The following is a 144,179-nucleotide window of genomic DNA, read 5'->3' as shown; positions in this document are numbered from 1 at the left end:
ACTGCAGCTTTTGGGGGAGGAGGGGGGGCAGAATTAAATGTGGTGGTAGTATCATTTTTAAGCTGCAAATGTGCTTTCCCTGTGTTCAAATAGCATTAGAAATGTTTGCTCAAAAGAGGCATATTTATTCATCTAGCCTCTGAGAGGGAGAGCACTGTGTGGATAGGTAGCAATAAAAATGTATGAAGGAGTGAGAGAGATTCCCTTGGTAAATGGCTTTTCTCTTGACCTCCTCTTAAACATCTTAGCGGGGCTCTGCTGCTGCCTCTCTGAGGAAGAATGTTTGCACTGGGGAGGAAGAATTCTTGAAGTTGCAGAGTGTTACAACCAATGAGCAAGTAAGTGTGGGTTTGTTTGGGTTTTGGTGGGCTCTTTTTTTGTGTGTGTATTACAGTGCTGGAAAAAAGATCTTATGAAAAAGAAGTGGCATGCAAAGCAGTTGCACGCAATGAGCACTGTTCCCAGCACACTATGGAATTTCTTACAAGGTAGCTGAGCTATGTAATTCTTATGCTGTAGCCTTTTTACCCTTTTCTCACTAATTTCTCAACCAAGAGTGTTTTGGAGTTGTTATTTGCTATTCCTGTGTTGGGTAGTCAGATGTTGGTCAGATATTCAATGCTTGTCTGGCATGTGACGTTATTGTCCCCTCATTCCCAGCACAAGTATTTTCCTCTGTGCAAAAAAATTACTTCCAGTGACCTTTTGCATGAGACCATGGAATTACTTTCCATTAGCTTGGTTCAGTCAAATGTTTGTGGAGAGGAAACGCAAAACAGGAGGGATTGTAGCAGAAAGAAATCCATCAGGCTGTTTGTACGACTAAGGGCAGGACTTCCCTGCTCTGCTCACCCAGCTATCTCTCCTATCCAATTAAATGTGCACTTGGCAGTCAGCAAACTGAATGGCTCACTTCGCCATAGAAGCTGGAGATGGAAAACACCTGCTCAGATCATCTCCCATCCAGTGCAGAGCCATTTCCCTACAGGACATAGGTCATCCCTAAATTCTGCAGCTGACATGCTATATACAGCCTCAACTGGCAACATCCTGTCCAGAGCTGCACCTCATAAATCAGGGCTAGGCCCAGTAACTCGGCGAGGAAGAGCAGTTACCAACGGCATATCTCTCTTCCCAATGGCTTTCTTATGTTTCAAGGAATCAGTGGCATGTCAGAAATGATACTCTTACTCAAACACTAAATAATATCTTGATAGTGCTGTATCTTGCCAAGCAAGAACATAAGCAAACACTCAGGTCTGCACTGGGGACTTGAGCAATCGCCCTCTATGGCCAACATTCCTCCCAGCTGTTTCGGCGTCCCTCCTAGGGTCGTTGCTGCTGTTATCAATAGCTGATGTTGTTGCTGCTCTCTTACTATGTCATTTTATCGGTCCTGGGTGGGAGGATGAGTTAAATGATGAATCTGCACATATTTGTCACGATGGGAGCCTCCAAAGCTCCATGTTTCTGTGGAAACCTGGCCCTGGTTTAAGCTGAACTGGCTTTAAAATCTGGCCCAGTTGTGGGTGCTGAGCACTCAGAAAAAGGGGGGGGAGGCAGAGGGGAAAAGAAAAGCTGGCGCTGAGTACCGCTTGGAAATCTGCTCCCAGATGCATGGATGTTTGTTTACTTTTGCATTTAAGGGGTCTAGAAAACTGCACCAGGATGCAAAACAGCACAACAGAAACAGTCTTTGTGAAACGCAGACCTTCACCAGTGGGCACAAAGGGGATACGTGTTCTTTCCAGAAAGGTTTGGGTAAGCTTAAGTTACAAGAGGCCTGAAAGGAAAGATCAAAAATCCCTTATCTCAGCCAAGATCGTTAGTTTACAATGCATGTAGTGCCAGGACAAAACAAGTTGCACAATTTCACCACACATACCCATTTCTTAACCCGTTCTGCCTTGATCCAAACTCAACAGGAGTTGACAGCTCCAGTAGACCACAATGGACTTTACACCAGGCTGTGGCAGCTGATGTCCTACTCCTAGCCATGGTCCATTGGCCTGTTGACCTCCAAACAGGTAATGGACAATCCAAGGTTATTTCTGCCTCACTTGGTGAAGCAGTGAGTATTCTGAGCAGAAGTCACAGAATCACACAATCAGCTAGGTTGGAAAAGACCTCAGAGATGATCAAGTCCAACCTGTTACCTAACAGCTAACACCTCCTGACAACTAAACCATGGCACCAAGTGCCACATGCAATCTTTTTTTGAACACCTTCAGGAATGGTGACTCCACCATCTCCCTGGGCATCACATTCCACCGGCCAGCTACTCTTTCTGTGAAGAACTTTCTCCTCACCTCCAGCCTAAACTTCCCCTGGTGCTGCTTGAGACTGTGTCCTCTTGCCACTAGTTGCTTGGGAGAAGAGACCAACTCCCACCTGTCTACAACCTCCCTTCAGGTAGTTGTAGAGAGCAATAATGTCTCCCCTGAGCATCCTCTTCTCCAGGCTGAACAACCCCAGCTCCTTCAACCTCTCCTCACAGGGCTTGTGCTCCAGACCTCTCCCCAGCCTCGTTGCCCTTCTGTGGACACAGTCAAGTATCTCAATTTCCCTCTTAAATTGAGGAGCCCAGAACAGGACACAGCACTCAAGGTGTGGTCTAACCAGTGTTGAGTATAGTCCTTTGGCCTCTAAGCAGAAATGGTGCACCGCCCTCTCTGTTAGACACAGGTTGGAAGAAAACTGATGAGAAGATGCTGCTTCACTTTCTGGAAAAGACCACAGTGCTATGTTATTTTGTGTGTCTTTCTGAGCCTTGAAATGAAGTTTTCCAAATTGCCCTTGAGATACCTATAGCATATGGTGACATTTCCATGCTGTAACACAGGCAACTGCCATGCAGCAGTGACACTGGGGTAATAGCAGAGGTCTGGACTACAGAGCAAAGATTAAATAATGTCAAATTTTAACAAGGTTATCACAGTGGGCCTGGGAAAACTTCAACCATGTGGTTTTTCTAAAGACTTTGAGGTCTAATTAAATGGCTGCTGTGTTTTTACCTCCCATAAAAAAAAAGAATTAAAAATCTTTACCTCTCATAAAAGCTTTTTAGCTTGATAATGCATTAGGCAGAAATCCTGCCCAGTGTCTGCCTGCTCCTGAGCCTTATGTTGTTCTTTGGACTGTGCAAGCAGACTCAACTCTGGTGCCAGAACCTAAACCAACCTGTGTCTGGCTGGAAGGGCCTCAAAATGCCACCACCACCCCCACCCCCCTTTTGGTCATGAGCGAGACAATGGCAGGAACCTCCTGGCTGATGAACGCAGCTGGGGCAAGACGGGAAGGGCATGAAAACATTCAGCTTGCCATGAGTGAGAAGCAACACAACATCCTTATTGCCTCTCTTGTTCTTGGCATGGCAACAATGCATAGTTCTCTGTTGTCTCTGGAACCACTCAGGCCGGTAATGAATGGAGTACCAGTGATTGGAAACGGTCCTTTCAAGCGGATGTTTCCATTACTTTGTTTTCCTCCTTCACCCTTGTAATGGTTTTTTCAAGTGTCAGCAGAAGGGCTGAAGCATCTCTTGATCTTGTGGATTGCATGTCCATGTGGGCCAGCCCAGGCACTGTGTGGAATTTTCAACACAGTATTCACTTGTTCTCCAAACTTTCAATGTTTTGATTATTTCATTTCGCTGGTCCTGGGAAGGGAATACTTCCAAGGTTTACTTTTTTTAACAGAGATCACAGACAGTAATTCTGTTCATAAACATGATATGCAAAGCTGATTTTCAGAAAAGCTGAGGTCACCTTCTTCTCCAGGACTGCAGGCAAAGTTACTGCACAGGGAGTTGGACTAGATGACCTTTGGAGGTCCCTTCCAACCCAGACCATTCTGTGATTCTGTGATATCTTCAAAGACTGGAAAAAAATAGTGACCACCTTTTACAACATCAATTGAATGTTTAAAGTTGTTTAGGACTTCAATTAAGATACATTTTAGAAAATAATTTGTTAACACCAAAGCTCAGTGGAGGATCAGATGAGCTTAGCCCATACCTTCCACTGTCTCCACTGCTTAGTCTGTGACTCTACCCAAATCACAAGAATGCTGCTGCTTTAAATAGCCCAGTGCTCAGGAGAGCTCACATGTGAGAGAACTGGGATTACAGCCCTCAGCTGAATGCATCTGAGCAGAGATTTGGTCTTGAATTTCCCACACCCAAAGACCTAAATTCCAGGATATTAGCAAGATAGAAACAGTTGTCAGGCATCTATCTTGTTCTGTTGGAGAAAAGAAAAAAAAAAAAAAAAGAAAGAAAAATAAGGAGAGAGAAAGGAAGAGTAAAAACCTTTGGCTTCATCCCAGTGTGGAAACCTTTTCCCATCTCAATTTAGCTGAAAAAAAGAGCCAAGACCAGCAGCCAACGCCTTAGTAATGTAGAGACCCTATTCACAAACTGTTTAATCCTGTACTTAAGTGTACCTATGGATATGGTTTATGTTCAAACTTGCATGTCTTTCTGGATTAGGATGGATTTAGGTGGAAACCTGAAGACCTGGAGAACCAAAGCCTGTGTTTCTGAGCCTTCAGTCTTCACTTGAGCAGAATGTAACTGGTCAGTAAAAACAGGGAAGTACTGTCAGAAGGGACACCCCTCTGGCAATGACAACTGGGAGGGGTTTGGGCTCAGCATCTTACTACCCATTTTTTAATTATGTCTGTAAGATGTGATGCAGATTGGATCACAACCACTTCAGTCTCTGAGCATCTTCTGTCACCCCCAAACAATGGCTATGCTCAGAAGGTGGCTTTGAAAAAGCCTCTCATGTCACACCAACTGTTAGCAGCAGCCACAGATGTTGAGTGAGAGAGCATTCTTGTTGAACCTGTTCCACTTCAGCAGAAATGTGTGGACCTAAGTAGATTAGGAAGCCTGGAAAAGAGACCATGAGAGTTTGCTTGTTGGCTAGGTTGATAGCCCAGAGAAGAGGGATGTACAAGAGGGATAACCTGAATTTGCATTAATGCAGTAGAGCAGCCCCATACTCCTGTGCTTCCAGACATGCCAGATGCATTTTCATGAGCTCACAGAAATGTGGGGTTGACTGGGACCTTGGGAGGTCACATAGTGAAGCTGCTGCACTGATGCCAAGCCCATCCCTGACATGTGTTTGCCTCTGCAGTTATTGAAAGCCTCACTGACTTCATTCTTTTCATTAAGTGCTTGCTTCACCTTTGCTGTGGGGAAGCTTTGCCTAGCATCCAAGCACAGCACTTCTGCAGGTGACTTCTTTCCCCACAGGATGGAGTTGTTCTTTGGCCTTTTCAGACCCACACTTGGTGCACTGGGAGACAGCTAGCATGTCTCCCACGAGGAAACAAGCACCTTTTCCCTTCTCCTTGAGCTTCCATCTGTGTGTCTATGTACACAATTGTACTTCAGTCCCATTACTCTCCCAAATTTCACTGTTTCTGAGGTTGCAGCACACTCATTTCTCCCCTCCCTGGAGCTGTGCCCCTCCTCTACACCTCTCTCCCACCCACTGCTAAGATCCTGTTGATCACCCTCATGGCTATGCATCAAATGACCCTGAGCTCCTTCCCTCAGGTCATTTTTCTAGGCTTTGTCAGACCATGCTGAATGAGGGCTTTCAAATCCCACTCTAAATCCCTTGTGTCCAACATTAGGAGGTGCTTGGAGGAACTGCAAATGATAGTGGCCAGGTGAGGTGCCCTGTTATCTGGTGGCCCCTGCACTGCTACAACAGGATCGTTGTTGGTGTAAGTAGGGTGGCATTCAGGCATGACTCTGCCCCACAGGATCTGAGGAGTGATTTAATATTTTAAGCTATGAAACACGGCTTGTAACAGTTTCTGTAGGGTGCAAAGGCACTTACAAGATAGCACTGTATTAGTCACCACCACGGGCCACCTTCTGAATATTATAAACCTTAATTTACTTTTTTTATAATCTGAATGGACTTTTTAAGTAGATCTAAGGGAATTGGAGTGAGGAGAACCATTGCTTAATTCAGCCATTGCATCCTTCAAGCCAGATTGGAAACATGGAAACCATATGTGAGCTTTTAGCTAATAAAATAAAATGCCAAAACGTGGCAGCTGAAGCTATTGCACCCAAAAATAAAATTGCACATATGCTCATTTACTCACTTATAATCAAAACATTTAAAAAAAAAATGATCTTTGATACTCAGACTAGGTGTAACTGTTGGACTAAGCTATTTGACAAAATTATTTTACATGGAAAGAATGTGCAGGGTTTTTTTTCTAATGGCAATAAGAGAAGCAAACTGTGTAAATAGAGCCACACACAGCAGCAATTGATAATGTTTCACCTGAAGACAAAAAAAAAAAAAAAGAAGTCCTTAAAATCCTTGAGCAGATCAAATTTATATTCATTTTACTATAAGATAATCTTAGTTTTAGATGTCTTCTAGACTACATATTAATGGTAAAAAGCTTTTTTATGCTGATCATTGCTTTTCTTAGCAGTAGATTCATTTTTTCTTTATGACGAGTCCTGAAGAGATATTTAGCCCTGCCAAAGGTGCCAGAACTGAAATCATCTCTTTACTTAAACACTTCATCCCTCATGTCCTGACCATCTCTAAAACATTCATTTTAGCTGGTTTTAGTCTGTCCTTAATCCAAGACTTACTGTCCAAAAACTGATTGGAAGCTTCACAGAGATGTGGAAATTGAGCTGCTTAAAAATCAGTCAGAGAAGACTCTGCTCCTCTTTGAGATGATAAGGACCATACAGTGCTTTTTATCTCCTTATTTTTTAACCCTGGGATATCAGTTGCCCGAATTCAAGGCATCTCAGCTTAGCTTGGGCAGCTGAAAAAGGTTTAACAGTGTGTAGTCCCTTGGGAGATGTTTGCTGAAAGCCACACAGGAATGGAGCAAAGAATGTTTATCACCTCAGTCTTCAACACTGAGGTCTAGTGCAAGGTTGAATCACTGATGGGGCCACAGTAAATTCACTTTTTCTGTGGATTAGCTGTCAAGAGTAGGAAGTGAGAGGAGCACTATAGACTCATAGAATTGTTTTGGTTGGGGGCAAGCTTTATGATCAACAAGCCCAGCCAAGCATTGCTCTCTCTGACCAACAGGCTGCACTAAAACATGTCTGAGCATAAACCTCAAGCTAACGTCCAACGAGATATCGATGCCCAGATGGAAATAGTGGGAGCAGCTCTTTTAGTTTGGAAGCACTGACCTTCCTGGTACTGGCCTAGGGTGCCCTCACCGTGGGCAGCCCCTCTTTCTGCTTCAGAGCATCACTCCCAAAGCCAATGCAGAGTTCCTTGAAATGAGCCAAGGTGACTGGAGAGCATGTGACGTCCACGAAGAGTGAGGTTTTTCAGTTGCCAGAGCTTTATTTTCTTAGAAACATGAGAGAAGGGGGTAAAAATTATAATGTGTCTTCTAAAAGGATGAGAGAGGAAAATTAATTAGTAGGGAAGCAATTGGATGGGGACACGGGTTAAGTGCCTGGCTCTGCCACTGGCTTCTTTCGCAACCATGGCCAACATCCATATTTCTTCCTCTCTCCAACCTTCCAGTCTCTCCTGCCCCCCATACACCATCTGTAAACCAGCTCCCATCTGCAAAGTATTTCCATTGTTTGTCTCGAGAGCTTGAAGCCTTTCCACTATGTGCAGCACATTGCACAATGGCCTCTGGATGCTGTTTTATAAACAGCAAATATAAATAGAAGACTTTTAGGGAGGCTGCTAAAAAAACTTTAGGAATAATCTGTTTAGAGTGAATTTGAAAGTGAAAAGCTGATGTGCAGATGCAGCGCTGGGCTATCTTTAAGGCAAGCCAGCCAAGACATTGGGCCTTGTTTATTTTCTTATGTGATAAGTTAGATAGGGAAAATATTTTTATAATTTGTGTTGTTGGTGTTTTTGTGGATTGTTTTGGGGATTTTGTTTTTTATTTATTTCAAGAATTAAAAAATCAGACGTAGCAGCCAAAGGAATGAGTGAAGTCAGATCAAAGATGATAAATTGAGTCTGATGAGATGAAGACTTTCAAATAGTCAACTGGAAAAGTCCAATTTTATAGAAAATTCTTTCTTGGGGGAAAAGGGGAAAAAAAGGAAGGAAGGGGGGGAAAGAAAAGAAAGGGAAAGGGGGAAAACAAAGAAAGGGAAGGAGAAAAAAGAAAGGGGGGGAAGAAAGGAAGAGGGGAAAAAATGGTGGGGAAAAAGAAAGGGGGGAAAAAAGGAGAGAAGAAGAAGAAGAAGAAATTGCACACAAGAGAAATGAAAAGCAAAACATGCCATAGCCAATAAGTTGTGAAAAACTGTGGAGACTGGCACTTTCAAATGCTTGGCAGGTTATTAAGCCAATTTTTATTTAGTCCACTATAACTGTTGGAGGGTCTGTGATTCCCAACTGTTTCACATCAGAGAATGAAAACAACTATAGCCCAGCCAAGACCACATTGGTGACTGCCAGCCCCTTTATGTGCCAAACATGAAAGCAACAAGTCCAGATGCTTTGATCCAGGCATTTTTGGATTTAGCCCAGAATGTTTTTAACTCATGTTAGGACAACATACATTATAACTGGAAATCAATCAATAGCACTGTGACCTTCAAACGCAGTAAATGTTTGGAGTTAGTTTCTGAGCATGTAATCTAAATTGGGGATTGGAAGTTGGAAGCGATCCTAACCTAACAGGGGGAAAAAAAAAAATCTAGTTTTAGAATCTGGAGCTGCAAGGAAGCAACAAATGAAAGTTTAATTATCTAGCGAAAGAGTATCCAGGCATTGGAGATGCATCTGATGTAGAGGGCTGTAAAAGCCCAACGAAGAAAGCAATGCCACTCCAGCATAACAGAGAAAGCTTAAATGGGAAGACTTGGGACAAAATACCTACAGACCATCTCTCTCCCGCTCTGTGATGGAGATCATGAGCCCATTTCAGAGCTGAAATGATCCTTGGGTCAGTGCCATGTTGAACAGCCGCAAATGCCTCCTCTCAGTCACCCACGGGAGCCCATTAGCAGTTGCCTTCAGCAAAGCCATTGCTGGCTGTCTCCCCACACTGTGGGTCTGCAGGGGAGGGTGGCATGCAAGGGTGAGGAGATGCCCATAGTGAACAGGAAGGGAAAATGCTTACATTCATCCCAGCATGGTTCTGCCTGATGTCTGCATCCCAAACGTTTCGCATGGAGTCCTGAATCACCAGCTGTGGAACAACTTTGGCCAACATTGTAGGGGTTAAAAAAAAAAAATAAAAAGGAAAGAAACCCCCTTAATTTATTGCAAATATAGCTGCACTGTAGACCAGGCCTCATTCTGTCTTGTAGATCCCTTTACCCTTTACATTGCAGCTGTGTTGATGGAGTAACACCTGATGTGCACCAATTTAAATCACATCGACGTCTGACCTCTACAGAGGAGAGATGGCTTCAAAAGGTAATTAAAATAATTTAATCTCTCTCTTTCTTTTATTTTTTCCCCCCAGTATGACTTAATTGTATTGCCACTAAATACCAGTCTAGACAAGGTCTTGTTAAGTCTTTAAATCCTGGAGTAGTTTTACTTGTTAGTGATTGTGAATAGCTGTTGGCATGCTGTGGACCCTGCTCACATAAAAGCTCTTACAGTAATGATTCTAAAGTTACAAATCCCTATCAGAAGGAATAAAAAAAACCTCCAAATAATAATAATTTAAAAAAAAAAATGAACCCCCCAAATCAACAAAAACCTCTAGCTAACAAAGGTGAGATCCATATGGTACATTTAACACTGTGTCAATATAACTGCAGCTTCATAGAATCAGAACATGGTTGGGGGTTGGAAGGGACTTCTGGAGATCATCTAATCCAGCCCTTTGTCCAGGAGGATTTTGAAAGTCTTCAGAGAAGGAGATTCCATAACCTCTCTGAGAAGCTTGTTCCAGCGCTCTTCAGGGACACAAAGGCAGTGGGCAATGCCAAGAAGCTGGTGGTGGCCCACAGCTCTGGCTTGCCCAGTGGGGATTTGCAGTCAGATCTGAAGATAAGTCTCAGCAATTGCAGTAATTCATGCTGCAAATCAAGTCCCTTAGCGTGGTGTAATGTGGAGAAGGGCGATGGCCATTTCACAGGGGCAGGGAGGGGACATCTGGCACATGGAACCCACTGGGAGACAAAACCTTCACCCTGAAGTACCACTTGGAGCAGGAGAACCTCTGTTGCAGTGAACAGGACATGCAGCAGCAAGGCTGGGAAGCAAAGCCTCTTAGAAGTGCTGGTGAGGTGCAGGTGAAGGCAGCATCCCCTTGAGGTTGAGCCTGGGAGTGGATATGGGAGCAGTAACTGCCTGTAAGCCAGGGCTGGCTGCAAAGGGACTGCATTCCTCATGTTTATGTCTGGACCTCTCACAGCTGGACCTCATACCTGGTCCTCTCACACCCTTAGTTCTCATGGCTGGACTTCTCAGGGCTGGACTTCCTGCACCCAGCACAGATCAGAGCATCCTGTGTCATCTCTCCTTTTCCAATCCCCTGTATCCTTAGCAGCCCATTTTTAAGAGGAGGGAAGATGAACCAAATGTCTCAGGGGGGGCCCCAAAACTTCTTCCATGAGCCTCTATCCCCTCACAGTTAGGAAAAGTGGATTTTGTCAATAGTAAGAGAAAATAACAGGGGGCTAGATAATTGCCATCTCTTGTCTGTCTGAGCTGATGACTTCCCCATTTCATTTCCTCCTGTGTAATGTTATAGGGGACATATATAAGATATGCAGTGAGGACTGAAGCAGGGCAGTCTGCAGGAGTGTTTAGTGGGAGGTCAGGAATTTTTAAGAGGTATTATTACAAGGTGGTGTGGTTTGGGTCATGTTTCTTGCAGACATCTTGTCAGAAAACTTTTTAAATACTGAATGATAATCTATGCATCGTGCAAGCTCGTTGCACTCAAGCTGTGAAACACACAGCTGAATTTTGAAAAGAGCATCAGGCAAGCTCAGAAGCTAAAATAAAATAAAATAAAATAAAATAAAATAAAAAAACCCAACCCTGAACACAACAAGGAAGAGAAATAAAACATGTGCTGGCCAGAGTTTTAGAGACAGTAGCCACAGCACACCGGATTTTAATTAACAGCTACCTGCAGTGGCAGTGGCCTGGGATGAAATGTTTTGATGTGTGTAAATGCTTCTATAAAACAGTTGAAGCTTTCTCAGATCCTATATCTTTTTTATTTTTTTTTTCCCTGAGCATTGTGGTTTCCCAGTATGGACATTGCACAGACTAGGATTTTGGGAAGATCTAAAGTCTTTGCTCTCTGTCTCTGTTTCTCCATTGGCAAAATGAGGATACTTTAGATTTATTTACTATGAAAGCCTTTTAGCTCTTCCAAAAACCCAGCATTTAATGACTGGGTAGAACTAGCAGTTGCGGTAGCAATAGTCGAAGGCATAATCTGGCCATAAATCCTGCTAACACTTGGACTAGGAGAACAAGGCTGGATGTAGTGCTCCAGATTTCCTCTTTGAAATATTTCTACTGTACCATCTTTTGTCAGGAATATGCTTCAGTTTAACCAGCACAGGCATTTTTTTTCAGGAGCTCAGAACAAACATTCTCCCAAATGCCTTCTGCAAATGGCTGTGCGCTGCAGAACTTCTGCTGACATAACCAAGGCACTCCACAAACAAAACCCTTGGAGGCAGCTTGGTGAGCCAAGCACTCTCTCTGCTGGGAATATCCCCCATGGCAGCAGCTCAGCTCTAATTTGATTGTGGGGCTCTTTGCTTTGGCATTGCCCCTTCTCTGTTGGTTGGGTTAGGATTGCATGGAATCATGAGAGAATAATGAATGATGGAGTCCTTGACATCACCTTAGAATCACAAAGTCATTTAGGTTGGAGAAGACCTCTAAGGCCATCAAGTCCAAACACTTTGTGCCCTAGAAAGATGCAGCATGGTGAAATGGGTCCTGAAGAGCCTTTGGAGCAGGAAGAGGAAACCCAGCACCACAACATCTCTCATTCACCCCTTAGGACTGATCTCATGGTGCAGTAGGAGAAGGAAAGCCAAGACTGATGTGGTCTGTGAGCCATGTTCAGGACTTCATTGTATGTCTGATAAAGCCTGGAGAAAATCCATCCTCCTCAGTACAGCTTAATTTATATCAAGCTGGAGGAGAGGGTTACAGAATCAATCACAGAAGGATAGAGGCTGGAAGGGACCTCTGGAGATCCCTCTAGTCCGATCCCAGTGCCAGAGCAGGTCTTCTAAATAAATCCTGGCCTGAGTCAGGCAGGTGGCTGCTGCTCCCACTTAAAGGAGAGCTTACAAATTACTGGAACATTCCTTAATTCCTGTGCACTGTTGATCTGAAGGGGACAGCCAGTATGTGTGTATACCTGTGTCCCCCCATCTCCTGTGCTTGTGATGCTCATTTCTGGGCTCATATTTCTGCTTCAAATGTCTTGAAGCCCAAAATGAAGGAACTTGTGTCACAGCCTAAACCTCTACCCACATCACCAGGGATGTCAACCCTGAGAAGATGACCTCATCACACCACAAGGTCCCATAGGGACCTGCCCTTCAAGTGGACTCATCAGCTTGAGGCAGAGAGCACACATCATGTCCCATCCGGATTTACACCCTACATAGTCCAGCCTCTGCAGCTGGCACCTAGTGAGGAGATCACGTTTAAAGAGATATAAATCAGGGAGCCCCTTTCCAAGGTAAATAGTACCAGAGGCATTTGACCCTAGGTGCTCATTTCCTTTCTTAATTCTGTGTAGCCTAATGGAGCATTCTTGTTAAAGTGCAGTTCTCCCTCAAAGGTGCTTTTTATCAACCGCTTGACGGAGGTCGGTGGAATGATTGGTCCTGAATTGCTGGTGTCACAGTGAGGGTAAGTGTGATTAAGGTAATTAAGTTGTAGGCACTGTTCTGTATTAGAGATAGCTAGAGATTTGTATTATCTGTGGTGTCAGGTTTAATTGGTGGCTATTAGTGTCTCCTCAGATCTGAAGATACACAAAGCTGTTTAATGGGAACTCTGATTGCACCTTGGGGCATTTTCTCACTGCAATCAAGATCACTTTTCTTCTCTATTATCAGAGGGAGTACTTGTATTCATCAGTACCATAGCAGCTCTTGATCAAAAAGACAACTTTTGAGTGGTCTTTAGAAGGTCTAGGATGAATAGGCAGTGTGGGCAGGACAGTACATGGGGTATTAAGGAACTGGGAGTTTGTTCTCTGCATTGCTACTTACCTGTGTTTGAACTTCTGATCATTTCTGCCTGTTTTGACTGCAAATTCTAATTTCTAATGAAATTCACTAAAGGCAAGTGTAAAGCCCTGCATCTAGGGAATAGCAACCCCATGTATCAGTACAAATTAGAGGTTGAGCTGGTAGGGAGAAGCTCTGAGGGAAATGACCTTGGAGTCCTGGTGGACAACAGGATGAGCATGAGCCAGAGATGTGCCCTTGTGGCCAAGAAGGCCAATGGTATTTTGGGGGTATCGAAAAGCCTGTGGCAAGCAAGTCAAGAGAGGTTATTCTACCTCTCTGCTTTGCCCTGGTGAGGTCACATCTGGAGCATTGTGTACAGTTCTCGACTCCCAAGTTCAAAACTTGCTGGGGAGGGTACAGAAAAAAAAAAGGGGCTACAAAGATAATTAGGGGACCAGAATATCTCTTTTATGAGGAAAGATGGAGAGAATTGGGTCTTTTTAGTCTGGAGAAGAGAAGACTCAGGGAAGATCTCATAAATGCTTATCAATACTTAAAGGGTGGGTTCCAGGAGGATGGGACCAGTCTTCTTTCAATGGTGCCCAGTGACAGGACAAGGGGTTAGAGACACAAACTGGAACATGAGAAGTACCACCTAAACAAACATGAGGAGGAATTTCTCTGGTGACAGAGCACTGGAAGAGGCTGCTCAGCGAGGTGATGGAGTCTCCTTCTCTGGAGACATTCTCCAGATGACCCTGCTTTGGCAGTGGGGGCTTGTACTCAATGATCTCTAGAGGTCCCCTCCAACCCCTACCATGTTGTGATCCTGTGATTGTTCAAGGCAAAAAGAATTACACTATAACATTACAGAGCTGAACATATTTGCTCTGGTCTTGTTTTTCTACCTGTTGGTCTTCCTATAACCCTATAACTATGGAATAGTGACTGGAATGATAACAACTGTGGAATACTGTCAGGTTTGGGGGATTTGTAATTTTTTTCTTTAAAAGTGAGGTCCAGCTCCAGGGTTGGAACAGGAATTTCTGGTCCTGTCACAGTTTAGAAAATGGGAAAGGGAACTCTCAGATCACTTAATTAGCCATTGACTAGACAAGCTACAGTGATGAATTATTACACCCCTGCTTTCAGCACACTTCACACAACATTGAGAAGTTGCTGCTTCCAGCGACGAGCTACATGCTTACCTTGTAATAACGTGGAAGGAGCATCTCTACTGCTGAACCACACAACTCAGCAGCTTCATATAACATGCTAGATTTATCCTCTGCAAATTCCCATCCACATGTCTAGATTATTCAGCCCAGTGTTGTAAAGCTTGTGAAATTTGATGGGCTCACAGCACGAGGTAGTTTAGCTGCCTGCTATGGGAGATTCCCATCTATGTTCAGGCTTATTGAAAACGTTATGTCCCATCTGTTTCTAGATGTTCCTTTCATGTTCCTCATCTCTTTAGGCTCTCTTTTCCAAGGAGTTTGCTCGATCCATGTGGAGTTAATAAGCGACTGTGGTGTGTGAGTATATGTGGAAGGACCAAGATGTCTTGTTTCATAAAAGTCTGTCATTGATTTATTCCTCCTTCTGCTGCCTTGCTTCCTGTTCATTTCTCCTCACACTTCCAGAGCGAGGGATGCTGTTTACATTAAGGATGTTTCTTGTGTTTACAGATGGGGCAGCATTTGTAAATGATTCTGAAGAGTTGTTGTTTCCAAGGAGCCTCTCCAGGCTTTCAAGAAGGGGTCTTACCACATTAGTGCTTCATGCTCAGTGTTTGATTTAAACCTATTCTCTACATCCTAGTGGGACTGGTCAGCTCCTGATGTTGTTAGCTTCCCCACCATTTATTGATAGCCAGCCAGGCAGGACACTCACAGACCTCAGCTCTAGTGGTATCTGTCTGTGAGTTTCACTTGCTTTTCCTTCTGGGTAATGGAGTGTGACATGCAATTATGGGGTTTTATTTCAGAACATCATCATTCTGCTTCCTCCCTCTCCCTGATGTGTGATGAGCTCCTATATCATAACTGAGAACCCTGGAGTTTTATAACACTTCTTTTTCTTTCACATACACAAGAAAAAGGCAAAGCCACTCTTGTTTTGTGTTTTATCTTTTGTGTTCTTTATCTTTTGATTCCTACTTTTCAGACACATTTTTTTTTATCATGGGCATTTTCAGGTTAATTAAAAGATAGCTGAGAAATAATTCAGCCAGAGGCGTGGCTCCTCCTGGATGTCTTTCTACCACTCATGGTGGGTTTTGTGCTTCTCTTGATGTCTGAACACCAGAAAGAAATGCATTTATCATTTAGATGTGTAGGCACTTATCATGGAAGGGTGGACAGCAGTTTGGATTGACTGCCATCCTTTTCATCCTGGGATGGTGGGGGGTTGGAGGCGGGGAGGAGGGTTTGTTTTCCCTAGAGTCATGACATAGTTTTTGTAAAGCCTAAAATAAAAAGCACATGTTGCATGAAGGCGAAGTACACTGATATCTAAGCTATCAAAGAGGAAGAGTGACCAAGCCAAATATCTTTGACTAAATGAGGCAGGAATTCAAAGCTGAGTTCTGCGCACGGCTAAAATGCCAAATCCGCTGTCACTGTTTGTAGGCTTTTTATACAGGAGGAGCGTCACAGCCTGATCTCAGTGGGGCAAATCTGACCTGGAGGTTTGCTGAGCCAGCAAGACTTGCAAGCACACATGGAGGCCAGCAGAAAGGAGCTGATGGCTTGTGGAAAATGCCTCTGAAGTGGGAGCATTTCTATGTCTCTTGAGGTAGGTTGAGAGGGTGGCTACAAGTCAAGCGTTCAGCTCCTAGTTGTTGAACATCTTTATTTAAATTGCACTGGATGCAATTTCTTGGATGAGATGGAAAACTGAGGTCTTAACCTCCTGTTTTAAGGATTATTTTTTTTTTTTAATCCAATTTTGCTTTTCATGCTGTCCCAATGTTCTTACTAAATTGCTGCCAGTTACGCTCAGTCAAATCCTGGGGGAGGTTTGTTTTAACCACTTCTTATCCAAAGGAAAGGGAGAAGTTGAACTCAGCCAAAATATTTGTCTAAACAGGCATATTGTTTGAAACACACACTGCACTTGTCAGAGCTTCTCAGGCTTCTGAGAGCTGGGGAAAGTTAAAAAAAAATTCACTAGAAAGATATTCAAAACCTCACTTTTGGAAAAACTCATCCAATCCTGTAAGTGGAGGTATGTATAGAGAAATCCTTGAGATGTGTAGAGAAACCTGAAGCACAGAGAAGTTACAGGGTTTCTGTTTAGAGAAGGGGTTTGAATTGTACACAGAAACCTTCCTATAGAATGGGTTTAATATGTGCAATTCCAGTTTTAAACATAATCCATGAGCCAAGTTATAGGTAGAGCTGCTGGTGCTGAAATATTATGCAGAGGGAGGTCTGAAAGCAGTTGATACTTCTGTGATAATGCAGCTTTGGATACTTGAGTATTCTTTCCATTTCTGTTTTTACTATGCTCCATTACCAGTAAAATATGCAACTGTCATTCCAGCTTTACCGTTTTTTGAAGTGCTACTTGAGCATTGTAGGAATCTTTTGGCAGGAAAAAAAATGTATCTTTCACAGGAAATTCTATAACTATCAAGATAAAGTTTTTTAAATATTTTCTTTTTTCAAGGAAATGTGAATCCAGCACCACGCTGCAAAATGACACTCTAGACGAAGCAATGAGCCTAAGTTGCTTGGAAGTGAAGGGAAGAGGCTACAGCTCCTTAAATTTGCTGTTATCTGAGTGACTTTCCAAAGAATATGTTAATTAATTTGTATTCTTGGAAACACCACTTTCTGGGTCAACACTGTAGGCTGATGCTGCCAAAAAAAGCCCCTCATCCTCCTGGAGAAAGTGGCAGTCCTGATGTGGAGATGTGCCCTGTGGGACTGAGCCATTATCCCCCTTCAGTCTGACAGCAGCTCCCTAGGAGTTGCCAACCTTCGGTGTTCAGTTTCTGCCACAATGAATTTGACCAGGCAGTCCTTAGAGACCCAGTGTTTAAAGCCCTTGACCATCCATGCCTTGAGTGTTAAAGCTATTCCTACAAGCACCTCTGATGTAAAGCACCTCTGATTCAAAGAGAAAGTTGGGTTCTCTCTTGGCCAGTATGGGGAATAGGATCTTTCAAAGGAAGGGCAGCATTTACATCTTTAAAAAATCAGTTCAAGATCAGAAGCAATGACTTCCAGTACAGTTTCTCATTCAATGTTTCAGCATCCTGAATTCTCTGATCCCACCTAATAATACCCCATCACATCAACTGATCAGTCTTCTCTTTGTTCCTAGGTAGCCTCCACTGAGCTAAGCTGTGTTTGCTTTGGGTAAGGTACCATGCCATGCCAGTATTGTTTTGCCAGGGGAGGGGGGACAGTTTTCTGATGTTTGATTGCCTTGGGTAAGACATTTTTTGGTGAATCATTATACCAAAATGCAAAGAAGGTAACTTGAGAGAGATGCTTATGTTTCTGTAGCACTTTGCAGCAGATGTCTCCTATTTACTGCTTTATTTTATTGCTTAATGACTGGATCTCGAGTAATTGAACAATTTGACAGATATTTATTTGTAAGACGTGATTCATTTAGTCAGACATTGCAAAACAGCTTCATGCCAGTTCTAGAGATTTTGGTAGAACTTTCTAAAGGATGCAAACATTCAAGTAAATTGCTCATGTCAATAGCACATCCACTTTTTACTGTTCTTTACTGCACACAAATATTTGAGTTGACAAAAAAGCGCTGGTGAACAGACTACAGGGACTTCTGAACTTTAATCAACCACAAGCACTGGCAGGGTTCAGAAGTAATTTCCTAACTATGAATCACCTGCAGACAATGAATCACATACTGGAGAAGATTGCCAAATAAAACAAGCCATCATGTATAGCTTGCATTGACTGGGCTATGGAAAGGCCTTTGATTCACCTAGCTGAAAGAGAAGCTGTGATGAAAGCACTGAAATAAAGGCAGAAAAGAATGTAGGAATCCCAAACCACATCTGCTAGCAGTGAATGGCGACATTTAAGTTCGACGAGGAAGATAAAAGAAAGCGAGACTAAGCAAAATAGCAGGCAAGGAGACACTATCTTACTGGAAAAGACTTGCCTGGAGAAGAACTTCACAGAGCATTTCTGGGAAGAAGACCTTAGCTTAACTTCAACCATATGTGAGAGATCAGATTTCGACTGCAATGGAGCAGTTGTCTTTTCTGAACTAGCCAGTGAGCTCTGGCTGATGTTTAGGGGAGCTGAAATGTGGGGAGAGCAGAGAAGACAAATGGTAGGGGAAGGCTGAGGAGGGGAGATCTGCCCTCAGCAGTCAGTCTGGTAGTCACTGAGGTGAACAGAAAGATTCTCCAGGGATTTCACAGGCCAGACTCCTGCTGAAGAAGAGGTGTTTGGTTTCCCTCTCTAACAGAAAGGGGCCAGGAGCTTGGGTGCTAAAAACAACAACAACAACAACAAAAAAAGGACAGGTTCTTGTATAACAAACAGTTTTCAGAAGCAGTGCTGAATAAGGGGATGGTGAAACAGGAGAAGAAACCAAAAACTTCCTGGAGACTCCAAAGAATCATACCTAGGAGTAAGTCCTACCACAAGGCAAAGAAACAGAAGAAGGAACAAATTTTACTTTATTAATATTTTATTTCTTATGAGAGGTTTTTGGCCATGCTTTCCCAAGCAGTGAGACAATAGCTGGTAAAGCAATGACAGTGGAAGCAAAAAAAAAAAAAAAGAAAAAGAAAGCCAACCCCAAAAAACAACAGCAACAAAGGCCTGCAATTATCTAGACTTTGATGATCCCCTCTGTTTGTGCCAGTATTCAATAAACCCTCAAATTGCATGCTGTAGCAGGAGAGTGAATTTACTGCAGCCAAAATCATATGAGTGCAATGAATCAAGACAGCCTTTCCACACTGCTCAGGTCTGGCTCATCTATTATACTCCACTCCATACTAATCTATGCTAAAAAAAAGGTAAAGCAGAATTTCAGAATCACTATAGAAAGACAGAGTGGTTTTGATTGGAAGAGACCTTGAGGATCATCAAGTCCAGCTATTAACAAAACTCATGTTCCTCACCACCGCATTCTGCACAGCTTTTAAATACCTCCAAAGGTGGTGAATCACTGCTTCCTTGAGCTGTTGGTTCCAGGGCTTGACAATCCTTTCAGAGAAGAATATCCAACTTAAACCTCTCCTGTCACTATTTCAAGCTGTTCTATCTTGTCTTATTGCTTATTATTCAGGAGAAGATACTGATCCCCACCTTACTGCAACCTCCTTTCTGGGAGTTGTAGAGAGCAATAGAGTCTCCCCTCATCCTCCTTCTCTCCAGGTTAAACAAACCCAGTTGCCTCAGCTGTCTCTTGTAAGACTTCTGCTCTAGACCCTTCACCAACTTCATTGCTCTTCTTTGGGCATGCTCCAGCACCTCGATGTCCTTCTTGTCATGAGGGGTCCAAAACTGAACTCAGTATTTGAGGCGCAGCCTCACCAGTGTTGAGCTCACCAGATAATGGAGAGAAACCTGCTGCTGGGTGCTCACAAGAAGGTAATCACTGATACAGAAAGACTTAATTAAGGTCCTGCTTGTTTCTTGCCAATAATTAGAAGCATAGCATTGTTTCAGTTGCAAAAGACCTACAAGATCATTGAGTCCAACCACTGAGCCAACACCACCATGCCTATTAAACAATGTCCCCAGGCTCCATGCCTATACAATTTTTTTTAACTCCTCCAGGGATGGTGACCCCACCACCTCCTTGGGAAGCCTGTTTCAATGCCTGACCACTCTTTTGGTTAAGAGATGCTAAGATCCCATCCAAAAGGTTAAAATCTGTATTTTCTCCCCAACAGCAGCCCAGTGAGGAGCTGCAGTAAGCCCTACACTTGTGTACTGGGCTGTAAAGAGCCCTCTTACTGGAGACTTTACAGTTGTCCAGAACCACTTCCAGTTGGCAGCTGGCTTCTTGCTTTAATTTGTTTTACAGAAAGCCTGCTCTGGAGGAGGGACCCTGAGCACTTCCCCTTGCAGCCACGAGAGAGCACCAGGCAATTAGGGCTGGGAGGGCTTCGCGCCGCTCTGGGAAGGGAAATAAATCACCACCAACCTTCTTCACAGGATTCCCTCCTCGCTTTACGCTCTTTAAACTCCATTGGAGTGGGGAATGCAAGCCAGGCTTAACTAAACCCTGGCTACTTGTTTGGAGGCACGAGTTGCTGCGAGGTTCAGTCACGGATTAGTGCATAGGGACGGGTGCTGTGCAGGAGTGCCCTGGTGCAGGGGAAGGGGGAATTTGTCCCCTGGCTTATGATATCCTTGTTCAAAGCCAAAGCTGCCTAATGACTGCTGGCAACGTCGACAGCCGTTTAGTGACGGCTTGCTCTCTACCTACGTTGTCCGTTTTCCCTGTGTGCTGAATAATACTCAGGCATCAGCTGATCAAAGAGCCTGCCCGTGAAATGCAGCTGAAATAAGTTTTCCACACTTTATTTCTCACATGTTAGCTACATGGACACAGACAAGAAATGCAGTGTGTACAAGCACGCATGGAAAAGGGGTGGTGGGGGGCTGCAGGGAGGCAGGGACCCTTCGTCGCTCGTTGCCATCCCTGATGGGGCACGATTTGAATGGTCTTGCAGAGGTTTGCAGGTTAGGTTAAGGTTTTACCTTTGTTTTCAATGATTTTATGGCAGCTGTTACTGTGAGATTTGGGGTGAGCTCTTAAAAAAAAAAGAAAAAAAGAAAAGAAAGAGAAAGCATAAATACAATAAATAATGGAAAAATCATTAATGCAGAGGCTTCACGTTCCTGGACAGTACTTTCAAAGATGCTGAATAGTATCTAAACAATGAAGAAATCTCTGTTCTTCAAACCTCAGATCACATATAAATCATGTAGCTCATGAGGCACATGTTTACTTGTATGGTCACTGGAGTACATAATTTCACAGGCATGCAAGAGCAGCTCTGGGGCTGCAGCATGGGTCTGAGGCAGCGTGCCTGGTCGAGAGCTGTGATCTCCGAGGTCTGATCCTGTCCTGCTTCACTTCCAAAGCTGCTGGTGACTTGCCCACCTCTAAAAGCATATCCTGGCTGTGCTACAATGATTCTGGGGTTGGTGTCCTCTCTGGTGGGCAGGGACATGGGTGATGCCCCCAGCTAGCACAGTAAATGCCCTCAGCAATAGCACTTTGGTTCCTTGGTTTCAGCTGTGGGGTGTCTCTGAGGGAGAGCTTTTTGCTTCCAGGACTGGGTTTGGGAAAGCTTTCTGTTGGGAGAAGAAGGAAGAAGCAGAAGGGTTTGTAATAGAAAGTAGATGCTTTGCCCCATGTCCTCCCAGTGAAGAGCCTCTGGCCACACCAGCCCAGCTCCCTGGTAACTGTCAAATTGGAGCCTTTGAACGGGGGCAAAACCTCACCAGTTTTAAAAACAACAAAGTACTTAAACATCGATTGAGCCTTGTAAACTTTTTTGTATCTACTGCTCCTTGCAGAGACATTCTGGCTCCAGCCATTCAAGCAGCTTCCTATGATTTGACTTCAAAACCAACCAACAACAACAGCCCCCACCGGCTCTGCATGTGTTGGCCTGCATTGACCCCAGAGCAGGAGACGTACAAACCTCACCCGGATCAAGGCACCTGGACTCCCATACACTTCAGCCAGGGGTAATTTGAAGTCATCTCCTCATTCCCAGGGTTAATCACAGCCTTGATGGTTGCTTACATCTCACTGGTGAGCAATAAACTCTACCTCCACATTACATAAGTATATATGCAATTAGATCTAATATTTATATGTAAGTAGTACTATAGGCAGTACTGACTGTATAAGTATTTTAAGTATGTAAAATCAGGGAGGAGGGAAAAAAAAAAACAGTAAAAGGTGAAAAGCTGTGCTTGAAACCGTGTCAAATCCAGGAGTGTTTCCAGTCTTGCCTTTGGGAGAGTCAGACCCCTAATTTAGCTGATGCTTCATTAAGGTTATTATGTGGATTAATATCATAATTAAGTCTATGCTTAAATAATAAAGGATAAGAAAACAAATTCTATCTTGATATTTGATAAATACTTAATGTGTAATAATCAAAAGGTACATGTAAATGCATTCAAGTGGCAGAAATCATAGAATGGCTTAGGCTGGAAGGGACCTTAGAGATCATCCACTCCAACCTCCCTGCCATGGACAGGGATGGCTTTCAGCTAGACTTGGTTGCTCCAGGCCTCATCCAACCTGGCCTTGAACATCTCCTGGGAGGAAGCATCCACAACATCTCTGGGCAGCCTATTCCAGAGTTTCATCACCCTTGTACTGAAGAACTTCTTTCTAAGATCCAGTCTAAACCTCCTCTCCCTCAGCTTCAAACCATTCCCTCTTGTCCTGTCTCTAGCCACCCTTATGAAAAGTCTTTCTCCAGCCTTCCTCTGGATTCCCTTCAGGTATTGCAAGGCAGACAGTTGATTCAATGCCAGGTCTGCAAAGTGTACCAGAAGGTGCTTTGAAGGTCTCAATTCATTGTGTTTAGTGGGGAAGGGGGGAAAAAAAAATCTCCAAGTGAAGTACATAATGGGTCCATTTCTCTAACTAAATTTGGCTTAATTGATGGATATTAACAAACACCTTCTGGTGGTGCCAGGGGGACAGTGCTCACGTCAGATTCTTCACAGTGTTTTCTCCCTCCCTTCATTTGATTATCCTAAAATGTTTTCAGAAGTTAAAATCCTTCCTTCTGATGTATCTTGTACCCAGTAAATGCTGTTTATATCGCCGGCAAACAAATCTTAACCGAGTCTATACAACTAATGTCTAAGTTCAGAGAAGAAAAATAATCATTCCCCAAAGTGTTTAAGGTGAAATCAAGCTAGGGTTGCAAAAGACTGGTGGAAAACAGCTTGTGATGGTGTGGGCTGAGAGTCAGGCTGCTAAAGACACCTTCTGGATCTGTTTTAGGAATTGCTTATTAACCTCTTCAATAATAAACAGAGAGATTAAGAGCATGCAAGAGAAGGGAGTCGGGTGGATATTTCACTGGATATCCTCTAGCAAGACACAGTTACTTCATTCAAAAATTCTCTGTTGTTGACTCTGTAACATGATTCAATGTTTGCTTCAGTTAATGATTTTTTTTTTTAGGGATCATTCATTGGTTTTTTTAATTGTATATATAAATGCAGTGAAGATCTGCATGATGTATAAGGGTTCAGTTTGCTATTGAAACATAAATATCAAAGGAGTCGAAATTGTTATTTAACCTTCACCAATGCAGTCCTGGATGGCCACACACCCTAAAAGTGCTCTACAGTAGCATGGTAATGAACCATAGCTGTGGGCCTGATGCTGCAAAGCTGGTGAAGGATTTTACTTTCATGCATGGCTTCATTTGTGTGCTTTAATGTTAGCAAGAATGGTCCCCAAGGTGGGTGCTGAGCAATGAAATACTTTCAGGGCTCTTCTGTAGTAGCATCCTCTTCTTCTAGTAGACTGTAGCAGGCTCCCCTGGACTAGAGGCTTCTGTAGATCACTAAGTGGTTGCCAGCTCACCTTCTAAAGTGTGGCTTTAGCAGTAAATATGTCTATTCCAACTTGCCTTCTGAGGCAAATGTCGTGGTGTAATTGGTGGACACTTTAAGTGCATTTTAACCCTTTCTTAAAGCCATGTGAAGGGAGAGATTAACCAGGAAAGTTTGGGAGAAATCACCCAACCCTGCAGAGACCAGAGGCTTAACAGGAGCCTTAAAAAAAGATTCTAATTCCTGCTCTGAGTTAAAAAAGTTACTTCACAGGGCTGAATTTCAAAGCGGGTGAATAAAATGCAAGGGCAGGTAGTTCTGACTTGAGACTTCAGAAAAATGAGTCTGAGTGGGTCCTTTCAGGCTGCAGATACTTGCAGGATTGTTTTAAGATACAATTGTTAGGCATGTTTAAAAAAGAAAAGATCTTTCAAGAGCTCATTTCCCAGAACATTACCAGCCAGCAGCCCTCATGGGCTCACACAGCACAACAATTGTTGACTAATAACTATGTGCTTTGCAAAAAAAAAAAAAAAAAAAAAAGAAGAAGAAACAAACTGTTATTTTTTTTTTTGTTGTTGTTGAGATATATTTAGAGAGCTTTCTTATTGTTAAGAGCTTTAGAAACAATAATCAGTGGTATGTCATTCTGGTATTGTTAGCAAAGTCCTTTCTATTGAATTTTCAAGATGCTGTAAAGTGAGATTATGTGAGTAGCACCTCTGGACACTTTTTCCCATCATTGTGTTGGTATCAATCACTGACTTCCACTGTTTCTCCTGGTATTAAATGAAAATGTTGTTTCCCACTACGCTGATTGGAGGCTGTATAATGCATGACATAACTGATAACCCTACTGAGATTATGCATTGTAGGCTTCGAACCGCACGAGAAAGTCTGGACGACGAAGTAGGTGGCCACTTGGACAGGGAAAAAGAAAATGTACTGGGATCATTGTTTCAGCTGAAATGAAGAAACATTATAAATGGATAATTTATGAGGCAGGTTCCTCAGGTTTTAGGGAAAAAAAATAAGCTTTTTTGATTTTTTTTTTCCTTTCTTTCTTGTTTTTCTGTGGAAGGAGTAGACAGAATATATGTTCCAAGGGCAAAGTGCAGCCCTAAGACGCCCTAGCCTCACTCACCCCTGGCAGAGCTGTGTTAGAGCAGAAACCCACACCCTGCTGAGAATCCTGACATTTTCCAAAGAGGAAATATTAAAAAATTCGGTGGCAGAGTGGAGGAGGAGGAAGTTGTGCTTTGGAAGTAGCAGTGAGCTGAGAAAGCCAGAAATTTTTTTGACTCTGTAATAAAAACTAAAAAAAAAAAATAAAGTGCAAATCGTGAGAGGCTTTGAGTAAGCTTCTGTATTACACACTCCAGAACCTGAGTGATGTAAACAGCAATATAAGGAGTTCCCTTATAGAAATTTTTGGCTGGTGCCATCTCCATTACACCCTGTCAGGTTGTTTTGGGTTTGCACTTGGGCTTCAGAGGATTTTTCTCTTTGTTTTTGTAGGGTTGACTGAGCTGATCCAATGCTGTTGTGCCACCCTACTGGAGGCTGCTTCTCCCCCAGCACCATGCCAAGATTTTTTGTTGGGTTTTTGGAGTGGGATTTATCCCAGTCCTTCTACCAACTCTCCTTGTTTCTTCACACAGTGATTTTCCTTCCAGCTTTGCTCTTTTCTAAGCTAACAGAGGGTGGCATGTGCAGAACTTGGCTTACGATGGACAAAAAGGGGAAGGAGAGGTCACTGTGGCTTCCCTATCTCTGTCCTTCCTTAGAAGCAGCGAAGAAAAGCATGGGAAAAAAATCCAGTTACAAGACATGCTCCTGCCCTTTGGCATCTATCAGCTTGATCTGTGTGCTCAGCTTGGGACAGGGACAAATTCAGGCCTGAGTCTGGCATTCCGCACCTGATGGGATGTTAGGTCCAAAAAACAGTTCTCCATCTCCCATTCAAAGTTTTTATGGATGAGTGTAAAGCTGGAGTGGGTTGCTCTGTGCAGTGGTTAAGGTTTTAATAGCTCTTAGGTAATAAAAGCAGCAGAATTGCTTCCAAAAAGAGTACCAGGGAATCAAGTCGAAATGTAATAAAGGTCTTTACTCTGTTAGAGTGGATTTCAAAGTGTTTTGTGGGTTGTGGTTGCACAGAGCAGAGGGTCTGTGGATCCTTCTGAACGGAATTTTTATTACAGGGTTGTGCTTGCAGCCAACTGGACTTCACATCTCTGGGAAGCCCCTCCTGAGACAGGTTAGGCATGTGTCAGTGTGCAGAGACTTCATGGTTTTGGTTGGAAAAGACCTTTAAGATCATCAAGTACAATCCAACATCACCATGGGGTATGTCTACATGGTTTTGGAACAACTCCAGGGATGGTGGTGCTACCAACCCCCTGGGCAGCTTGTTCCAATGCCTGACCACTCTTGCAGTAAAGAAGATTTTCCTCATATCCAACCTAAACCTCCCCTAGTGTAACTGAAGGCCATTTCTGGGATTTCCACACAAATCCTACTGAAATTCAGGAAAGGCTGAATGCTTGAATTAATCTCCGTATCTCAGCTTGTGCTTTTTTTAAGTCTTTCTCTAGTGTATCAGCACTTCAGCATTTCTTTATTTTGAGAACAGGGAAGGACCTGCAGAGGAGACAAAAACATCCTTGGGGAGTGTTGAAGCTATGGCTGGCGTTACATGAGCAGAGGATGCATCTCACCACACTTCCTTCCCAGGATCACAGCATGTTGTGAGTCAGAAGGGACCTCTGGAGATCATCTAGTCCAACCTCCCTGCTGACACAGGTATGCCTAGATCAGGTTGCACAAGCACACATCCACACATCCAGGTGGGTTTTGAAAGTCTCCCCAGAGAAGGAGACTCCACAGCCTCTCTGGGCAGCTAGTTCCTGTGCTCCAACATCCTCAAAGCAAAGAAGTTTCTCCTTAGGCTCAAGTGAGGCCTCCTGTGTTATAATTGTACCGTTGCCCTTTATCCTGTCACTGGCCAACACTGAAAAGAGCTCAAACATATTCTCATGATCTCCACCCTGATAAACATTGAGAAGATCCCTTCTCAGTCTTAGCTTCTCCAGCCTGAACAGCCCCAGGTCTCTCTCCTCATAAGAGAAATGCTCCAGTCCTCTCATCATCTTTGGTGATGGCAAATTCAGTGCAGGTGGCCATGCAGAAGCTGCTGGCTGAGCACCCTGAGCTGCCTTATCCACCACTACAAAGATCTCTCACTCCACTTGTTAACTTTCTCCAGGCAATTTTCTAGCAGGAGTTTCCCCACCAGCCACCCCTGGGAGGAGAGTTGGGCTGGTGCGAGGGTGGGTGCTGGCCAGGACAAAGGAGCTGCTTTGCTGACTGACGATGTTACACTGCTGCATACCTCAACCCAATTAGCATGGGGCTGCCTGGACCTTAATTGGGCCTGACACAGACCTGTTGAAAGAGATTGCCCAGGCATTAAAGCACTACTTCTCCAGTTTGAGTTGGCTGGTGATGCGAAACGTGACACGGGTTTGGAGAATTTGCTGCGCTTACCATGAAACATATATGCCACAGGTATCAAGCAGGCTTTGTTTTGGGGCTCTAATCATATTACAAATTGAACACTTCCACATGTGCCTGCTGGCACATCTACCCCTGGCTATCTTGCATGTATCTGCCCCAAGGTACAGATGCTGAGGTCTTGACCAGCATAATATAGATGGAAATATATTTTCCAGATTGCCTTAGTGCATGCTAATGAAAATGAGGAGTAAAGAAAGACCTGAAAGAAGCAGCTGTTTAAAATTTTCTTCAATCCCAGCAAATCAACTTCTTAATTATTGATAATTTAAGCATCAAAATGACCACTAACCCTCTTCTCCCACTAGACCCTCCCCGAGCTGGGAGGCCTGCTTGAAGACTCTCAGGCAAAACTTTGTCTTAGAAGTGTAGCATTTCAACACTTTTCTTTACCTCTTCTGGAATTAATTAGTATTAAAATAAAGCAGGGAAAAGGAGGGTGCTTTCTGAAGGTGCCTCCTTTCAGATCCTCCACTCAGACAGATGGAGTAGATATGGCTGGAGCTCCTACCCAACATGTCATGCTTTGATATTTCCTTGTCACCTTTTATTGTAAACCTTCCCTGAATGGATTTAAAGATGTAAGTAGCTTCTATTGGCATTAAATTATGGACACTTCTGGATCAGAGAAAGGAGGGCTCTGCTTCCAGCAGACATCAGCAAAGGGATCTGTGTTCTGTCTGCTTTTATGGTCATACCCGGGGGGGCAGCTGGTCCCGAGTGAAATTTAGACAATGTTGGGAAAAAGGCTTCAGTCTTGCAAGATGCACTGTCAGTTCCTGAATCACTGTGAAGCACTGGGGCCTCTCTGCAGGGATTAGTTCAGTGTTAGTCTGATTAAAGTCTGAATTCTGTGAAAACAGTAGATTTTGGTGAAAATAAGGCAAGGGAATACAGTAATGGTTTGGTTTGGTTTTCTTTGCTGTTCTCCCCTTCACCCTCTCCCCAGACTTCATTAAGTGACTCTGAATAGTAAAGCTGAGCCATTCCTGAAGCCAGCCATCAGAAGATGAATTAATTGGGCTGTTGGAAGGCACAGGTTAGGTATACTCACAAACTTACATAGCCCTTTAGTGGGATGGGGAAGAGGACAGGTTTGGCCAGGATGCAGAACACATTTTCCTTACAACCAGAGTCCTGGCAGGGTACGTGGTCTATGGCATGGAGAAAGGGTCTTCTGTTTGGTGCTGGATGGCTTTGTGTTTTTTTTTTTAATCATTACTGGAAGCATCTCTGAAACGAACTCACTTTTCCACATCACTATATGGCCGACCAGCAAAACCACAAAGGAAGGCAGCAGAGAGAGGTTCAGCAGTCCAGGGGTTTGCAGCAGCTCTCCATACGTCTGAGTGAGGGCGACCTGACAGAAAGTTTTAAAGTTCAAGGCACGCATGGAACAAGAGGCCAAACGGAATCACTGAGCAAAAGCAGCCTCATAAATGCCTTTATAATAGCTTCCCCTCCCATTACTCTGCAAATGTGGCTATTAATGCTGTAAAGCAGCAGGGCTGACACAGGAACAGTGACTCGGACATGCAGTCCTCTTGAGGATCCAGGGCCAGGGTGAAATATTGATTAATCATCTTGTCATGCTGGGGCTTTGTTAGATTCTGTAGATAGGAACTGAGGTGGTAATGGGCAGTTCCTTTGCCTAGCAAGGCTGCTGTATCACATGGGAATGATTTGTTGACTTGTGGAAAAGTACTATGGGGCGGAGGGGTGGGGGTGTTGGTGAACAGTAGGATGATGCTGAAATAGGCTAAAGGTCTGTTATTTTTTTTTTTTAAAAGTATTGACTCCCCCCTCCTCCCTCCCAAAAAAACCCAACAACAACAACAAAACTGTAGCAGAAAGCCAGAAACAATGGTCCTCACTCAACAATCTGTTTTCATCTGGACAAGTGCAGACACGTGGTCCATCAGAGAGGGTATGAGACAAAAATGATCCAGGTTTCTGTGTTTATTTGGGGGGATGAGTCAGCTAACCAAACCCGGGATTACTTTTCAGCTGATTCCTCAGGGTGGGTAACTCTGCCACTGAGAAAAAGCAATGACAATCAAGCTCATGATAAAGTATCTCCATGAAGTTGAATGACCCCCTTGGCATATGTTTCACCCCCCTCTGCTCATCCCACCCCACATACAGTGCTGCTGGGTGGGATATTTTGATACCAAAATCCGAAGCTCAAGGCTCTTGATGGGAACATCAGCCTGAGGATTCAATGATCTGGTAGCAGCCACTTCCTGATGATCAACAGACCTGGTTATGTGCAGGTTAAACTTTCTCTAACACTTACATGATGGGAGTGTGCAACTGTAATCCAGAACATTAAGCCCAGGAGAAAATGTCCCACCCTTTCTCCACCTCCCCAAATCCCTTTCATCTAGGGCAGGTGAGGGCAGAGCTGATAAGAGCTGTCACTGCCTCAAATTAAAGGGGAAAACGATCTGGAAAGTTGTTTGCAGATAAAACTTGACTTGATTAATCTATTTGTTCTCTTTATTTGGCAGAAACCTAAAACCATGTTTCAGGGTGACTTTAACTGCACTAAAAATAATAGCCTATTTATGCAATTACCTGCATGTACCTGAGCATTTGGCTCAGGCCAGTGAAGTGAGGAGAAGAACATGCACACAGGCTTTATTTTTGTAAGTATATTTTCTTTCTTTCCAGGTGACATTTAAGCTTTCTGCAAGAAAAACCATCAGTGGGTCTCAGCATGCCACCAACCCATGTGTGAGACTCCAGAGCTGTGAGTAGAAACCAAACTGGGTTTGGATTCGACCCTGCTGATGCCCTTGCTGCTATGTGATGGTAAAACAAGCCACACCACAGCTGGGCAGAGGACAAGAATGAAATTGAAGAATGAAATGGTACTATAGGACCTGGTAAACTATGAGAGGTCTTCATGTACTGAACCAGGCTGAGAGAGGTGCATCCCCTGCCCTTTGGCCTGGAGAAAAGTCACTGTTTTGGAAGGACCTTTGGCTTCAGTGGACATAGATTTAAGCTTTTTTTCCCTTTTGGACTCTAAAGGCTCACTTCATGCAGCTGGAGGCCCATCTCAACCATGGATTTTTGTCATTCTGGCAAGTCAATGTTTGGCTAGCAGCCAGCCAAACCACTGCTTCCCAGTGTCATCCCTACAAGCAGCAGGGGGGTGCATCACCAGCTCAACCTCAAGGCTTCACAACAGCAAAGGGAACCTTGCACCAAACCTACCTGTAAAAGAACTGAAATGCTTCTGTTTTCCAGAACAGTGTTTTGAAGCTTAAAGAACTGGTCTAAACTCTTCCAACAGTCTATTGAGAGACCCTTGTGAATTCCCACCTGGAGTAGTGTGTCCAATTTCAGTGCCCTAACACAAGAATTACTCGAGTGGGTCCAGAGCAGGGCCACAAAGACGATCAGAGGGCTGGAGCACCTCCTCTATGAGGACAGGCTGAGAGAGATGAGGGGAAAAGTGACCTTAGAGCAGACTTCCAGTACATGAAAAGGCCCTACAAGAAACCTGGGGAGGGACTCTTTACAAGGACCGCTGGTGATAGGATGAGAGGGAATGGATTGAAGCTTGAGGAGGGCAGATTCAGATTGATGTTAGAAAGAAATTCTATACAGTGAGGGTGGTGAAATGCTGGAATAGGTTGCCCAGGAAGGTTATGGATACCCCTTCCCAAAGGTGTTCAAAGCCAGGTTGGATGACACCTTGAGCAATCTGGGCTAGTGGAAGGTGTCCCTGCCCCATGGCAGGGGGGTTGAAACCAGATGATCTTTAAAATCCCTTCCAACCCAAACCATTCTATAAAACTATGAATCTATGAATCTTAAATTGCACAACACAGTCCAAGATGCTTCACAGTGCCCCATCCTTGGGTTACCCTTATTCTCCTGCCCTGCACAGGCACAGACTTTGCTCGCCCGACTGTAGGTGAAATAAGCTGTTTTTGCTGAGACCATAAGGAAAAAAAAAAAAAGATGCCTTCAGTTTTCTAGTCCTTTATTTTTTTTTTTTTAAAGTTGATCCTCCCATAGTAATGTACTGAAATGCGTAACAGTTACATTGTACAAAGCATTTAAAGAAAGTACCTCAACTTGCCGATTATTTCCAAAAAAATGAGATTATAAACAAAAGGAAGAAAAAAGAATCTGGTCCCTCACTAAAGGCCAAGAAAATATAATAATAAAACAACCAACCCAAAAAACAAAACCAACCAACCAAACAAAAAAAAAAAAAAAAAACCAAAACCCCCAGAAAAATAACTGAATACCTTCTGTTATTTATTTCTTTTTTTTTTCTTAAAACATAAATTTGGAACACTTCATCTTACAAATAGGATTAACATGAACATAACATCACACAAGCTCGCAGACGACCAGCATAAAATATTGGGTACAGGTTCTTTTCTTTTTTTTTTCTTTTTTTTCATTTTTTTTCTTTTTAATCAGAAGAATCATGCTTTCATGAAGAAATTATAACTGTTTATACAATCGAATCGATTTACTGTATTACAAAAAAAATAAAAATAAGAATTCCTAAGTCGCGACTATTAGTTATTTAATTCATTAAAAGGCAAAACCAAACCAAAACACAACCCAAAAAAATTAAAAATAAAATAAAAGAGGAATGTAAGAAAATTTCAAACACTGTTTTGCACTCCCATATACACAGATCAGTTCACCTCACTTTTTTGAAGCACATGGGTGCCTTACACCGTAAGGCAGTGGGGGACTGGAGCAGTGCTGTTTGTTATCCCAACAGTGCTATTTTTAATCAACAAACAATCGTTTGCCAACAAATAAATACATGGTACACACGACACAAAGAAGAAATCAGAGGGGAAGAGGGAAAGGGGGGGAAGAGAAAAAGGAAACAACAAAACAGTGACATGATTGTCAAAAATCAAAAAGCTCCTTACAATGATTCGGACTAGTGGTGCTGTCGATGGACGCGGTGCTTCCATGGAATTATCTGGATGATTTAGCTTCTTGGAGTAGTGAACATTCATAGTTTACAATATACACAAGCCTCTTATGTATTGTTTCTCAGAGTTCCTTTTTTGTGTTATTTTTTTTCTTTTCTTTCTCTCTCTTTTTTTCACGTTTTTTTTTTTCCTTTTTTTTTTTTGTTGTTTTGTTTTTTTCCCCCTAACGACGCAGTCGAGAAGGCAAAAGAATTACGGAGAGAACAAAATATTCCCTGTTACTTCTTTCTATGGTTACGATGGATAGTGTGCATTGGATAGAACTAGTTTCTTTCTCTGAAGGGCTAAAATGCATATAATAAAGCTTTAACGAAGAGATTTGTACAGAAAAGCAACTGTTCCCCATCCTGTGTCAAACTAGCTGATACAAAAAAAAAAAAAAAGAGAATCGATTCAGTTCCTACTTTAAAGGAGTGCCCATGTGTGTATCAATGCAGTCTTAAACCCTTCTGCCCCTGCCCCTCAAAGCCGGGTGACCTGGAAGACAACTTTGCCTGGCCCCAGTTTACATAATCCACTGATTGATTTTTTTTTTTTTTTTTACTTAATTTTTTTTTAAGTCGCATTGATCCTCCAGAAGTCAGCAGCTGCCTTTGCTGTGCAAAACAAAATAATGAGAATAAATAGTTTCTTTTCTTTTTTTTTTTTTTTTTCTTTTCTAAAATTATTCAGTTTAAGGTCACCGGACTTTAAATGAGTGACCCTGCAGATTTATAAGGCATTCTGCTCAGCAGTCTTTTAAATAGTCATATAGGTAAGAGCCATGCTACTGGGTTTGGACTTGGTCCCATTCTCGGTAAGACTTCACAATGTCATACGTGGCTGATGGACTGAACGACGCCAGATTCTGCAGCGGCTCTCGCCATACTGTGCCACATGTTGGGAGAACTGTGGGATGCGGAATGGAGGGAGTCCTTGTCGGAGAGAGACAGCATCATGGCATACGCCTGCACGGGGAAAAGAAGGACAAAGAGATCAGAGATTCCTCAGTGCCGAGCTGAGCTTGGAGCCGTGCCACACCTACGCAGTCAGGGCATCATTTAGGCTACAGCTGCTGTTCTCGACTTATTTGAAGAACATCAAAATGCATTAGGTAAAACCACTGTCAGCCTTTTCACTGACACTTTTGACTCACTAATAGCAATAATAATTTCTGCTTTCATCTGGCTCTGAGAAACCTTTGATTGTAGACAAGGTCCCAGAGACTCCTTTGCCTTCAGGCTCTTGGCACAGGAGGCTCTTTTCAAGAGCCTGAGGAATCACAGTGTCCCTTGGCTGGTCCTGTGTTTCACCCATACCACAGTCTCCTTTGCTGACCTCTTCTACCGGCACATGCTGCAGTTTTTAAAACAAGAAACTCTCAAAGGGGCTGAAAAGACCCGTTTTAAAAAAAGTCAAGAAATAGCACTAGGATCTCAGTCTATTCATGGCTAGTTTAAAAATGGCCTGAGGACCTAGAGGTGGTAACATCCCAAACTTCAAAATGAATACCAAAAAAGCCAAGCCAAGCAGAAGATTGACTCACATCCCTGTGAGGCCTGCAGCTAAACTGTACTCCATCAGCTGTCTGAAAGCACAGTGGGGCTACACCTTATCAAGCCACTTCTGTGGGTGGCAGACAGGGTCAAAAACAGCACAAAAGGCAAGAAAATGCTCCATTCTCAAGGACCAGAGCACTCCACCATGTCTCCTGGGTGTGGTGGGAGGCTGGGGCAGGCTGAGGTGTGCAGATGTGGAGCATGGCTGCACCTGATGAAGCTGGAATGACCCTGCCTGCCACACACTAACAGCTGAATCCTCTGAGTATTTGGCGACAATAACATTTTAACTGAGTTAAGCTCTTACCTGGGATTTGGATTTCCTGTACAATGGTTGCTTTAGGTCCTCTGGCAGCTGGGAAGTACTGAAAGCTGCCAATTCAGCTTCGCTATATTGATTTTCTTCCATTTTCCGCATTTTGAGGCTATCTGTGAAGTGCCTTATGTGGTCCAAAGCTGAAAGTCCAGTCTTATTATACTCCTCCTCTTTATACCTACAAAAACATCAGGTTTTAACATCAATTTTATGATCCTCTCTGCGTTCCCTTGTCTTCTGATTTACAGATCTGAGCAATTACCCCGTTTTTATGTGCACAAGCCACCCTGGAATTGTGATCCTGAAATAAAAGACATTCCTCTTTTTTTTTTTTTTTTTTTCCTGAAGAGGTGGGCAGGGGAAGCAGAGAAGGGAGAGGTTGTCTCTCTCCTGGTGCCTCCACAGCCTTTCACAAGAATGGTACAGGAGATCCAGGTCGGTTTACAAAGCAAATAACGTCTCTCCCATGAACGTTTCCTGTCTCACCCATAACCCGACAATAGCTCCCTGAGCACATTTATTTTTCCCCTTAAGGGCTACAGATTGTATGAAGAGACAGAAAACAGGCTGGTCATGACCCAAACAGCCCCAGGTTGCTATCGTAACTGGGAAGCTGGCTACTTGGGCCCGGTTCCCACGGCACACACTTTGGTGTTGGCACCCTTGTATGGTTTATTGTTTGTACTTCACATATCGGGCACACCAATACCCGGAAGGAACCAACCTGCCAGGGGAAGCTTTGCAGTTCATGTCCAAAGTACTTGTTTCCTCATAATCCTCCTCTGGAGTCCCCTCGTGCATGTCACTCGTAACAGGCTCTTTCACTGCTTTCCCTGCCATTTCACTCTCTTCATCTTCCTCATCCATCATTACTTCATCTTCCGCCTCTTCGTCATCCAGCAAATCTGAGTTCTGGCTGGCTACCATGGCTTTTTCATCCTTAAAGTGGCTGCCATTCATTCTGAAATCACCAAAACAAACCCAAGCAATAAGCACAGAGCAGTTATGAAACCTCCTCGCCAGCAGATTGTTGTAGGCAGAACTGAAAACAATCTGTCCCAGTAGAATAAAGTGATTTCTGTATTTTACATCTTGTTTAGCTTCAGACATTCAGGCAGTATTGGAGAACATTCCACTCAAAAATCAGTGGGACTTTACAGGACCATCAGCATGGGACTTTCCTGTTGTCCTGCTAAAACTACTGTTCAGGCAGAGGTATGTTCAGATACCCATTCCAAATTTTCTCACGCCTTATTTCATCTCATGTTTCCAATCACAGACGTACTCTGGACAAAACAACTCATTGCCTTTTAACAGCAGCTGTACGGGCCAAGAAATCTGAAAATCAGATCCAGTACTTTTAAAAAATGGCATCCAGTACTGCAATTCAGAGTTTTTCAAGTCAAGATTATATGCATAATTAATTTTTACATGGTACCACCCATTGGGAAGCTATACTAGTTCACTGAATGAAGCTATACTACTTCACTGCATGTATGGATTGAATACATGGGAACCTAAGGAACTTCTGCTGAAGACCTGAAGAGTGGTCCTGCAATATTGCCTCCACGCTGAACTACATTATTAACTAATTTGAAGGGTAAAAAGTAATGAAAAGAAAGGTCATATACCTTTTAAAGTACATTTATTCCTCTTAAATGAGTAATTACAGCAATACCATTTGGCCTACCCGCTGCTATTACGCTGCCCTTTGCTTTCATACAATGACTTCTCTTAACTACTTCCTACAGGATTTTATCAAGGACATAACACCCATAGTGAAGCAGGGGCTCATTTGCTAATGGGCTCAACCCTGGAGGATCCTGATCATCGTGAGCACTTCGTTAAATGAAAGCTAAAGAGATTTGTCATCACCGCGTTGCCGAGCACGCGGCCAGAGGTAGCAGTGATGTGAAAGTGCTCAAGTGGCTGGAGCCACAGGAATTCGTTGCCACCAGCCTATCTGCTGGGCTGCGATATGGAGCACAGAGGCCTTGATTCATCTATTGTTCTCACTGTGCAAAAGGTCCTTACTCTTCCAGGAATACAGTTATAAAAATGGAAACTTTATTGTCCACCCGCAGTTTGCTTTAAGACTCTTGCGTGCTTCAAACTGTGCGGGACAATATGGAACAGAACGAGAGCTGGAGCAAGATAAGGATGAGCCTTAGCAGGGTATTTGGGATTTAGCACTACGACTTTGCTGTGGTAGCAGAGGTGCTTGCTTAGGGAGCAAAGCTGGTTTCTTATGTAACAACAGCATCATTTCCCCAAACTCAAGGGAGTTTCATCTATTTCCCCAGCAAATTCCAACTTACTGTGACAAGTTTAGGATTGCATTAATAAAAAGTTAAGGAATGGGTTGTTTGTATCACTGGATCAAAAATATCTGAAGCTGTGTAGGATTGGGAGAGCTGAAACAGCCACTCCCCACTGCAAGAAAATCAGAGCAGTATCTCTTTATCGTGTTTTATTTAAATAGGCAGAAATATGAAATTGTTGAGCAGTTTGGGCTGCCAGCTTGCTTGTTATGCTCAATTTGGGCAGCTAGAAATGAAAGGGAGATGGACTACAACCAAAGTAACAAAAGCCATGTGATTAAGAAAACAGATTCTCTAATTATGCTTTCAAATGCAGCAATTTGCCAGGGATAAAATATCCATCAAGAGCAGTCTGAAGTGCCAAATTTAGAAAGGAAACACTGCACAACCCAGCAACCTTTCCACTTTGCTGACTTCCTGTTGGAGGACATGTTGAGACCAGATGTGCAAAGAAAAAATCCCAAACCCTCATTGCCAATCAAGATGGAATGAAATTTGAATATGCATGTAATCACTTAATCCAATACTTCTGTGGAAATTGCTTTGTGTCCACCGTTTTCATCCCTTCACAAAGGCCTCTGAAAATTGAGAGGATGGTGAAGTAAGTTTGTCACCAACAGTAAGAAATTTTTGATGCTGATTAAGGTGATGCCAATTCTGAAGTGCAAATAATGCATAATGCAAAGCCACCCTCAAAGAATTATGTATAGCTGATGTGTGTACCCATGCCACAGCCTTTTCTGCTTAGCTGTATTTTCATTAGCTGAAAATATTTAGAAGTGGTTTCTCTTCTCTTAGTTCAGAGGAACAAAACCACTCAGATACTTAATAAATCTTAACAGGAAAAAGTCACTCACTGTGGACTACCAACACCTACCCATGGCCTCACAGAGTTTTTTGCCAGTCAGCATCTTACTTGGGATTGAGTTACTTACAGGAAAAGACTTTCAGAGAGAAACCTCCATTTGATTCAAGAATTTAGCTTAGTCTACTTTATTAATTACACATTTATAGTGCATTTAAACCATAAGGCTCTCTGCATTTAGCCACAGGATGTAGAATTCACCTGTTCTGCTGAGAAAGTGAAAGGAGGGAATTTTTCAGCAGACTTAAATCAGTGATGGGAACTTGAAACTAAGAACTCCTTGTGCAAGGAGAAATGTATTCATAGATGAACCTTCTGCCCACCATCTGCCACTGGAAATATGCTCATACATGATGGGGAGGAAATCAACATGTTCCTTTTCCTAAGACACCAAGGTGAAGACTGAAGCAAGCAGACTGCTAAAATTACTCTGGCTTTTAGCAATCTGCTTGCTGGAAGATTGCTAAAAGTGATCATCAACAGAAGTGAAAAATCAGAGTTGATCTGGAAAAGGAGGAGCGGTACCTTTTGAAAGCAGATCAGTTGCAACTCACCTCTCCTCTGAGTTTCGGGGGGACTGATTGTTGTGGTTGCTGTTTCCAATAAAATTCCTAATTTCTGTGAAGTAAGAGTCTTCCTTGTCATCTAGAATTGCCCCTGTGCTTTCCAGTTCTGAGTGAGGTGAAGATGTTGCAGTACCTTGAAACAAAGCAGAGGATTTCTGTTGTTGCTCCTTTATGTTTTCTGTATTTAACCATTTATCCAAAATTAAAATTGAAACAATGGGTGAGAGCCAGAAAAAGTTGTTCAAAGTGATCCATCAGCTTTTGGCCACAAACCCAGGAATTAGGAGGGAAATATTACTACCCATGGGCTAAAGTGGTTGCCAGCCATAACAACCTCTGGCATTCTGGGTGCCATTCCCATGGCTTATAATCACTTTTGCCAAGTATCTATTTCAACATTTCCCTCCTGTTCCATTGTGACTCCAAGACTCTCAGTCAATAACTGTGTCAGCTCAATGGCTGAGCCAAGCAAACAGAACTTCATTTTAGTTACTAATTATGCAGATTTGCTTAAAATATGGAGCAGCCACTGACATAATCACCCAGGTTCATTAGCACTGTGAGCCTGGTGATGTAGGCCTTTGAGCACTGGGGTAAAGGCAGCTCTCCATTCACTGCATGTGCCTGGTTATTGCCAGTGGAGCAAAACATAGACTGCAGGAAGGGTTTTCATTAAGCCCTGATAATATTTAACCCAGACCAAAGATATCTGCTACCTGCTGCTGCCTTTGCTGCTGCTGTGTGGTGACCAATTGGCTTTGGGACTTGGGAGGCACCATTACCTCTGCAACAGCAAGTGCTCTGCAGCTCCTGACAGTGGGAATATTTTGGAAGGTGCCAAGAAAATCTTTTAGAGTGCCCCTCGAGACTCTGATTCGAGGCCTCCTATTGAGAGCCAAGCGATTGCGGAGATGGGATTAAACCATTCTTCCCAGTTTGCTCTCAAAATGCTATGCTTGGCTCAATTAAAACCAAAAAGAAAAGACATCATATCCAGCAGTATTAAGTTATACAAGGGTACAAGGGTTTATGCTGGGATTTTTAAACCACTTTAAATGTCAGCAGGGCTTAGGCACTTACATATTTTCCCGAAGCTCCGCTCATCGGAGCAGACGGGGCAGAGCAACGTGTGCCTAGAGACACTCAGTAGCTTTGAAGGTATGTGAGGGCTGGTGGTAGGGAGGGCAGGCAGGGGAGGGAAAAGGCATACCTACCAGACATGTTCCCGTTCTCATGCTTTTTTAGATGTCTGTCAAGATTGGTTTGTTGACCAAAACACCTGTCACACAAGTGACACTTGAATGGCTTCTCTTTATTGTGGATGTTACGGACGTGTCTCTGCAGGTTAGAAGATATGCTGAAGGACCTGTCACAGTATTTGCATCTGGAAAAAAAAAACAACCAAAATAAAACAAAACAAGTGGTTAGAAAAGGGCTTTTTAGTAGCTGGAGATGTAACATTCATAGAATTATAGAATCACTCAGGGTTGGAAAGGACCACAAGGATCATCTAGTTCCAACCCCACTGCCATGGGCAGGGACACCTCACACTAGATCAGGCTGGCCAGAGCCTAAGAGATGTGAAGCACCTTGTGGGCTCAGCCTCAGTACTCCACTGCAACTCCTTGGTCCCTACCTTGGCAAAATCCTCCCTGGAATAAAGATAAGTTGTGCCTGAACAACTGGAGAGCTCTCTTGGAATGGAGAGATCACTTCTACGGTGGCTTTTTTAGCTTTAATTTGCATTAAGATTTATATTTTAGGAATAAATACAGTATTTCAGAGTTAAAGGCATCAAATTAGCTAGGGTAATTGATTCCCATGTTTTTAAAACTGTTGCATGCAAAGTTGGGATGTTTGAAAACAGTAGAGCAGAAACTCTATTGTTTCATGTCCTGCCAATACAATACAATTAAACACTTCTGGAAAAGAAAAACATGAAACAGATCTCTTCTAATGCTCAAATAAGGTAAAAAAAAAAAAAAGGGCTATTTCTTTTCCTATTCTAAATTATACTGTGTGATTAAATCTTTTCTTGAGGAATTAGCTTGCTCGATTGCTAATCCCAGAGGAAATTTGGTTATCTTGCAAAAACCAGCAATAAACAATCCCAACCTTTAATACCGTGCCAATGTGAGTAGTTTAGTCTATCACTCTGGTACCAGAGGCATCAATTTTCATACTCTGTAGTGATTTGGAGTCCCTAAAGCCTTTACTGTATTGCTCTTTAAGCCATTACTAAGTCATACTATAACTATTCCAAATTCTCTGACTGGCAACCAGCCAACAGTCTTCACCACTTTAGTTTTTCAATCTTTTCCTTCTCCTGTGCCTCTCTTAGGCTTGTCAATGATGTCCATTTTTTTTTTTAGTGCTGAAATCGTCCATTATGCTACTAATTGCTCATGGCTTTTATGTAGTGGATGGGTAAAACATACATCAGGACCTTCCTTCAATCAAATTAAATGTGAATCTCATTTCCTAAAGAGACTAAAGTCAAAAAACATATTGTTTCCTCACACACAATGAGCTTACTCTGCTCTTTACAGCTCATAAAATGCAGAAATTGGTGCATTTGTTTTACTGGAACATGAACTGGCTTCTTTCCAGTTGATTTAAAATAGTCTTTCATTTTTAATAAGGTAAAGATTCCATCCACATTTCCGCACGTGACTGTCCTGGTTACAGTATCACATACATATTCTTATCAACAAGAGAGTACACCCACATGGGTTTTGGTTAAGCAGACCTCAGAAAGGATCCAGATCAGACAGGAAACAAATAATTACAGCAATGCCTTTGCAACTGACTGGGACCTTTCAGAAATCAGATGACCCAATCAAATCACCCAACTTTGGGCTGCAAACAACACCACAGAGCTCTTACAGAAAAAAAAAAAAAAACATTTTTGCAAAGGAAAATATAACTGTGAGCACTACTGAAAATCACTTCAGCCATGCTGGTTAAGAAGTGCCAGAATGGCAGGGCTTAGAGCAGCCTTCCAGTACCTGAAAGGTGCCTACAAGAAAGCTGGGAAGGGACTTCTTAAATGGGTTTGTTGTGATAGGATGAGGGTGAACGGATTGAAGCTTGAGGAGGGTAGATTTACACTAGGTATTAGGAAGAAATTCTATACATTAAGGGTCATGAGAGACTAGAACAGGTTGCCCAGGGAGATCAAGGATGCCCCTTTCCTGGAGGTTTTCAAGGCCAGGTTGCATAAAGCCTTGAGCAACCTGGTCTAGCGGAACGTGTCCCTGCCAATGCCAGGAAGGTTAGAACTAGATGAACTTTAAGGTCCCTTCCAAGCATTCCAGGAATTTATTAATCTATGACTTGTGGATGGGCGACTGCCTAAAGCCAAAAGAATTTCATTATCTAGGCCCAAAAGCTTCCCCCATCTCCACAGTTCCAACGCTGCAGCATCAACGTCTGGATGAGCACAAAAAGCCCTGTTTGAGACCACACCACCATGGTGGGTCATCAGTGGGCTACAGTGCAATGCTGGGTCACCAACGGGCTGCTCAGGAGTGAGCGCTGGAGCTGGCCAAGCAAGGCTGTTGAACATTCATTCCTTTGCTTTGTTCACTTGACCACACCCCAGGCAGGGGTCACAGACAGACCAGGGTAAGGGGTGGCAGTACCTGTAGGGCTGCTCTCCAGTGTGCGTCCTCAGGTGGCGAGTTAGGTTTGCAGACCTCGGGAAAATCTTGCCGCAGTATCTGTGACAGGAAAAGGTTTGGTAAGACAACGCAACCTTTGCTGGCTTCGTCTCAATTTGAGCTACCCTGGATGTGCTGCCCAAATGGAATCATTCATACATGGGACCATTGGCATTGCTTCGGTGTAACAACTTCTCAATAAAAGCATTCAGCAAATCTAAGTGACTGAGATGCTAACAGGCACGCAAGAATGGGACTGGAATTGCTGGAGCCAAGCAGCTTTTCATGTGCATGAGCAAGGGATATATGAAAACAAACTAGTTTTAAAGATCAGCCCAAATCTATCAGCTCGCTAGGTGATTCCTGACCACATTCAGATTAGCAATCAAGAGAAGCTGTTATTAAAGCCTTGCGTTACTACCTCCATGCAAGCGAATTTCAAACCTTGCAACCAATTCTGCGTGTCAGCAAACGTGACACCATTCTGTGCACTGAATAGGATCAGAGCAGACAAGGCTCAAAGACCTAATCCATCAAGGTATGTTTCTATAACAACATGTCTTGAGAGAAGGTGACATGTTTTCAAAAAGATCAGATAAACCGATATGCCAGCCTCAAAAACCGCCTCTGAGTTCTGAGGATGATATGGAGACCTAAACAATGCAATTTAAAAACCATTCTCCAAACTTGATAGTATGCCACAGGGAAAAAAAAAAATAGTAAAAAACACCAAAATCACAGAAACATTTAGGTTGAACACCAAAATCACAGAAACATTTAGGTTGGAAAAGATCCTCAGGATCACCAAGTCCAACCCAGAACCCTATTCTACAAGGTTCACCCCTAAATCATATCCCCAAGCACCACATCCAAAACACCTTTAAACACATCCAGGGTTGGCACTCAACCACCACCCTGGGCAGCACATTCCAATGCCTGACCACTCTTTCTATGAAAAAAATTTTCCTCATGTCCAGTCTAAACCTACCCAGTCGCAGCTTGAGGCCATTCCCTCTTGTTCTATCACTGATTACCTGGGAGAAGAGACCACCACCAGTCTCTCTACAATGTCCTTTCAGGTAGTTGTAGACAGCACTGAGGTCTCTCCTCAGCCTCCTCTTCTTCAAACTAACCATCCCCAGCTCCTTCAGTCGCTCTCCATCAGATTTATTCTCCAGGCCCTTCCCCACATTTATTGCCCTATTCTGCACTGGGTCCAGCATCCCCACATCTCTCTTGTACTGAGGTGTCCAAAACTGGACACAATACTCAAGGTGTGGCCTCACCAGAGCTGAGTACAAGGGGACAATCACCTCCCTACTCCTGCTGGACACAGCATTTCTAATACAAGCAATGTATTAATATTCAGTTTGTAAGTGGCCTTGTTCTGTTAATGCCATTGTGCACAGGGAGGGAGCACATGCAGCACTCTGTTACGTGAAGGAGTGGTGGTTGCTCCATGGGATGACTTTGAAGATTGCCATCCCTTCACTTTTAACATCCCATTTATTTTTTCACACTGTGATGTATAAGCCTTCAAAATACCCACACAGCTAATTCTGCTCTCCTCCACAAAGCTCCCATTCAGTTTGGCTGCATATACAATGACTATCTTCAGTGGATTTTTTTTTTCTTTTAAGGTCTGTACACACAAGTCCTAATAAGTCATACATTCTATCACTGATCCCTTTGGATATTAAAACCAGAAGCACCGAAGGGAAAAAAAAAAAAAGAAGCCATGTCTGTAGTCTATGATCAAAAAAAAAAATCAATAATGAAAGCACACTTGTGCATATGAAAGTGATGAGAAAATTTGGGGAAAAAAAAGAATTGTTTATATAATAGTTTCCACCTCATTTATCAAATGAGGGCTGGGGCACTTCTCCTATGGAGACAGACTGAGAGAGTTGGGGCTATTCAGTCTGGAGAGGAAAAGGCTCCAAGGAGACCTTATTGTGGCCTTACAGTATCTGAAGGGGGCCTACAGGAAAGCTGGGGAGGGACTTTTTAGGGTGTCAGGTAGTGATAGGACTAGGGGGGACAGAGCAAAACTAGAAGTGGGGAGATTCAGATTGGATGTGAGGAAGAAGTTCTTCCCCATGAAGGTGAGACACTGGAATAGGTTGCCCTGGGAGGTAGTAGAAGCCCCATCCCAGGAGGTTTTTAAGGCCAGGCTGGATGTGGCTCTGGGCAACCTGATCTAGTGTGAGGTGTCCCTGCCCATGGCAGGGGGTTTGGAATTAGATGATCCTTGAGGTCCCTTCCAACCCTCACAATTCTGTGATTCTGTGAAAACAGTGCAAACACTTTGTTCAAACTTTGTACAAACACTGGTTTGTAACACCAGTAGCTAAGTAAGAATCCCTGGGTTAAACGCTTTCCCTGGGGCACAGACAGCCCTGAAATACCCCAAGCAGGGGAATTTGGGGAGGCTAAGAGGGCATCTCAGAGCAGTTTCAGGGGTACCTGCAGGTGTATCTCTCCTTGCCCTTCCGCAGCAGGGTCTCGGGCAGGGTGCTGGGCGGCGCGCGGAAGTTGAACATGGATGGCACCGACTGGATCAGCTCGTTGGCCTCTGGTTTCAGGGCACTGAAACTCTCCAGCTTTTCAGCCATGTTTTCTATAGCAGACATCTGCAACAGAAGACAGCACAGAACCCACCATGGTGATTACTGCTTTGGCTTTCTGCCTTCACTGCAACCCCCAAAACACAACATTTCTTTCACCCAGAGGGAAAAAATAAAAGGCAGCAAATGCAGAGTTGCAGTCTGAAAAATTATGGGACAAGGTGGTGGCCACGATGTTGTCCTGCTTGGAATAACTCCCATAACTGTTACAGTGAGGTGCACTTTCTCCAGCATGCAGCAGAACTCTTGTCTGATGACTACAAAGGAAAGCTGCTTCCTCACAAGGCCTAAACTAGCCAATATTAATGAATCTTTCCTTTTAAGCCTCAGCTTCTGTAAAATTCCAGTTTATGCACTCATGCTCTGTGGGTGTGTGCTGACATTACCTCTTAGATGGAGATCCTATTTTTCTAAAACCTATTAATGGTCCTGCTCTACTTTTAGTTGCTTGTAAACCCTATGTATTTTGGGATGTATCCATTCTTGGTTAGCTGTCTGGAATTTTCAGGGAGTGGGGATGAAACAATTTCTGGAGAATGGTTTCCTTTAAGGTCTCTGGAACTGACCATGAGAAACTGCTCCAAACCCTCAAAACACTGTGACTTAAAGAATTCAAGCCTGCTACTGAGCCTACTGTGAGGTTGGAGCAACCATCTGCCCCTTTATGATACCACCAACAAATGAAAACCAAGAAACCCAAGATCTCACCTACAGACCATAGAAGCCACAACATGAGCCCAGTGCAATCCCTTGCTTGTAAAGAAGAAGAAATTCTATGAAAGACAAGATGCTGACCGCTCCTCAGCTGGGAACATCTTTACAGCTGATTCTTCAAAATCCACTTACTGACGTTTTACAACTTCATTTTAATGGAAAAACCTGCACATTCGCTGGGGGTATTTTTAGGTTTTATTTTAATAGGCAGAATTGCATATTTGTCTCCTGGAAAGACTATTCACATGCTGGTTAGCTCTGGCTTTGGGTTTTTTTGTTTTGTCTTTTTTTTTTCCCTTTAGCCTCTAGCCTGCCCTCTCATTTCATGCTCAGATTCCTAATGCTGAGTACAAATTGCAATGTACAGGGTACCACTGCCAATTTGCCAAATGTCTTTCATCAAACACGGTGCAAAGAGAAGAAAAAAAAAAAAAACCTCAGAGGGAAGTCAAGATACATTTACTTGTCAGGCAACAAATGTGAAAGCCTTGCGAGGCAGTAGGGGCTGTAAGCTCTGGGGTTTGATTCATAATCACTCAGCTGCTAAAACATTCTCCACAGATGCAAGTGGACAGCGCATTTGTCAATATGAAGGATTTTGACATCTACTGATCACAGGCGTGAGATATGTAATGATGATGCTGCTGGGAGAGGAGGTAATTCTACCTCAGCACCGAGATGCCATTATCAACCCATCCAGCTCGACATTACCATATATTTCTTTTTATATGACTTCATCTCTTTCTTTAGTCAGATTGGGATTCTTAAAGCTTTCACAATAGCCTTTCCACTGCCTTTAATTCCTTCTAATTGCTCAATGCAACAATTCACCTGCCTGCTTTGCAGCTGCCCAAAACAAATGGTATGAATGAAGAACGACCTTTGGCCTTTGGGCTGATTAGAAGCGACAAGACAGTGCATGGGTTATGATAGCCCATATTTATGCTGGAGAATAACAAGGGCATTGAGAAGCATAATAAATGTTTTATTTATGTATATTTAATATTCAAGTCAGTTTCATTATCTAGTGGCTTTAAATCATTTTTGGATCACCATTTCTCACGTACGAGGTCCCCTGTAATAATATATTCAAGCACCTATTTTCCCCTTTACATTTAAAATGGCTTAGTCATGCCTTTTTTTTTTTTTTTCCCCACCCAGTTCTTTCCAGGATTTTGCAGAGGAGAAATTGAAACCAATAATTCTCTAATGCACGGTGATGCAGGATCAGCACTACCTCCAACACTGCTTCCAGGATTACATCAGTCCCAAAATAGGTATGAAGTCAGCATCTAATCTCAACCCCCTCACTCAGAGGAAGCACAAGCACTTCCAATTATTTTAAAGTATTACTTGCTTTCCAAAAATATGTTTCTAACCATAGGAATGACTATTGTGTTTGTTGATGGTTGTTTTTTTTTTTTTTAAATGACTGATCTATGCAGCTACCTGCCATGATTTATATTCTCCAAGAAATGCACCAGCGGTGACGGGAAGTGCTCGGCCCCAAGCCTTTGCTGATTATGAGGTGGTGGCACTCCACAGCTGTCAGGATAATTATAGCTGTTCCTATCTGCTGGAGATAAGGCTCACATGAACCACAATTAGGGCACTTTCTTAAGAAGTCCTGGAGTGGGCTGGTGCTCTGGGCTTTCAGGATGTAATTCCCTATCATGAGACGGGCTCCTGGACTGCAAGAGCTTGTTACAGTCCACAAAGTCCTGCCAGCCCAGCCCCACAACAAGCTCTCAGTTATTTTACATGCAGGTGGACAGCCCCTGCTCATCAGTCTACTTGCAAAACAGCTGCCTGAGTACTATGAAACCTGAGCTCTGTCATCCTGAGGGACTAACCCAGGCACCAAAATCCAGCAGGAATTCTAAACCTTTGACACAAGCATTTGGGAAGCCAGTATCCTGGTTTCAAGTGTTGGCCCCAAGGGATGCACAGGAGGGTGGGCAAAGGACAGACTTTCTCCTCAGTGTCTTCTGTCACACACCAGCAATGAGAGGTGCAAGAGCCTTAATTGAAGGTTGCATCTTGATAATGGTGTTGAACAGCCATTGGGAGCTGCTGCTCCCATTCATTTGACTAAACCCTTTCTGAATCCATTTCTATTTTTGTCAAGGAGAGTTCACCAGTTTAATTAGGTGTATGTGAAAAAGATACTGCCTTCTGTTCCTTCTAAGCCTTTTGCCTGATAATTCAGCTGGGTGCCCCTCTCTCTTTTTTTTTTTTTCTTGTTATTGTTAAAACTAATGAATAATCATTTCTCATTCAGGTTCTGCTCACCATTCATGGTCTCATAGAGCACAGCTCCCTCAGGCATTCCTTTTCCAAGCTGAAAAACTCAGTATCTACTTAGTCTTTTTTTGTATGGAAGCTGTTCCCTAACTCTCATCCAACACTGTTGCACTTTTCTGTGTCTTTTCTAATTCTACTATGCCCTTTTTGAGAGGGACTTCAGCTGTATTCAAGACCTGAAGGCAGCGTAACACAATGATGGCTTCAATTCCTTTCTGCTAAGCACTCAAACAGTATTTTCATAAAACTATTGACTTCAAGATCTTTTTCCTGAATGACACAAGTTAAGAGTCACCCTTTCGCCTCAGTATTACTGGGTACTTACTGACATTTTTATTGCTATTTTAATCCCCAGTGACTCAGCTTTCTGTGAATCTTCTACAAAATCTTCACAAGTCAGCTCTGGATGTAGCTATTCTGAACAAACAGCTGCAAACTTTGCTCTTTGCCTGGTCATCCTTCTTCATTTACAGACACAAACCACAGTTCAGATCCCAGTGACACTCCAAGGTGGACTCACTGAAAAACTTCCATGATTGGAAAAATCACTAATTTATTCTTACCTTTCTTATTACCCTAATTATTAACTCAAAGGATGACTTTGCCCTCTTCCACAATGAAACTTCCCCTTTCATCTGAAACACAACCAAATTAACTCTCACTCTTTCAAAACCCTATTACAGCTGACTGCAAAGCAAGACTGGCCTCCATAGGACCATGGAGATGCTACCAGTTAGCAATCCACCGAACTCCTAGAGCAAGCTGTTCACAGTCTCACAGTATATCAGAGGCTGGAAGGGACCTTCAGAGATCATCAGGTCCAACCCCCCCCTGTCAGAGCAGGATCACTTAGGATAGTCCATATAGGAAAGCATCCAGGTGGCTTCTGAAAGTCTCCAGAGAAGGAGACTCCACAACCCCCCTGGGCAACCTGTTCCAGTGCTCTGTCACCCTCACTGTAAAGAAGTTTTTCCTCATGTTGAGGTGAAATCTTCTATGTTCAAGTTTGAACCCATTGTTCCTTGTCTTATCACTGTGAACCACCAAAAAGAGCCTGTTAGTGATAGCATCACTCCAGAGAGATTAGGTGAATGCTCATGGCCACCTCATCTCTCTGGAGATGGTCCCTGTGCACCACCATGGAGGTAGGTGTGTAGCTCAAGCTGCCATACAGCACTCTGGGGAGGGGTCTGCACCCCAGCTGTGGCAATCCCTGAAAGGAGTACAGGGAGGAAGGCACAGCTTGACCCACAAGGACGAGATTAGCGTAATTGCCATGTCCATGGAGAAAGCTCTCTGAGGAGGCAGGAGAAGAGGAAGATCCTATTACATGTTTTACATACAGCTATTGCCTTATGGACAAGTCATGTCTGCTCCTAATCTGAGCTCAGCAAATGACAGTATTTTATATAGAACAGTAACTTTTGATTTACATATATAAGAGTTGTTGATTCTATCTGTGTCCAGATGTCTGGAAAAGGAAGCAGCTTTCCCCCACCTCCCTCCTGCTCCCTGAGAGGCTATTAACCTCCTACTGACGCAAACTAATATGCAGTTGCAATTCCCCAGCTCCAACTCAAAAATGCAGACATTACCATAATCGGCTAAAAGGAGCATTTATAAACATTTCAATGGGCAAGATATCATCAGCGGGGGCCTGGAATATTTGTCTTAAAAATTTATTAACCAACAGAAGCAAAAGTGGCATAAATAAAGCAAAAGGATTTTGTTGTTGTTGTTGTTGTTGCTGCTTTTTAAGACTATAACCTGATGATATGAAATAAACTTGCAGACAACGCCATGAATTACATGACCTCATGCTTTACGAACGCGACTCCTTCACTGCTATCGTCTCAAAACCAACTTCGATGGCTGTAACTCATGGGAAAAAAAAAAGCAACAAATAAAACAAAAAGAAAACCCCTGTTCAAATGTTTGCTTTCTATTTTTACTAGTGTTCTTCAGAGAAATCTTGAAAACCCAACTGCTAGAGCTCAGGGTTTATTCCTCCCCAGTTCAAGCTATGATGCTTTCTCTAAAAACAATGACTTGGGAATTTGTTGTGTCGAAACTTTGTGTCTGGACATCCAGCCATGGAACTTTTGGCTGAGCTATCCTCACGTTCAAGAGACCTACATATGTGGAGCCCTCAATATAGGAAGGACATTGACCTGATGGAGCAGGTCCAGAGGAGGGCCACAAGATTGATCAAGGGGTTGGAGCACCCCTGCTATGAGGACAGGCTGAGGGAGCTGGGGGTGTTCAGCCTGGAGAAGAGGAAGCTCCAGGAAGACCTAATAGCAGCCTGCCAGTACCTGAAGGGAGCCTAAAAGAAGGATGGGGATAGACTGCTTACAAAGCTCTTCAGTGACAGGATGAGGGGCAGTGGCTTTAAGCTCAAGAAGAGTAGATTTAGATTGAACGTTAGGAACAAGTTCTTTACTATGAGGGCAGTGGAACACTGGAACACATTGCCTGGGGAGGTGGTTGAGGCCCCTTCCCTGGAAATACTCAAGGTGAGGCTCGACGAGGCCCTGGGCAGCCTGGGGATGTCCCTGCTGACTGCAGGGAGGACGGACTGGACGAGTTAACTTTGGAGGTCTTTTCCAGCCCAGACCCCTCTATAATTCTATGTGGCTGAGCTTTATGAAGCACTAGCAAGAAACTCCTGCTGGTCTGCAATCTAGTTCCAGAGTAACTCTATTTGTATTAATATAGTTGGTGGGAATTTAGCTGTTCCAACAGACTGGATCGTGTCCTAAAACAAGCCCAGTAAACAGAGCTTTGCTAACTCACTCACCAAACTTCTTTTCATTTAATTATTTACAAGGCTTCTTCATAAAACTACTGCAGATTAAGTCTGAACCTCTTTATAGCAACCTTCTGGTGATGGGACCAGAACGGGATGAGAGAGTCTAGAGACTAATCAACCATGATCCACTCAAGAGTGGGTGTTCCCCATTGATTTGTACTGTAGGATTCCTGCCAAACAATGAAAGATTCTTGAAATACATGGCACAAGCAACTGTGAATTGAGATAGAAATGCTCATGTGACATATTCAGAACCCTCAGGATGGAAGACTCAACCAGTGTGCTGCTCTAGGCACTTTATGTTTGAAAGACCTATTTCTGCTGCAGCTGCTCCAAGCACTAGCATGGCCAGGAGACACAGGCTCACAAAAACATGCAGGATGATGGAAATTTGAGGACCAAGCCAATGTCAAGGAAAGCAGACAGAAGAAGTGGTCTGCACTGAGATTTTTGACTTCCCAGATAGAACCACTTTTTGAGAGCATACGATTCAGGGTGCTCAGGCCAAGTCACAGCTTCTAGCGTGGCCCCTTCACATGCAAAGAAAATGGGAAACACCTCTTGTGCTCTCAAAGTCTGGTATCTAACCCTATATGTTGAGCTCACTCAGCATCTATGGGTGCTTGCAGGAGTCCTTTGATGCCTATTTAGCCCTTTTTTCCTCAGGATCCTAACACCTTTTTTTTTCATCTGCATAAACCATCATTTTGCAGAAAGAAAATGGGATTCAAAGCCATGTGTATGCAAAACAGAGGTCCATAGCTGCTTTTGAAGATGCCATGGCGAGCAGGGCAGGGTGCCAGATTGCAGGGGTAGCATCTTTGAGGACTCCTGCACTAAGACAGACATGGGACAGAGGAAATGAAGATTTCAGCTCTCATTTTGCTAAATTCTGGCTTCCTCTTGTGAAATGAATCCACGTCACACTGCAAGTGATGAGAAAGGGTGAGTCAGGACCTGAGCCGCAGCTGGCTGGCTCCAGCTCTTCCCTCCGAAGCCCAAAGGTTGGGAAAAATCTGGGACAAGTATTTATAGGTTCAGTGCTGCAGCTGAGGAGCCAGCAATGCAAGAGCAAAACAGTGTTAAAACTGAGTTGCATCTGCAAAAGCAGTTGCTGTGGCTCACAAACAATTTAGTCGTCACAAAAATAACATTTTACAAAAATAGAAGAGCAAGCTCTGATCTATCCCATAGTAGTAAAAGCACAATTCCTGTTTGTATAAAGGGGATGATGAAAGTGTACACACAGGGCAGATCTGAGCCAAACAGGGCAAATAAATGGGTGTTTTATTTGTGCTTTAAGCACAGCAATGAGCAATTCAGCTCAAATCGTCAAGACTATTCCAGCGACTAACTCCAAGTGAAGTCAATGAGAGATAGAAACGTGAAGCCCTCTGAGGTTCTCTATTTTAATGTCTCAAATGCAGATTAAATAATTCGTGTAACTATTGCAATCTAACAAGATTTCAGCTTGAAAATTCCACTGCAATCTCTGAAGGAAATGGCTTGGAACAATTTCAGGTTCTGAAAGCCTCACTCAGGTAAAGCTCCCGTTGCCTTCACCCAATAAAACCAGCAGGATTAGGTAGGTAAAAATAAAGCCAATTTGACACAAGAGAATATTTATCCACTACAACACTCTGTAGGAAATCGTGGCATGCTCCATAATTGAGTGATAAGTTATCTTTCATATTGTATTTTTCTTATGCAATTTATTTCACAATGATTAAATCAAAAATATAAGCAATGAACTTACCCAAATTCTTTGATCAGGCAATTGGAACTGGGAGCAAAATTGAAACAAAAACAACACATTATTCCTGCGTTGGAACCCTCATTGCAATCAATCTAGTAATTAAGATTTTTATGTAAAGATACTAATTAAAATGTTATTCTGAATGATTTGGTGCATTGGGGAATTCTCTCCCTAAAAAAAAAAAAAAATAGCAATCCCTGTAAGGGCAAAAAAATTGGGAAACAGAATTAAATGCTAATTTTCATAACATTCAGGCCACTGCCACTGGAAGGCATTTTGCCCAGGCACAGATAAGGTAAGGACTGCAGGATTTATGTGTTTTTATCTCTACTTCAGAAACCTATTTTCAAGATCTAATTGGCTAGATGTCATATTATCCAATTAAAATACAATTAATTCTTGCTTCGCCAGATGGGCAAGTTTCAGGAATAAATTCATCTACAGAAACACAAACCTGTAGGACACAAACAGTAACACTGTTCTTATTTTACACAGATAAATCCTACCAGCAAAAAATGCAAACTTGTGGTACACTCCACACCTGTACTTTTACAGGGGTGAACAGGACTATAAAGGAAAAACAGCTTTTCTGCAAGCTGTTCCCCAGCCCTCCATAAATACTGAGTCGAACTCTGCCTTTTACTAACAGGAGACTCCTTTCTATTAAAATCTGCAAGAAAGCAGATTTTGGCCTTTATTTTTCTGACAGGACATGTGATGATGGTTTAAGTTGGTTTTGTTTTGTTTTACAATGTATTAAGAGTACATGTTATACTCGTGACCCTTGTATCCATCCATCTCACACCAAGTTACAGACATCATCCCTGGCAGTGATGTAACAGAAGCCAGCCTTCAAGCATGGATTTTTTTTCTTCTACTGCACAATGGAATGGGCAAAACCTGGGCAGATTTGTGCACTCCTGTGCATGTGCTCAGTACCCCAGGTACAGAACTAACCCTCCCTCCTGCCAGAGGGTGATGGCTCTGCCCCACCTCAGCTGCCACCACAGTGAAGAGGTGGCATCTGACACCTCCTGCTCATGCTGATGGTCTTAGTGGCCATGCTAAAACCAGCTTTGGACACCAACAGTAGATTTAACAAACTCGCTGTGAAAAACATGGAGGGTGAAATCCCAACATCCTGCCTGCTAATGGCACAATGCCCAATGTCTCCATTTCACCTGCACATCTACACCATCTTCACCTAACCCCCAGTGAACCCTCCCCCTCCAGTTCCCCATGGAACTCAAGATATGTAGGGTATCCAACCCCTTCCCTGCTTACCACAGGCAAACTCCTAACATTTTACTCAAACAGCCTCCTTTCCTACCCACCAAACACACAACCTATTGCCATCATCAGATCAGCCTGCAGCAAAAACCTCTAGAACCCCTTGAATCAACTTCACTAATCAACACTGATTTACACCTTCCGAAAAGCTTGCTAATATTAAGCAAAACTGCAGTTTCTTCCACAGTACCTAAAATGCCCTCATTTAAATAATTTACTATTAATTGACAGCCTCTTAGCTGCTCTAACAGAGTTACTCACTCAAGGGAGAGGAACCAGCCTGGTTTTACACCCCGGAACACAAAGAGGATTGAGCTCCTGTTTGCACATTTGTGTTAGTGCTATCAGATATGAAATCAGGATTTTCATTTCTTGCTATGCAATCTGGGCAAATTAGGTACCTCAGCAGTTAAATCCTTCATTAAATCCTGCTATTAAATCCTCTACTTAAAATCTTGAGAATTTTATTACTTAATAGACCCTTCATTTCCTATAGGCATTGGAACTGCAACAAGCTGTTATTTTGCACTCTCCACCCATGCAGTATCATTTTATTTGTGCATCTCCAACAAGCTAGGCATCAGCTGCTCCTCCCAGTTCTCCAGAAGTTCCACGTTTCAGACTATGATCCATACAACTTAGAACATAGCAACTGTGGACTGAGAAAAAAAGCAAAACAAACAAAAAAGCAAGTGGTGGCCAATCATTGCCATGGTTTGCCCAGGAATTAGAAGAAGCTGAACTAGAAACAGCAGCTCCTGCTTGGGTGTTTAAGATATGAGACACTTAAAATCCAAGACCCAATGGGGTGTCATTATTAGAATGAAAAAAGCCCATAGTCAGCAAGGGGTTCACATTTGCAAATATCACAGAGCATTTTATTTCAGGCATAAGATTTAAGCCAAATTTTTAGCACAATCTCCTTGAGTAAGGAGAAAGAAGATAAAATGAGGATGCAGGGCAGTCGAAGAAAAGCAACACATAGTCTGCATACAGGTACCCTTTCTATACTACCTACATGTTGCATTTACACCACTTTAGGGACACTCTCCCAAATCTTTGTTACCCAGCAAATAAGAAGCAGGATTAAGGCCAGTGAACAAGACAGCAGCCCTGTAATACAGCACGTATTCATGCTGTATGAGGAGAAAACATATGCTGCACTATGAGGATGGTGCATCACTGGAACAGGTTACCCAGGGAGGTGGTTGAAGCCCCTTCCTTGGAGATATTCAAGGTGAGGCTCAATGAGGCCCTGGGCAACCTGGTCTAGTTGAGGATGTTCCTGCTGGTTGCAGGGAGGTTGGACTGGATGACCTTTGGAGATCCCTTCCAGCCCAGACTATTCTATGGTTCTATCCTACAAAGTCACTGCACAAGCTATAGACCACAGCAGCTACCTAGAAGAGATGGAGCATTTGCTTATGAGACTTGGAAGCATTGAGTGGAAGGTTTTATCTCTTTTCTGGGAGGCCTTAAATACCAACAATTGGGATGGCCAGCTTTGCTGATCCAACTTTGAACCTACATCATCTCAGAACCAGAACCAACCAGCTTGGAAAAGACCTCAGAGATAATCAACCTATCATCAAGTCCATCAAGTCCAACCTATCATCAATCATCAAATCCAATCTATTACCTAATACCTAACACCTCCTGACAACTAAACCATGGCTCCAAGGGCTACACTCAAGCTTTTTTTGAACACCTCCAGGGACAGTGACTCCATCCACCACCTCCCTGGGCAGCCCATTCCAGTGGACAATTACTCTTTCTGTGAAGAAATTTCTCCTCACCTCCAGCCTAAACTTCCCCTGGCACAGCTTGAAACTGTGTCCTCTTGTTCTGCTGCTGGTTGCCTGGGAGAAGAGACCAACCTCCACCTGGCTACAACCTCCTTTCAGGTAGTTGTAGAAAACAATGAGGTCTCCCCTGAGTCTCCTCTTCTCCAGGCTAAACACCCCCAGTTCCCTCAGCCTCTCCTCATAGGGCTTATGCTCCAGACCTCTCCCCAGCCTCGATGCCCTTCTCTGTACACAATCAAGTATCTCAATGTCCTTCTTAAACTGAGGAGCCCAGAACTAGACACAATACTCAAGATGTGGTCTAATCAGTGCTGAGTATAGGGGAAGAATGACTTCCCTGCTCCTGCTGGCCACACTGTTTCCTTGCACATTGACTCCAACATAACAGCCCAAGCATGGGAGAGTACAGAAGATGACTGGGGTCCCTGCAAGTGTTGGGAGCTGTGCTGCAGTTTTGGAGCAATGCTGTTCTAAAACATACATGTAGTTTCAATCTGGCTTCCTCTACAATCAAAACATGTTGTTTCATCTGCAAAACATCAAGAAGCTCAGAACAATGCTTGTGCTTTTCCACCACAATGGCACAGCAAACACTATGTGTTTTAGGAAATCCAAAAATGACTAAGACTGCATTCATTTCTCTGCACCTGCTTTGAAGCATCAACAGGCTTGTTTACAACATCAAAATTCCCCAAATACTTACTTGTGGATGAAACAAGAATCCTGGGGAAGGTCTCAAGTATTTCTCTTTTAAAGCTTCCAGTGGGTCAGTTAGTTTTCTTTTTTCTACTCTGTGAATGTTAAAATTAGATTTGCTTGTGATGAATCAGTCTCAGGTATTAATAATTATACAGCTGCTCATGTTTAAAGCGGTCAACTATACATCAAGCTATTTGTTTCTCAGACATAATGGTAAAAGATAAGTACAGTCAATTCTTGATTCCTGCTTACAATGCATTACTGCAAGTGGGGGCTGTGAATTAAAGGGAGATTATACCATCAACATAGGAAATAATTCCATTTTAAAAGATTGGTAATAATAATCATAGGAACCAATGATTAACTTCTGAGCACTTCTGTGAAGAAATAAGGCAACTGAGTGTGGTCAAAGGAGAGGAATGCAAGGCAAAAGGAGCCTTGAGCAATGGATCCCTTCTTGTCTGACCACATGAGATGTCTCAGCCACCATCCTGGAAACCTCTCCTTGGACACGGCTGTACACAAGCAGGGTGAGAAAGGTGGCCTTGTAGGAATGCACTGCATCTGAGATGCCAGCAACAACTACAATCAACTCATGTGGGCACTTAGGCAGTGAAACACAGCACAGATAATTCAGCAGCAGCTTAGAAATTTCAGGTTTTGGCTTTTCCTGTTACCGGTGTGTATGGCATAAGGGACAGACCCTGTTGTCTGTATGTAGAGGTAACTCAGAGCAATGAAGGCCTGATAACACCCAGCCTTGTGCTGTGCTGCAGAATGTGTCCAGATTTCATTAGTTTGTCCTGTAGGACCATAAAACACGGATCATTATTTCCACTGCTTCAGGCATTGAACATGAATGTGACGCAAAGAAAACCTATGGTCTAATGCAGATACCAATCTGGCATGAATAAAAGCATCTCAGTAAACAGCACTATATCCTGTTTCTTCACAATGCATACCTGTTGTCTTATGCAAGAGCATTCACCAAAAACTTTGCCCATAGCATTTCTTTTTCTGATAAAAGTAATAAATTAACATCATTTACATGGCAGGAGCTTTTTTTCCTTCATCAACAATAGGCTGTAAAATCAGTCATTTATACTACAGGCAAATCTTTTTATGGCTAATATTTCTCTAAACTAATTTAGATGCATGACTTTGGCTGGTTACAGATATATGAGCAGAAAGGCAAAGGGCAAAGAAGGCTGACGTACACAGGATGCAGGTGGAATTCAGATCCCTGCAAGATCCATCTCAACATTACTGGGAAACACCAAGAGGTCAGGATTTTACCACTGGTTTTTAAAACCTCAGCTCACTGACAGTGTCTCCTTGTGCACCCATTAAAGCCAGTGACAAGGCTCCCATTGACTTCATAACAGAATAACTAGCCCACCAGTTAAACTTCGTACACACAAGGACACCACACCTTCAATTACGTTAATGAAATGCCTGAAGAAATCAATCCATTGCTCAAATAATGGTTAAAAAGGGCAGAAGTCACTCTCAGGTTCCATACTTTTTATACACCTTAGGACAAATTTGCTTCTTTGTTGTACTTAGGAGATACTCCTGACTTAATCTGAGATGGCCTTACAGGGTCGTTTCCAACCGAAACGGCTCGAGGATTCTGTAAATTCAGGAGGAACTGGGAAGATGCTCTCACGCTTCCAAGGGAAGGCAGAGGGCAGGCAAGCTGAGTGGGCAGCACTTTGGAAGAAAAGGAACTTGAGGCAAACCAGTGATGCCAAATATACAGTGAATACACAAACATTCAATACTGATGCCAATTCCTTTCTGGGTAAGGGGCATGCAGGTCAGCATGCAGCCTGGACCACCCCATGCCCCAGTGGTGGGATGACACCTCCAGGGACAGCGGGATGGGGGACAGAGGCAGGTGGCCCTGGCAGACCTAGCTGCCTGTACCAAAGGATGCCAAAAGGCAGCAGATAGTCCATTACCTGTAAATGGGATCCATAAAGAAGGGGGTAGGCCTGGCGTGCTGCAAGGAGGACTCGGAAGGTTTCCTTTGCTCGAGGTCACCTCCTTTCTTTTCTCCAAAGACGTGGTTTTTCCGGGGCTCAGCTTGTTTTGCGACGCTGGCTCGACTTCTGCTGCCCATGCTGAGATCTAGAGGCTGGTCCTGACTTGCTGCAGAGGGGCCTGCTGGCTTTGAGGGTATGGGAGTAACTGGCTTCTCCTCCTTACGCTTTATGGTGAGGTCAAAGGGAGACTCAGAGCTTCCCTTTGGGATCTTCTTTATTTCACTGGGTGATTGGGGCTCCACTTTCAAGGGTAACGGTCTCAAGTCTCTATCAGGAAATGGATACATTGATTGAGAGAATGCTGGAAAAAACGGGAGGGGAAACATGGAAGGGTAAGGTAAGGCTCCGACTTTTTTGTCTTGCAGCCCCACAAGTCCTGTTGAACCAAAGTACTTTTCAGCAATAGAAGCAATAGCCTTTATAGAATCATTCACCGCTCCTGACACCGCAGTCTGCTCCTCTAAGGATGGTGAGAATATGGAATGATTGCTGTGGTCTTTCTTATTATTTATTGAAGCCAGGCTCTGCAGAGAGCTTACTTTGTCTTTGAACATTTTACCATTTTCTTTAAATTTCTCTTTCTCACTTTCAATGTCACTTTCCAGATCAGAGCCCGAGGTGGTTTCCAGGTCACTGCCACTGGGGGTACTGACATCGTCAAGGTCAAGGTCACTACTCTCTGACTGGTCACTGAGTTTCTCATGCGGCCTCTCTTCAGAGGACCTCTCTGGTTGAAGCTCCACTGGCTTATTCTCCCCTACTGATGGTTGCTTATTTAGTGCCTTCAAAATATCCTGGGTGGCTGGCAGTATCTGAGGATTTGTCATGAGGGGACTTTGACTTTTGTTTGTCTGATCTGTGCTCGGTAGTCCTTTAACAGGAGAACTAGTAGGTAGCAAAGGTGGCCTGTGGTACAAGCCTGAAGGAAACAGACCGGGGAAGCTAAAAGAAAATCCAGGAGCTGTTGGAAAGGTAAGACCAGCAGGATGCCTATTGGCTCCAAAATAGTCAGCAAGGCCCGGATTTGCATGATTCATATTAACCATGGACGTTTTATCCATAGCTGGGGTTCCAGGAAGTGAAATGCCTTGGCCAAAAAATCCTCCTGCTGCAAAATGGTTCTTGCCCTCACAAAATCTCCTGTGTTTATTTAAGGAAGACGTAGTGCTGAACATTTGTCCACAGTCTTTGCACTTGATTTGGGTTCTGCAATCAGCATGCATGCGCTTATGACGACAAAGGTTTGAAAACTGAGTATAGGATTTATGGCAGACCTCACCTGTATGTAAACAACAACAACAACACATCTCAGGCTTTATGATAATTGCCCCCACCCTCAAAATTTTGCAAATAACACCCTTTTTATACCCGCCAAACGTGAATTAGGAAGCCAGAAGGAGAAGTCTGGGTGCATGAATGTACCAAAGGAGATTGTACTCTTCCAAAGCAAGGCATCCTAGCAGACAAATGTCTAAAGACAGCACCAAAACCCGCTCCAGCAAACCAGCAAAGGTCTGAAATCACTACAAGACAATGTTTCCTTGTTTGCTTTTTGCATTGCATAGCGTTGCATATTCAGAACTGTTACTCCATGCTGCATTAGCACCCAGAGCCCCTCCAAGAGCAGTGGCTCGGTGCTGTCAACACCACATGAACCCACTGTTCTCCTGGGCCATTCAGCACTCCTCTCTTCAAATGACATCCACTTCTGTCACCATTCACATGCAGAAGGTTAGTCATTAAAATAAATATTTACAGGACCAAACAGGAGACAGACTGAGGTGCCTCAGAGTGCTTTCAGTCTGCAAGACCACAAGGATAAGGAGGAGACAACCAGGTAGCTCCAGGTGTATAACCTTATTAACAAACAGCATTTTTTCCACTTACAATTAAGAATTTAACCTCATCAAAGTCCAGGCTAGAGCCTGAGTCTGGTACTCTCATATATCCAAAGCATTTCTATTCATATAATGCACACAGTTCCCACAGGTCTCTGGGATGCTGTAACTCTAAATTCCACATCTTAATAACTTTACTAGTCTTGATTCTGTTTTTTGGACAACACACACTACTTCACCAATTTCCTTTAAGAATGCAGCTGTATTTTATTTGCATGTCTGATGCTCAAACCAGCTCGATGGATTTCCTTTCAGAATCCTCTGGGATGAGAATAGCGTCAGCCTCACAGAGGTAGCATTTGCAGAAAGCCTGAAACCATGGAGAAGAGGAGATCTACCCCGAGCTTCTGAGCCTCATCTAGCCTGCAACATTTGGCACATTGGAGCACAGCTTCCAGCAACCCTTTTCAGTAGCAGGAGGCTGAAAGTGGTCCCAGGGGTGCAGAGCAAGACACTACAAAGAATGAATCATGTCCCTGAAACAAACAGGATTTTGCAGGTCCCTGATCTTCCGGCTGCTACAAACCTTAGGGAGCAAACTGGGGCAGCAACCAAGTTTTAGGTCTGCAAGTTAAATTGTGGTTTGGAAGAGGATAATGCTTAGCTCCCCAGTGCCTTTTTATGTGCCCTTTTTGGTATCCTTTGGATAAGCAGAGGCATCAAGCAAATCCCAAGGCCGAGCAATGTCTTGCGCTCTTCATTACGCTGAAATTTGTATCTTACTTCTAACAGTATCAGCTCCAGGGTTGTTTAAAAACAAGGCAGCAACACTATCAGTAAGCAGCATTATCCCTCTGTAATAAAGCCTTTTTTTTTTTTTTTTCCCCCAGCCAGGAAAAAGCATGTGGCCACTTTATTTTTATTTAATTTGTGTTATATCATATGCTCTCATCTTTCACACATCAAAGCCGCACAACAATACACATTGTGTATTCTCAGGCCTTTTTAACAATCATTTTCATGATTTGAGACAGACTGACATAATTTACAATGGCTCTATTTTAAGCCTGCAAAGGAAACTGAATTGAATGTATCCCATCCTGCACTCCTGGTTCCCATGAACTGCAATCACGTCCTCTAACTTCCACTTGCACCAGGGTCTGTGCTAACCTTCCTGATCCTCTAAATCTCTGCCCTTGAGAAACCTGACCGCTTGTTGTCATCTCTTAACTGTTTACCTCTTCAGCAGGCTGCTTTATATTTCAGCAACAATGCTTCTATTGTTTGAGGGCCTGATCCACCCATTTTCCCCGTTCATGTCCCACTGACATCCCCAGGACAATTTGTGGGGTAAAGAGTGCAGGATTGGGCCCAAACACAGGAAATTTGCAATGCGGTAATTCAGGAAGAATGTTTGTTGCTGTGTATCAGTTACTGTTCCTGCTGGAAATCTTCATTCCAAAGGATAGGTAAGAAAGGAGAGAAAATGAACAAGTAAAATTGAAAAGAAATAGGGGGAAAAAAAAGAGATGAAAGAGAAATGAACAAGAGAAACAAGAGGGAAGGGGAAAATGGAGAGAGGAGGAGGAAAGGAGGAGGGAGGAAGAAGAGAGACGAGGAGGAGAGAGGAGGAAAGAAAAAAAGATCATCCTAGTTCCTTTAAAATGTTTGGTATTATCTGGAGAAGTACTGTCTGTTTCTTTTTTTGGAAACTATTTTATGTGCCTCTTTAACTTAGAACTATTTTTTATTTAATACACAACTATTTTCCATTTATTTGCTGCAGGATTAAGTTCTGATTTTTCCATTTTCTCCTATTTTTAGCCTAATCACAGGCATCAGGTTTCTTCTCCCACAGACCAAAGTCACCTCAATACTTCATGGCACTAAATCAGGCCTCTTACCTTCACTGTTAGGCTCTTACACAAAAAAATCTCCCCCTGCTCCCATTGGGTTGATCAGAGAAACCAAAATTAAACTCACCAAAATGGTGATACATTATGAATTATTCTCCATTAACACTGTGAAAAGTCAACAGAACCCAAAAATATTCTACTCTGGAGAAAAACAAAAAAATACCCACCTAAAATTGAGGTATCCTTACAAACTGCTAAGGGAGATGCAAATTAATCATTAAGACTAAATATACTTTATTATTAAGCCAGTAATGGCAATCCCGTTAAAATATGTAAATAATTATCATTATAATCTCAATCAAACAACTAACAGGCTTTTACCTTTTTGAGCATATTCAGTGAGGTGCCACTTGCTCAAGGTGCCTCTGGTATTTAACAGGCAGTGTATATTCAATCCACAGGCTCTCAAGGCTGGCAGAAGTTGAGTTCAGGTCCAAAGCTCTTCCTCCCTAGAGCAATCTTACTCTTGAGGACCATCACCTGAAGCCTGACAGCAATGTGGTGTGACTGAAGGACACACCCAACTCTCTGCTGCTTTAGGAGGAGACTGATTGCACCAGCTCAATTTCCATGGAGATTACCAGGACTCCCTGGTAAATTCTACCTGGTTTTCATCACATGACTTTTATTTCCAAGTAAAGTTTTGCTTATACTTCAGTAGGGTTATCAGCTTAATTACTTCCATGTATCAAAGCAACAGAAGCTGGATTTGTTTCCTCCTATTACACCCTTTAAATCTCAGCACTGTATTTTTAAGCAACTAAGTTGTAATGGAAGCTTCCCTCCTTGCAGCTTTTATTGCTCTACAGGTTTAACACAAACTCACAATCTGGTTCCCAGTCTGCAAAATTTTGTCTCAAACCTATGCACGCCCTGCACCATGATTGTCTCTGCACCCCAAATTATCCAGCAGCTAATTTTGCATATTTTCTGCTGATTAAAAAAAAAATTACTCCTTTAAGTACTATTTTGAGTATGTTCAGTCTATTATGGCATGTGGTTTCTATTTGGAGAGGCTGGAGATTTTGTGAAGGCAGTGAGTAATTACCTTAGTGTCGGTGAGTTTTCACTCAAGCTTGGGCCATGTACTGTAATAAGAGACAGTTGCCATAAACAGACTGGTACAAGGAAATCATGGTGTGTGGCCTTCTGGTGGAAAACAGATATCTCCTTTAGGTGACCCTAGCTCCCTCCTAAAGCCTACCAAACATGTGGTCTCCAAACACTTTTGTTCTGCAATTACATGGCTGTTATTTGTAGGTTGCTCTATGGGTTTTCCTCCCTCACACTCTACTTATGAAGACTACCAGTTGCTGTTTCATTTATCAGAATAAATAGCAACAAAGAGCATTTGAGAGCTTGTTTCATTTGTTGACAGGTGCCACTTACAGATTTCTATGTACAGCATTGCAGCAGGACCATCTGAAGTTACTGTTTTCTAGTAATCAAATCTTTAAGTGTAATTTCTTAGCTTGTAAGCAGGTTTAAAAAATATTAGTGATATTTATTATTGGATGTAGTTACACATTTTCTCATTGAAGAAGCCCAAACCCAAGGCCAGGTATAGGGACTTTGCATAAATGAGTCTTTCAAGTCAGTATTCCTCCTCTTGAGGAATTCTCTTACTGTGAAGCTGCCACTTTGTCTGTTTGTGGTGTCAATACTTTGGTAAATTATTGTTAAGAACAGCAAAGGATTAAGAAAGTTTAGCAGACAAATATGGAAGGTGGTCAGAGATGTCTTTCAAGCCACAGCAGGTGCCTGAAAAGACTGTGATGGAGGTTAGCACTGCCAACAACTATATTCTCAACTATTTTCTGCCTCTGATTCCCTGGGCAAAGGGAGAAAAAGGCACCTGTGACATGACTGTGTGCCCAGCTTCCCCACCTGCCAGCAGGATCTGGCTCAGCAGTAAACACAACCTGGGAGACTATGAGGATCTGATTTACAGCCCAGTACAGAGTCAGGCCCACATAGGAGGCAAGTTTTATTGCTGGAGCAGCTGTTGGCAAAGATCTGATAGCTCAACTCAAAACTTAAATTCAAGGCATGCAAAAGGACCCTCAAGGAGAGCAGCAAGCTCCTCTGGCTGAATTTCACTGCTTTTATTTTCCAACGCTAGCAAAAGTTGAGGTGTCTGCCGTGGAGACTTGGGAGCTCAAAAATAACTCCTAAAGCAAAGCAGCCCTCCAGATACTGATGGCTCTGCCTAATTCCCAGCATGTCCTGACTGTGGTGGCAGCTACTGCCACTCTCCTCTGCCCACCCCAATGCTGCCACCTCCTCCCCTGTGCCCTGTGCAGAGCAGGATCTGGCACAGGGGACTAGAGAAAGGAGAGCAGCCAGACTGACATGGTGAAAAGCAATGAGACTGCAGCCAACCAAGCCTGGCATGGCTCTGTCTCACTAAATCTCACTCCCCACTTGATCTGTGCATGGAAAAACATCCCAGGGACAACAGGTACATTTACACAGCACACAGTGAAAAGGAAAACTGTTATGAAAGTAACACTTTGCATTGGCCTGCAGATCACCCAGAACTCATTTAATAACTCACAGCCCCTATGAAACTGGTGGGACATTCAAAGGGAGTGTAAACATAACTTCCTGCTTCCAGATTATGCTGCTTTAGCAAAAAAGAAATAACACTTAACCAAAGATGTTGAGTTGAAGACTTACATATAAAAGGTTTGACACTGCTGTGGATGTGTTTATGCTGTTTGAGGCCTGAAGAAGTGGCAAAGGTTTTGCCACACTCTGGACACGCATGGGCACGAGCCCCAACATGCTGGGAACGAATATGCCTCTGAAGGTTGCTGGGGTCCGTGAAAACCTGCTAGGAAATGAGTACTGATTAACCAAGAAACTTGACTGCAGAAGAAGCCATTTATTACAAAATTCAAACCTTGGGGCTATTTGGGAGTACCTAAGATTAAAAGCCTCCTTAATGGGCATCAATGGGAGTTGTGCCTGCTGGATGGAACCTGTTTCCCAGGATCATCCAAGTAGTTGGTGGGTCTGTTAACCCCATTGCAGCCACTGTAGCAGATGCATTTGACCCTGCCTGTGCTTTTGAGGTCAGGCTCTTGACAGAAAATGCATCAAAGTGTGGGTGATTTAAACCTCTAAGCATTACTGCAATGGAAATATTTTATAGTGTGAACTAAATGCACGGCAGCGTGGAATCCTGCACAGGACACAGTCCAAGCACCCAGGGCTTGGCCGTTCCTTACAATTATCAGCTCAATAGAAAATTCTCATTTCTGCAGCAAATCTACTTAAAAACAAGAAAGTCCTCAAGCAAAAGGCTCAAGCTTTGGGGACTCTGACGAAAAGCAATGTAGAGCACCACATCCTATAACATGAAGTGACAAAGATGCTCTGAGATGAGATAGCTGTGCTCACTTAGTGTAACCGGGGCCTACTCCCAGCTCTTAATTCTGATTTATAGTGTAGCAGTGTCCTGAAGCTTCTGGTCTTCAGGGCTGGCACATGGTCTAGGAAACCCATCCACCCTGCATTTTTCTGGGGTTTCTTGCCACTAAGGGATGGGCCAACACTCCTCTCAAGGCACCAAGCCCTGAGCTTGGGGATGCTCAGTATCCTACATCGGTGCTAATTTCAGCCTCCAAATCAAAACAGGTAGAAAAATAGCACATTTATAAAGCAGAAGTGTAAACCCTCAGGAAAAAAAAATCTGGAGCATGGCAAAAGCCCTACAGCCTCCTGTATCCCACCCCCAGGCAACCCCACTTCCATGCTGCTGTGCATCCAGAGCAGAAGCAGCAGCAGGCAGCCTACAAATTCACTGTACCTTGGCACAGTTTTCACACTCGTAGTGCTTCCCGCTGTCGTGTGACATTTGGTGACGTATCAAGTTGGACTTCCAGTTAAAAGCTTTGGGGCACTGGTCACACTTGTACTCCCTCTCCTCGCTGTGTGACAGCATGTGCTTCTCCAGGCTGTGGAAAGAGGAACAGGGCTCAGTGAGGTCTCCCACACGTGTGGGTTTATCAGCTGTTTATAGGAAGAGGAGATAGGGCAGCACGTAATTACAGCACAAAAAATAAATATTTAAAAGCCCAAAAGGCTTAATCCTGACAGATGAAATCCTGAGTACCAGGTTCACTCCAGCTGGGAGGCAGAACATCTTCCTCCCTACCAGAGTAATGCATCCTCTCATGTTTTGCCAGGCCACTTGTGAATGCTTCAGGAGATGCTGCTGCCGTCACTCCCTAAGGAGATTATTTCATACACCTCTCAGTATTTCACTGTCGCAATTCTTCCCTGCAGTCTGAATTATTTTTACCTTATGACTTGCCCTCTAAACAAACCCTGGATCCCTCCACCTGATATAACTCCACTCCTTTGATGAGAATCAATTTTTCTTACAGCAGGAACAGATGAGGAATAACTCCACTGGAGCAGGACGGAATGAGCATAAGAAGCCTCTAAATATGGTGCTCTATGACTGAAATGCTACTTGATTATTATTAACTGTGTTCAATTGCACAGATGTTTATTCCTTCATTTCTTAGTAGTTTATTCAGGATATTCAATCTCTACCTAATTTCTGTTGCACATCTTTGAATTCATTTTTGTCTCTGCATTTTCCAAATTCCTATTTTATTATTAACCTGTAGCAAAGAGATCTTTTGAAACACCTCTATTGCTTGGCCATGTACAGAGTCGCAACTCATACTATTGCTTGAGAAAAGATTACTACATAATCTGAGAGGAAATTCACAGAAAAGTTGCTATAAACTGGGATTTTTAGCCTGGGATGCCAAACCAGATCAATCTTTCTTCACATGAAGCTCCCACTTAGCTCTGCTGAACCAATGGACAAAAACCTGCTGGGTATTTACAGCCTCATTTGGGTTGTGCAGCCCAAACAGCAATCTTCATTCTCAGCCACAGCTAATGGGAAATGTTTTCACCCTGCAGATGCTCTTGACTTCTACCCCTCTCAGTCTCCTTCCTTCGTGGGAGGGAAATAATTCTGGCTTCCCTCCCTAACACCTCTGTAACAATTGACTCTCCACTACGTGCTGGTAAACAAATTTGCCCTAAGACCTAGAGAGACTCTTGTACCTGGCTCTGGCAGCAGCTCCCAGATGTCTGCCACAGCTACATGATCTGCCATCAGCACTAGGCAGTCCTGGGCCCCCAGATCTCCATCTTCCTGCTCAGCTCTTTCTCCATTCCATTACACACACCCTCAAGCACAGCTCACTCAGGCCTTTTGTTTTATATAATCTGGATATAGCACACTTTGGTACTTTTTTTGCTGTGAACTGTCTTTGTGGTGTATTAGCCTTTCAATAATTCAAGAGTTCAGAGAATGACTGCATTCTCTCTCATTTTTCACTCTTTCTCACAGTTCTGCCCATCTATTTATGATGACTCCTTCTTTGTTTTCTGCCCTTTCTCTTCAATATTTAATATTTTAAGCTAAATTTACATTTCTTCAATGATTCCCATATGTTAGATACCATCCTCTGGTTCGCAGGCAGAAAAGGGCTTTAACACTGAGTAAGTCACAACATGGCAAATCGTTACAGTCCAGACTCCTGCCTCACCCACCCACTGCTGCTACCCTTCCCTTTTCACCTACCTATATCAGCAGTTCCCAATCAATCACTCCCACTGAAATTGGACACATGGAGCCACATACTGCTCAACAGCAGCCAGTGAATAAAACCTTGTGCCTGCACAAATTCCCACTCAGCAGGGTTGACCTAGTCCGCAGGGAGCAGTGTTTGGCACATTATGTTTTAATTTCAGTGTCATTAATATTGCAGAAATGTAAGGATCAGGTCACAGGAGATGTTGATCTGAGACCCCTCACTGAGGCCAAGCCACCTCAGCTCTGTCAGGAGGAGCTAAGAAGCATCTGTGTTTGCAGAACCAGCACCTGAAGCATCCAAGAGGAGTTGCTCGAAGGGCTTAACCCTGGGCATACACAAAGCCACACTAACCTCCAAAAGACACCACAACATCCCCAGTCATGGACTAGTAAAGTTTTCAATGAAAAACATGAATCCACAAAATACTCTGAACTGACAAGTCAATATTTAAGGGGCACATGATGATTAAGCAATGCCAATGCATCCACAGCTGTCCCCAAAAGGGCAGTTAATAGTCACTTAGGTTGTGCCCACACAACATAAAAAGAAGGCACTGTGGGAGTGGGGGAACTGTGCTACAGACTCCAGCTGCAAGCAAGAGATAGTGGCCCATGTCTGCTGATGCTATAAACCAGTTTCCTAGAAATATCAAGCCTCATCACAGTGGAGGATCTAGTCTAGGATTTTGTTATCAAGATAGCTCAGCATTACTATCAGATGTTGGCTGAGGTCCACCTTCCTCTGGTCCCAAAAACACTAAGATGGGAATCTATGAGGGATGTACTGCAGAAGCTCCTTTTTACTCTATCTTTTAGCAAAAAAAACTTTGCCGAAATCTGCACCCCAAATTGGTATTTTAAGTAGTCATAAAAGCTACAGTTACAGGAAATAAGTGATCTTCAGCACACACAAGTTGCACTTTCTATTTACTTCTGTATTTCACATCCATGTGCACATGAGTCTGTCTAAACAGACATATATGTAAGAAAAAGAGGAACCCCAGTGTTTCAAGACAGTAGAGATACACATATGTAATAACATAGACATATTTACATCTAGACCTTGCCTCTAACTAGCGTGGCTTGCTTGCAAAGATAAAATTGATAACATCAGTGAACACCACTCAGAGATGTTTTAAGTTATTTCTACATTAAAATAAGCAGCCCAGACCTTAGCTGATCTGAACTACAATCACTCTCCTAATATACCAGCCCAATTCTTGCCAGCTAAAGATCTGCTTGTCAGAAGATCCAGTTCCTAATTTAAGGTCTCCACTAAAGACATCAGTACAAGGACCAAATTTCTGATTTATTGAGACTCTGCTGCTTTCCATACTCACAACACCAACCAAAAGAGAAGTCTTACTCATTTTCATCTTTGGTTTGTATAGAAGATGAATGCACCAGACTTTGCCCTGCATGATCCCACTGAAGCCCTTACAGAATGTGCCTCATCCAATCACATTTTAAGCATCCACTCCTACCTTTGTAAGTCTGGGAAGGCTTGATCACACTCTTTACACTCCTGGATTTCATGCATGTCCTGAAGGTCATTCTCATTCTCAAGCTTTTTCTGGAAGTCCTCCTCCACCATGGAGAAGGCAGAGTGAGGTGTGCTGCAGGGGAACTTCTGGTGGTCTACGAGCTCAGCCTTGGACTCAAAGAGCTGATCGCAGTCCTCGCAGCGGTACTGGCGCTCCTCTGAATGATAAAGGGGCACAGGGAGATTGCATCAGTTTTTAGTCATTTTTAATGACCATCCCATCAGGTGTTTGATGATGGTGTGGTTAGATAAATGGTTATGCAGTGAGAAAAGAGAAGAACCTCAAAGGAAACAAGGCTGCCTTAGAATGCTTTGTAATAATGATTTAATTGCACAGTGTATGACAGTGTGATACTCTCTGTTAATTGCCTAAGTGACATCCAACAGGAGTCCCTAACACTGGCTTAGGACAGAAGTCAGGTGTTTATATACTGTCCTAAATGGGGATATATAAGGTGACAGGACCACAGGATGTTAGGGGTTGGAAGGGACCTCTGAAGATGGTGCATTGAGTCCAACCTCCCTGCCAGAGCAGGACCACAGAATCTAGCACAGGTAAGGTCTAAGGTGAATTTCCAGTGGAGGTTGACAGTTTCTGTCTTTCTGAATGAAGGAAACTGACTTAGAAATGAACATCAGTGACCTAAAACAGCCTACAAGATGTTTATGGAGTTTATTTCCACTAGAACCTTTTTGCAGCACCCAAACCTGTTCAAAGTAAGTCACAGACATATGAAGTTGGGGTAATGAATATAGGGGGCCTTGTTTTAAATGCCATAAAATCAGTCACAATGTGTTTCTTATTGAAAACAAATGTAGAAGATCACCATAGAGTGTTCACTTTGGAATGAATATTGCATTCCATTAGTTGGTAATGCCTGAAAAGAGATTAGCTGAAGAAAATCCCAAGAAGCACACTTGGAAAAAAAGCATCCCATGATACTTCTGATGGATTTTCTACTGATGGTCCATGCAAGGAGCCAGACACCCTGGTTTGGTTCCAGTGTTACTTGCTCTGCACTGAGCAGTCTGGCTGAAATCTCAAACAGATGTAGTTGGTTGCTGCTTGACAGTTGAGCTGATCCAGAGAAAGCATCACAGAGTTCTGTTGTCCCCTCTCTGTGAGCAATACTTTGGCTCAGCTTGTTTCTAAATTAGCCCAGTGGGACATTTCTTTGTGTGACTGCAAAGACTTTTTTCTTGTGTAATTTTTGTAACAGCTACATGACCACAGGGACTAGGCATGGAAACCACTATGCTTGAAAAGGGAGGCATCTTTAGCAATAACTAAACAAAGTTATTACTAAGGAAAAACAAAAACAAACTAACAAAAACCCAACCAAACAAACCACAACAAACAGTGAAACAAAAACCAACCAACCAAACAAAAAAAACCCACAAAACCAAAACTGACTGAATGAATAATCCCCACCTTTTCCTTGAAAAAAGAAAAGACAATGCTGTAAATGTGTGGTTATAAGGAAGTGTAACCTCAATACCTCCTGCACTGGGAAAACCCCCATGTACCACCCCTGAATCCCTGAGAATTTGTAAATTGTCCACATTGGCAGAAGCTGCAGGTGGAGGACAAATCCAAGCAACAGCTCAGGAGTTTCAGATCCAGAATCTGAATGCTGGATGACTAATGAAGGAGCATGAGGAGGAAGAATGATTCAAATGTTTTCACAAGTGACAGCAACATTAACAACCTGGAATTTTCTCTTTTCAAGATGACAGAGTAACTGCTGTTTGGCTAAGTGACAAAAATAACCTGCAGTCAGTGTTTGTACATGTCCTGCAGGAGCAGCACAGCCTGGAGATAAGGATATGGAATCTTCTTCCCCTTTTGAAACTTGATCATTTTGTTGGTATTGCAATCTCAAAGCCCTACTACTGCCCTCAGTTACATCTGCAGAACTCTGCCTCTGCCAGGGAGGTTCAAATAAGTGAAGGTAAAACCTGAACCACATTAGCTGTTGCAGAGAGGCAATCTTGAGAAATACCAACTGTGCAAACTAGAGCTCACCTCATTGGCAGGCAGAACATGAAGCATTGAATGAAACAATCTTCAGCTGCATTCAAATGCAACACTGAATGAAGCTAGACTCCAGGCTGGACCAGTTTGGAGTGATGAAGACAACAAACAGAAAACCCCCAATGCCAGCACTGGTATCACTTTTGAGAGCAGACTTGTCCTTCAGAGGGACTAAAGGAGTCGTGGTACTAGACTGGATACTCTTTCTTTACTGAGGCATTGGAACAGGCTGCCCAAGGAGGTGGTGGAGTCACCATCCCTGGAGGTGCTAAAAAAATGTGTAGACATGGGGCTTCAGTTCATGGCTTAGTAGGCACGCTGGGGTCGAGTTGATAGTTGGACTTGGTGTTCTTAGAGGTCTTTTCCAACCTTGATCATATGATTCCATGTTACACTACTTTATTCACTCAATAGCTTTCAAACAACCATGGTTCAAGTTCTTCTCCCTGGCTGCAGTGAAGCCACTCCAGATTTCAAAAGGATTTCAAGAAGGGAGTAATCTCCCTAATTTTCTGCTTAATTTCAGTGATACTTTCTATTAGATGAGACAACAAGAAGCAGCTCACCGTGAATGTCCGGAGCCATTGTTTCATGTGAATAATCTTCACTCTTCATGAACAGTAAGAGCTCCTCTCCTGGTTCAATATCTGCTACCACTCTGTAGAATATCTGCAAAAAAAATAAAAGAGAAAGCAATGTGACAACCACAACAGGCAAAGAGGCATCAGCCACTGCTGGTGTGTATTACAGGATGGAAACCCTGTGGCTAGACCCTGCTTGGCACGTATGCTGGCTGCTGTTTGCTGGAGGGGGGTCAGCTCTGACTATGGCAGGTTTGCTCCTGCCACCCACCAAACCCACTAGTGCTTTGTGCTCTGTGAAGATAAAAAGGATGATTGCTTTCAACAGCCTCTGCTGCAAAATGAGCTGTGTGATGATTACAAAATACCACCAGCGATTTGTCTGCTCAGTTACACCAAATCCATGTACAAAGTATCTACAAACACATCCCGGAGTAATCCATAGAAGGAAGGTGTCTCCTGTTGCACTGGGAAGAGGTACTAAAGGAGACCTGAGAAGATGTTGCTGATTAAACCATAGGTGTCTAACACCCCATTTCCATCATCTACTCAGTCCAGAAAGCTGTGAGGTGAGAGGCTTATACAAATCAGTGCACCTGGTTATTCCTTAGCTTCAAACAGGAACCAAAAGAAAAATCAGTCCCAAGTGAAGAAACACTGTGAGCAGCCAAAGCTGCTGGTGGTGACCCTGGCAGGTGGCACCTGGTCCCCTTGTAGAGGTGACGTCAGGCTCCAGGAAGGAGCTGGTTGGAGAAGCAGAAGGCTGTGGGGTGGATGAAGGGACCACATTCCCTTGGGTCCATGCACCCAGAGCAACAAGCACATGTCGGCATCATGAGGCTCTGCTGAGAGGAAATTCCCAAAATCCATCTGGCTGCTCTGTCTCCACAGGAAATGTGAAGAGCACTAAAAAGCTCCACAAAGGAGCTCAAATAAATATTGGTAACTTCCTCAGGCCTTGTTAAGCAAGTACACGACAGCTATGTTTCCTACACTAAAAAATGATGCCCTTGCAGTTTCTCAGATTAATGTATTTTTAAAGGTTTTGCTCTCAAACTCTTAACTCTCAAAAGTCATCTCAGTGCTCTGGGAGAAAGGCAGAAAATCTCCTTCCCTGTTTAAAGGGAAGTGTTTGTCCCAAAGAAGGTACTGGGGCATCTAAAGATGTGAGAGCATTTTCCTTGCTCATGAACCATCATCACCCATGGGGCGGTCCAAGCAGCTGAGCACATACCGATGTCCTCCAGGAGGTGGCTGTACAGCCTAATCATTTCTTTCTTCACAAGCAGCCTCTGCCCACAGATATGGGCTAAATACCTAAAAGTACTGAAATAAGATGCATTTCCTCTGATTTGTTTTCTTTTCTTTGCCTTGCCCCAAAACCAAGACATCTCTGGAGGAGACGTGCAGGGGAGCAGTGGTGAAAGCTGTTGGGGTCAGCTCGTGCTCACCCCTCTCTAGCTGCGCTGGCAAAACACATCAGGCAGAAGGTACCCATGTCACAACCCTCTGCTTACAGCAAATGTTTCTCATGGAAGCTAAGAGAATCTTTATAGGCAGCCTGATCTGCCCAGGATGTACTTCTCTTCCATCCTGCCCTGGTCAAACCATCAGTTGTCATTTTTACCCCTTGTTGAGGGGACTGCAAACTCCACCGAGTATTTTGGAGGGTGCAGGAAGCTAAGAGAGCCATGGAAGGGTCTTGTGCATGTCTCTTCACACAGCTGGGTGAATGCCTGGTCCCACAATCCCCTCCAGAACTGATGCAACCAGTGGTGCCAAAGGACATGGGGCTGCTGCGTGCTGTGTGCCAAGGATGCGGCTGGGGCCATGCAACTCATTTGAGCAAAGGATGAAACACATTGAAGTGAAGCCAGCTCTCAAGTCCTGATGTCCATGCCACATACAGTGAGCATTTGCTTTAAGTGATGCTTGTTTTTCCATTTATTGAGATAAATGTATTGAAAACTGCGATTTTTGCTCCAGAAGTGTGGCGACCTCCATGGACGAAAGGGAAGCTGCAGGTCATCTGTGGAAGATAAACCTGGCTGCTGGTTTGACTTTGGGTGGAAATAAAATGTGTATGGCACTGCATGCTGACCAGAGAGACTTCTTCAGACCTCCCTGCTGCCACAGCACCCACCTCTCACTTGGGATGGAAGGAGGATCAAGTCCACTCCACCGCCATGTGGGACTTCCATCATCTCAGAAGGACCATACCAAAGCTGCTGCTCTTACCAGCTCTGTCCAGGACTTGCCTCGGTGCTCCCAGGTTTTGTGTCACAGCTGGGTAAGCTCAGGTCTTCTGAGGTCAGTAGTGCATCCACACCAGGGGGTGAACAAAAACCACAGTGAAGCCTTCTCCAGTATTTTTTCTGTCCCATCAAAGGTATTTTGATAGACCTTTTCACCTCTTGTCGCAAAGTGAGGACACATGGACTGTACAGAGGCATAAAGAGAGTCTTGTTCACGAAGCACTGTGCTGGAGTGTATCACTTCTCTTCAGGAAACCCCAGCAGCTGCGAGACAAATCCCTACCCAGGGTGCAAATTTCGCAGACAACCATCCTGTTTGCATTGATACTCAAAAATACCAGGGGCTGTTCAGCTACCCACCAGAAACTACCTGGCCAGTCCCTCTACCTCAGCAGGGGGACAAGATAGAGTGTCCTGAAAAATTCACCTTTTCAGTTCAGCGATGTTTTATAGATTTTGCACCCAGGCACTAACACCCTCCAAAACAAGGTCCAAGTGGCAAATTTCCAGCTCTGGCATGTTGCTATTAGTATTACTATTAAAATAAGGGGTTTGATTGTTGCTATTTTTAGTTTCTGTACCTAAACCAACCCAAAACCCAAACAAACCCACCTGCACTAACAGTTTATATATACTAGATCATATCCCAGTGAAGATCTAAAATTAAACATACTGAACTTTAAAGCAAAGTATCATGCAGGTAAAATTAATCTGATTTTAAGAGCTGTCCTTATTACTTCACGTGAAAAACTTTTCTTCTCTTCCTGTCTAAAACCTCCTGAAATTATCCTGTCTGAGGAAAAGTGGAAAGCTAACTGTTGAAATGAGCCCTGCTGCCTGAGTTTTTAGGCAGCAGCAGCCTACTGGGGCAGACAGCATGGGGGTCCTGCCAGCCTCCAGATGGGAAAGCTCATAAACTGCCCCCCAGGTCCCCTCTTGGCTGTTCTTCCTTTGTAACAACAGCAACCTCTACTTGCAAGCAGTATTGTTGTATTAGGAAACACTAATAGAGAATAAATGGATTTTTCAACGGCAAAGCTTGAAGACTTCTTGGATGCAATCCCAACTCTGCCACAATTAATGAAAGGTTTTAATTTTCTATTACCTCTTAGCCTACCCAGTGTGTTTCAATACCTGATGTTTCTCATGTTAACTTGCACTCAGGACACAGAAGTGTGCACCAGTCTGCCTCAAGAAGCACTGGAAGAGCTGCTGCACAGTAGAGGAACAAATGGGAAGGGGGGGGAAAAAAAAATCTAAAAGCAAAGTCCAGATGCACATCTCGCATGCCCTGGGATCAGCGGTGTGTGACTGCAGTTTATATAGGAAGAGCAAAATCGGATCCAGATCTGGAAACACTTTCAAAGTTCAGGGGGTCTGAGGTGGGGAGAAGCTGGGGGAGGCCTAACTCATCAGTCCTCTGTGCCTGCCTACACCACAGGTCATATATTTATGCTACCGAGCAGAAATAAAAGCTCCCAAACTGCAAAGCTGTAAAGGGCAAGGGGGGGTGGGGTAGAAAAATGGAACACACACAATTTACTTTTAAATGGATGAATAAGGCCTCATTGTTATGAATCCCAGTTTACTTTTCCTGGTCAGGCACTTGAAATTTTATTTATGCTTAATAGACTGCATTTGGCATGTGTAAAGATGACAGAAGTGTGAATTATGAACGACCTTCAACCTATTCAGGAAGTTGTAATAATTGAAATAATAGCGAAAACGCACTCCCCGTGAGCTGGGGCCGTGGCCGCGCGCTCGGCCGCTGCCGCCCACGTGCTTTGAAGTGCCCCAGCCATCCTGTCTGCCGTAGTGACACCCACACCAGCCTGAACCCCTCCTCTGTTCCCATCCAGCTCTGCCCTCCAGCCCCCAGGAAGGTTTAACCAAAGGATTGCTGGTCTGGGGGGAAAAAGCGGCACTTCAGCCAATGGACATGACTACAGGCACCCACTGCTACACAAGCCACGCTCAGCACCAAGAGCAGTCGTGTGCCATGGCATCCAACTCAACCCTGCGTTCCTGGGTATCCAAGAGCTTTGGTAAACACTGCACATGCTCCAGAACTGCCTGGGAAATGCAGGCTTTAGGGCAGACAAGAGATGCTGCTCGGACTCAGCACTGTTTGTACTCTAACCATCCAAGCAATGCACTGAACTTGCAGCTAGCACCACAGCGGAAAGCGTGAGGTGACTTTGTGATGCACCACACTGCTGCAAGCAGGAGGACCAAGGAGAGGACCCACTCTGCATGACATCTTGGGAAGGAACAAAAACCCCAAAGGTGAAAGCCTGGTAAAGTCCACCAGGGTCCACAGACCCCTGTGTCGCTGCTCCTGCACCAAAATTCAGCACCCAAAGTACTCCTGACCTCTGCCACATGCCACAAGTACATCTACTCCAAGCAAAGCAATGGCCCCATGTCCCAGCCACCTTTGGGGTGCACGAGAGGGGAGCATGCTCCATGCTGGGGTGGGAAAGCAAATGCCCAGAGAGGCAGAGTGCACACTGCCAACTGGCATTCACCTCTGTGCTGCTTTGGAGCAAGAATGGAACTTGCCTGAAAACCAAAACAAATTAAATATCCAAAAGTAATGATAAGCATTACGTTCAAGGAGCTCAACCAAAACTGAGATTTATGCCTGAAAGAAAAATGGGCAGGGTGAATGGACACATAACCTCACAACACACCATAATTAAGCATTTGCGGGGAAGGAGGTAGGGGAAAAGAAAAAAAAAACAACAAACCAACAATGAAACAAAAAAAAACAAAAAGGAAGAAGGTCCAAACAGTGAGGATTTAATTTTAGCTCCTGTGATGAACAACTTCTGCAGCTGGAGAACTGCGCGATGAAACCTGAGCTAGGTTCTTCTTGCCATACTCAGGCAAATGCTAAATTGAAAGAAGTGAAGTTTTTTCAAGGGCTACCATAGAAGACTCCTTCCCCAGTGCTCCATAAAGCGCAAAGAAAACTTTGGTAAAAATCCACAGGCGAAACTCAGCAAGTGCCTGAACACCGGCGGCTGTGGGGGCACGGGTGGGAGCCTGACGTGGAAGAGACAGCCCTCCAATTCACCCTGCCAAAATGGTGGGGGAACACCATGGTGTCTCAGCACTGGCACTGTGAACTCTTTCCGTTCTCATTTCCATAAATACCCCAAAACTGCCGACATGGATGAAGCAGAAGGGGCTGGAGCAAGGACACTCTCCTGAAATGGCACCAGAATCCAAATTTTCCCATGTTCTGAGGCAAGAGATACCTCCTGCTCCCCCAAAGCAAGGAGGGAGCTGCAGAATGTCCCTCCACATAGCGTCCTCATCGGTGTCTGGGGAGCTTCAGGACACCTCCCCAATGATACTCGTGACTTCCTCCATCGTAGGTGGCTTTTGGCCTCTTTGAAAGTCCCAGATCCAGTAAGGGGCTGTCCCATCCAGCCGAGCTGCTCCAGCCCTGCAAAACCTGTTCAGGGGTCACTGACCACCAACACTAGATGGTGACTTTTGTGTGTCCACTCATTTTCCTGAGGTGACCAAACCATGCAGTTGTCTTCTCACATCCCTCTTTCATTCATGACCCACACAAAGTGCTCAGTGAGTCTCAGCCTCGTCCCAGCTCTGTGGGTATCTCTAATCCTCTGTACTCCTTCTGGCATGTACGTGGGTATGATTTCACAGCTCTCATCACAAAGAGGTATTTTTGCTTGGGGACGACATGCCTTACAGCTTCTGTTAAACATGAATCATCAATAAAAAGCTCTTGCTTTGCAGAAATGGCAACAATTAGTGGCCATTTTGGTTCTAAACAACTTCTTTTAGGTCATGTCAGGACAGGCCAACGCTGACAGTGGTACCACCGAGAGCACATCGAGCTCCAGATAACACCAGCGGACGTAAAGGCCAGGCAGGAATTTCACCCATAGCCCCAGCTCTGACTGCAGTAAGTGGAAAATCACCACCAGTGAGCTCCTTGTTCCACCAGCCCTATGCCAACACAACCCTACTCCACTGGAGACAGATTTTCAGTGGGAGCTGGATTAAGCTCAGTAACTCATAGGAAGCATCATGGCAGAATCGGGCCCTGCATGAGCTCAGTGTGCATGTGCCCTCCTAACCAGCAACAGCCCAAAACCTTAATTTCACTTTCTGACAACAAAGCCACAAAACTATTCCTTAAACACACAAGGTGTGCAGGTGGCTGTGGTTCCAGGGCTGCTGGAGGGGGCTCTGCCCTTGGCTGCTGGCTGCGGAGCCGGGGCAGCGGCAGTAAAACCTGAAACGTGAAGCTGTGTCTGCAGATTAAAGCAAAGTTTGTAAAACGTGTAAGATGTGATCAGATCTGGGGAAACCTGCAGCAGTAGGTTCACTCGTGGAAGTTTATATTGCTGACACCAGGCATGTTGTTAAGTGTGTAATACTACTGGTTTTTCTCCTGTTGCAGTGGTCTAAACTTAAGCAGAAGGAAATAAAACAAAGCACATACAAAAAAAGAACCCCTCAAACCTATTCCAGCACACACAGCAAACCAAAACCTCAGTGCACTGATCCTGAGCCGCTTTTGAGTTTTCCATGGATAAACCAAAGAGAATCTGCAGGAGCTGCTCTGTTGAGCAGGGAAGAGACCTCCAAGCTCAGAAGAGTTTCACAGCATTATGTGGCTGCATCACAGCAAGCAAGATCAAAACAATATCCAGGAAGTTTAACTTCAACTGGTACAAACTATATGTCTTAAAATAAAATAATAAAAAAAAGGAAGAAAGAAAACAAAAAATCTACAAAAATCTGTATTTTGTAGGTTGAAGATGACTCTGATCCCAGCCTGAAAAAGTGCCTGGAACATGTGACAGCCCCTGACACGTCACTGCTGTATTTTGCAACTGCACTTTCATTAACATATATATCTTAAAATAATGCTTTTGCTGAGATGACAGTGCTGCCAGCAAGACTAACAGGGCTAATCATTCTGAAGTCATTAAAAAGCTGAACTAATAGACATTGAATGATAACAGAGGGGAGTCATCCAAGTTAGCAGAAACTGGTATTGAATCCCAACTGACTCCGAGCTGAAAAAACACATTCCAGGGCAGTAACAGTGACAAGACTCTCTGCAGCTCTGCACACACTGCAATCTTTGGGGAAAGGAAAAAGTGAGAGCGCCCTGTTTGTGGAATTTTATTATTCATATACATCTTGAATTACACATATTCAGGTTAGATTGGGTATGACAGGAGATAATAGGAAGACAGTGAAGAGAAATCCTAGATCACCCTCATCTGACATTAAAAAAAAAAAAGCCCCAAAAATGCAGCTTTTAAACCCTACTCCACCTCCAATCAACTGAAACATGAGTTGCATCCAGCGTGCATGTTTTGACTGCATCCCACCATTATCGAGCTGTTCATCTTAGCAAAGCTCATTTATACAGCCATAAGAAAGAGCTCAGGCCTTTTGTGAAGTTGATCCTAAGTGATGAAACCTAACCTCAACCGTGAGCAGGGGGTGGGGTGGTATGTCTCTGAAAACACTGATAGAGAAAACAACCAAAAAAATGTTTTTCTTTCACTCTTTTTGTTAAATACAGAAGGTACAGCTTAGCAGAGCAACTAGATTACACATCGCCCTCAGATTCAGCTAAATCCTGCCTCAAGCAGTCTGGGAATCATACCTGTCTGTCAGTCAACCTTGAATTTAGTAGTATAAACTTGTGGGCAGCATGAGGCTGGGAGTGCTGGCAGGATCTTTTACCTCTTCAGGTACAGCCCAGTGTTTGCTTGTGAATTTTACAGATGAGTTGAAGCAATTAGAGGTGAACAATTACTGCTGATCAAGTGTCTGTGCCTCGGGAGCAAGCAGCATCTCCCGCAGTGGGGATGCTCCTTGTGCGATGAGAGCTGCTGAAGTGCTTCTAATTCCAGTGGGAACTGGGGGGAACTGAGGTGCCTCCCCAACCCCTGCACCCAGCACTGTCTGCAGCTCTAGTGAGCTGGGGTCTTCTGTCTCAGCTGGGCTCCATCACCGCTGCCCTCCAGCTCTAGCTGCAAGTATATCCTTGGGCTTCACATATTATTTTCCTCTCCTTTTTTAATTTTTCCCTTCCCCCCCCAAACTCTTATTTCCTTTTTTATTCCTTTTTTTCCTATGCACTACAGAGGCTGAACGCCCCAAAGGCAACCCCACGCAGTCTATACCCAGGCACATAAGCACACTCAGTCCTGACTTGCATTTGTCACTCCTTGTACACGCACACGTTTGGCCATGTAATGTCCATTTCCCAGTTTGCCTTCCTATTATATTTTATATTACCTCTGGTGAGCTTGTGCCAGAAGAAGGCAGAAGGAGGAGCTGTTAGAAAGGCTTTTTCGCTTTAAGATTTCAAGAGCACATTTTTAGCATTAACTTTTTAGGCTCTGGTCATAAAACTCTGGAGTACGAATACAGTTTTGTGGGTAAATGTGCAGCGTTTCCAGAGGGCCAAGTGAACAACAATCCCTTGCTGACAGCGCCCAGCTCACGACAAGCTACTTGAAAGACAACCAAATCTTAATTTGCAAATCTCAGCAACAATAAGCTATAAAAATATGGAATTATGAACAGCACGATACTGTGCAAAATAAATAGCAAGGCTCCAGCGAATGAAAGAAGTTATTGGCAGCAGTACAGCCACCATTACCAAATGTCAGAAATGTAAACACTAAAAAAAAGAAAAAGGTAAAAGCACCATAACTTTCCTTCCCAAAATGTCAAAACTCTGGTGCATGGCTACAGTGAAAGGTAGATGCTGGTGTTTCAGTCTAGCATGTGTTTTCCTTTGCAGATCACCAATGCAAAGGCAGTAAGTTGCTCTGACCACTGCATGTGATTCCACTCCTAATCTTTCCTATCTATGCCAGCTCTTATTAAACTTAAAATATTTGAATTTGCTGTTTCAATTAACTTAGTTTCCTTTTCGTATCGCTGCATAAATACCCTGCATGGAGAGAATTTAATGTTTTTCAGTGCAAAGCATATTTCAACTTGGAAAATGTATTTTGCATTTTACTAATAATCTTTATGTTTTTTTTTTTTTTTTTTTAGTTAAACCAGTTGCTTTATATATCTATATTAAAAACAAAGAAATTATATCTTGGTTGTCTGGCTCATTCTGCATTAATTCTGCTCAGGGTTGGATCGTGAAAGTTCAACAGTCAAAAAAAAAATTAAGAATTCTTTGTCACACTTTCTGGGAAAAAAAAGTTCTTTAAATCAGTTTTAATCAACCATCTTGCCTGAGCAAAATACATAAAGCTGTACTGGAAATAGCAGGCTGTCTCACATTCATATCCTACACATAAGGAATTTGATTAGAAAGAATGATTTCTAATTGAAGCTTTGTGTCTGGTTGTGATTCTTCTTTCAATCCTGTCAAGGCAATTAAATCCACTAAAGATAATCTTTAACGTTCACCTGATGCAGTTAATTAAGTGGTGAAAAATGAAACGCTGATTAAATGAATCAAATGCTCTGTTGCAGGTAGCAAAGTTTAAATTGGAAACAAGAATTCACCATCAGTTGCTGCTTTGCTTCTTTAGATGTTGTACTTTAAAGAAGCACAGCTTTAACCTAACTTCACCCGTTAAAATATTTCATAACGACGTGTATTATCCGCAGACTAAAGCAAACCTTCATTTAAGAAACACCTAATAACTCATCAGCATAATTGAAAACAAAATGCTTCCCTACATCCTTCCCAGCCTACCCCAGCCTTTTTACCGGCACACTAGGATAAATAATGTTTCAGCCCAACAAAGGGTGGATTTAAGTGCAAAAAACGCAAAGAAAAAGAAAACCACTGAAGATCCTGGTTCAACATCCAAGCATTACAAGTTCCAGCAAAGTGTATGGGAAGGCATAAAAATATTCATGCACGTGTGCATTCAAATCCCAAGCCCCACACACACAACTGCAGCGGCAGCACTGTCAGTTTTGTGTCTTCCCCTCCGCTCCTTCCATTAATTTCATATTACAGCTTCCGATCAACTCAACGGTTTAACGCAGCAATCCAAGTGCACTGCAACAGGAGCCAGAAAACACTGCTAGGTCAAAACCAGTAAATACTGGCTTTGTATTCCTAAGAAAGCAGTCCCAGTTTTTATTAGGTATAAGATTAAAATAAAAATACAAATTATTCTTTGTGCATTGAACGACAACGTAGAGAAATAGAAAAGTCTCATTATCTACAACCCATAATCAAAATGGTTCTATTCTGCGTTTCACATCTGTGCTTTATCTTTTGCCACAAACAGCAAACAGGCCTAAAGCAGTTGTGAACTGCTGATGGGTTTTTTTTCCACCCCAATGACACCTTAAAGTTCCTAAAAAAAAAAATAAGCCCAGAAAGTGAAGGCCACGTACCTGATCACTTATTTGACATGCAACAAGGTTGTGCTGATTGTAGCATCCAGCAAACTTGATATATTTGAGCCAGTTTCCTACATCTGGTTGACTGGCATCTATGCAGAACTTCACATTGCAAAACTCATCCAAGATCTACAAGGAAGAACAGGAAAGAGTCAATCTCTCTGTTGCTGTCTGGGTATGCTAATCAAAAGATAAATCACAGGTTTCCAGATAAACACAGAGATGATACTAATTATAATAATAATAATATAGAAAGGTGTATTCAAAAACACACTTCTCTTGGGAGTTGGTTTTGGGTTTTTTTTTAGGAATGGTCACAATAGAGACATAGTAATAAAAGGGCAATAAATATACTGAAAATGTCTTGACAAATATTTACATGTAATTGAGATGCTCTCCAATTACTGTTAAGAAACTGTCAATTTAAGAGAAGCTTTATTTTCTATGCATTCATCAGTAACTATGTCTAAAATTACTATTTAAAATAAACATGATGCTGCCAGGGAACAGAACAAATATTGAATTGCTGGCTTCATTTGACGTTTCTGTTTTGTTTCACCATTTACGTTGTTTGCAGCACCCACTTAGTTTGTATTTGCTGCTCTGAACCAAACTTTATCTGGTAGGCAGAGTTATTCAGCTCGTTTTAATATCACACTTCCCCAACAGCCCTTCTGTGCAACACTTAAATCACTCCCCTTAATTGAAGCAAATAATAGAACTCCCAATGCCAAACTAAAGAAAATAAATGGAAAACAATATAAACACTCATGCAAAACAGGCCAACATTCAATACATACCAATAAATAGCCCCAATTATGTAGACAACAAACAAATATAATGAGATTGGTCGTGGACAAGCTAAAGAGGATGTTCTATTCTAGTATTATGACAAATTGCTAATCATTACATATGACTGAACAGCATTATTCATTCACAAGCTTTATCACTGGCCTGTCCTAAACTTTCCACAGCACCCCAGTGTCCTTACTGCAACATTTCTAAGTTCTGCGCCTTGGCACCGGCAGCAGAACACCCGATTATAGTATAATAATAGAAAAAAACCCGGAACAAAACAACAAAACAACAAAACAAACACTACAACCAAAACAAACTTAAAACACACGCCCCAACCGAAAAGCAAAGGGAGAGGGAGGCTGTTTCCGCGAAGGGAAGCGTTTGCACCCCCATCCCGCCGTGGAGCTCTGCTGGCCGGTGCCTGCTGGCCAGGGAGCGCTGCGCTGAGCACGGCGGCTGAAGGAAACCCCACGGAAGTTTCCTACCAAGGGCTCACCGAGCAGCCCGAGCCGCGCACCGGCATTCATCACATAAGCCCCCGCGGAAAGCTGCATTCGCCGCCAGGGCGGCCGCAACGGAGGTCAGCGCAGGTACCGCGGGTGGTGGCCGGGTCACTGCCCCCGGCCGCGCAGTTCCCCCCCGGCCCTGCTGCCAGGATCAGGCCCATCCGGGGAGGCGGGGGGAGCGGTGATTGCGTGCTCGGGACTGCACTGAGCATTGCCTCGGGACAGGAGGGATCATCTTCTCTTCCCGAGCTGCCTTCCCAACACATATACAAAAAAAAAAAAAAAAACAAACCCACAACCCAAAAAAAAACCCCAACAAAGACGAGAACCCTAACCTCAACCTCCCCTCCTCCCCCCCCCCCCCGTCACCCCAAATCCCGGCGGGGCCCAGCAAACGAGGCGCGTTCCATCCCCCGCGGACGCGCACGCTGCGCCCGCACCCCTGGTGAGTTTCTGGAGGGGGTATTTAATTTTCCCCTTCAGAGCAAACTCCGAGAAAGGAGGCAGGGGTGGCTAACCCCCCCTCTCCCCCTCCACTCCCCCGGGGCGGCGGAGGAGGGTCTGCCTAGGGGCCCGGCGGCGCGGCGGGCACCGACGAGGCAGCACGGCCCCGTCCCGCGGGGCCACGGGCGCGCTCGCCGCTGCTCTTACCTTGTATCGCCGGGAGCCTGCGGGGGCAGGGAGAGGAGGAGGGGGAAAAGAGGGAAAAATATCCTTCAGGCAGCTGGAAGCAACATCTCGGCGTCAAACGCGGGCCAGGGCCGAGGCCGCGGCCGTCGGGGTCCGGTGGTGCGGAGGGCGCTGAGCGGGCGCGATGCGCTCCAACATTTGTTGGGGGCCCGGGTTACCGAGCGGGAATGGGGGTGCTGCTGGCCCCAGAGGGATCAAGGGCGGCGGGGCTCGGCGGGTTTCTGCCGGCTCGCCATCACCTTCTCCTTTCGGCCCCTCCTGGTCTTATCGGATGGCTTGGGAGGTGGGGGTTTGTGTGCAAAGAAAAAAGTTACCGGGAGAAGGGAAAGAAAAAAAAAATAAAAACAACCGCCAAAACACACGACCCTCTGTAAGGGGTAAAAAAAGAATTAATAAAAAAATAGGAAAACAACAAAACCCACCAAAACCCCACCGCACACCGCTCAACAAAACAAACTTCTTTCACTTCTCCGCCGGGGATGGGAGAAAAGTGTGCGTGGGCGGGCGGCTCTCCCCCTCCCCACCCCCGCAGCCTGCCCGCGGCGCTTCTTCCCCGCCGCACCCCCGGGCAGCGCCCGGCCCGGCCCTGCCCTGCCCGCCCCCCCTCCCCGCCCACCCCGTCGGGTCCTGCCAGTCCCGCCGCTTCCCTTTCGGGCACTGTCTCTTTAAAGCGGGGCAGCCCCGGCCGCGCTGCCGGCCGTCCCCGTCTCCCCCTCACTCCTTCCCAGCTCCCCCCCCGTCCCATCCCGGGCGGTGGCGGCGGCGCTCCCGGCGCGCTTAAAGCGACAGCGGCCCCGCGGCCGGGGGTCAGCGCCGGGTCGCGGAGGAGCGGCCCCGCCGCGGGGGCTCACCGGCAGCTGCCCCCCCCCATCCACCCAGCCCAGCCCGACCCGGGGCTGCCGCGGCTGTGCGCCGTGCCTCGCTCAGGTCTTCGCTGCTCACTCTCTTGTTCATACACCGACCGTCCATGCCGCCGCCGCCGCGCCGCTCGCCCCCCGCTCCCGGGAGCACCGTCGCGGCAGCCCCGCAGCGGGACTTGAGCGGCGCCGTGACTGCCCCGACGGTTCCTCCCGGCACTCCGGCAGCCAGCGTGCCCAACTCGTTATCCCAGCTATTCTCGTCATCGCCGTCACTACAATTATTAATAGTATTTTTTAATGAAATGCAACTTATTTTATAATTTTTTCCCGGCTTATTTCGTGACGACCCCGTTTGGTGCCGCGGAACACACTTCCCCGTTTAGCTAGCGCTTCCAAAATTATTTTTTAAATTATTATTATTATTTATGTTTGTCTTTTATTTCTTTGGTAACGAATCCCATGAATGAAGCCGGCGGGAGGCTGGGTCTGCCCGCCGGCCCGGCCCGCTCCCGCCCGCGGGACAGCCCGAGACCCTGGGGCTCTCCCAGCTTCACCGAATAGCCCCGACGACCCCACCGCGACTCGCAGCCGCAAAACCAGCCCGCAAAGCTTGGCACCGGGCACCGACCCGGCTAAATCCGGCAGGATCCGTGTATTTTGGGGAAGAGAGCAGGAAAAAGGAAAAAGTAAAGAGGGATGAACTATGTATTTATTGCACGATCAGAAGTGCCACCCACTTTTTTCTTTTACTTTTTTTTTTTTTTTCCCCAAGTGCAGATACATTTCTCAGACGAAAAGTCGATTTTTGTTTCGCGGGGGGGAGGGTCGGGGGGGAGCGGGGAGGGGGTCGGGGAAGGAGGGCAGGGGGAGGGCGAGAAGCCGGGTGACAAGAGATGATGATTAATTCGTCTCAGCGGCCGGTTATCTGTGACATTGAACTGTTATTTCAGATAATAGCTATTGTTCGAGGCGGGGAGGGAAGAGAGAAGGGGGAAAACAAAATTAAAAAAAAAATCAGAAGAATTTAAAAAACCAACCAACGACCCCAATTCGCACGCAGTGGTAGTAGGTAGGACGGGGGGGGGGGGAGACAAAATAAAATTCCTTTGTCAATAACCTCAAAAAACCCGGTGGGAGATTCCCACAGAAGCCGGGCCTGAGAACGGCGTCGCCCGCCCGGTTTTGCCGGGCCATTGATTTCCGCCCTCCCTCCGTTCCACCATTGTTGGAGCTTTTTTTTTTTTCTTTCCCTTATTATTATTATTATTTTCCTTTCTCTCTTCTCTCTCTCTCTCTTCTTTTTTTTCTTTTTTTTTTTTTTTTTAATTTAGCCATAAATTGGACCGGCTCGAGCTATGAGCTGTTCTATTTTCTTCCTGTCAGGATGAGGGATTTGTTTTATGATGCATTGTGTATTAAATACAAGTAATCTGGGAAACTGATTGCTGCAGCCCATAGCCCTGATCAGAGGCCCCGATAGCAGCCCCAGCACCCCCCACCCCCATACACACACACACACGCACAACCCCCCCCACCGGCCTTTGACACAAAAGAAGGAAACGCCGGTGGATAAACAAAAGGGCCTCCCCGGTACCGGCAAAGCGCGGCCGGAACGCACCGGGCTCCGCCGGGGCTCTGTCCGCCGCCGCTAGGTGGCGCTCGCCGCCGAGACACTGGCGCGAAGGACCCGTCGCCGCCGCGGGATGAACCCCGAGAGCGGGAAGGAGGAGGGCGGTGCGGGGCTGCTCGTTTTGAGGGGGGGAAACACCTCGGGGTTGGTAATTTTACTTCATGTACCGCTGCTGGCGGCTTGGCTGGAGCCCGCGCGGGCCGAGGGGAGTGCGGTCTGAGGAGGAAGGGCTGAGAGACCTGCGGCTGTTTATCCTGGAGGAAACTGCCGGGTCGGGGGTGGGGGGCGGCAAGTCTTATCATTGCTCATCACTATCTAAAGGGCCGGGGTCAGGAGGATTGGGCCAGACTTTTCTCAGTGGTGTCCATTGAAAGGACAAGGGGCAACGGGCACAAACTGGAACACAGGAAGTTCTACGGAAATACAAGAAAAGAATTCTTCGTTTTGAGGGTGGCAGAGCACTGGAACGGGCTGCCCTGAGAGGTTGTGGAGTCTCCTTCTCTGGAGGCATTCAGTACCTGCCTGGATGTGTCCCTGTGTGATTTCCTCACGGTGATTCTCTTCTAGCAGGGAGGATGGCCTGGATGATCATCAGAGGTCCCTTCCAACCCTTACCATTCTGTGATTTTTTGACAAGGAGCAGGAAGAAGAGGAGGAGGAGGAAGGGGAGGAAGACACATGCCACCAAGCTGGAGGGGTTGATGGCAGGGCAAGGCACAGGGCAGCATGGGAGGTGTGGGGAGCTGAGCCTTGCCTCACTGCTGGGCATGTAATGGGACATCTGAGCTACACACACACATATATTTTCCTTCACTCAAGGAAGAATCTTTTAAACATATCCGTCACCTTTTCTCCCTCCCGTTGGACAGTTTGGTAGGTGCTTCAAGAGGCGCAAAAATTTCCACAGGGTCCCTTTTGCAATTGTTTATTTAAAATAAGTCGCTATATTAGTGGAGGCAGTAAGGAGTTAGTACTCGAGTCTGCTAGTAATTCCCACCAGGCTGTAAACTGATGCCTCTTTTAAGCCTTTAACTTCATGGTCGTCCCAGAAGTAAAAGTTCTCATAATGGAGACCCTATGGGCATCATGCATTCCAGCACATCATTAAAGCAAAGCAAAGCAGCTCAGCCAAAGCCAGATGAAATAACTGCACTGTCCACTTTTAATGGGCTTCCTGTGGACAAACACTGCTGAGGACAATGGTGAAAAAATCAGACAAGTCGCTGGTGATTTTTTAGAATACCAAAATGTTCGCATTAGGCTTGATATTATCCTTAAGTTTATAGAGCAAGCCACTTCATAACTACATTTTTAAGTGGGGTTTAATGTTATATTTCTCAAGGTGACTAAACACAACACTGAGCATCCTGACTAACACTGCGGTGAGTGTTTAAAACACTGGGTGAGTGTATTGAGCCAGGAGGGAGAAAGCAAAAGCAAAGCAAAACAAACACACAGAGAAACAACAGCCCTCCAACATATCCAAACACTCTGGGACAGACCCGGAAAAGCAGCGACGAGCACGAAAGGCAACACAATTTCTGCATTTTAATTCCTCACATCCTGGCATGGCTGATATCAACTGAAAAAACAAAACAAAACAAAACAAAACACCACCACCCCAGGATGAAACAAACCCACAAGTGTTGCTGCTTATTTCAGGAGGAAGAGCTGGATCTCTTGTGCAGGAGTGGTGGGCATCACAGTGCTGCTGTGCCCCACCCCACCCCGTGCTGGAGCCCCATCCCAGCTGCCCCTCTTTGCCCTCACACGCTGCTGGGCTCTTCCCTCCTGGCCAAAAGGCAGTTTTCAAGCGAGGGTGAGGCGGAGGAAATTAAAGGTAAAAAAAAATGTAAATAAAAAATTTCCCTTGGTCTGGAAATGGGCCCAACTGAAAGCATGTTAATCTCCACCTCAGTAATTTGGTTCTTCTGGAGAAGACAGAAGCCCTGCTGCTGTGCCCTGCACTTCATAAATCACGTCTTTATGTGGACAAGGTCAGGGCACCTAACAGCTCAGACATGGGCCTTTGCAGTGGCTTGGAGGGCTCCGGCATGTTTATTCTCTCACACAGATCTCTGAGGAGCAGTCCAGCACGCTTCTAATTACTTTTGATTATTTTCATTTGCTCGGGTCAGGCTGGCTTTGCCAGCACTGCTGGAGGGTGGGTTTCCTCCCCCCCAGGTCTGTCTATGGGACATGAGGGAATCAGCAGCACCCCCTTCCTCAGGGTAGCAAAGGGCTTTGGGGACCTCCACGGCTAACCCCTAGAGGGGGGGATCCCCTTTCTGCCAAAGCTCAAAACCTCCAGCTGTGATAGAGACACCCAGCTGGGCTGTCCTCCCTCCATAGCCAGGCAGCGAGGGGCATTTACCAGTCTGAAATGAGGAATGTGCAGAAAAGACACACGCCCCCCGCTGAAATACCAATTGCCTTGGGGGAAAGAAAATAAACGAGCCCATATCCTTGCAAAAAAAGAGAGTGGTGCATGTGCAGGTGATAAAAAATTTGAAGGACCTCTGTGACTCCTGTGGGGACAGGGCCATGCTCAGGGAAGTGCAGAGGACATGCGGCCCCCAGCTGTGCACAGACAGCACATGTTTAAGTCCACTCTCCTACTGCTCTGTGACTCCCCCCGGCATGGAGCTTTATTGGTGAGATAAATAAATACGTATGGTGAATGCATGGCACCCACCTGGAGCAGATGCATGGCAGATGCATGCACATGGTGCCCGGTGCTGGTAGGGCTCAGATATGAGTGAAGCTGCCCTTGTGCACTCAAGGGTGCTGCTGCCCCTTACACCTCCTCTTACAGTCAGGAGAAGCCATAATGCTGCTATTGGCAGAAACCAAGTGACTACCCAAACATTGATCAGAAAGACTCCACGTTTTCTCTCCTTTTAAAACCTGTGCTCTAAAATAGCATGTTCTTTCTTACCCTAATCTCAGCTTGGCAGCCCAGCCTCACTTTCTCATCTCCCATTATCCTGATGCAAGCAGGGTCCCAGCAGGACCTCATGTCCTGCTCAGCTCTCATGCATGCAAACCACTGGTGTGCCAAGCATCAGGGCAGGCACTGGCACATGTGTGCTAGTAGTTACATTGCATCACTCCACTGAGGGTCTCCCTGCAGGTGTGGGTCCTGTCATGACAACTGAAGAGAGGAAACTTCCCAAGCAGGGGTTGCCTGGTGGAAAGGAGGCTCCTGGCAGTCACTGAGCTGTGCTGCTGAGGTTTGAGCCTGAATCTTTTTTGGATCTCAGGCATTACTACCAGAAGAAGGGAAATCACAGCAGGTACAACTTCTCCATCAGTAAGCAAGATGTAAAAGTGGCTCTGTGACTAGTATCCAGCAGCCTGGGTGAATCTGCTCCTGCCTTGGGGAGGAAGGCTTGGAAACCCTGAAGAAATTGCCCTTTCTCACAGCAGGAAGAGATGGTATAATGCCTTATTGAAAGCAAACCATGCCCTCACAGCCAACCCAAAAACATGATGCCAGGAGATACTGTGCTGCTTGCCCACTCCTTGTTCCTTGCATAGGCAGCAGAAAGAGACTTCCACTAGGAGAATTCTGCTCGTTTTCCTCCTCCAAACGTTCCCTCAGGTTTCCTTGCCAAGGCACACGATCTGGTGCTGGATGCTAAGGACTGTGGCTGTTTTCCTTCCTAGTGTTCATTACTTCCATTACAGAAGACTCTGGAAGCCTCCAAATCCAGCCTGGGCCCTTGTCATGCCCAGGGTTACTATACCCACAGGGCAAGACAGTCCCTTTGGGTGAGTTTGGCACAAGTGTGTGCTAAGATAAAAGTCAGAGGAGAAACCCACATCAGCCAGCTCGTTTTAACACCTGCTAGAGACAGGGCAATATAAGGAAGTAGCTGATTGATGTGGGTACTGGCCTCCTGTCCACCCAGAAGCTGTGTGTTTTCCTGTGCTTCACCTTTCTCATGTTTTGAAAGAGAGCCAAAATTCTGGAGAATCTGGGAAATTCCATCAGGGATGCCCTTATGCTGCATAACCCTACCATGTGCTGGGCAGCCTTGCAAGTGCTTTTTTCTTTCAATCACCCAAAGAGGCAAATACCTTGAACACTGTCCTGTAAAACTTTCCAGCATGACCCAAAAAAAAGGTCTGATTTGGGTTTTTTTCTAGCACTGTCTCATTCATCCTGATGGAATATGTCTGAATAAATCTCTCTCAGGTTTGTACCCACTCCTGCTTCCCACAGTTTGCTTGTCCACAGATCAAGCAGCAAGACCCCACAGACAGATACATGTAGGGTGGTCAGGGCACCCACCTGATGTAACTACTGCTTTTCTGCTTGGAAACACAACTCTTTGCAGAAGCTGCTCTAAGAATGGAAGAACTCTAAAGGAGATACCATACCCAGGAGGCAGAAAGCATGGTAAAAAGATTTTGCAGGCTTCCTTTGCATATAACTTCAGAAGAATTTAATAGGATCAAATTAATTCCAAATTTTGAATTTTCAGGCCTTCTCATTTACCAAATAGTCTGAGGGTTCACTTTGGATAGACCTTTTCCAACCCCAGAGCCCTCATGGCATCAGGAAGAGATGCACTGGAAGGCTGTGTGGGAGTAAGCATCATTCGGGGCTCGCATCTTTGAACTCTCTAGGATTTGACAACAGAATTTGCAAACTGAAAGGATGGAAAAGAAAATACCAAAGCAGAGAAAATGCCAGGCCAAAAGGGACTGGAAGGGTTAAGCATCAGAACTTTATGCTACAAGGATTAATGTAAGGCATAAGAGGTAATTCTATTTTAATAATCAATTTTAGGAGTGAGTGGCTATTTTCAAAGCATTCCCATTGTAGCCAGTTTTAACTAGGCGTACAAGAGTGGACATAAACACCTGCAGACTTTATAAGAGTAAGAAGCTATTTATCACCCAATAAAAAGTCAAACACTCATTTTAAAATTTTCAAGTTTGCATTTGCTGTTTGAAATGTGCATGTGTGGATGGTTCTAGTGGAGGTTCAGAAGAGGCAGCTACACGTCCTACACCCAGAAACACACATACAGACAGTCAACAGAACCCAGATTCTGCAGCAGGGAAGAAAAAAAACCTCCCTGCAAGCATTGGTGTTACTGTTTCATCCCACCTGTGTTTCATGTTAAAGCCACTGTGATCATCGACCTGACTTGTCTAAAACCTGAACTAAACAGGCATTAAGGCAGCTGGCATTTGAAATTACTGCAAGTCGATTTTCAGATAAACCACAAAACTTGATGAACTAACATTGTTCCAGCTGAATTCACTCATCTCTGGGAAGAGAAGGTTGCAGAGGAAAGCAAAGGCTCTAATAGCCACAATTAATCCTCCTCCTGTTGCAAGGCGCTTGCCTAGGAGTGGAGAGATACCTAAAGGCAGGCTCAGAAATATCACTGCCCTGCCAAGGCCTGCCAGTAGTGTTAGGTACTATTTGCATGAGGGCTGGAAAAGTGGAATTTTTTGTTACAGGCTTGTCATGAAACTATAAAGAAGTTAAAATCCCCATCAACAGTTTGAGACATGCTTGGAAAATAAATGTGAGGACTGAAATTCAGGCATGCTAATTTATTCAACCCATGGAGGAACAAGCAAGGCTGATTCCTACCCTATGATTCTTACCCTATGCTTGGGCAATCTCCCTGGCATGAAGTGGTAAAGTATTTGGACCACAGGTGTCCTGTGAGTGGGTCAGGTTCCCCACCATCAGTGGGCAGAGCTATTCTTGTATACCCACCCTGGGTGTGCAAGCCAGGGTCTTGACCAGTAAGTGCTTAACTAGCCCTGTGCATGCCCAGCAGCCAGTCTGAGTGTGCATTTGAAGTGCTGCTCCACATAAATTAGTCACACATGGCTAAAGGTGACCAATTACATTTGAAAATATCTTACTCCTAGAGCTACCTGGTTTGCACTAAAAAGATTTTGCTCAACAAGGAGGTTTTACCCACTAGGAAAATCTCTAGGGGAGGGCAGAATATATTTGATACAGGTGTCAAAATAAACCTGTCCTATAACCCATTGATCACAATGGGTTGTTAATGAAATAGCTGTGAACATCAGCCTATCCTTGTGGCACATTTCTTTCATAAAGGAGTTGAACATTTTCCAATTTCAAGAAAGTGCTGCTACCTATAAACTTGGAAATTAAGGGCTTTTTCCCCCCTAAGACTCAGATCCCTCGGGGCACTTGTGTTCTGGCATGTATCCCTTATTTGCTGAAGAAATTTCAAACTTGGTAATCTAGCCCCATACTGATAAAACAAAGAGGGGAAAAAGAAAAAAAGGCAGTTAGGCATGTGTGCATGTGAAGGAGGAGGGAGGTAAGAGTAAAGCTCCAGGCATTCTTTCTTTCCAGTGGCTTTTTTATCTACAAGTCCTGCTCCAGATTTTGTGTGATATTCAGAGAGAAAACACTCTCAAGATACTATATACAAGATGCATATCAATCCATGCACCAAATTTTGTAGATGCAAAATGACCTACAGAATTCAAAAGAGGATGGAGTCTGGTTTATAACCATCTTTCCATATGACTTATTTAAGTCTAAGATGTTGGGCTAAGTTTGCCACCAGCAGAATTATGAGTTTCAGTATTATTGGCATTACAGCAGCACTTAGAGGCCCCAGTTGAAAGTTGGACCCTTTGTGGGTAGAAAAAATAATAAACAGGCGTCTGCCCTGAAAAGCTTACAGTTGGCATGGAGGGGATTAAAAAATGTGCTGGGTGGGAAGATTATAATTTTGTTTTGACAGATGGAATATGGAGATTTGCTCATGGAGAAAATCAGTGTCAAGGATGGGAAGGAACCTCATGCAATATTTTCCCATAACTTATAATCACCAAGAAGCTGTTTTTTACTTCTTTCCTTTGACTATGAACAAACTCCAATCTACCTGCGGGTGTTTGTGGCTTCTCATGGATGTATAAGGGAAGTCTGCTTGGTCTCTGCCAGTTAAAACAGCTCTGAGTGCTTTGATACGGCTCATCTGTAGCAGAAATTGTACTTTATCACCTTTTTTTTTTTTTTTTAGCTAGAAAAATATTTTAGCTTTGGAAATGAATAGCTGTTGCTTTGGAACAGCTTTTAAAACATATGCATGTTGTGCTGATTGGCACCATTGATGAAAGCTCCTCCTATAGAAGTATTATGGGGAAAGGACATAAAACTCCTTTTTCAGAAGTGTGAAATGAGTGTTCCTAACGTCAGGTCTCGTTGCTAGAAGTCACCTTGCACAGAACATAAGATGGGTTACAATCCCAACTGGGTAGAGCCAAGGAGAAACTGCTCCAACCACACCACCAACCACTGCTCAACCTCACTTCATGACTGCAGAAAGCAGCAGGGCATGGGCATGTACTCAAGATAGGCTGTGATTTCTTGGGTCCATAGAAGGAAAATGAAGCAATGTGTTACAGATATCTTCCCACCAGGAGGGATTTCAGAGACTGCATCATCTTTATTGCTGAGAATGCAATATAGTAAGTAAGACACTTAGTGATGTTATAGATAAAAAAACAACATTTAATAAAAACTCTTCCCTGTTCATTCTTCAAGCCTGATTCTCACATGGGGCAAAGCAGAAGATTTACTGAGGTTAAGGGAGCTATCATAGGATGTATCAAATGGGAAAGGTGGTCATCTCTTTTGGCTCCTCAAGGAGTTATAGTGAGATTGAAGCCTGGGAAGGTGGCCACATTCACCAGGGAAGCCCCAGCAGCTCAAAATGCTGAAGGCAGCACTAATGTAAGACAGTTGGCTACCTTGGAGCTGAGCTAGTGGCCAAAAGTATGGATCAAGCCCAGACAGAGCGCAATTTCCACCCGAAATTACTATGTAGTCCTGGGATCAAACAGGACATTCAACCCAGATCAGATCTGTCCCAGGACTTCAGACAAAAATAGTCCTAGAACCCACCACTGCCTTCAGCTCCAGGACCAGAGGGCTGAAGCATGGTGCTGGCACTTGGCAGACTGGAGCACATCAGGGCCACAGACTTGGAGAAGGTCTGGATTGATCCAGAGCCTCTGGGGACCTGCAGAAATGACAGGATATGGCAGATAATTGTGCATCCTGGCATTTCCATGCGATATTTGGGACACCTTCAGAAATAAACTGAAGACAGATTTTCTCCTGCCAGGCACTGCAAACAGATGCTCAAACCAATCATTTATTGCACGAAGGAAATCTATCAGCTAGGGTAATAAACTACAACTATGAGTCACAATATGGATGGCCACAATTATCCCTAGAGCTTGTGGTGTATTTAACAATGCTATAAAAGATGAAAGTGGGAGTTGTGAGCACTCGTTAGCACTTCAGAATTACTTAATTATTTAATTCTCTAAGTTAATTCATTAATTTTGTCTCAGAGGGAAAACAGTAGGTTTAGACTGAGGTTGGTGTGGACCAGGAAATATTCCTACAGAAAGAATAAACAGAATTGGCTTGAATGATTTATAAAACGTGAGGGTTTCATTCCAAAATACCATTTATTTGCCCTGAAATCTACTTGGCACATCTAATCCAGCAAAGAAAAATGAACATTATCAATCCATGAATAAAGATGGGAAGCAACTCTGCAGCAGTTTCTGACTACACTTGCCCATGTGTGACAAGTAACCAACCTGAAGCCTTTTCGCACATCTGCTAGGCTTGGATTTTCCTGGAATTTTGCAGGCATGTATTGGGTTTGGCCAAGCTGGAGTTAATTCTCCAGTGCTGTGTTTTGCAGCAGCAGTTGATAACATAGCAGTGTTTTGGTTACTGTTGAATAAGTACCCAGGCTATGTCTTTTCAATGTTTCCCTGCCCCAAGAGTACATTGAGGGATGGGCAGGATCTTGGGAGGGGACATGGCTGAGCTGGCTTACCTGGACTGGCCAAAGAGGTATTCCATGCCGTATGACGTCAGCTCAGATATAAGAATGAAGTAAAAGAAGGAAGTGGGGGGATTGGTCCATGGCGTCTATCCTCCCAAGCAACTACCAAGCTTAGAGAGCCCTACTTCCCGAGACCGACCATCGTCCTGCTGATGGGAAGTAGAGACTAACATCTCTCTCTTGCTTCCGCGCGGTCTATTGCTTTTGCCTATTATTGTTATTAAATTCGCTTCTATCTTATTATTAGCTTTGGTCAATTTCTTTTTCTTCTTCCTCCCCTCTCCCCCTGTCCATTTAAGAGGGGGAGTGATAGAGCGGCTTTGGTGGGCATCTGGCCTCCAGGCCAGGGCCAAACCACCACAGTCTATTTTGGTGCCGAAACCCGGGAAGAAGGAAATAGAAAATACATATATACATAATATAGCTGTAAACTCTGTAGTTTTTCTATAAGCCTGCTGAAGATACAAGCTTCTGTGCTGGTCACGTGGCTTGTTGATAATATTTGCTTTGTTTTGGAAACATTTCGGTTGTTTGGGAACATGCCGAGGCAGATAATGGCTATGTGTTTGTTTCTCCTACTTGTAGGGCTACTGTTCTGTGGGAGCTATGCTGGAGAGGTTATCATTTCTTTCTCCCCACCTGAAATGAATATAGAGAATTTTATTATGCAGGCCCCCAAGATTTTGATCCATCCTTACGTGAGCTCTCTAGTACTGCTAATCAACGTCACTGGCATGTTACAGGTTTTGTGGAGTTTGGTTCCATCATGGTATGACAGGAAACAGCCCTTGGGTGGGGATATATTGAAACGTGCCCTGAGGTGGTCGGTCCCTGGGTGGCAGGGAGTGTGGAAGGATTTGGGCAGATTCCTAGGACGGTTATCACCTCCCATAGCCTGGGACTTTACCCCAGAAGAGCTGAGCAATCCCACTAAGCTGACTCGCCATCTGATACAAGGGTGCCTTGCTTATCCCAATGAGAACCAACAACTTCTTGCACTCTACTGGGGCCTGGCCTGTGCTTACCGAGCCACAGTTCAGTGCTCTAAGAAAACTGTGGCTGAGGCAGGTACTCAAACATTACCTGAGGATATCATGGTTGAGATGGGGACCCAAATGACAGCCAAAGAGGTTGCCCCAGTAGTGAAAAAGAAACAGTGGACAAGGAGGTCAACAGGTCCCTCTCATCGATTGATAAGGGATGAGGAAGATTACGATCAAGAGGCTGGTCCATCAACTGGGAGATCAGAGGCAGTGAGCGAGATCAAACAAGAAGCAGAAACTACTCGGTCCTTAACCTCGGCAGAGCTGAGAGACTTGCGCAAGGATTACAGCCGCCAGCCAGGAGAGCGGATTGCTGCTTGGCTGCTCCGGTGCTGGGACAATGGGGCTGATAGTCAACTGCTAGAAGGGAAAGAGGCCCAACAACTGGGTCCCATTGCCAGAAACAGAGGTATTGAAAAAGGAATTGCAAAGGAGACAGGCATATGCAGCCTCTGGAGACGACTCTTAAGTGTGACGGCAAGGTACCCATGCAAGGAGAACCTTATGAGCTCTCCAGGGAAATGGAACACTGCAGATGAAGGCATCCAGTACCTAAGAGAATTAGCAGTGCTGGAAGTTATCTATGGTGACTTAGATGATCAAAGTGTCTCCACAGACCCAGAGGATGTCCCATGCACACGGGCCATGTGGAGGAAAGTGATCCAAGGCGCTCCAGCATTGTACTCAAGCAGCCTAGCGTTGATGTACTATCTAGACGAGGACACATGGCCTGTGGAGGTAGTGTCAGCCTGGCTCCAGAATTTTGAAGATAACCTCTGCACCAACTCATTCCCACGAACCAGTGCCTCACTTACTAGGTGTACCCCAAGAAACCAGTCCCCTTCTGCCCCAGTTGGAGGGAAGGGGAGACCCAGGCGCACGCCACTTGGAGTACTCTGGTTCTTCCTGCGTGACCAGGGAGAGGACATGAGGAAGTCGGATGGTGAACCCACTTATAAACTGGAAACTCGTGTTCGTGAACTAAGAGGGAAGACGGCGGTTAAAAAGGGATCATCTAAGAAGGCAGCAAAGGTATCTGCTGTAGAAAGCCAGGAGAGCAATCAAACGATCTTCCAGGAGGAAAAGAACTGAGGTTACACCCCTTGATCCTGATGAGGGGACCTCTGGCCACGTACCACCTGGATCAGACATTGAATATTCTGATGAAGACCAAGAGTAGAGGGTCCCTGCCTTTGGCCAGGAGAAGGAAAGGGATGACAGAGTATATTGGACTGTGTGGATTCGATGGCCTGGCACATCAAAGCCACAGAAATATAAGGCATTGGTAGATACGGGGGCACAATGCATGCTGATGCCATCTAGGCACAAAGGTGCTGAATCCATTTGGATTTCTGGAGTGACAGGAGGCTGCCAGGAGCTGTCTGTATTAGAAGCTGATGTGAGTCTAACAGGGAGCAAGTGAGAGAAACATCCCATTGTGACTGGCCCAGAGGCCCCTTGTATTCTTGTAGATTACCTCAAGAAGGGGTACTTCAAGGACCCAAAGGGCTATCGATGGGCTTTTGGTGTGGCCACAGTGAACACAGAGAAAATCAGACAGCTCTCTACCCTGCCTGGCCTTTCAGAAAATCCTTTTGTTGTGGCATTGCTGCGGATTGAAGAACAACAGGTACCAATTGCTACCAGAACGGTGCACCGGAGGCAGTATCACACAAACCGAGATTCCCTGGCTCCCATTCATGAACTGATCCACCAGCTGGAGATCCAGGGAGTGATCAGTAAAACACATTCACCTTTCAACAGTCCCATTTGGCCAGTGCGGAAGTCTGATGGAGGGTGGAGATTAACGGTTGACTATCGTGGCCTGAATGAAGTGACGCCACCACTGAGTGCTGCTGTACCAGACATGCTAGAGCTCCAGTATGAGCTGGAGTCGAAGGCAGCCAAATGGTACGCTACCATCGATATCGCCAATGCCTTCTTCTCAATTCCATTGGCAGCAGAGTGCAGGCCCCAATTTGCCTTCACCTGGAGGGGTGTACAATACACCTGGAATCGATTGCCCCAGGGGTGGAAACATAGCTCCACCATTTGTCATGGACTGATCCACAGTGAACTGGAAAAAGGTGATGCCCCTGAACATCTACAATATATTGATGACATCATTGTATGGGGTGACGAGGCAAAAGAAGTGTTTGAAAAGGGAGAAAAAATTATTCAGATACTTCTGAAGGCTGGATTTGCTATAAAGAAAAGCGAGGTCAAAGGACCTGCACAAGAAATTCAGTTCCTGGGAATAAAATGGCAGGATGGACGCCGTCATGTACCTATGGACGTGGTCAACAAGATAGCAACCATGTCTCCACCATCCAACAAGAAAGAGACACAGTCTTTCCTAGGCCTTGTGGGGTTCTGGAAAATGCATGTCCCAGGATATAGTCAGCTTGTGAGCCCTCTCTATCGAGTAACTCGGAAGAAAAATCAATTTGAATGGGGCAGTGAGCAACAACAAGCCTTTGAACAGATCAAGCAAGAGATAGCTCGTGCAGTGGCACTTGGGCCCATCCGCACAGGACCATCGGTGCAAAATATCCTTTACACCGCGGCCGGGGAACATGGTCTTACTTGGAGCCTCTGGCAGAAGACAGCAGGTGAAACCCGAGGTCGGCCATTGGGATTTTGGAGTAGAGGATATCGAGGATCAGAAGCCCACTATACACCAACTGAGAAGGAGATTCTAGCAGCCTATGAAGGAGTTCGAGCTGCTTCAGAAGTAGTGGGTACAGAAGCACCTCTCCTCTTAGCACCCAGGTTACCTGTGCTGCACTGGATGTTCAGAGGGAACGTCCCTTCTACGCATCATGCGACTAGTGCTACATGGAGTAAGTGGGTAGCACTGATTACGCAGCGAGCTCGACTAGGGAAACCCAACCACCCAGGAATTCTGGAAGAGATTATGGACTGGCCAGAAGGCAGAGACTTCGGAGCATCACCTGAGGAGGTGGCTCGTGCCCAGGAGGCACCACCATACAACGAGTTACCCGAAGATGAAAGGCCTTACGCTCTGTTTACTGATGGATCCTGTCGTGTGGTAGGAAACCATCGAAAGTGGAAGGCTGCTGTATGGAGTCCTACACGACAAGTTGTTGAAGCTGCTGAAGGAGAAGGTGAATCGAGTCAGTATGTAGAAGTGAAAGCCATCCAACTGGCTCTAGAGATTGCCAAGAGAAATGGCCAGTACTTTATCTTTACACAGATTCTTGGATGGTGGCTAATGCCTTGTGGGGATGGTTACAACAGTGGAAGAAGACCAACTGGCAACGCAGGGGCAAGCCTATTTGTGCTGCTCCATTGTGGCAGGATATTGCCACTCGAATAGAGAACATGACTCTGAAGGTACGCCATGTTGATGCTCATGTACCTAGGAGCCGTGCTAATGAAGAGCATCAAAACAATGAGCATGTAGACAAGGCTGCCAGAATCGATGTAGCCCAAGTGGATCTGGACTGGGAACGTAAAGGTGAACTGTTTGTAGCTCGATGGGCCCATGAAACATCGGGACATCTAGGAAGAGATGCTACGTACAGATGGGCTCGAGACCGAGGGGTGGACTTGACCATGGAAGCCATCACGCAGGTCACACATGACTGTGAAACCTGTGCTGCCATCAAGAGAGCCACCAGAGCTAAGTCTCCCTGGACCAGAGGGCGGTGGCTGGGCTTTCGCTACGGTGAGGCCTGGCAGATTGACTATATCGGACCACTGCCACGAACACGCCAGGGCAAGCGTTACATCCTCACCATGGTAGAAGCAACTACAGGCTGGCTGGAAACATATCCTGTAAACCATGCCACTGCCTGGAACACCATCTTAGGCCTTGAAAGGCAAATCCTGTGGCGACATGGTACACCTGAGCGAATCGAATCTGACAATGGGACTCATTTCAGGAACAATGCCATCAGTTCCTGGGCCAGAAAACATGGCATTGAATGGGTGTATCACATTCCCTACCACCCACAAGCCTCTGGGAAGATTGAAAGATATAACGGACTGTTAAAGACTATGTTGAAGGCATTGGGTAATGGGGCATGGAGGCACTGGGAGGCAAAGTTAGCAGAAGCTACTTGGCTGGTTAATTCCCGAGGACCTGCTAACCGTCCTGGCTCTGCCCAAACAGAACCCTTGCACACTGTGGGGGGAGATAAAGTCCCTGTAGCACACATGGGAAAGTGGCTGGGAAAGGCAGTGTGGGTTGCTCCTCCTATGGGAAAAGGCAAACCCATTCGTGGGATTGTCTTTGCTCAGGGGCCTGGATGTATTTGGTGGGTAATGAGAAAGGATGGGGAAACCCAGTGTGTGCCTCAAGGAGATATGACATTGGGGGAAAGGTAATTTGAGATGTGAGTAATGTGAGTTGTATGTTGCAGAAAGTCAGAAAGTGAGAAGGATTCAAACTGATGGCGAAGAACAAGAGCGACCCAATGGCTGAGACCAAGATGGTGTTGGTGTCCAAGAGTGGAATATCCTGCTTCTCCTATCCTGAACACTCCTAAGTAACATCTGGAGGAGCAGAAGAACTTTTTTTTATATTTATATGGGTCTCTTTGTGTGGAATATTGAGATGGTTTAAGTATGTAGATTGAATCACGAGTGCGAGTAAGAAAGGATTTAAGCATGAGAATCAAATGAGATGATGAAAGGTACTGAATTGTGTAGAACCTGAGCGTGACGCAAATGGTATGGAATAAGGGGTGGAGATTGTATTGGGTTTGGCCAAGCTGGAGTTAATTCTCCAGTGCTGTGTTTTGCAGCAGCAGTTGATAACATAGCAATGTTTTGGCTACTGTTGAATAAGTACCCAGGCTATGTCTTTTCAATGTTTCCCTGCCCCAAGAGTACATTGAGGGATGGGCAGGATCCTGGGAGGTGACATGGCTGAGCTGGCATACCTGGACTGGCCAAAGAGGTATTCCATGCCGTATGACGTCAGCTCAGATATAAGAATGAAGTAAAAGAAGGAAGTGGGGGGATTGGTCCATGGCGTCTATCCTCCCAAGCAACTACCAAGCTTAGAGAGCCCTGCTTCCCGAGACCGACCATCGTCCTGCTGATGGGAAGTAGAGACTAACATCTCTCTCTTGCTTCCGCGCGGTCTATTGCTTTTGCCTATTATTGTTATTAAATTCGCTTCTATCTTATTATTAGCTTTGGTCAATTTCTTTTTCTTCTTCCTCCCCTCTCCCCCTGTCCATTTAAGAGGGGGAGTGATAGAGCGGCTTTGGTGGGCATCTGGCCTCCAGGCCAGGGCCAAACCACCACAAGGCAAAATGTGGGGACAAAGAGCATCATGATAGCCTTGAAGAAAGCAATAATGATGGCAAGTACTTGCCACACTGAGAATTAAGCACATCCTTCCTCTGTTAACACAGCTGCTGATGGGCTAGAGGGTGGAAGGTCAATGACAGATGCAAAGACTGACCAGAACCCCCAAAACTCTGGTAAATCCTTGATCCTTTTGATACAGCTCCACCACTTCAAGTGGTACAAAAAGAGTAAGATGTAAATGAGGTATCTACAAATAAGATGTAACAAAGACTTCTTTGAGCTGATTTCCAACCAACCACACAAAAGGTGTGGTGACCATAGATGATGTCATTCCAGGTGACTCATAGAATCATAGAATTGTTAGGGTTGGAAGGGACCTCAAGGATCATTTTGTTCCAACCCCCCTGCAACGGACAGGGACACCTCACACTAGATCAGGGTGTTCAGAACCACATCCAGCCTGGCCTTAAAAACCTCCAGGGATGAGACTTCTACCACCACCCTGGGCAACCTCTTCAGTGTCTCACTACCCTCATGGTGTAAAACTTCTTTCTAACATCCAATCTGAATCTACCCACTTCTAGTTTTGCTCCATTCTCCCTAGTCCTATTGCTACCCGACATCCTAAAAAGTCCCTCCCCAGCTTTCTTCTAGGCCCATTCATTACAACCTCCTGTTGGTAGCCAAGTGGCCAGCAGGCACATCTGAAGTTCAGTGACTTGGCTTGTGTGAGCAAGGCCAGCAGTAAAAGCAAATGGAAGTTAAAATGAAAAGTGTATATTTTTAGAAGAATTTTGTCATGTTTGGACTCCAGCTTTGAATGGCTCAAGAGCCCTTTGCAAGCCAAAAATCTGTTCTTCAGCTTGGGTTCGTTGATTAAATATACTTGTTACCACGAACTTCAAGAAGGGGAAAAAAAAATTAAAAGCAACTTCAACTAAGACATTATCAGCCTCAGCTGCAGCACTGAACAACTAAATGCAATAGCTCTTCAGATCTCAAGTTATTTTTACTGACTGCTGTATAATCAGCATGTTAAATCTGGGCACTTCTTCAGGCACAGTTATTTGTGTGATATATACAGATCAATAGCTATTGATTTTATAATTTTGATTCATCTTTATGCAGTGATTCAGTTTCACATCATCTTATTTATCAAGCTCTTCCTTGTGCTTTGCTCCAAAGCTCACCAATGCTTCCAAGACTACTCAAGCAGGGTCTCACCACAACAACCTCCTTTGGCCCCTGCACACAGTTTCACTGGGTACACGCCTGGTCATGTCCCAGAGAGTTTTGTGTCCAAAGGGTTGTCATGAGATATCCAGGCTCATTAATACACAAGGATGAAGTTCATAAACCTCCTTCACTAATGCCATGATGCTGCTGGATCTGGAGCCACCCCCCCAGCTCTCCAATAAGGCTTTGCTACTCCGTTGGACTGAGAGCAGGCAACACAGCCAGGTTCTCCTCACCCACCAGGCAGCAGAAAGAAAGAATCACAGAATTAACCAGGTCAGAAGAGACCTTTGAGATGATCAAGTCCAACCTATCACCCAACACCATCTAATCAACTAAACCATGGCACTAAGTTCCTCATCCAGTCTGATTTTAAACACTTCCAGGGATAGTGACTCTACCACCTCCCTGGGCAGCACATCCCAATGGCCAATCTCTCTTTCTGTGAAGAATTTCTTCCTAATATCCAGCTTAAACCTCCAGTGGCACAACTTGAGGCTGTGTCCTCTCATTCTGTCACTGGCTGCCTGGGAGAAGAAACCAACCCCCACCTGGCTACAGCCTCCCTTCAGGCAGTTGTAGACAGCAATAAGGTCTCCCCTGAGCCTCCTCTTCACCATTCCTCACACCTTCCTCCTGCACTGGCTTATGAAGATATGGGGTGGACAAAACTTCACGCTGAACTGTAAAATTTGTTCTTTTTTATCCCTGGAGGTTCCTGGGACCTCTGTTGGCACCTGAAGACCTTCCTTGCACACAGCAGCAGAATGAGCAAAGCAGCTGGCACAAAAAGCTCTATGGTGACTGATTAACAGTGACCTGCCTGACCTACTAGTGGAAACCTCTGCCACTGCTGGCAAGGGTGTCAGGGAAATCCTCTTAGCTTCACTGGATTGCATATATGCAAATGAGAGTGAATTAGGGTTAGTGAAGGCACCATTCCCACTGAGCTCACACCAGTTTGCATCAGAATAAATTGTGTCTGGTCACACCTAGAGATGCACCAAAGAGACTAAATCACAGAATCACAGAATAATAGAATGGTTTGAGTTGGAAGAGACATCTGAAGGTCATCCAGTCCAACTTCCTGTGGAGAGCAGGGAAATCTTCAACTAGAGCAGGTTGCTCAGAGCCCTGTTCATCCTGATATGGAATGTTTTCAGGGATGGGGAATCTACCACCTAACTTAGGCCAGTGTTTCATCAAGTCATAGTAAAAAATGTCTTCCTTATCTCTATTCTAAATCTCTTCTCTTTTAGTTTAAAACCATCACCCCTTGTCCTGTCACAACAGGCCACGATAAAAAGATTGTCCCCATCTTCTTATAGACCTTCTTTAAGTACTGAAAGACTGCAATAAGGTCTCCCTGGAGCCTTTTCTTCTCCAGACTGAACACCCCCAACTCTCTCAGCCTGTCCTCACAGCAGAGTTTCAGTCCTCTCACCATCATTGTGGCCTCCTCTGGACCTGCTCCAACAGGTCCATGTCTGTCTTATGCTGAGGATGCAAGAGTTGGACACAGTACTGTAGGTAGGGTCTCAGCTAAATCATGATTTAGCAATTCAGCTGTGCCTAAAGCTCCAGCCAGCTGGGGTCTGTGCCACCGTGCCAGCCGCTGGCGTGCTGCGTTCCCGCTGACAGCCCTCGCGCTGCCCCGCTGTGGCTTGCAGGAACAGGATGTGGAGCAAAAGTGGTTAAAAGCCATCAGCTGAAATTCGTGTGATGAATGAATTTAAGGCAAACAGGAAAACTTCTTTACGTTGAAAATGCCCAACCAAAAGACCTGAACTCTGCTCCAAGGCAACGATTTCAAAATGTTTTTGCAGGAGGTGCTGAAGGGAGCTCGGATGCACTGCACCCGTGAAATGGAAGTTATGAGGGTGAGCGCCTTTGGGAAGGAAAACAAAAAGGGTTGATGAAGATTAAACAACATTTGAGGGGGAGGGGGGGAGGAGGGAAGGGGGTCACACACACACACAGAGTAGCAAGATACAAACCATGGGCTAGTTACAAAATAAGGCCTATCACCGTGCAAAAAAATAAATGACTTCATAAATAGCTTTAGAGATCATGTTAAAAGCATCTTTAGGAACAAAAAGATGCTGTGCTGAAAACAAGAGATCTAAGGAGCTATTATTAGACATCCATTACATTTTCTGAGCTGTCTCATTTACCTTTTGAAGTTCTGTACACATGATACAGCAAAGCAAAACATTTTATGTACCGTAAGAAATTTGAAGCAATGCTTAATGTTCAGAAGGTAAAGTTAACAAAACTACACTTTAGTTTTTATTTCTCTGTTTTATGACCTTGCAAGAACTTAGAGTGAAAGGAAACAAGAAGGAAGGATATGCAACCATAGGCTCCTGCTTGCTTTCGTCTATGTTGCTGATCAGAGCCGAAGGCAGAAATCATAATAAAATATGTCTTCAGTTTAATATCTAAATAGGAGCTGCTGAAACACTGGTGGTACAAAGTGTTTGGGGATGGGAAGCATTTGTTCCTCCTGCAGTTATGAACAGTTGTATGTTACGTGACTTTCTGATTTTTCTCCCTGAAATTATGTCCTCACAACCTTTTGGAACAATTTTTCTGCCATTTCTGCTGCTTCTAAACTCCAAACCCTCTACAGCTATGGCTCCCAAGAACTATTTTTGCAAGCATCAGGGAATTCAGATTTTCTCTCCATTCCTTCTGTACATCTCTGCTCACACCATTACAGCAATAACATTGGTAGCAGTAATTACGGAATGTCTTGGGCAGAGACTCTCCACGATCTTCCATCGTGCACTGGTGAAACTCCTACGGGGCACATACTCACAAAATCCACCTTCTATCCTGAACACCCACTTCCAATTCCAAAAGGAGCTGTGCATCACAGAAAGAGACCTTTAAGATCATCAAGTCCAACCATTAATCCAGCACTGCCAGGTCATGACTAAGCCATGCCCCTCAGCACCACATCTACACGTCTTAAATATCTCCAAGGATGGTGACTCCATCACTTCCTTGGGCAGCTGGTTCCAGAGCCTGACATCCCTTTCAAGGAAGAAGTTTTCCCCTACTGTTCAACCTAAACTCCCTCTGGCATAACTTGAGGCTGTTTCCTCTTGTCCTATCACTTGTTACTTGGGAGCACAGACTGACCTCTACCTTACTACAACCTCCTTTCAGGTAATTGTAGGTAGCGGTAAGGTCTCCCCTGAGCCTCCTTTTTTCTAGGTTAAGCAACCCCAGTTACTTCAGCCACTCCTCACAAGATTTGTTCTCCAGACTCTTCACCAGCTTCACTGCCCTTCTTTGGACACAGTCCAGCATGAAAATGTCTTTGCTTTAGTGAGAGACCTGAAACACAACCCAGTATTCAAGGTGTGACCTCACCAGTGCTGAGCATGGGGGGACAATCCCTGTCCTACTCCTGCTGGTCACACACTTGCTGATACAGGCCAGGATGCTGGTGGTCTTCTTGGCCACCTAGGCACACACTGACTCATATTCAGCTGGCTGTTGACCAACACCCCCAGGTCCTTTTCCACCAGGCAGCTTTCCAGCTGCTCTACCCCAGACCTGTAACATTGCACTGGGTTGTTGCATCAGTTTTTGTTGGGAAGAGAGAAAAACAATGTATGAAGAGTTGCTCGTTTCCCGTGGAAGGAGAAGATAAAAAGAGTAATTGTGATGGGAGATCAATGCACATTTTAGAGCATGGTGTGGTTAGTTAATATATGAAGAAAAATGTTGACATCTGAGTGGAGTAAGCGACGTCAAAGCCAGCATCTTGCCAAATCCACACTGGATGGAAGCAGGTGGTTAGTTGAAAGTGTAACATTGCTACAGGAAAAATCTTCTGCAGTTGTACATCTGTGAGATTGGTCTAGTAGAAAGTAAGCAGTTATTTCTGCTGATTTCAGGAGGGAAATACAAGGGAAATGGCAAGAATATAAGTGATGCTTTATAAAATGTATTTTACAAAATATCCTGAGTGAGGAGTCATTGAACTTTTAAAAATCCTAATATTTTCTGCAGCCTTAAAGACTATATTCAAAGATATGTGTTATGATGTCTGTTTTCACTCTCAACTGTCAGAATTTTTTTTCCTTTAAAATAGAAATTTCAATGGGATGTATTCTGTTCCAATCCTGCAGATTTAATATCTGTAATTCAGAGGTAAGTCTAAGCAAATCTGAAGGGATTTTAGGTGATAGAGTATGTGCCTGCTATCCAAGTTCATGTGGTCAGATTCATTCCTGGTATAGCTTCACTGAACACTTCAGTGCTCTTTTAGTTGGGAAGAATTTGCACTTTGGATGGATTTATTCCTGGCATGAATTTCAATGCCAGACTAAAAATCAGATACAGCTGCCTAGAGTGACAGCCCTTGACTAAAATAAAATGTATGGGGCAGAAAGATAGGTGAGCAGTTGGTGGGTAGCCTGGTGGCATTCTGAAGGGTGATACTTTTGCAGGATTGATCTATGGCATCTCCTTAGCTGATATTATGGCTTGCTAGATTATGGTAAAGCATACAGTAAGCTGGGAGATGCCTATAGCAGGGCAGCAAGATGAAGCTCCCTTCTTCTACGTTTGAGGTAAAGGCTGGGAAGACAAAAGCAGCAATGAATGGGGAAAAAAAATCCTGCTTCTCTTCAGGAGCTATTTCATGACACTCAGCTACCTTCTACACATTTAATAATAAAAAAATATATTCTAACCACTTTCACTATGAAACTCTACAAGGAGGTTACACCCTTCATGACTAACCAGGCAAACAGCAAGTGGGAGCCAGTGAAGTGAGGAGGACCATTTCTAGCTGGGAATGCATTGGCCACATAACATGGTTATTGCATTAGCACTTCAGGTGAATGTGGAATTAACATCTGAGGCTCTAGGAAATGACCCACCAGCCCTCTGAGATTTCCCAAATCTGAAAGAACACCTTTGCACTCATAGCAATTACACAGGCTCAACACCAACCTGGGGAAAGCATCACCTCCTGAATCACAAGAGATGCTTCCAGTAACATCAATATTTTCCCAGGAGGTCCCCCAGCCAAAGCTTGCCTTGGCCCAGCCCTGCTTGAAAGGTCTTCCAGAGCTGTAAGCACAAGGTGGTATGGCTGGAGACCAAGTCAAGGCATTATTTTATTTTGTTTTAGTTAACAGAGTTGATATTTGGTCAAAGGCTCCTAGCTGTGAAATGATGAGGAGCTGCCAATTTCTAAGCTAAATGTTGTACATTCATATCCTGCTACCACTAACTCCATTATGATTAGTCAGGAGTGAACTTAGAAGGTTCAGAAATAAGGTTTGGATAAACATCTCCAAATTTTGGATGCTTATCTGAGCCTGACCCAAACCCCCTGAGTATGCAGAATCGAGCTGGAAATCTGGCAAGAATGTTAATTTCCACACTTTTCATTTCTCTCTTGAAGGCTATATTTGCAGTTTAAGAAATTTCCTTTAATTGGAATTAGCATAATACATTATTTCCCTGTGGTGAGAACAGCTTTTCTGTAGTTACTTGGCCTGTTTGGATTTTGTCCAGGGAAGTACAAAAGGGGATGAAAGTGAACACAAAAATCTAAAGTAGATAAGTGAGCCAAACTCTTTAAAACCCCACAAATGGGTAGATTCTGCTGAAGACTCCCTCCCAGATAAACAGCTTGGTCCTATCCTTAAATGATGCCCTTTGGATTTAATGGTGCCAGCTGTACCCTTTTCGAGTACCTTTGCTAACAATGAATACTTTGGGGCATTTTTTGCCCCTTTTCTGGGGTACATCACTGCTTCAGCTAGCATCTTATTTGTTTCATTGCATTAATTTAATCAACATCTACAAAAATACTGTGCTAAGATATGAAGTCTTTAGGGAGCTTAGAGTTACAATCAGTGGGTATTTGACCTTCCAAAATTTAAGGCTTATGAGACGCTGACTCCATTCCTATGCTAAATTCTGTGATATTTGCTGTGAAAATGAACTTTTTAAGCAACCAATAGAACTTTCAGATGGGGGCAGCTTTACTTCCAGGTTCCAGGGAAGCCCAACCTTCCACTGAAAAGACCCAGCCTAACCAGGTGGAAATCCAGCTGCTAGATCTGACCTAGCTGCACACCTGGGATTCAGCTGGGGTGAAGACTATAAAGTCAAAACCTTGCAATTACCCCAAGTGATATCCTTTTCAAATTACCCTGTGCAAATTATCTGGTGATATGAGATGCTTTCAGAAGAATGTAAGTGACCTTCTCAAACCTCTTCCAGACGTGGGGCTGAGGAGGTCATGGCAGCACCCAGCTGCTTGCCCTTCCTCCTGCTTCTCTTCTCAAGAGCTTCCAGCTCCCAAGTAACCAACTAAATATAGCAACAGTTCCATGCATGTGGAGGTACAGCCCCAGCACATGTGTATATCCACAGGCACCCACGAATGTTTGCTCACATCTAATAATGAGTCAAATAAACAAAAATGAGTATTGACAGCAATGCCTGTTACCCAACACTCCCAGGGGAGCACAGCACAGCCAAGTGCTACGCCATAAACAGTACACTCAGTACTCAAAAATAATCCCTTTCAAGCTCCAATCCAGAACATTGCACCTACACCACCAACTTGGCCACTGAAACACAAATCCAGCCTGGAGTTTCCCAGCTCACTGCTCCTTATCAGGAGGAGATCTGGGCAAGCTGCCGGGCAGGGACTGAGGGCTGCGCCGCTCCTCCCTGCCAGCTGGGACGGGTCGGGGCCGTGCTGCCTGTCGCTTGGGAAAGAAGAAAATGTCATCCAGCCTGAACACAAAGGGCAAGATGGTATCTCACTGCTGGTGCAGTGAAGTCATGTCCTAGGAAAAAATATATTTAGCTGTTTCTGGGCAGAGTCCCCAGGAGGTTGCAGAGCTGGTCTGATACCGACATCACCTTGTTCTCCTGCCCCAAAGCACCCTGTGAGACTCTTGTGGCTGTGTCCCAGACAGACAGATCAAGGCTTGGCCCTGTGCAAGGCTGAACCCCTGGGAATGCTGTAGTGTGGGGGTCTGATGCTATTTGCACAGCTAGGGACATAGCAAATGCCATCAGCCAGCCTCTCCCTTCAAAACACAACAGATTTGAGGAGCAATAGCCAGATGTGGGCCCCCCCATGCCAAGCAGCCACAGATGCAAGGCAGATACTGATAGCTACTCTTTGGATTAGGACAGGGTGGGGTTTGATGGCCTGCCTGAGACAGCCTGAACCCCTGCAGCACCAGGCCACCAATGCTGGTGGATATTGTACTTTCTTAATCAACAGAGTTACTTGAGCCTAATTGTGCCAAATGGCTTGCTTCATGTAAAAGGAAAGGCTGCATTCAGGGAAGAGGGCAGGATTGGGAAGGGGACAGAGCCCATCACAGGGTCCTGGAGATGATCTAGAAGAGGACTTGTGGCACAGAGAGACATCATAAAACACAGAGTCACTAAGGCTGGAAAAAAACGCTGAGATCATCAACTCCAACCATCAGCCCAACACCAGCATGCCCACTAAACTACATCCCAAAGTGCCACATCTACACATTTTTTGAGCACCTCTAGGGATGATGACTCCACCACTTCTCTGGGTAGCCTGTTCCAATGCCTGACCACTCTTTCAGTAAAGAAGGACGTGTTTTAGTGCTACATTCTCAAGGGGAATCTGAGACCTAATGTGTGCAATAAGGCACCATTTTTTAAGAGCAGGAAAATGAAAGACATTTAAGAGGAATCCAATATAAAAATTGAGGGTTTGAACTTTCATAGGTTTTCTTCTTGAAATATCTCTAGCCAAAGTTGAAGGCAGCTGTCGGTGATAAGAATGAACTACTAAGTTATGCGTTTGGTAAATCTCTGGAAGTAGAGGAGGTACCTCTAGGATAGTGAAGATGTCAGTGTTTGACCAAAGAATACAGCCAGGATCCTACTGTCACAGAGATCCACTGGAAAGTCACCAGAAACAAATGCTCAAAGGGCACAGCAGAGGCATAAAATATTCCCATCGTGAAATCACGAGAGCAGTGGAAAAGCCCTGACTACCTTTAGACAGAGAAGGCAACAATTCAAGTGTTTGTTTAGCAGTCAGAAAAGGAACATTACCTGGTGTACAGCCCACACTGCTTTGTGATAAACATGTTATAAAAGAGATATTTGCACAGGAGAATCATGGGGCTAAGTGGGGTTTTTATATGCCACAGAAGAGCACAGGCTGGAGGGTGGGGGCAGTTCTGCTCTCCTGGCTTGGCATGCTGAGTTTTGCTGTCTCTTCTGCTGTTTCTTCTCTCACATTACCATAATTTTACAGTTGAACTCATCAGCTGGCATTAGGCAGCATCGTCCTCTTTAATAGTGCCGTAAAACAAACAGCCCAGAAGAGTTTGTCACCACAGCCATGCACTTTATAAGGCACAAGTCTGAATAAACATGCAACTGTTCACACCCTTTGGAAAGCACTGGAACAGGAACTGACTGAACCAAAAGCACTGCTTTATATCTAAACCAGAGTTGACTCCAACGTTAAGAGTGAAAATGTAGATTAGAGGGATAGTGGATGCTACTAAGAGTTACTTTACAACTTGAGAGTGCTGAGTGGGGTGAGAGCAAGACAAGACAGAAAAAAATCCACCTTTAATATGTGGAGTGGGTACACAAAGACAATCACAGCTCATCCTACCTGACTGAAAATACTATTTACAAGTATCATTTGCAGTACAAATCAAGATGAAGGGTGGGAGGTTTGTCTTTCCAAAGCACCTCTCTATTTTCCTAGTGAGACATGGAGCCCTTCCAAAAACACACCACAGAGCACCAGCTCTGTGTGCAACACCTGAATGGCTATGTGGGACTGCATGATTACTTTCAATGCATGAAAGAAATCAGCTGAAAGGACCCATTGAATTTAGTTGTGTTAATAAAGAGAAAGTTTATGCATCCACACTGACCACAGGGAAATGCTGGCAAATGGTTTGAGATCCTATCTCTGGATTTCTCCTGAACAGGCTGGGAGAGCAGAGAGGATTACTTCAGGGCAAGCCCTCCTGGGCTCAGCAAGCTGAGTTTTAATAAGTGAGCAAACGAAGAGGCCATCGACAGACTTTTTGTTCATAGACAGGAGTATCAGTAGGTATACTGTGATTTACTTTGTGAAATTCACATGAAAATAATAATCAGGCATTTCACCACAAACCCTCATTTCCCAACATGGAGCACAGAATCGAAGCAACCACTTGTTTAAAGAACTTTGATCCTATTCTTAATGTCAAGATGCTAAAAATAAGAGCTAATTTCTAGCAGGGAGTTAATGATGGCCTGGTTGTATGAGATTCCCTCTAAACGATGTGTTAAATGATGATTTCCAACACAGCCTGTAGGCAGAGAGTTTGTTTGGAATGACATTTGTTGTGGCACCAGTGGCCACTACAAAGATAAATTTTTGTATACACTTAGAGCACCTGCCTGTGGAGGTGTTGAAGATAAGTTCTGCATGAGCAGATGACAACACGAATTTTGCAAGCAGTCACAAACTGAATTTATGCTCCAAAATAGCACTGAAAACATTGTCTGCAGCACTTTCACCACCGCTTTCATGAAACGTATGCAGCAAAGCTGTCAGCTGTTGTTATTAAGTATTACATAGTGATTCCTTCAGCAAATCACTATCCCTTGGCAAACCAGTCCACAACGCTGTGCTCGCCTGCAACTTGTTTCACTTTTAGCCAGGCAGGTTTTGCTTCTCTTTGCTACGTGCTTGCGAAGGGCGACATTTACAAATGAATAGAACGTCTGAAATTGTGTTCAGACCTATTTAAGCACCAACATCTACCCAAACAAAGCTCTGATACTCGGAGATTAGCAGAACACTGATAGAAAGATAACCCACACGAAGGCTGAGTAAGCAGCAGTGATGGATTTGCCCACTGTTCTTTCAGCTTTGTTGAGGAAGCCTTCCCAGTGAAGTCAGTTCTTTACCCTGCAAACACCTAGCTCTGCTTTAACTGCTGTGTGTTTTTACATAAATAAAACAACAGTGTCCTCATCCCTCCTGGAGACTGCTGCCACCATCCCGGAGGACAGTGGTCATACTCAATGCTCCTCTCCTGGGGATGTCTCTGTTGCTTTGCCACCAGGTCTCAGGATCAGGACCTTTGGGGTTTGTTCTTCCCTAGGCTGCTGCACGAAGTAAATAAAATTCTTATCCTCCAGGGTGAGAGAGGGTTTCCCTATTTGTAGTATATTTCTTCCCCACCTGCAGACTCACCACCCTCTGTGGATGACCTGGGACATACTTGAGCTCTTTGAGAGGCCAGGGCAGGAGGACCAAGAGGAGCTCTCCTGACCTTCCCATGGGGTCAGCTCACTGCTTATCTCAAGCCCTGAGAAGTCAGCTCAGGAAGCTCATTTGGCAGGAAACTATTGACTTTTGTAAGGTTTGTTTTTTGAGTTTCTCTGCCTGAGTCAGCTTCTCGTGTGATGGGTCAAGTGCCTACACAAGGGCAAGCTGCACCCCAAGAGCAAGAGTGGAAAATGGTAGCACCTTTTCTTATGGACCCATCCACACATTCAGAGGTTCACAGGATGTTAGGGGTTGGAAGCGACCTCAGGAAATCATCAAGTCCAACCCCTCTGCCAGAGCAGGACCACAGAATCCAGCGCAAGTCGCACAGGAACACGTCCAGACAGGACTCGAAAGTCTCCAGAGAGGAAGACTCCACAACCTCTCTGGGGCACCGCAGATGCCTTGTCCATTTGGAAGAAATCTTCAGAGTCATTCCAAAGCCTTAGTTCATATTTGCCTCAAATCGTCACTCTAACATCCTCCAGTACAGCTGCCTGGTCCCTTGCCTCCCTACCCAGCTTTGAACACCGTTTTTAAGGCTGCCCACAGAACTTTGGGCCCTTGTGGTTCCAAATCTTAGCCTGGTACAAACTGCTATTGTAAGTGAGGAAGAGGAGAGGCTATGTCTCTCAATGTATGTGGTCCTGGCATTGCCCCTAAACTAGAACAACCTCTGCTGTCAGAGTGGTTTATCTTCTTCCACACTTTACCTTCCCTCTCATGTATCCCAGGTGCCCCTGCCACTCTCCTGCCTCAGTACTTTGGGGAGTTTTCCAGTTTGTCATAACAAGCAGGACATGAGCAGGGTGCTATCCACCAAACTCAAACCAGTTTCTAAAGCATGAGAAACACTAAGAGAACATTTCACTTCCATGATTAATTAGCCCTCCTAACATACCAAGAGTGGTTGCCAGTCCCTGCTGATAACCAGTAGTTTTTGTACAGTAAGTGCAGCTTTTACCAGGGCACATCATCAAAATGGTTTCCCAAACACCCAGCAGTGGCCTTCATGCTAAACCCAGTTGTGTCTGAAGAGCCTGCTGACTTTAACTAATACACAAGCCAAAAAGCAAGCAAGTCTAACTTCCCAAGTACTTTCTTTGCTTTCAGATGCTTTTTTCTTTACTGGTTTTCCATTGTCTGGCATTTACAATATACCCATAGAGGTACAAAGGCATATATTGATCTCTCATTCCTATCAAAGCTGCTTTAAACTTCAGGCACAGTGCTGTTTCCATTTGGAAAGTTTTTTGTACAAGCCATTTACAAGGCCTTTACAAGCCATGGTATGCCAAGACCTCTCCAATTTCCAGTTTACTGCAGCAGAGACTGGCATGGAGAAGGGAGGAGCTTGACTATCCCACCTAAATGGCAGCTGGAGGACACAGCCACCACTACATATGGTCAGCAATGCTGCAGACAAGGAGAGGAAAGCCCAGGACGTGATGGAGGCAGTGAACCAGTCTACAAAGAGGACCAAAACTGAAAATGTTTCCTGCACTTCAGGATTTGTTTTGCTGAGACACATGGAGAGCCTGGCTTCTGCTGAGATGTGATGTGAGCTACAGACCATTTCTTCACACCATTGGGATCAGATTGATGGCAGAATGAACAAGTATATTCATTAAGTCCTAAATACATCTGAAAAGATTTATATAAATATATCAATATAACTATAAATAATGGTGTAAATCTCTCCAGACTTGGGTACAATTTCTTAGCTTGCTACTGCTCTCCCTGCTACTGGTCCCATCTACTCACATATAAATGACCTTCTACCGGAGTGCTGGAGTGCTGGTTCTGGGAAGGTTCAGTGCCAGCTTTGCAGCAAGAAATCATCATCTAATAGCCTAAATGGGGGCTGAAAGCCAGAATTTGCTGCCACTGCTGTTGGCCTGATATGGTTTCTTGTCCTGTGATCATTCCATGCTATCAAGTAGAGGCAGCACCTAGCACAGGAGTGCTTTTTGGCAGAGTGGAGAGGATTTGGGTACTCAGTCCAGCTGGTTCTTTGAACACGAAAGAAATATCACTTGGAAAGAACTTAAACTGAAATAATGCCACACAGGGGAGAACGAAAGAGGAGTAGGAGGTGGGAGGGCATTAGGAGCAGCAGGACAAAGGCCAAGGAGGGCCCATGGGGAGAGCAAACAGGGCTTCCCTGGAGCTGGGACAGGCTTGGGGCCACTCCTGGCTGCACTCAATGGCTTCACAAACGCCCCAGCACAATACACAAGTGTAACATAAACCTCAGCTCCTCGAGATTAGCAATTGCTGAGAAATAATGTTATCGCTCCCCATTATACTTCAGGAGCCCTTCAGGAAAAGTCCCCAAAATTCCCATGGGCTTCTAAATGAGAGTGAGATATTTCCTTGGTATCCATCCTCCTTTCCTAGGAGATCTTACATCCTACATGCATCACGTCATCTTAGTCCTTGCCCAGCCATGCAAGAACTCAACCTTTTGAGCAGTAGTTTCACTCTCTTACAGAGGTGCTTCTTTGTCTCTTGCTCTACTCTCTCCTCTACCAAAATCAGGGGATCCAGGATTTTCCTGCTGGGTCAAAATCCAATCTCCCTCCTCAGAGAGGGGCAGTTTAACTACATATCACCATGCCAGATGGCGACTGTTAGTATCACCCAGTTTCATTAGTTATCAAGGGTTAAAGCTGCACTTCGAACATTCATCAATCAGTAAGGAAAAATAGGCATCAAATTAAAACTTGCAGCAAACTCCAACACCTAAGGGCTTTTTCCTTTTACAAGTGACATTTTCCTCCACTGAAAACAGAACTACTTGTGCAGGTGGTTTTTAAACACAAACAGCTGCTCCATGGAAATGCAGTCGGGGAAAATAATCCAGATAAAAAAAATGCCAAAGACAAAGCCATGGGTGTGGAGCAAGAATCTATACGGCCCTGATTCCCAGGGAAATATAGGAAGGGAAGAGAAACCTCAGATATAAACATTAAGTGGAATTTCCATTGCACTGGTCCCTATAAACACACTGGTTTTAGGGGAAGAAAAATGGGATCAAGGGACCAGAATGAGGCAGTCTGTACTGCGAGGGAAAGCATGGCTGAGGGGTATGGCTCTTAAAAAGCTGCTTCATCTTTCAGTGTCAGAACAATGCCCGGGTGTATGTTAAACTGCCTTATCAGTGAGGGAAGCAGAGCAAGGCTGGGATAAACAGCACCAGATAGCCAGGGGGTTGTGGTCACCATTCACTCCTGCCTTTCCAGATGGTTCCTCCTTTCTTTTTTGCTTCATTTCAATCTGTCCATCTTTTTCAAAGTCCTATAGGAAGTAAATGGTTTTAGCACTGCCATCATCATTTTAATTACTAATACCACATTCTTTGGCTATGCAGTATTAAAACAAGAAAAAAAAAAAGCCTGAGTAGTTTTACTGTGGCTAGTCTGTGAGGTGAACTACTCAAGACCACAGACAAATATTGCTCCTCCCAACTCCCCTTCAAATTCCTCTCTGAATTCATAAAGATTTATCTCATGGTATGCTACAGCTGCACTGCTGTCAAGATGACAACCCTTGGTTTCCTCCTCTCTTATCTTCATCCATTAATGCTCTTCTTTGACTGCAAGGTCTAAAGCAAGAACCATTTCTGGGCCCTTTATTGCCCACTCATCACATAGCTCTCCTGGCTTTTTCTGTCCTAGGGGTGAAACACCCAAATGATTTTGAGTAAAGACTGACAAAAATAATTCATTAACCATTTGTACATATAAGGAGGGTTATGATCTCAGATAATATGTGTGGGCCTGGTGCCACCTTCCTTCCTGAGCGAGCGCAATGCTATTGCAATAAGAACCTCAGAGTGCTACCCTTTACTTTTCCTGGTGCTGACAGTGTATAAAATACTTCATGTACAGACATGAAGGTGGAGTCTCCACCTTGGGAACTACATTCCAGGAAAATGACATGAGCAGAGAAGAGGTGCAACCAATCTGACGTTGGTGAAGGCAACACACATGTAACTGGTTAGGTCCACTGCCGTTTTCCCCTCTTTCTCGGCTCCTGTTGTGTTAATACTTCTTGGAGGCAAGGACTTTGCGACAGGATAAGCTGAGATTCAGACCAGCAGTATCCTAGCCTGGAAAGGACTGAGTGCCAGATAGCCCAGGAAGGTGTGAAATCCTCATAGCAGACAAATCAACAGCAAAACCTTAACCATTCAGGAACACAGAATAATCAGTTGCAATATTAACGTGCTGGTAAAATGATTAAAGTTTGGCATTACACATATTTTCAAAAGCACTGACACTTCATTCTCATAAAGGCCAGCTCAGTTAGGTTTGATTTGTATTCATATCCTATAATGTGAATATATTTGCTCAAAATTGCTTGGTAGTAAATCACCATCACAGAAATAAGATTATATTTATTTTTAGTATTCATGAATTGCATGGCATTGGACCACTATATATTTAACACCTCTGAAGAAATCCAACCGTAACTTTTGAAAGCAACACCTTTATATATCATTATGGACATTGTTTCCTTAACAGTTAATCACACACTCTCCAATCATGTGACTTTTACCTTAAGAGAGAAAAATGAATGACTCTTTAGCTTGAAATGAAAAGCCCTCTACTTGACCTTTCAATGTGAAAAACCACATTGGGCTGGGTCCTGAGGGTGCTGAGCACTCTCGGCCGTGCACTGGGGACCCTTGGCTTCCACCGAAGCCAACAGAACTTGAAGACAACTTGGTGGATCAAGCCTGTAATCACTAAAAGCCCTCTCTAGAGTGAAATAAATATGGACAGTCACTTCACAGATTTAGTCCAGCATTAGGGTTACTTTAAAACCAAAGCTGTTGGAGAAAATGTTGGATCCACGATATGACTTTGAACCCAGGTCACTAAAATCTTTCCCGACGCAGCATCTTCTTTGGGATTCTTAAGAAAGCTAAACCTGCAAAGACAAATATTATGGCAACAAAAATAAATGCCTGAGTTTTTAACCTTTTCAGGGAAAGTAATTCCTTTATTGGCTGCAGCTAAAACTTCCTACCTTTCTTTCCCTTTTTGTTGTATCTGTGAGTAATTTCTTCAGTCACATTGTTTATAAGAAGTGAAGTTATTCGTAATCATGCCTTAAGAGTATGTACACAAACTGGACATCCTAATAGAGCACCATGTATTAAATTCCTGATTGTTTGACATAAATTCTCTCTCTTTCTTTTACTCAGACAGGAAGCTTCCCATTTATTTACGAATAGGTTAAGACCCTAGTCATGTTCCTAACCATGTTCCTAAGTGCTAACATATATTAAGTCAATTTAGAGCCTCTTCTGCATAGGAAACAAATTAAACGGGTTAAACAGGGAGAAAGACTAAATGTAATCTATCTTTTGTCATGTTTATGATATCGGAACGCATCTTATATGAATGTTCCAATTTGGCTGTTACAGCAGATGGGTTGCTTATGATAAACCACAAGTACAGACAGAGAATGTGATAATATAAATCATAAAGAAGATAAATAATGAAATTCTTTGAAACAACATTGGTTAAATATTTAGACATTCAGTTTCTAAGCTTGCTTGCACATACACAACAGTATTCTTTACCGAGGGAAAGAAATGCTCTCAACAACCATCCTGTTGAGCCAACAAAGTCTAAGGGACTTATTTGTATTTACAGACCTCTTTGGATTTATACAAAATTTGTGTGCACAGGGAAGATATTTCCTCTCAGGAGAACAGTCCAGTATGGAAACCTGCACAGAAAAAGTAAGGACAACCCATGACTGAGCTATTCTTCCTTCATTTTCTCCTCTGTGCTCCTTTGTAAGGTACACAAGTTTGAGGAAAAAGTAAAGCCTTGACTTTATCCTCACTAATTTATAGCTGGCCTAGCTGAGGTAGGTACCAAACCACAAAATTATTACCAGGTAGAACTTATATTTTCCAACTCACAAAAGTCCTAGAAAGCTGGTTCCTACCAGCAACTTAAGAAGGAAGATTACTGTGCAAATCCGATCAGGGAGACATGCAACTGAGCTTATGACTGCACCAAAGTAATCCACTTCTCACAGATTTTATTTTTACTGGAAGCTTTACACATTCCAAAGGTAGCTATTGAGTCCAAGCTTCCCTTAGAGAAAGGCTAGACTTCCTGAATGCAACCCTCATCATCCTCACCTAGATGTTTATAGGAAAACGGGTGAAGTGCCTCAAGGGGTGCCTCTCTTTTTAAACCAATGATCAATTTAAGTTGCTGAGGTAGGCTGGATGTCTAAGGATGGCATTTCACATGTCTGAAGATGGAGATGTTTAATGACTGTCTTGGTGTTTCAGTTTCAAATTCCATATGTGTATTTTGCTTGATGACAGTCCAAAAGAATAAAGCTTCAGCACTTAGGAGCAAAACTGAAAAAACTTCTGTATACTGGGTTAGAAAATGGAGCTAAAGCTATGCCTCCTAATATGCAAAGGATTCCTGCCCCAACTTTATTCAGAGTAGGACTAAGACTTGCCTTTTTCTGAGTTTCTCATGAGATACACAACCTTTTACGTGATTCTTGGTTAGTTCCATTGAATCCCTGCAGCAGTGAAATCAACTGAGCTATTCAGTAAACAAAGATACTGACAGATTCACAACAACATCATCTCTCTGCCTGAATCCTGGCACAACTTAGATCCCAGGGACCGAAGGGCTGCAAGGGCAGCCCACAGCAACGTGCATGCAGCCAATATTCCCCTCCCAGGAACTGACACAGGAGTAAAAGCACAGAAACTGGAGCAGACGCGGTGCCCCTTCCTTTTAAATTAAGGCTTTTTGCCTTTTAAAATGAAGTGATTATGATGAGGGCAGCAGGATTAAGAGAGGACCAGGGCCTTTTGTGCAGGTGGTTTCCTTAATAGGAGACTTTCTAGCAAGAGATCACTATATATATTCTTCAGGCTCAAAGCTAAACTTCTATTAAAACCAATTAATTCATTGAACAAGCTTGTATCGCTTTACAGTGCCTGGGCCTCTGCTTTAAAGAAATCAATTGTATGAGTACAGCTGAGAAATAACCACTATAATAGATGTTTTAGCTCTTGCTTTTACTTTTTTTTTCTGATAGCCCTTAAGGTGGTCAGAGGTAAAAGCTAAAGATGCATTGTAGCCTAAGGGATGATTGAATGAAAAAATGGGGGATGGGAGCAGAGCTATGCTGATAGACCAATTTCCCACCACTGCAAGCCAGCGCAATTGATTGATGAATCCTTGCTCTGTCAAGAGGCAGCCCTTCAGATTTGATCACATAAATACTCATTCAACTCAAATTCTGCTTGACAAGCCTCAGACAGCTTTGTTCTGTCACAGATATCATTGGAAGGAAAATGCTCCATTAATCATCCTTAATTAACTTTACCATAGTCTGCTGGAACCAATATGTTCCCTGGCTAAATCCCTAAGACTTAGCTAGATTTCTGTAGTTATCAAATAGAGAGCTGTTTTTAAAGTTCCTCTCCCTCATCGCTGTTAACTACAGGAAATCTTTCCCTGCCAGTTTGCTAGGAAGTCACATCCATTGATCAGGATGTGGCTTAATCCTTTGACAGTTAAGCTGCTTTGCCAGAGACACACAATTCTACCTATTTCTGATTATAAAAGATTACTGTTTCATCTGCAGTAAGTGCTGAGGTGTTGTGCTTCCAGAACACCCAGTTGGTTTGGGGCTGTGAGAAAGATTCTCTAACATAACTGAAAAAAAAAAATGTCTAAACCTAGAAAGGGATTAGTTAAAAACCACAATGGATTAGTTAGATTTGGGGGGACAACTAGAAGTAACAGATAGTATTTCAGTGCAAAGTGGGTGGAAAGTGTGAAGACATGCTCATTAGCCTGGAATGCCACTGTTTTTTCTCACTCAGCAGTTTCATTCTGCCAAAGAGCTGGAAGAAGCCCTAGCATCGTTGTGTTAGCATTTTACAACCGAGAGAAAGGATCCTCACATGGCTTCTGCTTTTGATGGGTGTCCTTCATTCACAGGATTGGTGCTGAAGCACACAGAAGTGCATTTACCCCACAGAGTTCCTCTCATCTTTGTGTATTGTATGCTAATAATGTTTCTTCCTTTCTGACACCTTTCTGATGTTTTCTTCTAATGTCATGAAAACCCTGCATTCCTCAGGGATTTTAAGTGTTGAGGGGTCTAACACCTTGCTGGACTGAGATCTTGCTGTTCCAGGTGCTGCACAGAGGCAACAGGAGTAACAGACCATGAAAAGAAATTCCTTACTCATTCACTCCATTGATTGGGATATGTCCCTGTGAAAGCATTCACTGAAGATGAGGAAAGAAAATATTACAGAAGCTATTTGATTAAGTAGAAAGAAATGTGGGAACCATTTCTTTAGTGAAACAAAGCCTTATACTTGTTAATCTTATACAACCTTACTCATATGAGTGGCCTTTATTCCTGAAAACTGGATTACTGAAAGCTTAGGAGAACATGGGCTAGCTGTATTGCTGAACATTTATGTGTGAAGCTGGGGACAAGCAATGAAATATAACCTAAATTGTTGAGCAAATGTAATGGTAAAAGCTTCTCTTATTAAGGGAACACGGTATTTTAAAGTAAACACTGCAGCACAGTGGGGGAAAAGATCCTACTCCACCCCCATGTATGTCAGAACTCTTCTGCTTGCTCTGGGGAGAAGTCAGTTTGTGTTATGCTCTCTACCAACCCTGGACTGTGGTCAATTCAATCAAGGCTCCTCCTGACGGCAGAGCTGCTCAGTCGAAAATGGAAGTGACCATTTCAAGCTGTGCACCCTGAGAAGCCAGCTGGCCTGTTTTAAAGTCTCTGGAAACTTGACATGCTAATGTTTTCTTTACAGCATTGAACGTACTAGCTATAAAGGCATCTACTCAGGTTATACAACAGGAAAAGGCAGATGCATAAATCAGGGCTACCAAGCCCTTGCATGCCAAAGGACCAAACCAATGAGGCATCAGCCGGCAGCAAGATGACAATGAATTGACTAGGACAATATCTACAGCAACGAGAGATATCTACATAAAAAAATGGAAACAACTTTCTATTTCCTTTTCTTGTCCTTGGGAAGAGCTGAAACCTGAGGAAAGAGCCAAAGCTAGGACCTTTTTGACTAGCACAAAACTTTCTGTAGAGTTGAGCTCCCTTTGTCATCAATGCTCCTTTCTCCTTCTTTCCCCTCTCAGTTCCTTCTCCTTTTCTCACACACATCTCCACCACTATCTCATTTTTGCTTTATTTTGTCCCTCTTTAACCAATATTTTACAGACATTTCTCTCCCCACTGAAAAGGAAACCAATCTGTCTTCAGCTGCACTGCCACAGCTCATAGGGCTAGGTTGCCCCCTTCACCTCAACACTCAGGGAGAGAAGTGCAAGCTAATTAAGATCTCAGGAGGAAGGTATCTTCCTGGCATGGTGCCTGCCTATTTTTGTCTGGAAAACAATGATAAAGCAGTTTCATCAGCAGTAACCTGGGTGTTGTTCTTAAAGCAGGTTGCACTGTGGTGGGAGCCCAAATGATCCTGCTCCTTCCAGCACTGGGACCCATGGTTGTCTGTCTTACTCAATCTTCCCTCAAAATACAGCCATGATATAAACTGATGGACAAAATGCCTAACTGAAAGAATGTTTAGATACAGGAAACTTAAAAAAAAAAAAAAAAGATAAATTATATTATGTAGACCTCTGTGAGAACGCCCAGTCCATCTTTAAATCACAAAATGAAATAAACGGGATCAGATGTATAGTGAAAAACCTGTAAATGTCCTTCCTCATTACGGAGGTCAAAGAATATATTAGTTATTTTTAACTAATGTCTTATTCGACCCCATGCAAACTTAAATCAGTTTGGGTCTGACTGATTCAAAGCTGTTCTCTGGTTCCCTGCTCTGCTGTAATAATTGACTAGGCTAGACTTTAGAAAGGTCAAAAAAGCAGCCCCGCTTTGTATTATTTCAGCTAATAACTCAGTTCTTAAATCAAAATTTAAGAACTAATCTCTCAAAGCACTATTTCCTCCCCCTCCATTAAATCCATATGTAATTTCAAATTAAATGATAGATGTCGAAAATGGTTACTTTTTGCTTAATTACTTTTAAGTTACTGGGGGACGCAGCATGAGGGCTTGTTAGAAGATCTAGGATTCTCCAAAATAACCCAGAATTAAGAAAATCTCAGAAAATGCAGCACTGACTAAAGAACCTCAGGAAAAAAAAATAACAAAAAACCCCAACCAGCCAAAAAAACCCCGGTAGGCTATGGACAATATAAAGGAAAAAAAAATAGGCTGACACATTGCAGCATTTAACACAGGTTCAGAAATGGCTGGGAAGCAGATCTGCAGGGTAGGTGCAGTAGGGCTGATAGGAAGCTTGACAGCAAAGATGAGATGTGTTAGTCACAACAAATGTCCTGGGGGCTTCCTTTGAGTGGCAGACAACAAAGGTTTCAAATTAAGCTATCATCACTCCCTTCTTTAAATATATACATTGCAGAAAGATAGCAGCACACGGCTTATTAAGTGCAAATCTGAAGACTGAGTCATGTCAACTGTTTAACACAAATGTTAACTCGTTTCTTTTCTACCAGGGATTCTGATATTAATTAATAAAACTTACAATTTTGGGTGCTTTAATTTCATTATGTTAGTTTTCAATGTTTTATTCCCTCCCCCCCTAAAATTACTCTGCGTTCAGCATATTCTTACTTCAATCTGCTGTCCTTATCTGACTCCCTTCCACAGAAAACTGGCCTTAATCCCACTGCAGGAATGCAAGATGAAGATCATTAGGAAATACAGTAGTGTGAACAAGGGCTGTCATTCCTCCAAGGTCATTATGGTCATATTTAAGAAAAAAGAGAGAAAAGCAACCCCTCTTGCACACATAAGAAGGGGACAGCTTTGCCCCATTGGAAGTGACTAACAAACCTCTGCTGATTCCCAAAGATGAGAATGGGAGAGGAGGTTTGGCCAAGCACATCTGCACACACATATCTAGCAAGCCCTTCTGGTACCTGTGTGGCTGTTCCACACGTGTCCTTTTGCCTCAGTATCACGCAAAAAGAGATTTCAAACTGTGCACGGCACCATGAGGCAACTCTTGTAGTCAGCCAGTTGACACAGCAGTGTTTTCTCTCCCTCCAGCTCTCCCCTTGGCCTCCCCCAAAATGCCTTTTCTTTTTCCCACTCTCAAAGAGATCTTTTTGGGTTTTTTATAAGACGCCAAACGCTAGGCTTTGACTGCTGTTTATGGGATACTTATTTGGGGACGCCATAAACTGTGAGCGGTTTGAGGTTGGCTCTTCAAACTGTAAGCTCTGGTGGGTTTTGTGTTGTTGTTTTTGCTGCCGAGGGAGCTGTTTCTTTCCCCTTTCCCCGCGGTCGCTCCGCGCTGGGCTTTTGTTCGGCCTCTTGGCGCAGCGTTGTTTATTTGCACTAACAGCGCCGGCCATGCTCCCCGCGGACTGTTTGTCCAGAGGCCTGTGGAGCCTCCATGACTTTATTGTTGACAAGTGGGAGGTGGGATCCAAGTTTTTGTGGTTAAATTGTTTATTGATAATTACCTGTTAATTACTGCTGCTGCCAGCTTCCTATAATTTATCATGTTTTTTTTTTTCTTGCTCTTAGAAATATATGTGAAAGGGGAGGGAATAACAAAAAGGGCAAAAGAAGCAAGAGAGCCCAGTTGTGAGCTCTCCTTCCTGAGATTTAAAACTGCATGGTTTGATTAATCTCACGTCTGGCCAGCTCTCTTTGGTGCAGCTCAACACTATGACAAGGATGTCCCCTCCCTAGGAGCTGCCAGCTATGGACTGCTTTTCTCCTGCATACATATGGGGGGTGGATGTGGTGTAAGAGCTCAACCCAGCCGTGTTTGTCCTGAACTGTGGAAAGATATAAACACTTTAGAAAGTTTTTTTTTTTGCTTACAAAGCACACAAACCAGTTCCCCACTATGTCTGAAAAAGGAATGTGTTTTAGGGATCTGGTTTTTTGGTGCATAGTTTGGAAGCTGATTTACTCTGGATACTAAGACATCACCATAGGACATCTGCAGAAACACCAAGTTGTACCCTCAGTTGTACCACCCTAAACATATTGCTCAAAACTGAGATTAACCAGGAAGCCACATCCTTCAGCTGTGGCATGGCTGCCTGTTCCATCAGGCCTGGACAACTCTGGCCACTGGCTCTGCTTCTCGTGGCTGGTGAGGTTGCAGCCAGTCAGCTCTTCAGAGGGCTTATGGTAGTCATAAAATATCTCCTTAAAGACTGGAACTAAAACTAAGCCCATGTATTTATCTCCTTAAGGGCATTTCCATGACTCTGGCATATCTTAGCCCCACGTTTAAAGCCACAGCATTTGGTGCAATTGCATTTTGAAGAGGTTGCAGCAGTCACAGTATCCCTTATGAGATGCTGCCCAACTATCAAATTAAACCTGTTTAATACTATGGAGCATAAGAACTACTGCCTGATGGTGCTGGGAGGATTATGGAAAACTAAAAGCAGACCAACACCAAAGGACACCTACAGGTACCTTTTCATGAACACCTTACTGCAAACCATTGAAATTATACCCTTCCTGGAAGTGCTCAAGACCAGGTTGGATGGGGCCTTGAGCAATCTGATCACAGGATCACAGGATGTTAGGGGTTGGAAGGGACCTCCAAAGATCAAGTCCAACCCTCCTGCCAGAGCAGAACCATAGAATCTAGCACAGGTCACACAGGAACACATCCAGATGGGTCTTGAAAGTGTCCAGAGAAGGAGACTCCACAACCTCTCTGGGGAGCCTATTCCAGTGAAGAATTTCCTCCTCATGTTGAGGTGGAACCTAAGGTGTCCCTGCCCATGGCAGGGGGGTACAACTAGATGATCTTTTAAGGCCCCTTCCAACCCAAACTATTTCAGGACTTTATGAAATTGCTGTAGATAGAGAACAAACATGGTTCCATGTTTTGATGAGCTTACACAGTTCCTCCTTTTTAGAAGCTTTACACCTGGGAAGGAACTGTATCTTTGTTTCAATACATTTATTAGGCATTTATTCTGGATGTCTATTTACACATTTCCTGACCTAAACAATAGCCCCCCTCCCCAGCCCCCTGAGCCATGTGCAAATCGGTCACAGGCCGGCACCATCCCTCTGCGTGACTCAGGCTGTGTACAGTTGTCCAAGCAACTCACAACAGTTTATCATCATTGTTTGGTATAATTGGAAGCAGAACTATTTATATGCACCCGTGTACCCTACGAGTACATTTATAAAGGCAACTGTCTCTTTTAATCTATAGCGTGGCCAACGTAAACAGTAATTTGAAGGAATATTCAGATTTATTGCATTGCTCGCTTCAAGATCAATGTTTAAAACGGATATATATTGCATTAATCCAAACACACAACAAATCATAAAGCTAGTCACACCATAAAGTCACAATTCCCACAGACACTTCCATCCTGTTTCTGCTTCCAAGGAGCACTCATCTGTGCACGCCCATCCCCACCCGCGAACACGCTCACCAAGTACTATTGTAATGTTAATTAGCTTAATTTATAAACCTCCAGCTAGACCAGTAACCTCAGCACAGTGTACATTTAACCAGAAAGATGTGAATTAAAGCCACATTAAAAGGAGAATGGACAAAAGCAAAGAAAGCTGCCGTTGGGGCTGACACCTGATCCCCACCTCAGCCCCGTGGCACCTCCGTTGTCACCACTCCATGAGTTGATAGAATTTCTTGGGGCTTCCATCCTCCTTGTCTCACCTTCCTACAGCTAAGTCATACCCCAAGTTATTTAAACTTCGTTGCTCTAGTTTAAAATGAGATCCCATTGACATGGGATCCAAAACTCCTTCAGAGCTAATAAAATGTCACCCTGCCAAACTGAGACGCCACGTGCCAACCTTTAGCCTAGTGTGAAATTTTATAACTGAGTTATAAACCCCTCCAAAAAAAAAAAAACAAACCCCAAAAAAACAAAACCAGGACTTATAATGGAAAGGCTGACAGATTCTTAACTATACACTCTCCAGTGGGCTTCTGCTTAATATACTGTATTTCTTCTCCTTGAAGATATTAATTTACATTTTGAAATGTTCATTGCTGAGATTAAGCATGGGGTTTTGAAATGTGTTCCCAGGCAATTTATGCAGGCACACAAATGTACTCTTCTCCAGATGGACAGAATACTAATTTGAAAATGATTTATACGCCGCGCCGTACTGTACATCCATCCCCTGCTCAAAAGGTTTGCCTCTGACACAACACTGGGATCGTCTCATATATTAACCCTCCAACAGCATTAAAAATCCCTTGAAAAATTGATGAGGAATTTCGGTTGATGGCGTGGGCTGGAATGGATTTTGTGAATTTCAGAGAAAATAGCCAAGAAGGGCAGAACTGACATAGAAAAGGCTTGTCAACAAGTGAATACACTGGAAAACAAAGGTCTATATGTATAAAACAGATACTTCTATAGGAGGACAAGTGACAGGGAGCTTTGGAAAGATGGAAAAGTTACTAAATCCTTAAACTAACCAGTCCTTAACCCCACGACTTACTATTTGGCTTGTACATTCACCATGCTGACCACCCACAGCAGTATGCACAGAAGGGTGGAAGGGTCCCACCAAAATCAGAGAATCATAGAATCATCAAAGTTGGAAAAGACCTCAGAGATCATCAAGTCCAACCTATCACCCAGCACCTGATAACTAACTAAACCATGGCTTCAAGTGCCACATCCAATCCTTTTTTGAACACTTCCAGGGATGGTGACTCCATCACCTCCCTGGGCAGCCCATTCCAATGGCCAACCACTCTCTCTGTGAAGAACTTTCTCCTCACCTCGAGCCTAAACCTCCCCTGGCGCAGCTTGAGACTGTGTCCTCTTGTTCTGGTGCTGGTTGCCTGGGAGAAGAGACCAACCCCCACCTGGCTACAACCTCCTTTTAGGTCGTTGTAGAGAGCAATAAGGTCACCACCCCTGAGCCTCCTCTTCTCCAGGCTAAACAATCCCAGCTCCCTCAGCCTCTCCTCACAGGCTGTGCTCCAGACCTCTCCCCAGCCTTGTTGTCCTTCTCTGAACACATTCAAGTATCTCAATGTCCTTCTTAAATTGGGGAGCCCAGAAGTGGACACAGTACTCAAGGTGTGGCCTAACCAGAGCTGAGTATAGGGGCAGAATGACTTCCCTGCACCTGCTGGCCACACTATTTCTGACACAGGCCAGGATGCCATTGGCCTTCTTGGCCACCTGGGCACACTGCTGGCTCATGTTCAGTCAGATGTCAACCAGTACCTCCAATGTAGTAACTGGCCTCACAGCTGACATTAAAATGAGCTTCCTACACATTTACATGTCATCTAGCTTGTGAATATTTAGCCACAAATATCCCCTCATCCATTAAAAATATTTTTGAAACACGTTTCCACTGCTGCACCTCCATCAGGTGTTCACTTTTCCTTTCCTGACTTGGTCCTCAGCTCTTCCACAGGTTGATGCTTGGGTCTTGCTTGGATGTCTGCTATGTACACACCAATGACTTGCCTGCCCAGGATGACAAAGAAAGGTGTGTGCTTGAAAAGAACCTACCTCTGCTTTTTCAAAGGGAAAATCTTTTCTTTGAAGCAACATGAATTTCTATATTCATTATAAATACAGGAGCATAAAATGCATCAGTGATGAGAAAACACACTTGCCTTTGAAAGGTGAAGGCATGGGAAAGGCAAACAGGAATTGCTTTATTTTTTGACCACAGTAAAATTTTCTGGGCTTTGCAGCCTCTGCTCAATCTCCTGTGGCCTCTTGGAGCATCATAAGAGAAATAGTACTGGACACCTGAAGGCTCATTCAACACTCACAGGAGATGAGAGAGAGAGAATTTATAGATACAGTGGGTGAAATTTCTCATCGAATACAGCCTGCCTTATGTGTACCTCAATTTTATCAAAAATATACTGGCAGCCAAGGTGAGTGGTTCCCACATGAGATAAAGAAAGCCAAGTATGTGTACCTTAAACACATGACTCTACATTATCTTAAAGTGAAAAGGACAGAGGAAAGCTCTGAACTCCCCAGCAATCCTCCTGCTGTTTGCATTTCACCTCATACCATTGACCTTAATAAAATTAGCCCCCTGCTATGGACACCAGGGCTAAACCAGCCAATTCATCTGGAAAATGTGCTCACCAGTGTTCCCTCCAGAGGACTGATGGGAGTGATGCTTTTGTTAATGGTGCAAAGGAAGCAGCCTTCCTTATTCCCTAGGGAATCAAACATCCCTCCAAAATCAGGAGCATAGGAATCCTGCAGACCTTGTCCTGCCACAGGTCTCATGATCCCTGGGCTGCAGCCCCTGTGCTGAACTCATGCATACCTGGAAACCACTCTCATGAGTGACAACACTCAAAGTGTTTCAGCTGTCCACAAAATCACTAATAGTTTCTATTTAATTAATACCCTTGACTTTTAGGGAATATCTTGAATTTTTGCAAAAGACTTTCAATGATTTTTTTTGCTCTTCATCATTATTATTTAATCCCAGCTTGGCAGCTACCTGTACAGCTGGTGGAGCAGAAATAGAGGAGCTTTTTAACCTGAAATTATTTAAACCAGATTGGAAAAATCCTGGAATAGGTTCTACACAGGACTTTTAAAATTACTTCTTATTTAATAAAGCTGGCCTAGGTTTCAGTGGACGGCAGTAAAGAGCAAACTGTGGGCCTGGCTCTGCTCCCACTGAGCTCAAAGGGGTTTTCTATACTGATGAAGCTGCATCCTGTATCAGCAACTATCGCTCCACAGAGGCCATGAAGATCATTATTAAATCAATAAGGTATCTGGTAAAGATCTGGTTTACAGTACTTAATAGTAGTACCTTTATCTTTCACCATGAAGATTTTTTAGGCATTGCTGAACATCTTGTGACAAACAGGGAGTTAGATATCTTTGCCAAAGAGCTGAATGTAATTGTGATTTTAGAAAAGATACTTATTACATCCAGTGGAGGAAATTTGGTCATTTGTTCTGTCAACTGAGAGAACAACTTCAGGAGAAAACTATTTCATCTGCCCCTGCTTGAGATGATATATTTTATTTGAAATAATTTCCTCGGTCTGTGTCTGGAGGGTGAAAACTGACTTGTTCTTATTTATCTTTCTTTTGGGGCTGCATGAATTTCAGACTCATGAAAGTGAGCAACTGACAGCAGTTAAGCCAGGCAGAGCATTGGCAGGTGTGTTCAGAGCTTCCACCCTGCTGCCAATGTGTCTACACTGCAGCCCCAAATACCTCTATATTCTAGGGAATTTCCAGCCTTTAACAGGCACTGCCACTTTTAAAATACCAATAACTGTGATCTATGACTTGAGTTTCCTATGGAATGGCAACTAGATTGGTTTCAAAACTGCTTCCCTCCTACCTGCATTAAGAGTTTTTCAAACACCCTTTGCTGCAATATCCAAATGCTAATTCAGACCGTTAATCCCCAAGCAGGACACTGAAACTCTGGTGTCCACATGCTGGTAAGACTCCAAGGGACAGCAGAAGAGTCAGAGATGTGCCTTGATTTACAGTGGGGAACAATGAAGTACCCCTAAACAACAGCAGCAACTGGTTAGCAATGGAAGAAATGACTCATTTCATGCTAATAATTTGCACCTTTCAGAGCTTAGTGAAAAACCTAAACACACCCAAAACGGGCATGGAAATATGACTTTCCAAAATTATTCCTGTCATGGGCACATATGTAGGTATTGCAAAGCACTTTGGCTTAATTCTGCCCTATGGCTTCTCCAGCAAGAACAAGAGAAAGGTTGTACTTGGCTTTGCACTGGGATGGCCAAGCCCAGCCTCATAGGTGCTGCTGAGATGTATTTTAGGGATCATTTTCCTGTTGCCTTACATAGAGTGCAATAGCTTCAACAAAATATTACAAATCTACCAAAGTTTCAGCTGCACTGGGAATGCCAACTTACTTGAAAACACCTCTACAGCTCATGGTCAGGAAACACAGCCACATGTTAGAGACCCAAATATCACTCAGCTACGTCAGCTCTGGGTTTGGAGGTTTGGGTTCTCACTGCACTGAATATTGATGCCATGCTGTTCCTCGCAGCCCAGGTTCTCAAAGAAGAAAGAACAAATAAGGTAATGTTTATTCCCTACGAATCATAAACTCTCAGTTTTCAGTGCAACCAACTGCCTTTCATCCATGCTTTCCTAAGAGACAGGTTTTATACAGTACATGAAACTGAAGGTTGTTACGAATCATAAGGCAGAGATGAATCAGTTAGGAAGAACCTATTAAACATGAATCCATGGAAATCCTCCTTTTTGTGTTGTTAAATATGCCTACAATAAATGCTACAGTGTGACTTGCAATTTCCTCAAGTTCCTTTTCTCAGAACAATGATGGTTGGCAGCCGCTCAAACTACTTCAGTAAACTTTGCAAGATAGAAAGCAATTTAGTTTCCCTTTAAGACTTCATTGCTAAAGTTATGCTCATTGATTTCCAGCCTCATAATTAAAATTCCTCATTAAACAAGCTTGACAGCTGAATGTGATTCCTTTTACCTGCTACTGCTACCTTTTTTTTTTCTCCTTGTGATACCATTTCATTACAAAAGAACAATAGATTTCCTTTCAGGGTAATATAAGGGCACAGTGAGTAATGTACTTTCTATCCTACAGAAGGCCTAATATTGTTAATTTGCTAAATCAATTAAAAGAAACCACTTTGGAGAAAGCAGCAAGTCTTGCATATGGATCACATCAGCCATAATGTGCAAGAGTTCAAAGGCTGGCATTTCGCCCCAGTTGGCACCTAACAGTTTACTCCGATCCAGGGAATTTGGCTCTTGATTTCAAACAAATGCATCCTGAAGGCTTAAGGCCAGGAGTAGCTGCGTGTGATTTATGTCTCATACTTTCTCATAACACAAAACCTAAAGAGCTTAAAAAAAATAGAGGTTGTTATTACAGGGCATTTGCTGCCATGTACATGTAAATAGAGAATCGCTCAGCTGCCCTGTGCACCTTGTGCTGTTCAATGCAAGCTTCTCATCTCTGTGCTTGTTGGATTCTCCTCCTCCTGCCAGTTCTGACAATGCAAGGTGGCAGTGACCTCTTTCTAAATGGTTTTGCTTTACAGACTAGGCTCTCTCCCAAACACAACACTCACCTTTCCCAGCAGGAGACATTTTCCCCAAAATACGAAGCCAGGAGAAGGTACTGACTGCACTGGAAACATCCTGCAGAGCCTCAGCTGTGGGAACAGCACAGCACTGGGGGAACTTCACCCTGTTAGCTCACAGCCCAGCATCAATCCCATCATCTTCTGACCACCCTGGGAGGGGAGAAGGCTCTTGATGAACGGGTGGATTTCCCCAAGACCTGAGGGACATTTATGGACCTGACCTTGGCAGGGGTTGACTTCAGAGCACCCCAGGATTTCTTAGGCACAAGCACTTGGCAGAGGAGCAGAAATTTCCTTCCCAATCATAAAATTAGCAATGGGAGAAGTGTGAAATGACAGATTTAAATTTACAGGCATTGTTAAAACATTAAGCACTGCCTCAAATGCCAGGTTCCTGGTGCAAAATGCATCACCAGAGTCGATTTAGAAATGAAAATGAGGAATAGATCACTGCCTACAGAACAATTAATTGTTCCACAATTTAGGAGAGCAATGAAATCACATCCATGGTTTTCCAAATTTTAATTTACCCATCCAAACATGCAGTGAGCCAGTTACCATATCAGCAAAGCACTGGGTAATTAGCAACATATTGTGATGCAGTACCATAATCCAGTGCCTTTCCACGGAAAACAAATAAGTAAGCTGTCTAAATGTGGGGTGCTGGTCCCCAAAGTTGGTAAAGCCCAGTACTGCATGGATTTGCTCTCAATGCACATAAATATTATGCTTGTTTATAGCAGTGCCCACAGACAGTTGAGGTGCAGTCAGCATTTTCATTACAAACCTTATTTTTCTATGGTTTATAACCTAGATGTTTTGTCCTCCCTCCCACCCTCCAAAAACCGTGGATGTAATGCTTATGGACCTGAGAGTGTGACTATTTTAAGTCACACTAGGATGAAATTTGGTACCACAGGCTGTGAAAGTGAAGAATACTCATTCTGTGAGAGGTTGCAGAAATAAAAGCTTGAAAAGAAAAAGGCAAATGAGCATATTTTATGACAGATATTGCTAATTACTTTTCAGGTCACAGATGAGGTCTTGGAGGAAGCAGCAACTACTTCTGCCACTTGTTCTTCCTCTGAGAGCTTCTGCCCACTAAAAAGATTCCAGGAATGCAGAAGTGAAGAGATAGCCATTGCTCTCAATTCTGGAGAAGTACAGACATCTTCTACCAGACAGAAAAAGTATTTCAAGGATTTCTAGCATAAATACTGTCAACATTCTGATTGACTTCAGAGTTGACTACACTTAAAGATCAAAATTTAAGCATTGCACAGCATGAAAGACAAATAGAGCTAAGCATTGGCAGCATTTGCAGTGCACACCCAGCACAGCAACATTATGTGTGACCATTCAGGATCAGCTGTGAGTGAGATGAAGGTAAAAAAGCACAATGACCTGCACCTCTCCCTGGGATATTCATTTCCAGTGCACATACTGTAAGTCTTAGACCTTTTGAAAGCAGAGGAAGCAGCCCCCAGGCAGGTGATGAGCAGTGAACATGAAAAGCTGATGGGAAGAGCTACACAGGAGCTGTTGGAACAGCAGACAAAGATGAAAGGATGGGATTGCTATGGAGATTCTGAACCAGAACCACCTCAGAGGCTGTCAGAGAAGGGAGCATTTTCCCCTCTTCCACAACTGAGAGACCATCAGGTCTCTTATTTTGGAGGGTATATATCTTGCTGCAGAGCTTTTTGGCTATGTCTAACATGGGTGATCCTGCAGTATATCAGGGAAGACACAGGACCTATCCCATGTCTCCGCTCTTTGTTTTTTCTGGAAAGGAAATCCGTCTGTGTGGGCCCCTGGGAGCCACGGGACATTCCACTGGAGACCTGATAACTGCGGGACAAGGACCTTTGCCATTCAGTGATGTTGGCTGAAAGTAAAGCCAGCCTTACAGGAGGCACCTTAAGCTGTGTGAGCAGCAATACATTTATTCTGACTTCTCTGATGGATGAACTCACCAGCAGCCCCAGCACAGGAGTTCATGTCTCTTTTGGGACACAGAAAGTTGCAAGTGACCAAGAGAAGGGTTGGTGTGCTAAAAACAATTTGCCTTTTCCAAGCAGTGCATTTGCTAGATAACCACCCAAAATGGCACATCTCTGGGGGAAAAGGTGCTGCAAAAGTCCCTGGGTCAGGAGTGTTAGAGAGATGGAGACAGCCCTCCTTTGGACCTGCAGTGCTTCAGCTGTGCACTCACCCACATAGATAGGAAACAACAACACTGGGAACGCTCAGAGGGCTTCAGGAACTATCCCACTCCCCAGGCTCTAAACTCCTCAGATGTTTTTTTTCCCATATCACAAGAAGTGCAAAGTGGAAGATGGAAAGCAAAGGAGTGAAGGAGGTGGGTGAATCTTTACAGGCTCATCTCTGACCATTCCTGAGCATTATTCATTTCCTGGAGCCGTGTCCATGGGAAATGATACAGTCAGTGCTCTTCAAAATATCCAAACGTACAACGCATGAGGGACTTCTCTCTGTTACAACATCATTCACATTTTTGAACTCTATATCATCCTTATTCTTTAGGAGACTCTCCTCCCAAAGTAAACAAATTTTGGTGGAGTTCAGTGGAAATCTTTTGTGGCAGACAAAGTAGTTTAAAAAAAAAACACAACTGACACTTGGGAAGAAAAATCTATACTTTGGCACAGGCTCATTTCAAATAAATGAACATAAGGCATTTAAAATGTCCATGGTCTCAATATCTTGTCATTGGCAGGAGGAAAGACAGTTTTTGAAGGTGAGCCTTGGCACCCAAATCCCTCATTAAAACCTGTCAGCTCTTGAAAACATCTGGATATACTTTATGCAGCTGAACCATGCACATGAGAGCAAACCTAGCTCTGCATTTATCTGCACCAAATCAGGACTCACAGCAGTTCCCAACAAGGTCTTCAGAGCTCCTCTCTCTCCGTAAGATGCTTTGACCTCCTCTCTCTCCATGGGATGTTATCAGGATCTCAGCTGTTTCATTTCCTCCTTGCTTTCCAAGCCTGTGTACATCCCAGAAGACCTTAAATGCCTCTACCAGTGCAACTGGGAAGCATCGAGGCCTTGACATGGGTTGTACATTGGTCTGGGGGCAGAAGATAGAGCACAAGGTGCATGGAAAACCTTTGTGATGGGACAGAGAGGGGAATACACTGACTTTGAGAAAATCCTCTTTTTCTGATCCATTTCTGCACCTCAAGCACAAAGACACATTTGTGCATAGTCCTGAGGCACAAATAAATTAAACAGCACAGATTATCTCTAGAGAGAATCAAAGGTGAATTTGATACACAAGCATTTACTAAGGAAAATCTGAGAGAGGTGGCAAACACAACCATAGGCAATGATTTTAAATTAATTTCCAAGCAGCTCTGTCCTAGAAAGTAATTGAAAACATACCCAGCTCTTGGAGCTATATAGGAGCCTTGCCATTCTGATGTGAGACAACCTCAAAACACTCCATATGGGATCCTGACCAGTCACATGGCTTTTAATACCCACATGATGGCACTAAAAGGGCCTATTAGATTTACAGTGTCATTAACCTTCCAAAATAAAATGAGAGTCTGCTCTGGTAGAAAGAAACAGAAAAAGAGGGGGGGAAGGGGTGAAAGAAGAAGGGGGGGGGAAAGGAAAAGAGAAAAGAATGAAAAGAAGCAAAGAAAAAAGAAAAGGGAGAAGAAAAAGAAAAGGAGTAGGAGAGGAGGAGAAGGAGAGAAGGAAAAGGGGAGAAGGAAAGAAGGAAAAGGGGAGAAGAAGAGAAGGAATAAGAGAGAAGAAGAGAGAAGAAATAAGAGAGAAGGAGGAGGAGAGAAGGAATAGGAGAGAAGGAATAGGAGAAAAAATAGAAGGAAAGAAAGAGAAGAAGAGAAAGAGAATGAGAGAAAGAGAAGAAGAGAGAGAAAAAAAGAAAAATAAAAAAGGAAAAGAAAAAGAAGAAAAGGAAAAAGAAGTAGTCTAACTACTGCTGGGTTTCGGGTAACCAGTCCGTGAGGAAATGCTGACAGGGGTCACTGTGGCATAATCTTTCATTCAGCCCCAAAGCTGTCACGTCCTCCCCAGATGTCTGAAACATAGATATAAATTTTCATTATCCAGCAGAATAGGGGCAGAGGTACACAAAATGATTTTTTTACCAATCAAATTATAGCTCATTGCCAGCTTACGTGCAAAGACTAATTTTGTGAAGTTTTCCTATGGTCATTTATCTACACCCACATTTAGTAGTGCTGTTGAAGCTGAAAGCAAAACAAAAAAAAAAGGAAGGTTTTTCCAATTCAATTATTGTCTTCATAATCAAGTTGAGGACATAGAAAAACTGAATAAAAAATTAATGCTATTATGGAGAAACTGTGTCTTACCCAACTAAACAGTGAGACCACAACATCCTTTTAATGAAAGCAGAAAGGCTACACCCCATTTAAAGGAGCAGAAAAACACTGATGGTGTTGTACAAGACTCAGTCAAGGTATCTCATAGAATTCCTTAACATTTTGGTTTTTCCATGTTGACCATCACTTAATCTTCCACACATGGTCATGTTGGCGTCCAGCTGAGTAATTTCTCAACCAGCAGAGCCTGAGCACCACTAGCCAAGGGCTCACTCGGACAGCCCAACCCTTACCAAAAGCAAGTGAGATGTCTCCTACCTGAACTGAGGCAAACAGCTTACAAGCAAAGATGGAAATATGTTTGTTACAAAAAGAAAAAATGGGTTGTGTCATCATATTTTATGACTCTACAAGGTGAATCCAACCAAGTATTTGAAATGCCTAGTTCTCCTAGAGCTTAGGTGTTTGAGATGAGTGTGTCTTACTTCATGGTCACCCTCAAGGACAATAACCACTGGCTAACTTGGTAGAGCAAACAGGTAAAATATTCCTTGCCAGGTGATCACTTTGCAGTAGCAAAACACACACTTTTCTCTCTGCTTTTGCTCTTTCTTAAAAAAAAAAAAAAAAAAAAAAAAGTTCTGCTGGTGGCATAGCGCACAAACTGAGGGAAAGTCACCAAAATGCCATGTTTCCTTTTCCCTCCTATGCAAGACAATGATGTCCATATTTCTCCATGCAAGACAATGACACTAATACTTCTTTATGTCACATGTAGGTTGCAAGGCCCCCTGATATGTCTTTGCAAAAGGGTGGTGTGCTGAGAAATGCAAAGCCTACAGCATTATCTTGTTTATTATCTTGCTTTGGGACTGTACCAAATGCTCTGCAAGTCTGGATCACTGTCACCCTGTTACGATGAAAGAAGTGCCCTTGGTTATGAACTACTCCGGAGACACCAGATTAGAGTTCAAAGGCTATTTCTTGCATTAGCAGTAAATGCAGGAATTCTGAAGCAAAGTGATATACTTGGTGTGAGCTTTTGCATATCACTTTGCTATTTTGCTCCATAACCACTCTGCAACTAGTCAGAGCTACTGTTTGAACCTAAAGCTCCCTATGAGTTGAAAGTTTGGGGCATGTTTATTGGATAACCCAGATTCTTTTCTATTAACCGTCAGCAAACACTTTGTATATGTCACAAGCCTCCCACTCCCTTGCAACAGACTGGGATTTGATGGGAGGAGGAAGAAAAACATGGATATTATAGATTTAATACATCCCCCGGAAGAAGTGAAGCCTGCCCAACTCTGATTTCAAGAAAGGGATACTGAGAAAACTCAATATTCTCATTTAATCTGGGAAATTCCACTTGGAGAGGGAGTTTTATAGATGTCAAGAGCCAGATTTCCTGCTGTAACACTCTGGCAGTGGATTTCTCCTATCTTGGACTCAGGCAAAGCCGACAGAGCCAGCTTGGCCACCTCCCTAAAATGGTGCTCCCCACTCTCCCACAAGAAAGTACCACATCAAAAGCTGCCCCAGCCAGAGAACATCAGGAAATGTGTTTGGGCAAGAGGCGTCTGAGCAACCCCACCCCCAAATCACACTTTCTGTGTCCAGGGACCTTTGTCTTGAGCCTCCAATTTTATTAAAAAATCCCACAACAAATTCCTGCCTTTGGTACTACGCAACCGGCACACAGAACGATGCTGGGTCTGCTTTAAATTAAAACAAAAGTTGTAGCAGATAGGATCTCTGATACATACTGAGTTGCTTTTCTCATCTGAGATTCTTCCTCAAACAGCTCAAAACAATTAGGATAAATGAGTAGATATAAAGGTCAGCAGTACAAACAATTCTGGGAAAACCAGATAGCTCACTGGATAGTTCCTTTACTTCCGTCACCGCAGAATGAATAGATACAAGTCCAAACGCACTCCCAGCAATCTGATTAGAAAGATATTCAGAGCTCCTAAACAGCTTTTGTGGTTTCATCTTTTTCTTTTTTTTTTTTTTTCTCTCCCCACCCCCCCAGCCGAATTGCCGCTGTGCTGCCAACCCACCACAGATTTGGCAAGGCTGAGGACTTGCTGTGGCAGAATTACTTGGGGGGGGAGGGGAGAAAGGGGAGGGTTTGCCATCTTAGGGAGGATGGTGGCAGGGCCCGTCCAGGAACACTGACATGTGGCATTTTGGCACGTGAGTGTCATTCCTTAGGACCGTTAGTCATCCGCGTAATGTCTAATGACATCACTCTGGAAGGAAATAGGACAAGAGAAAAATCAATGGACAGCAGATACCTACCTATTATGAACTATAATTGTGCATTTACCAGTCTGCCAAGCCATAAATCTAGTTGTTTAAACCCCATTTTAGCATACATTCATATATGTTAGGAGGCTATTAACACAGGGGTGAATTATAGCAAACAGGCTTCGAAGCAGAGTCAGGATATGTATTTTTTAAAATAATTATAGCGTTCAGCACTGTACTTAAGACTCAGAAGGGTTTTGTATTCCGCCAGCTTTTATCCCTAACCAATCACAATAGCAACGAATAAATCCTCTCAGATTGCAACTTTCCATCCCTGAACTCGTTCTTTGTAGCAAGTATTGATCATGGAGGGCAATCTGCTAGGAACAACTAGGAAATAATTATTGTATTTATGAGGGACAGACTCCATTCTCACTGAAATGAGTGTAAGCCCTTTCACTGCTTTTATTTTGTGTTGGTCTAAACCAATCAAAATTCTCCACTCCAAAACAAGGAGTTTAGAAAGGCCTGAATTAGGCCTTCAGAGATGTTTGGAAGAGTGTTTGCCTTGGCTAACAGGCACTATTAACAATTCAGGCTGATGAAGGGAAGAGTCACTGCAAATGGTAGATTACACACCAGCAGATTATTAACAATTGTGCAAATACTTCTGCTGCGGTACATCAGGAAAAAAACCCTTTCTTCTCATAGAAGTGGTCTGTCATGTAAGGAATCCTTAATAGGTTTTGTATGAACAAATAACAATGATCTTTGCTCCCAAAAAAATCCGTTTCTAAATACCCATAATGATGATGAATCCATGGGAAATGGGTTTTAAAGCACCAGAAAGACTTACTAATGATAGAGAACAGATAACCACAGAAATTAGTACATGGTCACAGTACCAACCAGAAAAGGGAAAGTAGTAGCAGTACCGGAAAACTTAACTTTAAATTTAATATTGTAGCCCTTATTCACCCAGTCAAGCCTACCATAAATACCAAAGAGCTTTGGACAGCATAGAGCCAGTGCTGCTTATGACTGCAGCTCTGGATTCTTATTGCTGGTTGACTTGGGTTCAGCCCTAACACTTCCACAAAACATAGGTTGTAGTCCCTAAATATCTTGGTATGGATACATACAGAATCATAGAATTCTCAGGGTTGGAAGGGACTTCAAGGATCAAGGATCATCTAGTTCCAACCCCTTTGACATGGGCAAGTACACCTCACACTACATCAGATTGCTCATCTGGCCTTAAAATCCTCCAGGAATGAGGCTTCCACCACCTCCCTGGGCAACCTGTGCCAGTGTCTCACCACCCTCATGGTGAAAAACTTCTTCTTGACATCCAATCTAAATCTACCCACTTCTAGCTTTGCTCCATTCCCACCAGTCCTCTCATTACCTGACACCCTAAAAAAGTCCCTCACCAGCTTTCTTGTAGGCCCCTTTAAGATACTGGAAGGCCACAATAAGGTCTCTTTGGACCCTTCTCCTCTCCAGACTAAATAGCCCCAACTCTATCAGTCTGTCTCCATAGGAGAGGTTCTCCAGCCCTATGATCATCCTTGTGGCCCTTCTCTGGACATGTTCCAGCACGTCCAGACCTTTCTTGTAATATGAGGAAACACAAAACTGTCTTCTTCCATTTTCCTCACACTGCAGCCCATAGTCACTGTCTTTAAGATCATTCAAAGAGCAAATGCATACTCTACATAGTCTTCTGCCAAAATGCCATGTTTTTTTTCTGGATTATCTAAGAAGTTATTTTAACTCAGAACAAAGGTAATTCAGCACTTCAAGGACACATTTTTTTTACTCCTGCAAAAGCATGACCTCTTATTTAATAAATTTTGAGTCAAATTCCTAAAAACTATGAAGAAACTCCCAAAGTTCAAGGTGATTTTAGAACAATTCTTTCACTTTTTTTTTTTTGGTGTTTTTTTTTTGTTGTTGTTGGTTGGTTGTTTTTTTTTTTTTTTTTAATCATGATTTTGGCAGTGGTAGGATGAAAATCTGCTCACAAAAAGGTGGCAACCAATGGTCTCACAGCTGGACAAAATTACTTCAAAAACTCTATTACACTTTTAAAGACTTCTACAATGCAAATAAGAAGTTTATCAATTAATGATGGAACTAAAAGAATATCTCTCAAGAATGTGAATAACGATGGAAAAAGTGGTGAGGAAATAGCTGAAGTTTGAGGCCATGTTGCTCTAGTCCTTCAGAGGACGTAAGAATTAAAGTGTTATGGCTGGTGCCACGAAAGCAGATATTCGTACAAAGCATAATATTTATCTTTATTGCAGGATTCCTTTCATGTAGGGGTAGAAAAAGAAGAGAAACTTTCCTATAAATTTCCCTGCTGTTGGAGGTAAGTGGCTTGTTTTTCACAACACCCACTCTATTTTTCTGTTATTACATGATCTTCCCCTTCACACCGCCGGACCCAGCGCACAGCCTCCCCGCACACCCAGCCTCTTCCTCCCAAATACTTATTGCAGATTAATGATGTGGTGCAGGGCCTATGGCTGACAACATGTGCATGAACTCAGTTTCCACATGGTTAGCCAGAATATGAATGCTTGCTTTTGGGGCCAACCGTTTAAGGGCAATAAATATTTACTTGCAGTATGTGAATTCCTAAGGTCATTTTGCAGCTCTAGCAGTTGCATTGCTGAGTAAGTCTTTCTCTTATGGATGCTTCTTTGTGAAAGACATCATCAAGTTGTTAAGTGTTACTTTTTCATTAAAATGCAGTGGGAAGTGTTCCTAGCTGGGTATATTGACCTCCAGTGATAGCAATTTTTAATTCACACCAAACTGATTCAGAACCCTATATATAAGTGTTGGAGCCTAGCCTGAGACATTCATGTTTAAAATTTTGGTGCATTTCCTAACAGTTCTCACTGTCTTTTTCCCAAAAACAAATCCCACCCTGAACCTTTTTCATAAGTTTTCAATTCCTGACTTAAGCACAAAACTACTCCAGCATCTGCTCATACCAGCAACCATACCTGCATCCCAGCAAGGTGCCATGTGCCATGTCAAGACTGTTTCACAGCTGTGATATATTTGGAAAGTATAGTTTGGTATTTTTGTAATACACCAGCTCCAGTCCTCATGTCTGCTATTTGCTCTCTTTACAAAGCATACTACAAGCAAAACACAACAAGCATTTACTTGGGAGCCAGTTTTAACAGCTGGGAGAATGATTCTGCAGGACCTGGAGTTGTCAGACAACCTAAACATTGAAGGGTGAAGCAAAATGCCAAAAGCAGAACTGGGACTGGAGAGAAAAATATCTTCTATAAATAGGCAGTAGAAAGGATTTATTTAAAAACTTCACCTGTGGTCTCCAATTATGTGCTCCCAATGTGAGAGTTGTATAATTATGTAAGCATTGAACTAAAGGAGTTGATCCAATCCCTCTAGAAGAGTCCTGTTGACTCCTGTGGCCCTTATATTACTACCCTAAGTGATCCTGTTCTGGCAGGGGGTCGGACCTGATGATCTCTTGAGGTCCCTTCCAACCTCTGACATACTGTGATACTGTGATATTATCCCCTAAAATTAAGAGATAACAAATTCCTGGGATGTGAGTGGCATCATCACCAGCATGCAGGCATCCCCAGCTTGTGAAATGCTATTGCCATTCTGTCATTACTGAAAGTGGAAGATAAACATGTCAGTGTGATATCTGATATTTCCAGCAGATAAAAAGTACAAATTCCATCTTGCTCCAGACTTTTCCAATTGCCAGGATGGGAAATGGTCTTACATTTTCCTCTAAATAACCTCAAACTGATTCAAATCCCCTCTAGACTTTCTATGAAGCCATTAAGTGCAGGTCAGTCTTTAACAAGCTCTCACCCTTTTGGCACCTTCTGTTCCTTTTCAGATCATTTTGATATTTTAGCTATTTCCTGGCTTGCTTTCAGTAGTGGTGTGCAGGCTCTTAGATTCTGAGTTGTAGATAATTACGCTCCATGATTTGTCTTCCACATTCCAGTCAGGATGAGATGGGCCAAATCATTTCCTGTTTTCTACACACAAATGATAAATGCCCATATTTGACATAGCTTTCAGTAGTTTTCATGCTGGAAGCTTTCCTGACGCTTCTCTCAGTGTGTGATATATAAGGTGTTGTGTCTTATTGTGTGAATATCTCAGTGTTCTGTTCCACTGGACATCTCTTTTAAATGCTTCCTTTTTTTTTTTTTTTTTTTTTTTTTGTTATTCTAGAGAGTCAAAATGGTTTGTCAGTTGGAGGATTTAATATTCTAAGGGAGGGCAGGAAGCAAGTGAAGCTATGTGACAGAGCAGACACTGCTTGCAGTCTAAGCATGGTGAAGGACAATAATTATCACTCCACAGGGAGTGATTAGGCCCACTGAAGCTTGAGTGATTACCTTTTTCCTTTGCTGACCCTATAATCAGACCTGGATCTCTAAAGTTATGTGCAGTTTTTAGAAGACAAAAATTCAAGGGAAACACAAATGGTTTTCACATCCCATATGCACAATGAGTCAATTCCAGAGGCAAAAGTGGCAAGAGCAAATATCTGCTATAAAGGCTTCTTTATATAAAAAACATTCAATTGCTACTATCTGTGCAATAGCCTCTAAATAATTAGGAGAAGGAAAAGAGAGTAATGCAATAGGACATTGCAGCAGTCAATACTAACACAAAGTCATTATTTACCAGCAATGGCACAGGTTGCACGGGGTTTTTCTCACGAGGTATGTACAAAAGAAGAGAAGGGCACTATCTTAAGCAGTCTTCTTGCCAAAATATTCAACAAATACTAAGGTTTTTCACTAGCAGTCAGTGGAGTGAACAGGCCAAAGCACGCTTGTAAGAAAAAGAAAAGTAATCAAAATACTATTGCAGCTTACAAGAAACCATAAGACAAACCAGAGCCTTTTGTTCTTATAATAGCAATTATTTATTCAACAACTTCAGATAAGAATTGAGAACACAATTGTTCAGGGGAAGTCAAAACGTTCCCATTCACCCGTTTCTTTAGTCAATGCATTGGGGGAAAAGCACAGCCTGCATCACAGATAAACTGTGTTGCATTTACCACTTGCCCTTACCTCACTTCCTTCTGACAACAAATCTAGGGTGAGCAGATAAGATTATAACCCATCTGCTCCATTTTAGAGTGACAGGTGTATACCTTTCCAAAGCCAAAATGCAAAAGCTCTCACTCAGCTCAAAGGCTGCCAGGGCTATGTTTATGATAACTTCCTCTCCAACAAGGATACAGAGAACATT

General features: G+C 43.9%; 1 protein-coding gene across 5 annotated transcripts; it reads right to left on the bottom strand.

Annotated features, from left to right (window-relative positions):
• Positions 1-33,000: 33,000 nt before the first annotated feature.
• MECOM (MDS1 and EVI1 complex locus) lies at positions 33,001-83,782 on the bottom strand. Of its 5 annotated transcripts, none has more exons than XM_054386136.1 (15): positions 83,764-83,782; positions 81,803-81,937; positions 71,142-71,244; positions 68,482-68,698; positions 65,183-65,330; positions 64,048-64,204; positions 57,531-58,893; positions 55,571-55,658; positions 44,026-44,192; positions 41,542-41,619; positions 39,112-39,281; positions 37,886-38,030; positions 34,870-35,106; positions 34,137-34,323; positions 33,001-33,238 (listed from the first exon to the last, which is right to left on the bottom strand). In XM_054386136.1, the coding sequence occupies exons 3-15, from the start codon at positions 71,188-71,190 to the stop codon at positions 33,104-33,106; spliced, it is 3,141 nt and encodes a 1,046-aa protein (XP_054242111.1). In that variant the 5' UTR covers positions 71,191-71,244; positions 81,803-81,937; positions 83,764-83,782; the 3' UTR covers positions 33,001-33,103. The 5 variants fall into 5 exon arrangements, with proteins under 5 accessions (XP_054242111.1, XP_054242108.1, XP_054242110.1 ...); XM_054386133.1 differs by lacking the exon at positions 83,764-83,782 and adding an exon at positions 51,773-51,799; XM_054386135.1 differs by lacking the exon at positions 83,764-83,782 and adding an exon at positions 51,773-51,799 and having other exon boundaries at positions 64,048-64,201.
• Positions 83,783-144,179: the final 60,397 nt, after the last annotated feature.

The sequence above is a fragment of the Indicator indicator genome, chromosome 13 (assembly GCF_027791375.1).
Source record: "Indicator indicator isolate 239-I01 chromosome 13, UM_Iind_1.1, whole genome shotgun sequence".
NCBI classification, from domain to species: domain Eukaryota; kingdom Metazoa; phylum Chordata; class Aves; order Piciformes; family Indicatoridae; genus Indicator; species Indicator indicator.
The sequence above is the reverse complement of the archived record's forward strand: the minus strand, read 5'-3'. Positions and strand labels throughout refer to the sequence as shown.

Coding starts and splice junctions, on each gene's coding strand:
- MECOM (XM_054386133.1), bottom strand. CDS start 71,190: ATGAAGAGTGAAGATTATTCACATGAAACAATGGCTCCGGACATTCAC. Junction 39,282..41,541: donor ACTGGAGAGCAGCCCTACAG/GTACTGCCACCC, acceptor TTTTTTTTCCAG/ATGCAAATACTGTGACAGGT. Junction 35,107..37,885: donor CCCCGAAACTCAGAGGAGAG/GTGAGTTGCAAC, acceptor TGGTGATTTCAG/AATGAATGGCAGCCACTTTA.